The 121896-nt window shown below is 36.7% G+C and overlaps 1 protein-coding gene across 1 annotated transcript; it reads right to left on the bottom strand.

The window, feature by feature from the left end:
• Positions 1–1248: 1248 nt before the first annotated feature.
• Positions 1249–112267, bottom strand: TOPAZ1 (testis and ovary specific TOPAZ 1). Its single transcript, XM_064590656.1, is given in 22 exon segments — positions 1249–1658; positions 6150–6333; positions 11104–11307; positions 12826–12990; positions 37134–37299; positions 39290–39390; positions 40305–40479; positions 41516–41582; positions 56688–56803; positions 57883–57975; positions 58172–58323; positions 68378–68441; positions 69950–70075; positions 70852–70937; positions 72611–72750; positions 75045–75109; positions 97888–98015; positions 98724–98785; positions 108996–111462; positions 111593–111594; positions 111923–112000; positions 112002–112267. Coding segments are annotated over 22 exon segments (5127 nt in total). The 3' UTR covers positions 1249–1438.
• Between the last annotated feature and the right edge of the window lie 9629 nt (positions 112268–121896).

Genomic DNA, 121896 nt, shown 5'->3' with positions numbered 1-121896 from the left:
ACCGCTCTTTTCCCTACCTTTTGGCACTGTTGAGAGAGGAAAAAGAAAAGGAAGGAAGGAAGGAAGGAAGGAAAGCCGCCTCCCATTTGTTCCATCCCTAAAGGCTCTTGCTCCTGACAATTTGGTCACTTGTGATCCATTCCATCCAATCCCATTTTTTTCCCCCTATAAGCTTAATTTACCATCTTTCGCATTTTAATCTTTCCAAATGCCTCTTGGCCACCAGCGTCTAAATGGTCTCATATTTCTTTAACCCCTTTCTTTGGTTTTCAGTTTCCATCTATAGGAAGGGCTAATTTATAAGTGTCCTCAAAGGCGCCTCAAACCGATGCTAGTAATCTCCAAACCTATTTTCTAGGTGCCGCATTTAAGTAATGGCAGTTACTGTCACTGGGTTTCTTCATACTAGAGAAGTGAGCATTTTTTTTTTTACCCTTCCTCTGCTTCACTTCCCATATCTCGTTCTGATAGTATTCATTTCACATTTCATCATTATGATAATAGGCATTTTGCTAAGTGCTAGGATTTAACTTTTTTTTAGTCTTGGGAGGGTATAGACTTATTCCAGTGATGCTATTACCATATTTTGAGAATTTTAAGAAATACTTTAAGTCCCCTTAGTCACGACTTACTCTTTTATTACTCACCTTATTCAGACTTTTTCTCTAAATGATTTTAAATTATGTTTTAAAGTATCAAATCAAGAATTGAGAATGATCACTTTGGATAGTGCTACAGATCCGGAGGAAGACTTGAGAAAAGGAGTTTTAACTTCCTAAGGTGGTTGGGAACAGTCCTTGTTAGGGTATTTAGGTTGTGGTATATTTGTTTCAAATAGTTTTCTTTAGTCATACCTAATGTAACAAATTACAAATTTCCAAAATACATAACATTCTAAGGTACACTCAAGGAAAATTATTCGATGGTAATTTAAAATTGTTTGGTATAACTCAGAAGGTGCTCTAGAATTTTAGTATCATTTTTCAATAGTATTTACTATTCTAGATTACAGATGTAAAATTGGATTTAGACCCTGTACTGTGTATAAACTTATTTCATTCCCCTAAAGGTTTATCTGAAAACTCCAGTTACCTGCTCACCTACTTTCCCTTTTAAGGTCTTCCTCTTATTAAATGCTGCACAATATTCAGTTTGTGATTTTCCACTGTTTAGATTTCAGAATAAATAGGGATTAATCATACATAGGCTTACCTAAGGTAAAGAGAAGTCAAAAAGTAATTTGAAAAATCACTTTTCAGTGTGGATAAAACCATTTGCATACTTCAATCCAAATTTTTAGTGTTTGGAAACTATTAACTTACTATAAACCAATAAAAGGTAAAAGGTGAATATAGTGAAAACTGTCTTTATTTTTATTGCCTTTTATTTTCAACAATGATTACTTGAACTTAAAAAAAAAAAAAAAAGCCTTTATTAACTAATGGTTACTGAAAAGCCAAACCTTTCCAGCCCACTTCATATTCTCTTTCAACCATTTCAGGGCAGAACAGTGTTCCAAACTATAAACCTGTTCCTTATTAACATTGACGGTCATGTGCTTAATGAAGAGCTTTGGATCCGATATACGAGCAGCCATAATTAATCTTTCCACTGCGGCTTGATAATCATCCTTGCTCCGAGATTTGTTTTCTTCACATCTACAAATTGAACAACTCACAAAGTCAGAAACTATAGTTTATTCAAAAGAGTCATTTACATTTACTGGCACTAAGCTACGAGTCTTTTTACTGTATTCCTCTGATAGTGGCTTTCAAATTTTTTCGAACATTTTATACTGTGACCCAGTATATACCCTCATACATAAAGATGGAAGTTTCACAAAACAAGACTTACCCTTAAGACAAGGTACTCTACTTTCTACTGTCTTTTATTTTTTTTAAAGATTTTATTTAGTTATTTGACAGAGAGAAAGCAAGCACAAGCAGGGGGTGGAGCAGGCAGAGGGAGGGGCAGGCTCTCTGCTGAGCAGGGAGCCCCACGGTGGGACTCCTTCTGGGAGCATGACCTGAGCTGAAAGCAGTCGTTTAACTGACTGAGCCACCCAGGCGGGATCCCTGTCTTTTATTTTTTTAATAATGTGGTTGTAGGGGTGCCTAAGTGGCACAGTTGATTAATCTTCTTACTCTTGGTTTCAGGCCCCGATCTCAGGGTTGTGAGATCAAGCCCATTCCCATGTTTCACTCTGCACTCAGCGAAGAATCTGCTTAAGACTTTCTCTCCTCCTTTTCCCCTCCCCTATATGTACTTCCTCTCTCTTTCTCAAATAAGTAAATAAATCTTTAAAAAAAATAATGTGGTTGCAATTCCCTAAATTGATTTCATCACACAAATGCACTACAGCCCACAGTTTGAAAAACAGTGATCTGGAACACAGTTAATAATCTCTCTTTTTGTATTCTGAAAGTTGGTAACTGCATACTATTCACTGTAATGTATATAAGAATACTGAATTTAATCAAATTGGAGTTACTAACAGTCACATGTCTTACCTTGATATTAGCTATTTTTAATTATAAGCATATACTTAACAGGTAGCTAACCTTTGGTAACAGAATTGTAGCTATATACTTTTACTAAATTTCCAGGTTTTTTTTTTTTGTCTTGATTTAAGATTCTTCACAAAGTGCTAGTTACTTTTCTAATAACTTTTCTACCAGTCTCCAAATTTCATAAAATTCTTATGACTGTTTATCCTAAGGGATAGGGAGTGGGAAGTTTTTAAAATAGAGATGTGGCTGTTATTTTAGGCATCAGTTTTTTGTGTTCACTGTATCCTGCTCTTGGCACCTGTAGGGCCCAACAGCAGGGTGCAAGAATGAGTCTACTTGCATTAATACCTTAGTGTGTTGCACAGAGTGGTGCGAGTGAGAACTTCAGCTTAGTCACCAAGTGGTCACAGAGTAGTCACAGAGAGGTCACAGAGAAAAAGGACTGGCAGGTGCCTTCTACTACATTCTGGCTTAAGAAGTGGTGCCTAAAATCTGGTAGACTGGGCATATGCCAACTAGGTGCAGTTTTTGAAAGTCTAAAGATGAATAAAATTCTCCCTGAGAGAGGTTAGTGTAACAAGGCAGGTCTTAGTATGATAATAATAATAGAGAAAATCATATTGTTTGGGACAAAGTTAAAGATTTAGGCATGTCACTAGTTATGCACTGAGGTCACAAATACCCCCCAAATTCAGCAATGAATAAAAAGGCTGCATATATATGGGAAATGAAAAGCTATGAGAAAATCAGACCCTCCTCAGGAAGTTGGGGAGCCCAAATGCCTCATGCCACTTCGAGTGCACAGTAGTAAACAAGGAGGCCCTCAGAAAAGAACAGAGCTACTAAAAGAAAAAAACAAAAAGCTAATTGTAGTGGGTTTTTAAAAAAGTGTGGACCTAAAATAAATTATTTCCTGGGGTGCCTGGGTGGCTCAGTCGGTTAAGTGTCTGACTCGACCTCAGCTCAGGTCTTGATCTCAGGGTTGTGAGTTCAAGCCCAGCGTAGAACCTACTTTAAAAAAATTATTTTCTAAAAAAAAAGAAGAAGATAGCAGGAGGGGAAGAATGAAGGGGGGGAAATCGGAGGGGGAGACGAACCATGAGAGACGATGGACTCTGAAAAACAAACTGAGGGTTCTAGAGGGGTGGGGGGTGGGAGGATGGGTTAGCCTGGTGATGGGTATTAAAGAGGGCATGTTCTGCATGGAGCACTGGTGTTATGCACAAACAATGAATCATGGAACACTACATCTAAAACTAATGTTGTAATGTATGATGATTAACATAACAATAAAAAAATTTAAAAAAATTATTTTCTAATTTTCTTCCCTTTAAGTATGGGCTAGGTTAAATGACTCGCTATCACACATGGAATTAGACAGAAATGACAGCGTGTACCTTTGGACACTGGTTATTAGATGACAATTCTTCCTGGGTCTCTGCATTTCTAGAAGTTTTGAGAGCAGAGACACTGACTACCTCTTGTTCTGCATTTCAAGGATGTTTATATAGTGGACAACCTCGAAAGACAAAGATAGGGTCTTCTAGAGCAAAGGGTAGGTTTGCTTATAGCCTTACAAGATGGAGATGGTATTTCCCTGCAGAGCAACAGGGCAGGCATGCTTATCATTCACTGTAACAGATTCAGGTCCCCTATAGTTCAAGATTACTCTTCTATAACAGAACCCAGTGCATGTGCAAGTATCCAGCTGGGCCCATCTGTGGGACTTGGGGAGCAAAACAAGAGATACAAATATGTAGATAATCATACTGCTTGCTATACCATAAGTAATAACATCTTCTGTCTCCAATGCAAGAATCTTGCGTCTTAGGGGCACCTGGGTGGCTCAGTTGGTTAAGCGACTGCCTTCAGCTCGGGTCATGATCCCAGGGTCCTGGGCTCGAGCCCCGCATTGGGCTCCCCGCTCAGCGGAGAGCCTGCTTCTCCCTCTCCCTCTGCCTGCCGCTCCCCCTGCTTGTGCTCTCTCTCTGTGTGTCAAATAAATAAATAAAATCTTAAAAAAAAAAAAAGAATCTTGCGTCTTATGCTAGGATTTAGGAACCGTGTCAGATTGACTGGTAGCCTGCAAATAGGGTGAAATTGAGAGCCTTCACAGTTCTTGATATAGGTCATAAAAGGCACTGTAGGGGCGCCTGGGTGGCTCAGTCTTTAAGCGTCTGCCTTCGGCTCAGGTCATGATCCCAGGGTCCTGGGATCGAGTCCCGCATCAGGCTCCTTGCTCAGCGGGGAGCCTGCTTCTCCCTCTGCCACTCCCTGCCACTCTGCCTACTTGTGATTCCTCTCTCTCTCTCTCTCTCTCTGTGTCAAATAAATAAATAAAATCTTAAAAAAAAAAAAGGCACTGTAGCTTCCTCCTTGCCTTTTCTCTCTTGGATCACTCACTCAGAGAAGTTAGCTGTCTGTCATGAAAACACTCAAGGAACTGAGGATTCTTGGCAACAGGTATGTTAGTGAGCCATCTAGAAAATGGATCCTCCAGCCTCAGTCAAACCATCATGTAGGTGACCTCAACTCCTGACCAACTCAGAGATTCTGAGCCAGAACCATACTGCTAAGCTACTCCAAAATTCCTGACCCACAGAAATTAAAATAATATTTGCTGTTTTAAGCTGTTTGGGGATAATTTATATGCAGTAATAGATAACTGATAGGATATCCAATCTGATGATGTGGTTTATAATACTGATAAACTGAAGCAAAATTCTTGTCAAGAAACTCTAAAACAGGAAACCCATGAGATCTTTATTAGTTTCCTTGATAGGCTGATAAGAAATTTGAGTGGTGGGGCGCCTGGGTGGCTAGTTGGTTAAGCGACTGCCTTCGGCTCAGGTCATGATCCTGGAGTCCCGGGATCGAGTCCTGCATCAGGCTCTCTGCTCGGCAGGGAGTCTGCTTCTCCCTCTGACCCTCCTCCCTCTCATGCTCTCTGTCTCTCATTCTCTCTCTCAAATAAATAAATAAAATCTTTAAAAAAAAAAAAAGAAAGAAATTTGAGTGGTATAAGCCTACAGTCTGGGACTTCGAACAAAATTATTCGAAGAGATACCAGTCTGGTCCAACAGCTACATTATAATATTATGCATTTATAACAACATTTTAAAATCTAGAAATTAGGCTGATAGCTTTATTTTCAACAGAATTCTTTACTGAGCCAAATAAACTATCACATATTTCCCTTTTAGACCTGGTTTTTAGATCTTTTGTGTTGACCAGAAAGATAAGTAACTTTTAGATACCTATCTAAAAACTATCTGTACACAAGAAAGGCTGATACTTAAAGAGGGTCTATTTCTTTGAACATCTGACAGCATCTTGAAGTTGCTAATGTATTTATTAAATGCCAGCTTATTTGGTTTTAAGTCTCAAACAGGTCAAATCCTTTTTCAATTTAAATGTTACCGAAGTTTGTAAATACATACATATACTAGTGTAAATACATACATATACTAGTATGTATGTATATGTACATATATATTATATATGTGTGTATATATAAAGTATGCATAAAAATATATATAATATTTATTATAAAATGTAAGATATATAAAAACATTTACATCCTAGGTCAGGTGTAGGGAGCCATGATCTGCTTTTAGCATGCAGTTAGAAGTTACCAACCTTTTCAAAACTATCTGCAGGATCTGTGTAGAAGTTCCAGGACTCTGAATACTACTAGCATTAGATACTAGGAAGATTTCAATAGCTAAAAGCATTTCAATCTCAGATAAATAAGAAGGAATCAGTAGAAGTTTTCGGTATAAATTTCCCTCCAACGGTGGGTAGCAACCCAATGAAAGAGCACCTGGAAATCAAATAATAGATCAAACTTTACTAAAACCCCAACAAGTGAAAAGCTAGACTTCCACAGGTGATAATTACTTACATTACAGAATGATTCTTCAGATCAGTAGGTTTATTATACAAATTATATGGTGGTAAGCTTATCCTAGTACATTTGATATTATTCTTTGTAAAATACCTCTGAAACATTAAATATGAAGTAAGAAATATATTTTAAAAACTCTCCTAAAAACTACTTTTGAGCCTCATTGTGGCAACTACCCATTTATTTCAAGCCATGGTCAACACAACATAATTTCAGAATAACTAAAAAAACCAGAATAGCGACTTGGGTTTTGTTTAAATGGGATCTGGTCTAATAGCAACTACATATATTTGTAATTATTGCCTATCCTGAATTATGAATCCAAAATGTAGAAAAAAAGTAGAAATTATAATTTGGAGATTTTTCTGTCACACAGATATTATACTATTTTTGAGCATTTATTTATAGTGCTGTTATAGTTTGTGTAATAAACATTTACTGTTCTACTCTATGTCTGATATTGAGCTAAGCATTATTTAGATATAAAAATAAATAAAATACATATCTTTCCTGTAGGTGATCACTGTGTTGTAGGTGCTCAGTGTGTTGTAGGTGTTCACCAATTCATGTTCTAAAAATTTTACTTTTCAAGAAAAGAGATTTAATTTTTAAACTGTTTAGGTGCTTATTACAAATGATATGTAGGGAAATACCCTTAAGTCCTAAGACATCCAACCTGTATATAGACAATATTATACTGTCCTGTTTTACTGAAACCAATTTAAATCTGTATGTAAAATTTGTTTAAAATGTTTTGTTAAGATAAGTTCTTTAAGAAATCTAATGTGGATGATGATGGTTAATCTTTGAGGACTTACTATGTGCCAGGAACCTGTGGTAAACACATAGGTTTTACCTAATTTTAACTGACAGTTTACTATTTTGAAATCAGGTACAGTGACTCCCACATTATAGGTGAAGGGGCTTTGGGAATCACCCCAGCCTTCTGACTCCACAGATTTTGGATTCCTAAATACTAGGTAGTCCCACCTCCCTAGGTCACTTCTAGGACTACTATCAACTCATTTACTTTCCTAGCTATTGATAAGTATAATTTACATACATTCTTGTTTTACTTTGCTGATCAGATGAGGAAAACAAAAAATAACAAACTGAATAGAAATTTACTATCATTAACTTTTTTCCCCTAAAAGCAAATATGAAAAGAAAAATATTCCCATTTGGTTTTAGGGGGAAAACATAATGGAAAGACACACTAATAACATCTCCCTTCCTGACTTTCCGGCTCTGAGAGAAAATCAGTATTTTTAGGACTAGTGAGAGCAAGTCAGCAGCATCAGGAAGGCAACTTTACCGTCCCTGGACAGTTTCCTTTTGATTAGTTTGAAAACAAAAAACAAAGCCAAGCCATAAAGAAAGTGAAAGACAATTCACAGAGTGGAGGAAAAAAATCGAAATTCATGTATTCGACATGGGACTTGCATTCAGGGCATATATATATCTATATGTGTACTGTGTGCATGTGTATGTGTATATATGTGTGTACTCTTACAACTCAACAATAAACCCAATTTAAAAATGTACAAAGAAAAAAATGGGTAAAGGATTTCTCCACAGAAGATACACAAATGGCCAATAAGCACATGAAAAGGTGTTCAACATCATTAGTCATTAGGATTATGCAAAATCAAAACCACAATGAAATATCACTTTATATCCACCAAGAAAGCTAAAATAAAAAACACAGTGTAATAAGTGTTGGTGAAGATGTGAAGAAAATGGAAATCTCAAACTTGAGTGGTGGGTATGTAAACATAAAATGATGCAGCTTCTTTGGGAAAATAGATTGGCAGTTTCTCAAAATAGTAAAAACATAGATTTAGCATATGAGCCAGCAATTCTGCCCCCAAGAGAAATAAAAATATATATCCACACAAAAACTTCTATGCGAATGTTTGCACAGTGTTATTAATAATAACCAAAAAGTAGAAACCACTCAAATGTCCATCAAAGGATGGATGGATAAATAAATTCCATACAATGGAATATTATTCAGCAATAAAAAGGAATAAAGTATTGATACATGCTACAACATGGATGAACCTTGAAAATATTCTACTAAGTGTAAGAAGCTAGTCATAAAAAACTACATACTGAATTATTTCACTTATGTGGAATGTCCAGAATGTGCAAATCCACAGAAATAGAGTAGATTACTTGTTGTCTAGGGCTGGGTCAGCAGGAGGCATCTAGGGAATGCTAATGTGTTTAGGGTTTCTTTTTCTGGTGGTGCTGAAGATGTTCTAAAATTAGATTGTGATGATGGCTGCACAATCTGTGAGTATAATAAAAACTAATGCACTGTCCACTTTAAATGGGTGAATTTTATGGTATGTGAAGTTATTTCAATAAAGCTGTATAAAATATTAAAAAAAAAAAAAGCAGAACAAAGGCACTGGCACCACAGTCTTAACAGTGTCTTGATGAAAAAGACATCGGCCCAGAATCAGGTACCACTAGACTGATTATAAGGCACTGAAAGGCTTTTTAGAGTGGTAACTATGTGTGAAGATAAATCTAAAGAAAGATCCAACGATATTTTAAATGTCAACACTGTCAGGAAATAAGATGTTTTGAAGACTGATCAATGATTGTAAATTACTCATTTCATTCTATAACTCAGGTACATTAAAAAAAATAGAGACACCTGGGTGGCTCAGTCAGTTAAGCATCTGCCTTTGGTTCAGGTCATGATCCTGGGTTCCTGGGATCGAGCCCCACATCCAGCTCCCTGCTCGGCAGCAGGGAGTCTGCTTCTCCCTCTCCCTCTGCCTCTGCCCCTCCCCCTGCTTGTGTGCTCTCTTTCTTTTTATAAATAAATAAAATCTTTAAAAAAAAATACTCTGTCCTATACCTCACCTGCATAAGTCCCAGAAGTTCACTGCATATGAAACTAGGCATAGATGTGTTTAGATAAGAGGAAAAGTGCTAGTAAAAAAGGTACTGTATTGTACCTAGGCATGAATTGTTTTAACACTACTAAAAAAGAAAAACTCTAAAAATAAATTATGATTAGGACTGGAAGAATTTGGGGGGAAAATGGGGAATGATTGCTAATGGATATGGGGTTTCTTTTTGGCATGATGAAAATGTTCTAAATGAACTGTGGTGATGGCTACACAACTGTGAATACCTTACCACCACTATAAATGGGTGAACTGTAATGGTATTTGAGTTATGTCTCAATAAAGGTGTTAATAAAAAATTTTACAAGTTTTTTTAAGTTTAGCTGCTTTAATACAAAATCTTATTTCCAACTAAAAAATAGATATTCATAGAAATCTCACTGAAATGTTTCCAAGTTTAGGTTTTGTTCCTGTCACATATAAACACCTTTAATTGTTCAATTTGGGGAACACGCCATTATTAACAATTATTTGGAAAATAAATAACCCCATTAACATTGATTCTAAAAACTAAAATCAAAAAGTTATAGCAAACAGTACATATATACTTTGTGTGTGATTTCTAGTAATCTGCAGTGAAACAGTATAAGGAGTTGAAACATAACCACAAAATTGAAATGAGGTGTTTATGAACAAACTAAATTTCTGATCATCCTTAAAAAAAAACAACAACTCTGCTTTCAAAACTTTTGATTGACCCAGTACATAATCTGTATACATGTAACTGAAATGAAATTTTACCAAATAATACTTAACCTTACTACCTGTAATGTATGCTAAGGTTTTCTTTCTTGTTTCATTGGGAAAAAAAGTCACCACCGGCTTAACTGATCACAGCTGGCAGTGTGAAAAACACTTCCCAGTGCTGTGGGGATGGCTGGGATGTTTGGCCCATCTGGCATAGTAGTGACACATAGTAGGCACTCAAATGTTTATTATATACATGGCAGTCAAAGAAATGGAAATTCAAGGGCACCTGTGCAGCTCAGGTCATGATCTCAGGGTTGTGAGATCAAGCTTAGGATTCTTTCTCTCCCTCTCCCCTTGCCCCTCCCCCTCTCGCTCATGCTTGCAGGCTCTCTCTCTCAAAAAAAAAAAAAAAAAAAAAAAAGAAACAGAAATTTAAGACAAATTACTGTAGGAAGGCAGAAAAGAGTTGTTTTCTGGATCTAGATTCTATACGAAATTACTTCCCAATTCAAATACCTGTGAGGTGGCTGGGACTAGAGAAAGCATTAGTTTTCCAGGCTTACTGGTTAAGAACAACTGTAAACAGATTAACAAAGTTCTATTACTAGGAACCATGCAAAAAAACTATGTATCATGTTCAGTAATGGCAGCCTCTGTACTTCCTATGTGGCCTGCTATAAAATATTCTAACTTATAAAGATGAGGGATATGGCAGGGATGAATAAAATATATAAACACTCCTTAAACTTCATTCTACCCAGTTATTTTACTCCTATATATTTATAAGTTATGCCAAACTGGTTCAAATGCTGTCATTTATTTCCTTTGTGCACCCTCCAGTGGGCATACTAATGTGCAAAGAAATGAAGATATAATAATTAGAAACAAGGGAAAGAACAGGTTTCAAAAGAGAGCACAAATCTGTGTAGACCACTATATTTGAATGTGTATCAAATGCTCTTTTTATATATTTAAATGCCTAGTCATAAAAATTATGCAAGGCTTCAGGGTTAGAAAAATCAAAGTCAAAACTAATATAACAAATATAAATTTTTTAAATGTAACTTACTTTTGTAGTGGGCTCTGGCTTTGAGCCATAAACAACTCCTTCCTAAAGAAGTAATTAATCTTCTAAGAAAGGAGAAATCAATAGGGATGTTCTTTGAAATCATGAATTCTGCTACAGAGGATGACATACCAAGACTGTTGCTTTCTATACAGGCCTCTAGAAGTTTATTAAAAAGAAGGCTATACTGTGAGACCTCCACAGTTTCTGGAAAAAAAAAAAAAGAAGATATGAAATCGATCTAGCTTAGTCTCTCCATCTTCTCTCTCTCACTATTTTCTTTTCTCTCTGCTCCCATTGGCACTTTGCTACACACTATGGGAGTCACAGTCACTAAAATGCAATCATCTTATATATTCTCTAAGAAACAAATAAGCATTCAACAAAAGCAAACTCATTCATTTACTTCGTAACAAAGAATAAGAAAGGAAGCTTGACAACTATTGCAGAGGCTGCATTAAACACCCATTCGTGATCCCCACGTGTCTGCATCTGCAGTGTCTCAAAATGAATGACTTGCACAGTTCTGCTTGCATTGTCTACATACAGTTCAGACCTCAGACTTAATTTTCCATGACTAAAAATAAATCACCCCCTCATAATATTCTCTCTCAAATTAAAAACAAATCTTTTATTGGGCATTTCTAGTTCAATTCCTCACTTAGAAGAAAGTGAAGTCACCTTGGAGACTGCCAAGTCTTTTATTCCCTATATTCAGTCAGTTCAATCTATAACCTAGACTCTGGTCTTTATCACTTTATCTGCAGCAACCTTTAGGGATCTAGGCCTTAGCAGGAAATTAATCTCCTTACCTTTTAGTCTCTTCCTAAACATCTCCACCAGTGGAACTTTCCTATAACACTGACTGACTGATAAAACAGTGTGGGAGGCCCTCAGGTTAACATTCTGATGAAGTGGTAACCTGCCACTCTGAACCCATTGCTCAGCTCATTTTGACCCAAAGCTTTTGCTCATGCTTCCCTTAACATGGGCTCTCTTCCTGTTCATACTTGACATACTCAGACTTGAGCGTTAGGATCTGAGAGCACTACCTACTATGGCCCACATTAATAATCCCTTTCTTTAAACTTGTCATTTGCTAATTTCCTCCATTTATTTCATGTTTCCCTATGTTTCAAGGTAATGGAAACTAAGCTTTATATTTATATATATAGTAAGTAATAAAAGAAGTATTCTTCATTATTCTAATGCAATGAATTTTTACCACATGAAGCTTGCTGGGGCATTACTGTTTGCTGCTGACCTGACAGGTAAGGAAAGGGGACTGACGAAAACAGTTGGGAACTGCTGACAACCCAAAGGTGAGCACCTCTGCTTTAAAACAAAACAAAACAAAACAAGACAAAACAAAGAAAAGCATATTCAGTTTTCAGGGAGCACATTTTGCAGAAAACAATTTCATTAAAAATATATGCTCAACCAAAACAGGTGCAGAACTGTTTCTTATTTAAACACCAGATGGGGACGCCTGGGTAGCTCAGTCAGTTAAGCGTCTGCCTTCAGCTCAGGTCAAGATCCCAGGGTTCTGGGATCGAGTCCTACATTGGTCTCCTTGCTTGTTGGAGAGCCTGCTTCTCCCTCTGCCTGCCTCTCCCCCTGCTTGTGTGTGTGTGCATGCTCTCTGACAAATAAACAAAATCTTAAAAAAAAAAAAAAAAAAACCCAGATGGACAAGAGATTAATTGAAACTTTTAAAAAACATACCTTGAGAATTTTGAAAACCTGGTAGATTTTGCAAAACTTCAAATGTCTGTCTGTAAAGGCTCTTGGCCAAGATTTCATGTGCAATTGTACAGAGCAGATTATGTCGATTGAGTACATCCAGTCTATCACAAGGCCACAGTGGTGTATTGATGATCCATTCTGACTCTTGCAAAAAGAAAAAGGTACTAATACTTTATACTATGGAAATTACACTTAACAATATAATCACAACTGTTTTCAAATATAAGTATCAAAACTTAAGTATGTGTTCAGAAAAGATAACAATAACTCAAATTTATTAGAAACAACTTATATAGCGAGGATCACCATCCTAAGGAGATGCAAACTAATAAGCACTTTGTTATATGTATTTTTTAATTAATTCATTTTTCTAAGTGAACTAATCAGTTATTGATTCTGAAGTTAATGTTTATTTTTGCATGACAATAATGTTTTGATTATAGTGAATATTTGTTATAATGTAAAATATTATTTGTGTGGACAAGTTTAACAATTTTACAATAAAGAATACATAATTTAGGGGCCCCTGGGTGGCTCAGTCAGTTAAGCGTCTGACTCTTGATTTCAACTCAGGTCATGATCTCAGGGTCGAGAGACGGAGCCCTGCATTGGGCTCTGTGCTCAGTGCAGAATTGGCTTGAGATTCTCTCCTTCCCCTCTGCCCCTCCCCCTGCTCACGCACTCTCTCTCTCTCTCAAATAAATAAAGGGGAGCCTGGGTGACGCAGTCAGTTAAGGGTCAGAGTCTTGGTTTCAGCTGCTCAGGTTGTGATCTCAGGGTCAGGAGATTGAGCTCTGCATTGGGCTCCACAAACAGTGTGGAGTATGCTAAAGTTTCTCTCTCTCTCTGCCCCTTCCCACACTCGTGCCCTCTCTCTCTCTCTGAAATAAATAAATAAATAAATAAATAAATAAATAAACAAACAAATCTTTAAAAAATAAAATACATAAATAAAATCTTAAAAAAATACATAATTTAATTAGTTATTTTGGAGAACAGCTCCCTCCCAATTTTTAAACAATTTTTATTATAAAATATTTTACATGTACACAAGAATATCCAACATACGTAAGTTAAAAAAACATAATAAAGTTTTATGTACCCTTCATTCAGCTTAAAAAAAAGAATATTACCTATAATGCTGAAGTTCCTTAATTTCTGCCCTGATTTGCACAATAAAAGCAATAGGAGACTGTAATACAGAACACTGAGGTGCTAAAATATTAGATATGCCAGTATTTCATCATTTACCTAATTCCCTCAATCATCATACACAAGATACATAAATGAAACATTGTTATATAACACTCAAGTCACATTCCCCTGTTCTTCTTTTTTAACTTGACTAAGTGCAGGAGTCATGTATTCTTTTTCTTTTGTGGCCTTCCCAGCACAGTGAATACAAATAGTATTAAAGAAAGATTTGGCAATTCACGTACAGAATGCCAAAATAAAGCCTTAATTATCCAGTATAACTTTAAAATGAGCTTGTTTTGAAATTACTAGAGCCCACTTGATTGACTGATTGCTTGACTTGCTTTATAGTATGTGCTAGGCAATGTTTTACAAATATTGTTGCTCATTTAAACAGATACTTTCATTAATTTACTCCCAAATTTGCTTAAATTTTAATATATAGAGAAATTTAAATGAACTTATTATCTTCTGAAAGGACTACATAAATCAGCTGTTAAAACATAATTCCCGGTGTGCCTGGGTGGCTTAGTCGTTAAGCATCTGCCTTTGGCTCAGGTCATGATCCCAGAATCCTGGGAGCCCCGCATCGGGCTCCCTGCTCAGTGGGAAGTCTGCTTCTCCCTCTCCCACTCCCCCTGCTTGTGTTCCCTCTCTCACTGTGTCTCTCTCTGTCAAATAAATAAATAAAATCTTTATAAAACAAAAAACATAATTTCCATTTTTCCCCATAATTCCCAAAAGTAAAACCACTAAATCACCATTCCTTATAAACTGAATTGTATTTTTATCAAATAAGTTCAATTATTATTGGTTATATCTGGTAGATATGTCATATTTATAAAAAGTAGACTATGTGGCCTTTTTTATAACAATTGTATTGTTCTTTATTTAGTGCTCATTTTTTAATTATTAAGGAAGAATAATGGTCCCATTTTTTGAAAGAATAGACGGTATTTTAGGAGATTCATTTTGAAATCTTACCAAATTGTGTAGCTATCTTAAAAAATCTGAGTAAGTTGGCCATTTTATGTACCAAAATTAACTGAGACTGGTAATTGGGAAGTCATTTGTGAAATTAATAGCTTTTAACTAATCCACCCCATTCACAACTCTATCACTTTTATGAAAATTTTATAAGAACTCTTAGGAGAATTAAATTCTCAAAAACAAAAACCAGTTTACTCGTGTAAATACTAGTTTTATGGTGATAAAAGTTCTCATTGCATTAATCCTCATGTTTTTCTCTGTTCCACAGTTGGGAATATTTTCCATTTGTCTAAAAAATCTCAGAATCAAAGTGCAAGCAAATTTTCTATAATATCAATTCTTTGTCTATGCATATTCAGTCATTATTCATGCAAAATTTTGAATATAGGGCACTAAGAATATAAAGACTATTAAGATGGTCTGCAGTGAATGAATTCCCAGGCTAGTCAGTGAGATTTACCGAATTACTATCCTTTACCATAGTGAATACTGCATATACCATAAGGAATATCTAAAGATACCTTTTTCCCTTTAATATATACATTTAATATAATCCCAATCAAATTTCCTATAGAACTGTATGAAAAACTGACCCAGTAACTCTGAAATTCATCCAAAAGAATAAGCACTTGAGAATGTAAATAATAGTTTTGGAAGAGAAGTGAAAATGATCTTGCCTAAATAGACATTATCACATATTCTAAAGCTACATTAACTAAAAAGAGTTTGGTGCTACCACAGAAACAGAGATCCCTGGGAGAGAAAGCTAGTACAGAAACAGACCTAAGCAGACACAAGATTCCAATATATAATAAAAGTGGCATTTCAAAGAAGTGAATAAAGGGTGAGCTATGGCGTTTTGGGGGAATAAAATTACATTCCTACCTCATATCAAAATTTAAAACTGGTAATGAACCAAAAATTTTGAAAAACATAGGGTAAATATATAATTTTGAGATAGCTAAGGACTGCCTTAAAGCATGATACAAAACAAAAATTAGTAATAATTTAAAAAGCAGACCCATAAATACTGAGAATAAACTGTGGTGGAGAGGGAATGGACAAAATAGGTCAAGGAGAGTGGGAGATACAGGCTTCTAGTTATGGAATGAATAAGTCATGGGAATAAAAGGTATAGCACAGGGAATATAGTAAATGGTATTCTAATAGTGTTGTATGGTGACAGATGCTAGCTACGCTTGTAGTGAAAATTAACATAATATATAGAGATGTTGAGTCACTATGTTGTACACTTGAAATGAATGTAATATAGTGTGCCAGCTATACTAAAAAAAGAATATTAAAAAAATAGTTATACAAAAAAGAATACTAAAAAGAAAAAGCAGTTTCTGTTTAAGTAGAAAAAAGGTCAGGTGGGCGAAAGAAAAACAAAAATGCAAAAATATCATAAAGTTAAAGGAAAATGAAAAGCTAAGGAAGATATTTGCAAATATCCAACAAATCAAAGACTAATATCTTTTTTTTAAATTTTATTATGTTAGTCACCATACAGTACATCATTAGTTTTTGATGTAGTGTTCCATCATGATTCATTGTTTGCGTATAACACCCAGTGCTCCATGCGATACATGCCCTCCTTAATACCCATCACTGGGCTAATATCTTTTTTTTTTTAAAAGCTTTTTTTTTTTTTTAAGATTTTTATTTATTTGACAGAGAGAGAGACAGCGAGAGAGTGAACACAAGCAGGGGGCGTTGGAGAGGGAGAAGCAGGCTCCCCGCGGAGCAAGGAGCCTGATGTGGGACTCGATCCCAGGACCCTGGGATCATGACCTGAGCTGAAGGCAGTCGCTTAACCGACTGAGCCACCCAGGCGCCCTGGGCTAATATCTTTAATATTAATTAAGGCTAGTCAGTGAGATTACCAAATAACTATATTATTAATTAATAATAATTAATATTATTAAGATCGAACTATCATAATATTTTTTAAAGATTTTTTTATTTATTTGACAGAGAGAGGGAACACAAGCAGGGGGAGTGGGAGAGGGAGAAGCAGGCTTCCCACTGAGCAGGGAGCCTGATGTGGGGCTTGATCCCAGGACCCTGGGATCATGACCTGAGCCGAAGGCAGAGGCTTAACGACTGAGTCACCCAGGCGCCCCAGAACTATCATAATATTAAGGGGCATAATTTACAGTATGGTTTTTCCTGAGTGTGAATATATGCATCACTGATGGCAAGTTCCTGACTGGTTTTTAAGTTACATTATAATTTTAATAATTTATTTGTGTATTATAAAATTTATAAAAATAAAAGAGCATATTAAGTATAAAAACCAGATTAAACTGGTGATTTCATAGATACTATTGTTCAGGATGAGACCAAGCTGATTTACTCACTTTTAAAATAATGTTTATATTTTGGGGCGCCTGGGTGGCTCAGTCAGTTAAGCATCCAACTCTTGATTTCGGCTCAGATCATGCTCTCAGGGTCCAGGGATCAAATCGACATTGGGCTCCATGCTCAGCAGGGAGTCTGCTTGAGATTTCTCTCTCTCTTTCTCCCTCTGCCCCTCCCCCTGCTCATGTGCACTCTCTCTCTCTAAAATAAATAAATCTTAAAAAAAATGTTTATTTTTAAAATATAAACAATCACTATAAAAAATTAAAGCAAAACAGAAAAATACAAAGAAGAAATTAACAAAAATCTAAATCACTGAAAATGATTTCATATTTGATGAAAATTATTTGGGGGCACCTGGGTGGCTCAGTTGGTTGGGCGACTGCCTTCGGCTCAGGTCATGATCCCAGAGTCCCAGGATCGAGTCCTGCATCGGGCTCCCTGCTCAGTGGGGAGTCTGCTTCTCCCTCTGACCCTACCCCCTCTTGTGCTCTCTCTCTCTCAAATAAATAAAATAAAATCTTTAAAAAAAAAGAAAATTATTTGGGAAAGAGTTGTCAGTGACCTAAATAACGGCTATGCCTACATAGGTAGATATAAGTGAAACTGTTATATGAAAACAGAGACTGAAGAAGATGGCCTGGCCTAACACAACATTGTGCTGAACAGAGCCATCCACTGATTGAAAATGAAGACGACAGAGTTTTTCCCAAATATCAACACTGTTTATATGCTTATATTAGTACTGCAGTAACAGTCACTGGTCTAGGTATTCAGGTTAACCTGTATGCTAAATTTCCTACTACAAAAATATTAACACTTTTCTAAACAAACAAACCAAAAGAAACACACACACACACACACTTTAAACAATTCCAGCCTACAACAATAGAGATGGACTTTGAGAGCATTATGCTAAGTGAAGTAAGTGAAAAAGAGAAAGACAAATACTGTATGATCTCACTTATATGTGGAATCTTAAAAAAACATAAACTCCTAGGGCTGCCTGGGTGGCTCAGTTGGTTAAGCATCTGTCTTCAGCTCAGGTCATGATCCTGGGGTCCTGGGATCAAGCCCTGTATCAGGCTCCCTGCTCAGTGGGGAGTCTGGTTCTCCCTTTCTCTCTCCCTCTGCCCCTCCCCCAGCTTGTGCACTCTCACATAAATAAATAAAATCTTTACACACACACACACACCTAGAAAAAGAGATCAGATTTGTGGTTACCAGAGGTGGGGGGTAGGGAAATGGATGAAGGTGGTCCAAAGGCACAAACTCCTAATTATAATACTGCGGAGGTAATATACAACATGGTGACTATAGTTAACACTGCTGTATGACATACAGGAAAGTTTTTGAGAGTAGATCCTAAGAGTTCTCATCACAAGGGAAAAAAACACTTTTTTTTTTCTTTTTCTTGTATCTATATGAGATGATAGATATTAGCTAAACTTACTATACTAATCAATTCACAATATATATTATGCTATACTCCTTAAACTTACACAGTAGTGTATGTCAATTGTATCTCAATAAAATTAGGAAAAAGTCTAAATGAAAAACTCAAGAAGGTGCAAAGATACTTAAAGGAAAAAAATCCACAAGTAATGCATAATAAAAATGTAATAGTTATAGGGGAATGACTTGACGAAGTGTGGCTTAGGGACACAAGGGGAGGTGTGAGAAGTCCCCATGTGAGAGAGCTGTAGGATAGTGGTCTTCAAAGTGAGGTTCCCAGACCAGCATCAGCATCAGCAACATCTGAGAACTTCTAAGTAATGCAAATTCTCAGGACCCATCCCAGACTTAATGAATCAGAAAATCTGGGAATGGGCCAAGCAATTTGTGTTTTAACAATCTTCCAGTGTGTTCTGATGGTCAGCTTTGAGAATCACTGTCTTGGATTTATAAAAACAAGATCGGAATCACCATCTTCCTCAGGTCGCTGGCTAAGTTAGATCCAGGTCTGTTTATGTGATTTGTGCTTTGGCCCTAGTTGCAATTTTATAAAGTCCATTTAGAGGAAAGACTAGGAAAATAACAGTACTGGTATAAGGCTTAAAAATATGGACTTTGCAATCAGACAGACCTGGATTGGAATTCTTGCTCTATACTTATTTGCTGTGTGATCTTCTCTGAACCTCAGTGTCTTCATCTTGGGATACTTTCACCTACCTCATGGGGCTAGTGTTGATTAAATGAGGTGACACAAGTAACACACTTAACACAATGCTTTGGTATATAGCAAATACATTATTAAATCAATAATGAAGAGAAAGACTAAAATCTGAAAACAGACCAAGAACACGAACTAGTAATTCACAAAAAAGTAAGTACAAATGGAAAAAAAGGAGAGTTTTCTAATAAGCAATTAAATGCAAAGTAAAGCAGTAAATATCACTTTTCCCCTATCAAATTAGCAAAGAGATAAGAAAAATAATATTCGAAAAATAATACTGGTGAGGGTGTTTCATAACATGCATCTTCATACACTGGTAAGACTATAATTATTATAACCTTTCTAAAGGTATAGGGTACTTTTGTATTCCATTCCAAGAGATAAGACCTGGAATGGAAAGTACTGATAGCCAAATTAGGGTTTGTATAACTGGAATGCACCAGTCTGTCTGATAACTAAAAACCATAATATTGGGCACTAACACTTGGACTGTTTATATGCACCTGTGACTCCTTAAAAGGACAATGTCTGTATAGAAGACATACCTATGCAATAGTTCTCTAGGATTTTCTTACAAAGGGAGGCTTTTTAATAAACTTAAAATAACCTGACGCAAATCTGAATGGGAATGAGGGCAAATCTACCTAGCAATTCCATCAGAATTTATCCTAAGAATGTAATATTAGCAGGGATGTTTAGCAGGGATTATTGTTTTTCATAGACATCTGAAAACAAACTAGACCAAGAAAAGTGGATCCACAGAAATATTTATATAAATATATATATACTACTTCATTATTTATATATCTATATATTTATATAAATATACATATTACTTCATAAGAGAGAAAACCATGCATTCCAGTAAGTGATGTTGTAGAAGACTATTCCTTTTCACAAAAAGATGTCCATAGAAAGACTGTTCCCTGAAAAAAAAATGCAAGGTACAAAAAGAGTATGTATAGTAACATTAAAGCAGTTAACAGTCATTTCTGGCTGGACTGCATAAGGAATTTCTATCATCAGTTTTTCTTATCTACCTTTTATTTCTTGATAATGAATATGTGTTACTTACATTAAGGCAATAAAATTTAAAGTTCAAGGGCAGCTTCTCAAGAAATGGCATAACTTTTTACAAAATGTATATTCAAAGGGTTAAGACACTTATTCTTCAGCATCCAAACAATCATTACATAAATTATGGTTTTAAGGCTCTTTTTTATGCTGGTAAGGGGAGAAGGCAGGAATTCATTGTTCAATTGCCAAGATAGAAACTACTAGTACTGAGAAAGTTTTAAATGTCAAACTAAAACTCCAAAACAATAGATTTCTTCTCATCATAAAGTCTGCCACTCACTAAAATGTGTAAAATATTCTGCATTTCTGAAACATAACTAATGTATAACTCTTCTATAAAAACTTTAGGAGGTAATAAGTGCATATTTTTCCAAAAGGAAAAATATAGAAAAAACATATGTAAAAAGTTAATCTGCCACTTATCCCTGTCCTCCAAGTACTCAATTCCTTTTCCCAGAAGCAACCACATCATTTATTTCTTGTGCATCCTTCTACAAATATTTTAAGGGTATAAAAGCAAATATGTATTTATCCATATTATTTATTTTTGTTACTATGCACACTGGTCGGCACATTCCTTTTTTCACCTCGCAATAGATCCTGGAGATCATTCCAAATGAGTATCTGTAGATCTGCCTCACTCTACTCCATCATATGGCTATCACAAAGTTAATCAACTGGTACTCTCTTAATGGACATTTAAGTTATATGAATCCTTTGTTATCACTGTTGATGGTAAAAAAAAAAAAAAAAGAAAAAGATTCTGGATAACTTACAATACATACCCTTGTGTTTGTAGGAGAAATTCCTAGGAATAGAGATGATATATAAAAGGAAATATGCACTCTTAAATTGTGACAGATATTTAGCCCAAAACCCCTAAAGACAATGTATATGAATGGCTTTCTCTATACTCTCAGGAAAAGTATATCACTAAACTCTTATTTTGCTAGTCTGATAGGTGTTTTGTAATTTTAATATGTATTTCTCTTATTATGAGTATTACTCACATGTGTTACAAATGAGATAGAGACCTTTGTATTTCCTTTCTTAAGAAAGGTCTGTTTACTGCAGAATGCTTTTAAGAACAAAACACTTCTGGGGGAGGGGGAAAGATAGCGGCACAGTAGGGGACCTCATTTCATCTGCTCCCTCAAATTTAGCTGGATATCTATAAAATGATTCTGAACACACATGAATTCAACCTGAGATGTAAGATTTATCTGGACCTCCACAAGCAGAAAAACAACTACTTTTTGCAAGGTAGGAGGTGTGGAACCTTGAATCTTTGGGGGAAATATCTGAAGATAAGTGGAGGGGGGTGGGAGCCTCCATAAGCCGGCTGCCAGAAAGTGATATGACACCAGAGAAAAAAATCAGGACCCTTAGAAATCTACTCTAGTGAGAGGTACCCCCTTCTGAAGAGGGCACAGGGGGCAAATAAGGGCAGAATTTTAAGTGGATCATTGTGGACTCAGGATTCCAGGAGACTCAAAAAGAAGAGGGGAGCCTGAACTGATAGAGTGCCAAGCAGTGGAGCAGAGACACTGGTTATGGTCAGTGAGCCTAGAGGGGACTTTCAGCTCTGGGCGCCACAAACCGAGAGCTGAGGGGCTAGGGAGACTGACCTCTGCCTGACCAGCCCGAAAAGGACTAGAAAATGCGGGCTAACATCCTAGGGGACATACAGAACAGCTTGCACCAGCCATTCTGGAAAACAGAATGGAGGTTCCTCAAAAAGTTGAAAAGAGAGCTACCATATGACCCAGCAAATGCGCTACTGGGTATTTAACCCAAAGATACAAATGTAGGGATCCGAAGGGGTAGGTGCACCCCAATGTTTATAGCAGCAATGTCCACAATAGCCAAACTGTGGAAAGAGCCAAGTTGTCCATCAACAGATGAATGGATAAAGAAGATATGGTGTATGTATACAATGGAATATTATGCAGCCATCAAAAAAAAAAAAAACAACGAAATCTTGCCATTTGCAACTACATGGATAGAACTAGAGGGTATTAGGCTAAGTGAAATAAGTCAATCAGAGAAAGACATTATGATATGATCTCACTGATATGAGGAATTCTTTTTTTTTTTTTAAAGATTTTATTTATTTATTTGAGACAGAGAGAATGAGAGACAGAGAGCATGAGAGGGAGGAGGGTCAGAGGGAGAAGCAGACTCCCTGCCGAGCAGGGAGCCTGATGCGGGACTCGATCCAGGGACTCCAGGATCATGACCTGAGCCGGAGGCAGTCGCTTAACCAACTGAGCCACCCAGGCGCCCGATATGAGGAATTCTTAATCTCAGGAAACAAACTGAGGGTTGCTGGAATGGTGGGGGGTGGGAGGGATGGGGGGGCTGGGTGACAGACATTGGGGAGGGTACGTGCTATGGTGAGCGCTGTGAATTGTGTAAGATTGATGAATCACAGACCTGTACCTCTGAAACAAATAATTCATTATATGTTAAAAAAAAAAAAAAGATAGTAGGAAGAGATAAATGAAGGGGGGGATCAGAGGGGGAGACAAACCATGAGAGACTGTGGACTCTGAGAAACAAACTGAGGGTTCTAGAGGGGTGGGGGGTGGGAGGATGGGTTGGCCTGGTGATGGGTATTAAAGAGGGCACATATTGCAAGGAGCACTGGGTGTTATACACAAACAATAAATCATGGAGCACTACATCAAAAACTAATGATGTACGGGGGAGGAGCAAGATGGCAGAGGAGTAGGAGACCTAAATTTCGTCTGGTCCCAGGAATTCAGCTGGATAGGAATCAAACCATTCTGAACACCTATGAACTCAACAGGAGATCGAAGAAAAGAATAGCAACAGCTCTCTGAACAGAAAAGTGACCACTTTCTGGAAGGTAGGACGTGTGGAGAAGTGAATCCAAGGTGATATTCGGGAAGATAGATGGCAGGGGAGGGGGCCTCCGTTGGCCGCTACTGGCAAGTGATACAGCAGCAGAGCACAAAATCGGAAATTTTAGAAGTCTGCTCTGCTGAGGGACGTCGCTCCAGTGGCTAAGCGGGGGGTGGAACCCTCGCTAGGACAGTGTGGTCTCAGGACCCTTGGGGTCACAGAAAGACCGGGGGTGCCTGAGTGCGGCAGAGCTCCCAGGTATCACAGCAGGGAAGCCAGCTGCAGAGATGGAGCCGAGGAGTGGGCTCTCAGCTCGGGGTTGCCATAAACCGTGATCCGCGGGCACAGTTGGGCCACTACACTTTGAGCAGGGACCCAACAAGCGGCAAATCAGGAAGACTCCCCTTCCTCCCCCTGGAGGAGCGGCAGGGGAGCGCACCCCAGGAACCTGCTGTGCTTGGAGACTCCACATGAGGTCGTTTGCCAGAGATAGAAAAGTTCGGTCACAGGCCGGGTGAGCACAGAGTGCAGCCGGAGACCAGGGAGACGGGAGTGATTGACTGCTTTTCTCTAGGGGCTCACTGAGGAGTGGGGCCCCGAGTTCTCGGCTACTCAGGGGCAAAGATTGGGAGGCTGCCATTTTCACTCTCATCCTCCAAAGCTGTAGGGAAATCTTTCAGGGAAAAAAAGCTACCAGAGCAAACCTGAGCAGATTACTTAGTCCGACCCTGGGCAAGGGCAGGCAGTTCCGGCAAGGGCAGGCAGTTCCGCCAACAGCAAAGACATTTGAGAACCATGGCAACAGGCCCCTCCCCCAGAAGATCAGCAAGAACAGCCAGCCAAGACCAAGTTTACTGATCAATGAGAACAGCAGAACTCCAGCACTAGGGGAATACTGCACATAGAATTCATGGCTTTTTCCCCATGATTCTTTAGTCTTTAAACTTATTTTTTTTAATTATATATATTTTTTTCAATTTTTCTTTTTCCCTTTTTCAACCAACATCTTATCAATCCCTTTTTATAAAAAATCTTTTTGATTTTTCATTTTTAGAGTCATATTCTATTCTTTCATAGTAGTTAACCTTATTTTTGGTATATATATAAGTTGTTCTCTCTTTAAAATTTTGGGATACAGTTTCTTCTATCAGACCAAAATATACCCTAAATCTCTAGTGTATGGCTTTGTTCTAGTCTCATGCCTGATTACATTCTCTCCCCTTTTTTTTTAAATCCTCTTCTTTTCTCAACCAATTTCTTATTAATTCCTTTTATAAAATGTTTTATAATTTTCATCTTTTTTAAAAAAATTTTATTATGTTATGTTAGTCACCATACATTACATCATTAGTTTTTGATGTAGTGATCCACGATCCATTGTTTTTGTATAACACCCAGTGCTCCATGCAGTACGTGCCCTCCTTAATACCCATCACCCATACCCTAACCAATCCCCCCTCCCCCCTCCCCTCTAAAACCCTGTTTGTTTCTCAGGTCCATAGTCTCTCATGGTTCATCTCTCCCTCCAATTCCCCCCGCCCATTTTTCCCTTCCTTCTCCTAATGTCCTCCATGTTATTCCTTATGTTCCACAAATAAGTGAAACTGTATGATAATTGACTTTCTCTGCTTGACTTATTTCACTTAGCATAATCTCCTCCAGTCCCATCCATTTGATGTAAAAGTTGGGTATTCATCTTTTCTGATGGCTGAGTAATATTCCATTGTATATATGGACCACATCTTCTTTATCCATTCATCTGTTGAAGGGCATCTCAGCTCTTTCCACAGTTTGGCTATTGCGGACATTGTTGCTATGAACATTGGGGAGCATATGGCCATTCTTTTCACTACATCTGTGTCTTTGGGGTAAATACCCAGTAGTGCAATTGCTGGGTCATAAGGTAGCTCTATTTTTAATTTTTTGAGGCACCTCCACACTGTTTTCCAAAGTGGCTGTACCAACTTGCATTCCCACCAACAGTGTAAGAGGGTTCCCCTTTCTCCACAACCTCTCCAACATTTGTTGTTTCTTTCCCTGTCCATTTTGGCCATTCTAACTGGTGTAAGGTGGTATCTCAGTGTGGTTTTGATTTGGATTTCCCTGATGGCTAATGATGATGAACATTTTTTCATGTGTCTGTTAGCCATTTGTATGTCTTCTTCAGAGAAGTGTCTGTTCATCTCTTCTGCCCACTTCTTGACTTGATTATTTGTTTTTTGGGTGTTGAGTTTGAGAAGTTCTTTATAGATCTTGGATACCAGCCCTTTATCTGTAGTGTCATTTGCAAATATCTTCTCCCATTCTGTGGGCTGCCTCTTTGTTTTGTTGACTGTTTCCTTTGCTGTGCAGAAGCTTTTTATCTTGATGAAGTCCCAAAAGTTCATTTTTGCTTTTGTTTCACTAGCTTTTGGAGATGTATCTTAAAAGAAGTTGCTGTGGCCGATGTCAAAGAGGTTACTGCCTATGTTCTCCTCTAGGATTTGGATGGATTCCTGTCTCACATTGAGGTCTTTCATCCACTTTGAGTTTATCTTTGTGAGTGGTGTTAGAGAATGGTTGAGTTTCATCCTTCTGCATGTGGCTGTCCAATTTGCCCAGCACCATTTATTGAAGAGACTGTCTTTTTTCCATTGCATGTTTCTTCCTGCTTTGTCAAAGATTATTTTGCCATAGAGTTGAGCCATATCTGGGTTCTCTATTCTGTTCCATTGGTCTGTATGTCTGTTTTTGTGCCAGTACCATGCTGTCTTGGTGATCACAGCTTTGTAATATAGCTTGAAATCAGGCAACGTGATGCCCCCAGCTTTGTTTTTCTTTTTCAACATCTCCTTGGTGATTCGGGGTCTTTTCTGATTCCATACAAATTTTAGGACTGTTTGTTCCAGCACTTTGAAAAATGTCATTGGAATTTTGATTGGGATGGCATTGAAGGTATAGATTGCTCTGGGTAGCATAGACATTTTCATAATGTTTATTCTTCCGATCCATGAGCATGGAATATTTTTCCATCTTTTTGTGTCTTCTTCAATTTCTTTCATGAGTGTTTTGTAGTTCCGAGAGTATAGATCCTTTACCTCTTTGGTTAGGTTTATTCTGAGGTATCTTATGGTTTTTGGTGCTATTGTAAATGGAATCGTTTCTTTAATTTCTCTTTCTACAGTTGTGTTGTTAGTGTATAAGAAAGCAACTGATTTCTGTGCATTGATTTTGGATCCTGCCACATTACTGAGTGGCTGGATGAGTTCTAGTAATTTGGGGGTGGAGTCTTTTGGGTTTTCCACATAAAGTATCGTGTTGTCTGCGAAAAGAGAGAGTTTGACTTCTTCTTTGCCAATTTGAGTACCTTTTATTTCTTTTTGTTGTCTGATTGCTGTTGCTAGGACTTCTAGTACTATGTTGAACAACAGTGGTGAGAGTGGGCACCCTTGACGTGTTCCTGATCTTAAGGGAAAGGCTCTCAGCTTTTCCCTGTTGAGGATGATATTTGCTGTGGGTTTTTCATAGAAGGATTTTATGAGCTTGAGGAATGTTCCCTCTATCCCTATACTCTGGAGAGTTTTAATCAGGAAAGGATGCTGTATTTTATCAAATGCTTTTTCTGCATCAATTGAGAGGACCATATGGTTCTTCTCTCTCCTCTTATTAATGTGTTCTATCACATTGATTGATTTGTGAATGTTGAACCACCCTTGCATCCCGGGGATAAATCCCACTTGGTCGTGGTGGATGATCCGTTTAATGTACTGTTGGATCCTATTACCTAGGATTTTGTTGAGGATTTTGGGATCCATATTCATCAGGGATATCGGTCTGAAATTCTCCTTTTTGATGGGGTCTTTCCCTGGTTTGGGGATTAAGGTAATGCTAGCCTCATAGAATGAGTTTGGAAGTTTTCCTTCTGTTTCTATTTTTTGAAACAGCTTCAGTAGAATAGGTATTATTTCTTCTTTGAATGTTTGGTAGAATTCCCCAGGGAATCCATCAGGCCCTGGACTCTTGTTTTTTGGGAGGTTTTGGATCACTGCTTCAATCTCGTTACTGGTTATTGGCCTAGTCAGGTTGTCAATTTCTTCCTGTTTCAGTCTTGGCAGCTTATAGGTTTCCAGGAAGGCCTCCATTTCATCCAGATTGCTCAGTTTATTGGCATATAGTTGTTGACAATAATTTCTAATAATTGTTTCTATTTCCTTGGTGTTAGTCGTGATCTCTCCCCTTTTATTCATAATTTTATTAATTTGGGTCCTTTCTCTCTTCTTTTGGATAAGTCTGGCCAGTGGTTTATCAATCTTATTAATTCTTTCAAAGAACCAACTTCTAGTTTCGTTGATCTGATCTACTGTGTTTCTGGTTTCTAATTCATTGATTTCTGCTCTAATTTTAATTATTTCTCTTCTAATGCGTGGCTTAGGTGTTGTTTGTTGCTTTTTCTCTAGTTCTTTAAGGTGTAGAGTTAGTTGGTGAATTCGGGATTTTTCTATTTTTTTGAGTGAGCCTTGGATGGCTATGTATTTCCCCCTTAGGACCACCTATGCAGTATCCCATAGGTTTTGGACTGATGTGTTTTTGTTCTCATTGATTTCCATGAATTGTTTAAGTTCTTCTTGATTTCTTGGTTGACCCAAACATTCTTGAGCAGAGTGGTCTTTAGCTTCCAAGTGTTTGAATTTCTGCCAAATTTTTTCTTGTGATTGAGTTCCAGTTTTAGAGCATCGTGGTCTGAGAATATGCAGGGAATATTCTAAATCTTTTGGTATCAGTTGAGACCTGATTTGTGACCCAGTATATGGTCAATTCTGGAGAAAGCCCCCAGTCCTGCCTCCAGGTCGGGGCTCGTCTCTGCCCTTTGTGCTTCTAAAACCGCCAGCTGCTCCCAGTTTGCGCACGCGCGACTCCGCCGCTCGGGGTTCCCACCCCGGGGGTTGCAGTTCACCGGTGGGACACGGTGCACCGGGTTTCCGACTCGGAGGCTACAGTCCGCGTGTGTGCGACCCTCGCTCCAGGTTTCTGTCCGGGGGCTTGCGGTTCATGCGCGCGCGACCCCGCCGGTCTGGTTTTCCACCCTGGGGGCTGCCCTAAAGTTCTTTCCCGACGCTACCAGTCTGTGAGTCTGTGCCCCGTCCACAGCATGCGAGGCTGTCACTCACCGGCGGTGCAGGATCCCCAGGCCAGGCACACTCCCGCTGCCGTTTATCCTCCGATATCTGCCCGCAGAATCACGGCTCTCCGCTTCGTACCTCAAAACCAACTGCCTGCAATATTCTGTTTGTAGAGATCCAGATCTTCTTACATCTCAGGCTGGTTTCGTGTGTGCTCAGAGTGGTCTGGTAGAGATGCAGCTCAATTCCGGGGACCAGTTGAAATAGGGTCCCCTACTCCTCCGCCATCTTTCCCCCCTCTATAATTTTCATCTTTACAATAATGTTCCATCCCTTCATCGTATTTACTCCTATTTTTGCAGATACGTAAGTTTTTTCTTCTTTAAAATTTTGGGAGGCACTTTCTTCTAACAGACCAAAATATGCCCCAAATCTAGTGTGTGGCACTGATCTATGCACCAGCCTGATCATATTTGATCATATTCTGTTTTTGGTTTGTTTTTATCTTTTTCTTTTTCCTTTTTTTTCTTTTTTCTTTCTTTCCCTTTGTCTTCCCCCGGTTTTAGGTCTCTTCTGACTTTGTTTAGTGTATATTTTTCTAGGGTCATTGTTACCCTGTTAGCATTTTGTTCTCTCATTCATCTCTTGTCCTCTGGACAAAATGACAAGATGGAAAAAATCACCTCAAAAAAAAGAACAAGAGGTAGTACCAACTGCCAGGGACCTAATCAATACGGACATTACTAAGATGTCAGAACTAGAGTTCAGAATGACGATATTAAAGATACTAGCTGGGCTTGAAAAAAGCATGGGAGATATTAGAGAAACCCTTTCTGGACAAATAAAGGAACTAAAATCTAACCAAGTCGAAATCAAAAAGGCTATTAATGAGGTGGAATCAAAAATGGAGGCACTAACTGCTAGGAAAAATGAGGCAGAAGAGAGAATTAGTGATATAGAAGACCAAATAATGGACAATAAAGAAGCTGAGAAAAAGAGAGATAAACAACTACTGGATCACAAGGGCAGATTTGAGAGATAAGTGATACCACAGACGAAACAATATTAGAATAATTGGGATCCCAGAAGAAGAAGAAAGAGAGAGAGAGAGGGGCAGAAGGTATATTGGAGCAAATTATAGCAGAGAACTTCCCTAATTTGGGGAAGGAAACAGGCACCAAAATCCAGGAGGCACAGAGAACCCCTCTCAAAATCAATAAAAATAGGGCAACACCCCAACATCTAATAGTAAAACTTACAAGTCTCAGAAACAAAGAGAAAATCCTGAAAGCAGCTCGGGAGAAGAGATCTGAACCTACAGTGGTAGAAACATTAGATTGGCAACAGACCCATCCACAGAGACCTGGCAGGCCAGAAAGAACTGGCAGGATATATTCAGAGCACTAAATGAGAAAAATATGCAGCCAAGAATACTATATCCAGCTAGGCTGTCATTGAAAATAGAAGGAGAGATAAAAAGCATCCAGGACAAACAAAAACTAAAGGAATTTGCAAACACAAAACCAGTCCTACAAGAAACATTGAAAGGGGTCCTCTAAGCAAAGAGAGAGCCTAAAAGTAACACAGACAAGGAAAGAACACAGACAATACACAGTAACAGTAACCTTACGGGCAATACAATGGCACTAAATTCCTATCTTTCAATAGTTACCCTGAATGTAAATGGGCTAAATGCCCCAAATCAAAAGACACAGGGTATCTGATTGGATAAAAAAATAAGACCCATCAATATGCTATCTGCAAGAGACTCATTTTAGATCCAAAGACACCCCCAGATTGAAAGTGAGGTGGTGGAAAACCACAAGCCAATTAATAACAAAAGCAAAGAAACACACTGACAACAATACAATAATAGTAGGGGACTCTAACAACCCCCTCACTGAAATGGACAGATCATCTAAGCAAAAGATCCACAAGGAAATAAAGACTTTAAATGACACACTGGACCAAATGGACTTCACAGACATATTCAGACATTCCATTCCCAAGCAACAGAATACACATTCTTCTCTAGTGCCCATGGAACATTCTCCAGAATAGATCACATCCTAAGTCACAAATCAGGTCTCAACTGGTATCAAAAGACTGGGATCATTCCCTGCCTATTTTCAGACCACAGTGCTTTGAAACTAGAATGCAATCACAAGAGGAGTCAGAAAGAACTCAAATACAGGGAGGCTAAAGAGCATCCTACTAAAGAATGAATGGGTCAACCAGGAAATTAAAGAAGAATTAAAAAAAACTCATGGAAACCAATGAAAATGAAAACACAACTGTTCAAAATCTTTGGGATACAGCAAAGGCAGTCCTGAGAGGAAAGTATATAGCAATACAAGCCTTTCTCAAGAAACAAGAAGGTCTCAAATACACAACCTAACCCTCCACCTAAAGGAGCTGGAGAAAGAACAGCAAATAAAGCCTAAACCCAGCAGGAGCAGAGAAATAATAAAGATCAGAGCAGAAATCAATGAAATAGAAACCAAAAGAACAGTAGAACAGATCAATGAAACTAGGAGCTGATTCTTTGAAAGAATTACAAGATTGATAAACCCCTGGCCAAACTCATCAAAAAGAAAGAGAAATGACCCAAATAAGTAAAATCATGAATGAAAGAGGAGAGATCACAACCAACACCAAAGAAATACAAACAAATATAAGAACATATTATGAGCAAGTATATGCCAGCAAATTCGATAATCTGGAAGAAATGGATGCATTCCTAGAGATGTATCAACTACCAAAACTGAACCAGGAAGAAATAGAAAACCTGAACAGACCTATAACCACTAAGGAAACTGAAGCAGTCATCAAAAATCTCCCAACAAAGGCCCAGGGCCAGATGGCTTCCCAGGGGAATTCTACCAAACATTTCAAGAAGAATTAATACCTATTCTTCTGAAACTGTTCCAAAAAATAGAAATGGAAGGACAACTTCCAAACTCGTTTTATGAGGCCACCATTACCTTGATCCCCAAGCCAAAGACCCCATCGAAAAGGAGAATTACAGACCAATATCCTTGATGAACATGGATGCAAAAATTCTCACCAAAATGCTAGCCAATAGGATCCAACAGTACATTAAAAGGATTATTCACCACGACCAAGTGGGATTTATCCCTGGGCTGCAAGTTTGGTTCAACATCTGCAAATCAATCAATGCGATACAATACATTAATAAAAGAAAGAACAAGAACCATATGATCCTCTCAATAGATGCAGAAAAAGCATTTGACAAAGTACAGCATCCTTTCTTGTTCAAAACTCTTCAGAGTATAGGAATATAGGATACATACCTCAATATCATAAAAGCCATCTATGAAAAATGCACAGCAAATATTATTCTCAATGGGGAAAAACTGAGTGCTTTCTCCCTAAGGTCAGGAACACAGCAGGGATGTCCATTATCACCACTGCTATTCAACATAGTATTAGAAGTCCTAGCCACAGCAATCAGACAACAAAAAGAAAGAAAAGGCATCTGAATTGGCAAAGAAGAAGTCAAACTCTCACTCTTTGCAGATGATATGACACTTTAGGTGGAAAACCCCAAGGACTCCACCCCAAAACTGCTAGAACTCGTACAGGATTTCAGTAAAGTGGCAGGATATAAAATCAATGCACAGAAATCAGTGGCATTCCTATACACCAACAACAAGACAGAAGAAAGAGAAATTAAGGAGTCGATCCCATTTACAATTGCACCCAAAACCATAAGATACCTAGGAATAAAGCTAACCAAAGAGGCAAAGACCCTGTACTCAGAAAACTATAAAATACTCATGAAAGAAATTGAGGAAGACACAAAGAAATGGAAAAACGGTCCATGCTCATGAATTGGAAGAACAAATATTGTGAAGATGTCAATGCTACCTAGAGCAATCTACACATTTAATGCAATCCCTATCAAAATACCATCAACTTTTTTCAAAGAAATGGAACAAATAATCCTAAGATTTGTATGGAACCAGAAAAGACCCTAAATAGCCAGAGGAATGTGGAAAAAGAAAAGCAGAGCTGGTGGCATCACAATTCCGGACTTCCAGCTCTATTACAAAGCTGTAATCATGAAGACAATATGGTACTGGCACAAAAACAGACACATAGATCAATGGAACAGAATAGAGAGCCCAGAAATGGACCCTCAACTCTATGGTCATTTATCTTCGACAAAGCAGGGAAGAATGTCCAATGGAAAAAAGACAGTCTCTTCAATAAATGGTGTTGGGAAAATTGGACAGCCACATGCAGAAAAATGAATCTGGACCATTTCCTTACACCACACACAAAAATAGACTCCAAATGGTTGAAAGACCTCAATGTGAGACAGGAGTCCATCAAAATCCTAAAGGAGAACACAGGCAGCAACCTCTTTGACCTCAGCCGCAGCAACTTCTTCCTAGTAACATCACCAAAGGCAAGGGAAGAAAAGGCAAAAATGAACTATTGGGACTTCATCAAGATAAAAAGCTTTTGCACAACAAAATAAACAGTCAACAAAACCAAAAGACAGCCAAGAGAATGGGAGAAGATATTTGCAAATGACATATCAGATAAAGGGCTAGTATCCAAAATCTATAAAGAACTTATCAGACTCAACACCCAAAGAACAAATGATCCAATCAAGAAAAGGGCAGAAGACATGGACATTTTTCCAAAGAAGACATCCAAATGGCCAACAGACACATGAAAAAGTGCTCAACATCGCTTGACGTCAGGGAAATCCAAATCAAAACCTCAATGAGATACCACCTCACACCAGTCAGAATGGCTAAAATCAAGAAGTCAGGAAATGACAGATGTTGGTGGGGATGCAGAGAAAGGGGAACCCTCCTACACTGTTGGTGGGAATGCAAGCTGGTGCAGCCACCCTGGAAAACAGTATTGAGGTTCCTCAAAAAGTTGAAAAGAGAGCTACCCTATGACCCAGCAATTGTACTACTGGTATCTACCGCAAAGATACAAATATAGTGATCTGAAGCAGTACGTGCACCCCAATAGCAGCAATGTCCACAACAGCCAAACTATGGAAAGAGCCAAGATGTCCATCGACAGATGAGTGGATAAAGAAGATCTGGTGTATATATATACAATGGAATATTATGCAGCCATCAAAAAAAATGAAATCTTGCCATTTGCAACAGGTTGGATGGAAATGGAGGGTATTATGCTGAGTGAAGTAAGTCAATCAGAGAAAGACATGTATCATAGGATCTCACTGATAGGAGGAATTCTTAATCTCAGGAAACAAACTGAGGGTTGCTGGAGTGGTGGGGGGTGGGAGGGATGGGGTGGCTGGGTGATAGACATTGGGGAGCATATGTGCTATGGTGAGCGCTCTGAATTGTGTAAGACTGTTGAATCACAGACCTGTACCTCTGAAAGAAATAATACATTATATGTAAAAAAAAAAAAAAGATAGCAGGAAGGGATAAATGAAAGGGGGTAATTGGAGGGGAAGATGAACCATGAGAGACTATGGACTCTGAGAAACAAACAGGGTTCTAGAGGGGAGGGGGTGGGGGGATGGGTTAGCCTGCTGATGGATATTTAAGAGGGCACGTATTGCATGGAGCACTTTGTGTTATACGCAAACAATGAATCATGGAACACTAAAAAAAAAAAAAAAAACTAATGATATAATGTATGGTGATTAACATAAGAAAATAAATTTAAAAAAGAAATAAAACATCTATAAAAGAAAAAAAAAAAAAAGAACAGCTTGCACCCACAACAGGGACAGCTCTCAGGGCTGTGTGGCCCATGAGATGCTGGGGTGGCACCCAGCATGACCCTAGGAGCTTTGAAACATGGTGCACACACATGAGCCCAAGGTCGTGGGCAGTTGCGGAGGCACAAGGCACAGAGATGCTCGCGGGTCCCTGTGACTGCCCCCGGAGAGGTGGAGAGGTGTCAGGGGCACAAACTGCGCGAGTCTGTGGAGCAGTGGAGAAAGACTGACCTGGAGGATCTTTTTAGCTTGGGGCGGGGGGGGAGGCACGATTTGGGGGCTATGGGCCTGAGAGTCCCACATGGCCATGTTTTCTCTGCCCCTCTGAAGAGAAATGGAAAGATGCCAGGGAACAAAAGCCCCGTAACCCACCAGCTCACATTAAGCCCAGTCCCCTGACAAGGGGTGGGGCAACCCCACCCAGGCAAAGACACCTGAGAAGCTGAGCAGCAGGCCCCTCCCCCAGAAGACAGACTGGAAGAACAGGTGAATGATAAGCTTATTTCCCACAGGACTGTAAAACTCCAGCACCAGGGGAAAATAATATAGGGAGCTCCAGTTGTTCCCTCACAACTCACTTATACTTCAGGCTAAAATTTACATTTCTTTTTTAGTTTCTTTTCTTCTTCTTTTTTTTAACCCTGCTCTTGTTTCAAATAGATTCTTACTTCACAACCTATGTTTTTAAGTCTCTTCTTAACTTTTTTTTTCACATATATGTTTTTACAGCTTTATGCCCCATACTAAACTGTTTTTCATTCTACTCAATTTTATCTTGATATATATTATAAGTTCTGATTTCTTTGCAATTTTGGGATATAGTGTCTTCTAACACACAGACTGAAAATCAAGCAGGAACGGGCAAATCACCCTGCTGTGTCCACCCTGAGAGATTATAATCATCCTCCTCACTCCACACCCACTCATTTTTTTTTCTCTTTTCTTTTTTCTTTCTTTCGTTTTTATTGTTTTGGATCATCTTGGCTTTGGTGGCGTCTCTGTGGTAGCTTTTGACCACTTCAGATTTCTTCTAAGGTGCATTTTGCTTACGTAGTGGTTGGTATTTTGGATTCTGTACATTCTCTCAACCATCCCACAACAGAATGACTAGAAGGAAGAACTCCAAACAAAGAAAAGAACCAGAGATAATGTCATCTGCCACAGATCTAATGGCTATGGATATAAGCAAGATGTCAGAGATTAACTTCAGGGTAGCAATCATGAAGTCAATAGTTAGGCTTGAGAAAAGGATTAATGACAATACAGACTTTCTAAGGGCAGAAATGAGATCTAATCAGGCCGAATTTAAAAATGCTATGAATGAGATACAGTCTAAACTGGATACTCTTAACAGCCAGGGTAAATGAGGCAGAAGAACGAATTAGTGATCTAGAAGATAAGCTGATATAAAGGAAGGAAGCTAAAGAATTCAAACACTTGGAGGTTAAAGAGCATCCTACTAAACAATGAATGGGTCAACCAGAAAATTAAAGAAGAATTTTAAAAATTCATGGAAACAAATGAAATGAAAACACAACTGTTCAAAACCTTTGGGATGCAGCAAAGCTGGTCCTAAGAGGAAACTATATAGCAATACAAGACTTTCTCAAAAAATTAGAAAAGTCTCAAATACACAAGCTAACCTTACACCTAAAGGACCTGGAGAAAGAACAGCAAATAAAGCCTAAACCAAGCAGGAGAAGAGAAATAATAAAGATTAGAGCAGAAATCAATGAAATAGAAACTAGAAGAAGAAAACAGATCAACGGAACTAGAAGCTGGTTCTTTGAAAGAATTAATAAGATCGATAAAGCTCTGGCCAGACTTATGCAAAAGAAAAAAGATAGGACCCAAATTAATAAAACCATGAATGAAAGGGGAGAAATTGCGACCAATACCAAAGAAATAAAGACAATTATTAGAACTTATTACCAGCAGCTATATGCCAACAAACTAGGCAATCTGGAAGAAATGGATGCATTCCTGGACATTTATAAACTACCAAGACTGAAACAGGAAGAAATAGACAATCTGAACATACCAATAACCAGCAAGGAAATTGAAGCATTAATTAAAAACCTCCCAGAAAACAAGAGTCCAGGGCCAGATGGCTTCCCAGGGGAATTCTACCAAACATTGAAAGAAGAAATCATATCTATTCTACTGAAGCTGTTCCAAAAAATAGAAATGGAAGGAAAACTTCCATCAGGCAAGTTGCCTGATGTCTGTGACATTTTTTATTTAAAAAAAGGGGGGGGGGGTTGTACTGATTTTAAACTCAGAGGGTTTCTATGAAGATGAACTGAGATAATCCAGGTAAAGCATTTTTGTATGGTCCCTAGGCCTAAGTAAGAACTAGCTTTTCAATAAAAGGTCATACAATTTTTTCTTTAAAGTTAGGTTAACTTTTGGGCACCTGGGTGGCTCAGTTGGTTAAGCGTCTGCCTTTGGCTCAGGTAGTGATCCCAAGGTCCTGGGATCAAGTCCTGCATCTGGTTCCCTGCTCTGTTTCTTCCTGTCCCCACTGCCCCTACCCCCAGCTCGTGCCTTCTCTCGCTCTCTCTCTCTTGAAGAAATAAATAAAATCTTAAAAAAAAATGAGGTTAACTTTCTCCTTCCATTTTACACAATAACCACCTACCTACCTACATGATCACTAAGGTTTACTAGGCCAAATTACCACCCACAATTCAACATCAATGTAAGGTAATTGCACACACAAGAATTTATAATAACAAATTATGTTATGCTTCCATATATCATAACTTACCCCTCAATACCCAAATGGCACCATCTAGGCTTCCACTTTTTAGAAAAATTTCTGCTGCAATATTCACAATTTGACATCTTGGTGCTAGCTTCTCGGGCCCTGTAAGTCCCTTTAAACTTGTAAAATGTATTTTTAATTCATATAGTTTATCTAAGACTTTCCTTCCCTAGAGTAAAAATAAAGAACACTAATTGAGTATCATTCATTTAGAGTATCACAGAGATATAAATAACATCAGTAATTATATAGAAGTCAATTACCCAATTTGAATCATCCTTCTAGACAGATGGTTCTCAAAAGACTCTTTCCTTAAGCTCCCTCCTGCTTAGCCACAGAGACAGACAGGGAAGGCGAGGAAGCAGGGCTTTGCCTCGTATTAATCCTCACCCTGCTGACCCACCTTTTCAAGTGTTTTTATACTTGTGCTTCCCCTAAAGATTTCATTTGAAAAATGCCCTAATGTGGAAAATTACTAACTATACATTTTGGTACTTCTGTTGATTACCCTAAGAGCCAAAGAGAGAGAGAGTGAAAATCAAGATCATGTTTTGTCAAATTTACATAATGATAGTGGGGAAAAGAAAAGAATAAAACTGCTGGCTGAAAATTGTTTTTTTGATTCAACAGATAATTATTTCACATAGTCTACATCTCCAGTTTGGACATCAGAAATTAGACATATACTATTATTTTATATAAGGGGTCAGCAAACCTTTTCTATAATTAGCCAGATAGTAAACACTTAGGCTCTGTAGGCCACATTTGGTCAGCTGCACATTCTTTCTGGTTGTTGCTGTTTTTATTTTCTAGCTCTTTAAAAATGTAAAAAACATTCTCAGCTCTTGAGATGTACAAAAATAGGCTGTGGGTCAGACTGGGCCCTTACTTTGTGGATCCTTGTTTTATATTATGTTCTATACTATTTGAGTCAGATGCATATTGTGATGTCAAGGTACTTTTAAGTTGATTATAGAAATGAATGCATTTTTAAGGAGATAGCTCTAGCTTATTTTCAGTGGTTTTACTTTGTGTTCAAAAGGAATATGTTTCACTAAAAAAATTCATACTAAGTAAAATAAAATATTCATTCCAAATAAGATAGTGAAAATTTTAAATTACAATACAGGCACAAACTCACCAGCCTCTTAAGAAATAATCACAACAAATAAAATTAAAATACAACCTAAAATTTCAGCAAAATCAATCTTTGTCAAAAATAGTTTATGTAGTCCTCAATTTCTCAAGCATTAAATATCCAAGAAATTAATGCTATGATGAACCTTAAGCTAGACTGTGAGACCAGGGACAAGGTATATTCTGCCCATCCCAGGCCTACTGCACAGTGAATGCTAACCTCTTGAAGACCTTGGAGACTGGAGACCTTATACACAAGGATTCTGTTGCTGTTGTTTTTTTTTAGTAAAAAAAAAAAATCCATGAATTTGTATATGTATGAGTGACCATGTACTTAAATGTTATTGAACATATTCAGTTATGAAATAACTTTTTATAAGAAGAAGGAAGGAACAAAAGATACATTATAATAGCTGATTCAGTACTGACCACACTCTCAACTGCTCCATTTATCCCTCAGCACTTCCTTCCTATTTTAGATTTTCCTGTCCTCTATTTTATTTCACTTTATTGAATCTGTAACCACCAGCCACCGCAGGGAAATCTAAAGAATGGTAGTTCAGTATGGTCCAGAAGAACTAGACCGCTTCTATGGTGAGCTAAACCTCAAAGGTAGATATCAAGATATATGGTATATAGTGTTCCAGAGCATTCTAGGAGGTGATTTGTAAGGAGTTCTGTTAATTGTGAGTTCCCTAGGTTCTTCTTAAAAAGGTGTCTGGAACTTTTGCAAAATTATAATGTTATCAATACTTAAGAGGTAGCAAAAGTCTGTATTGAAAGTTGCTCCAAATAAATATGATACTTAGCACACTTCTGATACTTCTTCAGGGTAGCCAGTCTCATGCTACTGCCTTTCCACATTTGCCTAATACACTACACCTTGCTAGTCTGGGACTCATTTTGCCACTTATAACAATTATTAGCAAATTTCTAATTTGCAGGGTTAACTATACTTTGTTAAAAAAATTTTTAAATTAACACCCTCTGTACCAAGCCCAAACAAAAATTTAATGACATACCTTGGACCACTGCAACAGCTTGTGATAGAAGTACATAGCACTGATTCCGATTCTTCCCAGCAAAGTTTTATCTACTTCACTATTTTGTGGATCTTTGCTAACTGAAACACAAAGTAGGCATATGGAAAAACGTGAAAAAGTCATTAAAAATGGCAGCAAAGGCAAATTAATATGAAATTATTGATACTAGAACACAGACCAGGTGTTGGCAAACAAACCACAGCCTATAGGACAACTCTGGCCTGTGGCCTGTTTTTGTATAGCTTGTGAGCTAAGAATGGTTCCCCTATTTTTAAAGGGTTCTTTGAAAGGAAAAGAAAACTATGTGATTGTGTGATCATATGTGATTGTGTGAAGCCTAAAATATATTTTTTTAAAGATTTTATTTATTTATTTGACAGGGAGAGACACAGCGAGAGAGGGAACATAAGCAGGGGGAGCGGGAGAGGGAGAAGCAGGCTTCCCGCAGAGCAGGGAGCCTGATGCGGGGCTTGATCCTGGGACCCTGGGATCATGACCTGAGCCGAAGGCAGACGCTTAACGACTGAGCCACCCAGGCGCCCCAAGCCTAAAATATTTACTCCTGGTCCTTTGCAGAAAAGGTCTGCTGACCTCTGATAAAAAATATAGCAGTGAAGAGCTCATGCCAAAAAAAAAAAAAAGTCTCAAAAACATGAATTTTGTTGACTTGTAGTAGTGAAGGTAGTAACAACTTTAATGATTCAATAATTCAAGTGCTCCAGTATAATTTGCTAGCAATAGTTTTACCAATTTGAATGAAAATACAAATAAGAACATGAAACATGAGGTATTAAAACAATTCTTGACCTTATATCATTATAATCTAACTTGATAACAAAAAGATGAAAGATTTATAAAGAGAAGGAGAAGTATCTGAAATCTGCAATATTAATTTATCCCCAACATGGGAAAATAGTAAGAGCTTTACATTCCAGGTAAAACACTGCACCACCCTAATACACACAATACGTATACCCAAACAGTGACATTTTACCTGTTTCAGCAAATTCACAAAATGGAACACCTGGTCTCTCTTCTTTACAGTCTTTTGTTAGTGTTTCAGCAATACAAGCACAAAATCTCTGGAAATCTGCAAAGTTTTCACAGCCCATTTTTATGTTAATGTATAAATTTCCCAGTTTGGTCCAGTCACCTTTTTCTTTACAATGCTATCGGAATTATTAGAGACAAAACAAGAAAAAAGAAAGAAAGATGTCATTTATAAAAACATTATGGAATAGGCACATGTAGGCATTAGATATATAGAAATTAATAACATAATCTCTGTAGATGTTATAAACTTACTGACAGTGTTACACCATCAATAACTTGCTATTGTACAATTTGTGTTTCTGACTATAGCATAGTCTCTATAATTTCTGGATGGCAATGTACATTTGTTTTAATAATCTTTTCCTAATGTACTTAATGATGTCACCCCCAAACCTGAACTAGACAGTGGAGAGAGATTTTATGGAAAACAGATGATTAGCTATATGATTTGAGCTGTCTCTACAGAAATACATTATTTTACTACTTTTAGAGATTGCGTTTTGCTATTATTTGGCCCCGTTTATAATATGGGGCCCAAATGTCATTTTGGGCATTACATTTCTTGTATGAAAAGGACTATAAAATAAATTTCACTAAACTTACCATCTTCTTATTATTTTCTATTGTAAACAAAGGAATAGTTTTCCACACCAACAAAAGATTATTTTAAGGATATAAATGCTAATTAAGACTAGACCAACAATTACTAGATGAGTACAAAAATGATCTTAAACTAAACAGTAAAATCATCCTGAAAGTTCTCTATTTTTAATACTCCAAATGCCTGGAGAGGGCACCCTGACCGTGGCTTTCTGCTATCATTTCACATACTGCAGCCATCCATGCATTATGACAAGAAAGCCAACTTTCTTGTACACTGAGTCTGTCCAGCGACAAGAATTAGAGGCTAATAAGCCTTAGATTATTATGCCTTAATATGTTAATTTTGAAACTGAACAATTATTTCTAGAATAGTCCATAACTCTAGAAATTGTTTGCATTTCAAAGTATTAAAAAAATACTAGACTTCTTTTCCTTGAGCATTTTCTCTGTATAACAACAGCATTTAAAAAACTTTTCCCACTATTCAAAGTTTGTTATTATTGGTTTTCAGAGATCCCAGCAATTCATTTAAAAAAATAAGTGTCATACCTCTATTTCATTCAAGGCTGAATCTAAATCATATTTCCATTTCTTTTTAAATTGCCTCATCCGTAACCTTTAACAATAGAAAAGGGTTAATTATGTTCACCCTCCAAATTACCCCTAATTCACTTGTTCTATAGTTTATACCTAAGAGACTATAAAAAAAAGGAATGTAGTAATATAAAAATTCCTAAGAGCTAAAGAAAATAGCAAATGCATAGATATCTACTTCATACTATCTCCTCCCCAAACCATAGGCAACAAGAAGGAAAAAGCAAATTCCACATGAAACCATACCTTAAGCCTTTAAGGTAATTCTAAGACAGAGAGTGCCAAAGCTTCAAAATGATTGTGAATAAAAAGAGAAAAAAATAGAAAAGCCAGCACTTGATCTTTCCTGCTCCCACTGTACCCTTGCTGATCCAACAAGTATTTGTGATAAGCAGAAACAGACCAGAACAAAAACAATGCAAACAAACAAACAAACAAACAAACAAAACAAACCCATGGAAAACTGAACAGGCATGACCTAACACTGATTAAAAATATACTACCACATGTTCCTGATCTTAAGGGAAAGGCTTTCAGATTTTCCCCACTGAGGATGAGATTCGCTGTGGGATTTTCCATAGATGGATTTTATGAACTTCAGGAATGTTCCCTCTATCCCTATACTCTGAAGAGTTTTAATCAGGAAAGGATGCTTTATTTTGTCAAATGCTTTATCTGCATCGATTGAGAGGACCATATGGTTCTTCTTTCTCCTCTTATTAATGTGTTCTATCACATTGATTGATTTGCAAATGTTGAAACACCCTTGCATCCCGGGGATAAATCCCACATGCTCATGGTGGGTGATCCTTTTAATGTATTGTTGGATCCTATTAGCTAGGATTTTGTTGAGAATTTTGGAATCCATACCCATCAGGGATGTCAGTCTGGATTCTCCTTTTTGATGGGGTCTTTGCCTGGTTTGGGGATTAAGGTAATGCTGGCCTCATAGAATGAGTCTGGAAGCTTTCCTTCTGTTTCTGTTTTTTGAAACAGCTTCAGGAGGATAGATACTATTTCTTCTTTGAATGTTTGGTAGAATTCCCCAGGGAATCCATCAGGCCCTGGACTCTTGATTTTTGGGAGGTTTTGGATCACTGCTTCAATCTTGTTGCTGGTTATTGGCCTATTCAGGTTGTCAATTTCTTCCTGTTTCAGTCTTGGGAGTTTATAGGTTTCCAGGAAGGCATCCATTTCTTCCAGGTTGCTCAGTTTATTGGCATATAGTTGTTGATAATAATTTCTAATAATTGTTTCCATTTCCTTGATGTTAGTTGTGATCTCTCCCCTTTCATTCATAATTTTATTAATTTGGGTCCTTTCTCTCTTCTTTTGGATAAGTCTGGCCAGTGATTTATTGACCTTATCAATTCTTTCAAAGAACCAGCTTCTAGTTTCATTGATCTGATCTCCTGTGTTTCTGGTTTCTAATTCATTGATCTCTGCCCTAGTCTTAATTATTTCTCTTCTAATGTGTGGCTTAGGCATCGTTTGTTGCTTTTTCTCTAAGGTGTAAAGTTAGTTGGTGAATTCGGGATTTTTCTATTTTTTTGAGTGAGGTTTGGATGGCTATGTATTTCCACCTCAGGACCGCCTTTAGAGTATCCCATAGGTTTTGGACTGATGTGTCTTTATTCTCATCAGGAACACATCAAGGACGCCCACTCTTGCCACTATTGTTCAACATAGTACTAGAGGTCCTAGCAACAGCAATCAGAAGACAAAAAGAAATAAGAGGTATTCAAACTGGCAAAGAAGAAGCCAACTCTCTCTCTTTGCAGATGACATGATTCTTTATGTGGAAAATCCAAAAGACTCCACCCCAAAATAACTAGACCCCATACAGCAATTTAGTAATGTGGCAGGATACAAAATCAATGCACAGAAATCAGTTGCTTTCTTATACACTAACAATGCAACTGTAGAAAGAGAAATTAGAGAAACGATTCCAATTACAACAGCACCAAAAAACCATAAGATACCTCGGAATAAACCTAACCAAAGAGGTTAAGGATCTACACTCTAGGAACTACAGAACACTCATGAAAGAAATTGAAGAAGACACAAAAAGATGGAAAAACATTCCATGCTCATGGATCGGAAGAATAAACATTGTTAAAATGGCTATGCTACCCAGAGCAATCTATACCTTCAATGCCATCCCGATCAAAATTCCAATGACATTTTTCAAAGTGCTGGAACAAACAATCCTAAAATTTGTATGGAATCAGAAAAGATCCCAAATCACCAAGGAAATGTTGAAAAAGAAAAACAAAGCTGGGGGCATCACATTGCCTGATTTCAAGCTATATTACAAAGCTGTGATCACCAAGACAGCATGGTCCTGGCACAAAAATAGACATACGGACCAATGGAACAGAATAGAGAGCCTAGATATGGACCCTCAACTCTATGGTCAAATAATCTTCAACAAAGCAGGAAAAAATATGCAATGGAAAAAAGACAGTCTCTTCAATAAATGGTGCTGGGAAAACAGGACAGTTATATACAGAAGAATAAAACTCAACCATTCTCTAACACCATACACAAAGATAAACTCAAAATGGATGAAAGACCTCAATGTGAGACAGGAATCCATCCAAATCCTAGAGGAGAACATAGGCAGTAACCTCTTTGACATCGGCCACAGCAACTTCTTTCAAGATACATTTCCAAAGGCTAGTGAAACAAAAGCAAAAATGAACTTTTGGGACTTCATCAAGATAAAAAGCTTCTGCACAGCAAAGGAAACAGTCAACAAAACAAAGAGGCAACTCACAGAATGCGAGAAGATATTTGCAAGTAACAGTACAGATAAAGAAAGGGCTGGTATCCAAGATCTATAATGAACTTCTCAAACTCAACACCCAAAAAACAAATAATCATGTCAAAAAATGGGCAGAAGACACGAACAGACACTTCTCCGAAGACGACATACAAATGGCTAACAGACACATGAAAAAATATTCAACATCATTAGTTGGGGAATGGGTTAGCCTGGTGATGGGTATTAAGGAGGGCATGTACTGCATGGAGCACTGGGTGTTATACAAAAACAGTGAATCGTGGATCACTACATCAAAAAGTAATGATGTACTATATGGTGACTAACATAACATAATAAAATTAAATTAAATTTAAAAAAGAATAAAAAAAATACTACCTAAAGACTAAGTTTGAAAATGCTTAAAAAAAATCTGAATAGATTAGAACACAAACCACACAAACCACACAGAAGGAACTTAAAAGTTTGTGTGATTTAAAGAACACAATCTATAAAATGCATAGCTTCTGGGAAAGAAAAAAAAAAGACAAAAATGAAAGAAGACGCACCCTTTGCCAATTGGAAAGAGAAAAAGAAGAAAAAGGAGAAAGAAGAGGGTGCCACTAAAGAGTACTGTATAGCAGCCAACTGTGGGGTCAATTTTGGTAATTAGTCCCAATGCTCTATAAATGATTCCAGAGCATTAAAAAGGAAGCACAACTTCCTAATTCCTTTCATGAATCAACTATAAATAACACTGATACTTGATAAAGGCAGAACAAAGAAAGTGTAAAACAATATTACTTATAATGGTGATGCAAAAAGCTAGATAAAATATTAACAAGCAAATCAGTTTTTCAAATTGAAGAGTTATGGGGATGATGGTTGTGATGGTTGCACAACAATGTGAATGTATTTAATACCACTGAACTGTACGCTTAAAAATGGTTAAGATGGTAAGTTTTATATTAAGTGTATTATACCACAAAATTGAAAAAATATTGACAAACAGAATCCAAGACCACCTTCAGAAATGACATACCATGACAAAGTGGTATTCACTTCACAAATATAAAGTAACTTCAATATTAAAAAATCCATCAGTATTATATACCATATTAATAAATCTAACAGAAAAAAATCATGATTATTTCCATAGATATTAAAAAGGATTTGATAAAATTCAACATCAATTCACTTACAAATATAGGAACTGAGAGATACTTCCTTAAAATGTTTAAATATATATACTGTAGTCCTAAAGCCATGACTGTATTTAATGAGAAAATTCTAGAGATATTTCCACTAAGATCAGGAACATGAAAGGATGTCCACTATGTCCATTATTATTCAATACTGTACTAGAGGTATGAGCCAAGGCAATTAGATAAGACAAATTACTTACAGGCATAACAATGGTAAAGAAGAAGTAAAACAATCTCTACTCACAAATGATATGATAGTATAACTGGAAATGCCCACAGATTCAAAGACGAAACTAAGTCAAACAATAAAGACTTTAGAGTAAATTAACAGAATATAAAATTTACAAACAAAAATGCCCTTTATATATACAAAAATAAAGAAATGCAGCACATAAAAAATTCATTTATAATAGCAACAAAGATTAAATACTTATAGGAGGAAAATCCTAAAACACTCTTGAAAGACACATAAATTTGAATAACAGAAAAACATTTCATATTCTTTAATAGAATTAAATATTATAAAGATGTTAGTTCTTACAAAGTTAATTCATAGATTTAATGTAATTCCAATAAAAATATCAATGTATTTAGTTCTGGGAAAGCTGGAAAACCACTGGGAAAAAATTACATCTCTATCTTACACCACACATGCGAATAAACTTCAAATAGATTATGAACCTAACTATAAAAATGAAACCGTACAAATAATAGAAGAAAACATGGTGAATTCCTCCAAAAATCTTGGTGCTGGGAAATTATGACTCAAAATTCAGATGTAATAAAAAATAACTATGACTCAAAACTAAGGCAATAAAAAAAGATTGATAATTTAGGTTGAATAAAAATAAAAGTTTTTGCCATGCAAAAACCACCATAAACAAATTCAAAAGACAACTGGCAAATTGGAAAAAAATATTTGTAATATATAGTACAGATAAAGGTCTAATACAATATATGAATAACTCTTGACATTTAAGGAACAAAGAACCAGAATCCAATAGAAAAATGGGAAAAGACAATTCACAATAAAAAGTATAAAAATGGCCCTCAAATATGTGAAAAGAAAATGTTCAAACTCATTTTTAAGAAAAGCAAATTAGAACAACAATGAAACACCATTTGTTACCTAACAGATTAGAGAAGATTAAAAAGTATGACAACACACTATATTAGCAAACCTGTGCTGAATAGTCTCTTATGTTTCTGGTTATATATATATATTCTTGTATATATATATATATACACATATATGTGTGTATTTATATATGCATATATACCACATAGATGTGCATATACATATGTGTATACCTACATATACATATACCAAAATGCATATACAAACACATACACATATACCATATATACAAACATAACATATATACATACCATATATACAAATTGGTACAGCCTTCTTGGAGGGAAATTTGACAGTATCTATGTACTTACCTTTAAAATTTTATTTTGAAATAAATTATAGACTCACAGGAATTTTCAAAATAGTACACAGTCCTGGTACCCTTCATCCAGCTTCTTCCAATGATGGTTTCTTATATAATTGTGGAACAACATAAAAACTAGGAAACTGACATTGTTACAATACTGTTAATTAGACTACAGATATTATTCAGTTTTCACCACTTTTTACATGCATTCATCTGTGTGTGTGTAGTTCTGTGCAATTTTATCCTATGTATAGATTTATGTAACCATCACCACAATACAGATATAGAACTGTTCCATCACCACACAAAGGAACTTCCTCATACTATCCATTTATACTCATCCCCCAAGCCCTGTCCCCGGGTGTCCCTTGTCAATCAATAATTGGTTCTCCATATCTATAGCCCTGTCATTTTGAGAATGTTATATAAATGAAACCCTGTAGCATGTGGCCTTTGAGATCGGCTTTTTAAATTCAACACAATGAGATCAATTCATTTCATGTTTCAATAGTTTGTTGATTTTTACTGCTAAGTAGTTTCCTTGGTATGGACAGACAATTGAACTGTTCATTCACCTGTTAAGAACATCTGTATTCCCCCCCCGGTTTTTGGATATTACAATTAAAGCTGCTATGAACATTTGTACACAAGTTTTTAAATGAGTACAAGTTTTCATTTAATTAGGATAAATGCCCAGTAGTTCAATAGCTGTACTTGATTTTTACATGTTTGGTTTTTAAAGAAACTGTTATTTCCAGAATGACTATGCAATTTTACATTCCCACCAATAACACATGAGACACTTTTTCCACATCCTTGGTATTGGTATTGATACTTTTCTTTCCCCAGTTAAACTGAAGCATGTTGACAAATAAAAATTGTATATATTTAAGATATACATGTTTTACTAGATGTATGCATTGTGAAATAATTGTCACTATTGAGATAATTAATGTATCTATCGTGTCACCTAGTTTGTGTATGTATGGAGAACACAAGATCTACTCTCAGCAAATTTCAAGTACACAATATCTTATTATCAACTACAGTCATCATACTGTAAAATAGGTCTCCAGAACTTAATAATCTTATAACTGCAAGTTTGTACCCTTTGGCTAACATCTCCTCCTTTGCCCCACTCCCCATCTCCTGGTAACAACCACTATTCTAATTTGTTGCTGAGTTAGACTTTTTTAGATTCCACATATAAGTGAGATCATGCAGATTTGTCTTTCTCTCTCTGCCTTATTTCATTTAGCATAATATACTCCACACTAATCCATGTTTTCATAGATGGTAGGATAACCTTTTTTTTAAAAGACTGAATAATATATATTCCATTGTATATATACACCACATCTTTATTCAAGATTGCTTTAGCCATTCAGGTTATGTTGTAGTTTCATATGCATTTTAAAATTTTTTCTATTTCTGTAAAAAATGTTAATAGAACTTTGATAGGAATTAAGTTGAATCTTTGGTTTTGGGTAGCATGGACATTTTCACAATATTAATTCTTCCAATCCATGATACAGAATAGCCTTCCATTTATTTGTTTTGATTTCCAATGTTTCATGGTTTTCAATGTACAGATCTTTTATCTCCTTAGTAAATTTATTTCTTAAGTATTTGTTTTTTGATGTTATTGTAAATGAGACTGTTTTCTTGATCTGTTTTTTTAAATACTTCATTGTTAGTATATAGAAATGCAAATGACCTATTTTTTATTTTTTAATTTTATTTTTAGGCTTTTATTTAAATTCCAGTTAATAGACACTGTAATATTACTTTCAGGTGTACAATTTAGTGATTCAACACTTCCACAAACACCTGGTGCTCATCACAACAAGTGATCCTTAATCCCCATCACCTATTTAACCCATCCCCCCAACTACCTCCCCACTGGTAGCCATCAGTTTGTTCTCTATAGTTAAGAGTCTGTGTCTTGGTTTCTCTCTCTCTTTTTTTCCTATGCTCATTGGTTTTGTTTCTTAAATTCTACATGAGTGAAATCATATGGTATTTGTCTTTCTCTGATTGACTTATTTCGCTTAGCAAAATACACTCTAGCTCCATCCACATTGTTGTAAATGGTGAGATTTCATTCTTTTTGATGGCTGAGTAATATTCCATTGTGTGTGTGTGTGTGTGTGTACATACATACACCACATCTTCTTTATTCATTCATGAGTCTATGGGCATTTGTGTTCTTTCCATAACTTGGCTATTGTTGATAATGCTATAAACATCAGGGTGCATGTATCCTTTTGAAAATAGTATTTTTGTATCTTTTGTGTTAATACCTAGTAGGGCAATTGCTGGATCCTAGGGTAGTTCTATTTTTAACTTTTTGAGGAAACTCCAAACTGTTTTTCAGAGTGGCTACACCAGTTTGCCTTCCCACAAATAATGCAAGAGGCTTCCCCTTTCTCTGCATCCTCGCCAACACTTATTGTTTCCTATGTTGTTAATTTTAGCCATTCTAACAGGTGTAAGGTGGTATCTCATTGTAATTTTGATCTGCATTTCCCGGATGGTAAGTGATGTTGAGCATTTTTTCATGTGCCTGGTGTCCATTTGTGTGTCTTTTGGAAAAATGTCTATTCGTGTCTTCTGCCCATTTCTTAACTGGATTATTTGGTTTTGGGGTCTTAAGTTTGATAAGTTCTTTATAGATTTTTGGATACTAACCCTTTATCAGATGTCATTTGCAAATATCTTCTCCCATTCCATAGGTTGCCTTTCAGTTTTGTTGATTGTTTCTTTCACTGTACAGAAATTTTTTATCTTAATGAAGTCCCAATAATTCATGTTTGCTTTTGTTTCCCTTCCTTCAGGAGATGTATCTAGTATAAGAAGTTGCTATGACTGATGTCAAAGAGGTTACTGCCTGTGTTCTCCTCTAAGATTTTAATGATTTCCTATCTCACTTTTATTTTATTTTAATTTTAGTTGAGAGACAGCACAAGCAGAGGGGGAAGGGGCAGAAGGAGAGGGAGAAGCAGACTCCCTGCACAGCAGGGCTCGATCCCAGAACCTTGAGATCATGACCTGAGCCAAAGGCAGGCGCTTAATAGACTGAGCCACCCAGGCGTCCCTCCTGTCTCACATTCAGGTCTTTCATCTTTTTTTTTTTTTTTAACTGAGATCCCAACTCTGCCTTTTATTATTTTTTTATTATGTTCAGTTTATTTTTGATTATGGTGTAAGGAAGTGGTCCAATTTCATTCTTTTGCATGTTGTTGTCCAGTCTTCCTGACACCGCTTGTTGAAGAGTCTCTTTTTTCCATTGGATATTCTTTCCTGCTTTGTCAAAGATTAGTTGACCATACAGTTGTGGGTCCATTTCTGGGGTTTCTGTTCTGTTCCATTGATCTATGTGTCTATTTTTGTGCGAGTACCATACTGTTTTGATCACTACAGCTCTGTAATATTACTTGAAGGCTAGAATTATGATGCCTCCTGCTTTGCTTTTCTTTTTCCTATTTAGGATATTTTGTGGTTCCATACAAATTTTAGGATTGTTCTAGCTCTGTGGAAAAGGCTGTTGGCATTTTGATATGGATTGCATTAAATGTGTAGATTGCTTTGTGTAGTACAGACATTTTAACAATATTTGTTCTTCCAATCCCTGAGCATGGACTGTCTTTTCATTTCTTGTGTCCTCTTCAATTTCTTTCATCAGTGTTTTATAGTTTTAGAGTACAGGTCTTTCACCTCTTTGCTTAGGTTTATTTCTAAGCAAATAAATGGTTTTTGGTGCAATTGTAAATGGGATCGATTCCTTGATTTCTCTTTCTGCTGCTTCATTATTGGTGTATAGAAATATGACAGATTACTGTACATTGATTTTGTATCCTGCGACTTTACTGAATTCGGGCATCAGTTCTAGGAATTTTTTGGTAGAGTCTTTTGGGTTTTCTACATACAGCATCATGTCATCTGCAAATGGTGAAAGTTTGACTTCTTCCTTGCCAATTTGGATGTCTTTTATTTCTTTTTGTTTTCTGATTGTGGTGGCTAGGGCTTCCAATACTGTTAAATAACAGTGGTGAGAGTGGACATCCCTGTCTTTTTCCTGACAGTAGAGGAATAGCTCTGTTTTTCCCCATTGAGGATATTAGGTGTAGGGGTTTTTGTATACAGCCTTTATTATGCTGAGGTACATTCCTTGTAACCCTACTTTGTGGAGGGTTTTTATCACAAATGGATGTTGTCAAATGCTTTTTCAAGATGCAACTGATTTTTGTATGTCAATATTGTATCCTGCAACTTTATTAAAAATACTTCATTTAGGGGCGCCTGGGTGGCTCAGTTGGTTAAGCGACTGCCTTCGGCTCAGGTCATGATCCTGGAGTCCCTGGATCGAGTCCCGCATCGGGCTCCCTGCTCGGCAGGGACCCTGCTTCTCCCTCTAACCCTCCCCCCGTCATGTACTCTCTCTCTCTCTCCCTCTCATTCTCGCTCTCTCAAATAAATAAATCTTTAAAAAAAAAAATACTTCATTTATTAGTTCTAACAGGTTTTGGTGGAGTCTTTAAGGTTTTCTGTATGTAGGATCATGTTACCTGCAGAGACTATTTTAATTCTTTCTTTCTTTCTTCTTGCCTAATTGCTCTGGCTAGGACTTTTAGCATCATGCTAAATAGAAGTGGTGACAGTAGGCATCATTTCCTTGTTCCTGACCTCAGAGGAAAATATTTCAGCTTTTTTACTGTTTAGTATGATGTCAGCTATGGACTTGTCATACATGGCCATTATTATAGTGAGGTACATTCTTTCTATACCTAATGTGTTGGAAGTTTTTTTTTTTTTTATCACAAAAGGATGTTAAATTTTGTCAAATGCTTTATCTGCATCTACTGAATCATTTGATATCTAGCCTTCATTCTGTTAATGTGCTATATCATATTTACTGATTTGTACATGTTGAACCATTACTGTATCCCAGGGATAAATCCCACTTTATCTTGGTGTATCATGTGTAGTTGAATTTGGTTTACTAATATTTTGTTGAGAATTTTTGTATCTATATTCATCAGGAATACCATCTTCTGATTTTCAATTTTTGTAATATCCTTGCCTGACTTTGGTACCAGAGTAATGCTGGATTTGTAAAGGAGTCTGGAGGTGTCCTCTCATCTTCAATTTTTTGGAAGGGTTTGAGAAGGATTTGTATTAATTCTTCCTTAACCGTTTGGTAAAATTCATCAGTGAAGCCACCTATTCCTGGGCTTTTCTTCATGGGGAGTTGCTTTTTTGTTTTGTTTTGTTTTACTGATTCAATCTCCTTACTCAAAATTGATCTGTTCAATTTTTCCATTTCTTCATGATTCAAACTTGGTAGGTTGTATATTTCTAGCAATTTATTCAATTATTTTAGATTGTCCAATTATTTGGTGTGTAATTGTTCATATTAGTCTTTTAAGAGCCTTTTTATTTATGTGCTATCAGTTGTAATGTTTCCTCTTTCATTTCTGATTTATGTGAGCCCTCTTTTTTCCTTAGTGTAGCTAAAGGTTTGTCAATTTTATCTTTTCAAAAACCAACCAACCAGTTTTGTTTTCTTTTCTATTGTTTTTCTAGTCTCTAATTATTTCTACTCTGATCTATATTCCTTCCTTCCATTAACCCTAACTCAGTTTGTTCTTCTTTTTCTAGTTCCTTGAGGTGTACATACAGTTAGGTTTGAGATACCCCTTTTTTCTTAATGTAGGTATTTATCACTACAAATGTCCCTCTTAGAACTGCTTTTGCTGTATCCCGTAGATTTTGGTATGTTGGGTTTCCATTTTCATTTGTCCAAGATTTTTTTTTTACATCTCTTTTGACTTCTTTTTTGACTCATTGGTTGTTCAGGAGTATGTTATTTAATTTCCACATATTTGTGGATTTTCCAGTTTTCCTCCTGCTATTGATTTCTAGTTTCATATTGACCAGGAAAGATACTTGATTCCATATTCTTAAATTTTTTTGACTTGTTTTGTGAACTAACATATGATCTATCCTGAGAATGGTCTGAGTGTGCTTGAGAAGAAATGTATTATGCTGCTGTTGGATGGAATAGTTTTGTATATGTGTGTTAGGACCATTTAGTCTAAAGTGTAGTTCAAGTCACATGTTTCTTTACTGATTTTCTGCTGGATGACATACACATTGTTGAAAGTGGGTATTGATGTTCCCTACTTTTATTACACTGGTTTCTATTTCTCCCATCAGATCTGTTAAGATTTGCTTTATATATTAGGCTGCTCTGATACTGGGTACACATATGTATTTACAATTGTTATATCCTCGTGATGAACTGACTCCTTTATCATTATATACTGACCATGTCTCTTGTTACTTAAAGTGTAGTTTTTCTGATAAAAGTATAGCTTGCCCTCTTTTGGCTTCCATTTGCATGGAATAGCCTTTTTCATCCCTTCACCTTCAGCGTAAGTGTGTCTTTATAGCTGAAGTAAGTCTTTTGAAGGCAGCATATAGCTGGGTCTTGTTTTTTGATCCATTCAGACACTCTTCTAATTAGAGAATTTAATCTAGTCACATTAAAGTAATATCGATAGGCAAGGACTCAGTACTGGTATTCTGTTAAATTGTTTTCTATTTTGTAGTTTCTTTGCTCCTTTCTTGCTATCTTCTTTGGTAATTTGATTTTATAGAGTCTCCAACTAAAGTTATAGATTTGTCTATTTTATCCATTCAGTTCTATCAGTTTTGCTTCATATATTTTGAAGCTCTGTTGTTGTATGCTGCATACACATTTAGGATTGCTAAGTCTCCTTGGTTGTTGCCAGTGTTGGGGTAGGGTAAACAGAAGATGAAACTTAAAACAACCCTGTGGCTCCAAAAAATAAGAAAATGGTAGAAAAATGAACAGTACATGATGAAAGGATATAGGAACCACCCTGAAGGACTTCCAAAGGTCAAATCTAGAAAAATTTGAGCAACAAAATAAATAATAATAGTGTTAGATTATATATAACCCATAAGATAAAATAAATACCCAGGAGTTCATACTGATATAAATGAATAAATAGGGAAGGGAAAACTCGTCTTTACTCAAAATGCCAATTAATAAATGTAGAAGAGAGAGAGAAAATACGGAATCACCACTGGGCAAATACCACAGTAGTAACTTGCAGGAAAGATCCCCTGATGAATACTAAAATTAATGTATAAAGTTTGAGGAGAAATAGGATAATATATAATGTTAAAGTCTCTTGCCCAAAATATTAATTACAAAGGGACAAACAGTAACTTTATAGTGTAGAAAACTGGCAGATAACATTTTTAACTAAGTTATCAAGGTTAACATAATCAGTAATAAGATATGTTGGCACCACGTACCTCCTCCTAGGATGCACTGAGATGTGCAGTTAATTGGATTTTACAACTACTGATTTCTTGGTTTTGATAACTGTACTATTACTATGTAGGATGTTAACATGAAAGAAAGCTAGATGAAGGATGCATGGGAAGTCTCTATACTAATTTTTGTAACATTCTGTAAATCTAAAATTATTTCAAAATAAAAAAATTTTGAAGTCATTAAATGTATGTTAAATGTCCTAGATTATAAACACACCTAAATTCTCACTGATATCCTGAATATGTTGGAATTCTTTGTGAATGTGAAAGCTTTTCTAATTTTCTACCCAATTAAAAACTACAATCAAAATCAAAGTATGAGTGTTCATTAAAACTCATTTCCCTAGCCCAGGTAATTATTTCGAAGGGTGTCAGGAAAATTCAAACATAAAATGATAAATACTAATTTTTTCCTTTTGCACTGAGGCCAGGTCCACATCCCTAACCACAATCCATACCCCTTAACTACCCACAGTTATTATCCTAGTCCATCCGTCTCCATCAAATAAGGCCACCAATGTTAATTCCTCTTACAAATACTAGATAATTCTTTTGAAGAGGGAGCACAGGAAGGAGCAGAGTGTATAAGGATACAATTTTCAAAATTAGGGGTTATAAAATAAGCTACAAAAATATTTGTGTGATCGTGTCAATTTGAAAATTTGAAAACTAAAGCTGGTTTGTTCTGGAGTCTTCCTATACCAAGAGATCCTTCTCCCAATCATTGCCTTAAGGGTAGAGTTGTGTAGCTGTCCTGGATACAAGGGTAGTGCTGCTCCTCTTGCACCTAGAGGTACACACTTCCCTTGTGCCAGATGCTACTCAATCTGACAGGAGACAAACATCTGCTAGCCATTTAAGCTCTCTGTCATAGCTGCCACTGTCCAAAACGCCAACTTGTTAGCATATGGATCAGGAGAAGAATGACTTAATGTTTGGAAGAAAATATCGATGTACTCTAGTTATTATAAATGGATTATATCCTAGAATTCTGTGCTAGACAAACTGCATTTTTCTCACAAAAACTTATTTCCTAGGTAGTCCCAACAATCTATTTAACCTAAATAGTATTATAATTTTTACAGACAACCTAAATATTAATTACCATTAGTTAAAGAAATGAAAAATCTCATAGAACTTGAAAAAGTCAAATGTATCTTCAATGCTGGTACTTCAAGGGAAGCAGTGTCATTTAGCAGAATCACTGAAATTCCTTAACTGTGTACCATGACATCCAGGGCACTAGAGCAAATTCACAGGAGCTCCACAGTTATTTTAAATTTTCAAAGCACCTTCTGTCAGATACCATCAAATTGCTACTGTCAACTTGTTTGGACCTAACTACTTAATAAATAAGACCATTAATTTACTTCTTTTAGTAAGGAAGTCTGAAAACCTTTCTATTAGAAGATAATCAGAAATGAGATGAAAACAGCTGTAGAAGCTGTACACGAAGGAGCTTTCTAGGCATTCTCAAGGACTTTCTTGGTTAATATCATTTGTACTTTATCAAATATGATTTCATTAAAAAGTTATGATTCTTTTAAATACTTACAATTAGTAAAACTATGTATGAATATTTTAAAATTTCTGTAAAAGTCATGGCTTTCAGGGCACCTGGGTGGCTCAGTCGTTAAGCGTCTGCCTTCGGCTCTGGTCATGATCCCAGTGTCCTGGGATCGAGCCCCACATTGGGCTCCCTGCTCAGCGGGAAGCCTGCTTCTCCCTCTCCCACTCCCCCTGCTTGTGTTCCCTCTGTCTCTCTCTGTCAAATAAATAAATAAAATCTAAAAAAAAAAAAAAGGTCATGGCTTTCCTTTTTCTCAATATAGGTATATTATGGTACTACTCATAATTATCATAGGTTTCCAAATAAAAAGGCCTTGGGAGGCCCATAAGCCACAGAGAGAAAGTGAACAAGTGAGAGAAAGAATGAAGAAGAGGCATTAAAATATTTTATTTAGCTTACGTGAAAAGAAGTGAAAGAAAGCAAAGAATTAAGGTAATTTATACACATAAAAGAGAGTGCATTAAGTATAATTAAGTAAGTTCTGAAACACAGGATAAGAGATTCCTTTTACACTTGATGTTCCAGGCACTGAGATGAATCAGGTACAAGATCTGGTGAGCCTGGCCAGGAAGGCTGTCTAGAGGCAGCTTGACTAATGACAATGTGACTAGGACAGAGCCAAGAGATGGGAGAAAGGCTTATGGTGGGCCACTATCTAGATGTTTGGAATATGAATAGTGATAAATAAGTGCTTTGCTTTCATCCTATGTAAGTCCCTAAAAAACACATATTTTATATATAAAATGTAACCTTAATTATAATGACTTCTTACCTGGATTTCATTTCCAGAACTGCAGATATTTCTTGTTGGGAAGCCTGTAGTTGGTATAAGAGCTTGACGATATAGCTAAAGTGTTCTGGGTCAAATACCATCCCAGCTTCAACAAACTGTAGAGGACAGAAAAAAAAAAAAAAAAAAGAGTCTTTCTTACACATATATGAAAGAGTTGAAAACCAGTATGTAACAACTATGAGAATGGTGGGAAAAAATGAAACAAGGAGACAAGTAGAATTATAATTCACTTAAAAAACCTGAAGCATATTTTCTTCCAATATTTGAGAACCACAGTAAGACATCCTACCTCAAGAATTTAAAGTGAAAATGAAAATAATGTTTGAATTTAAAACTGGAATATTCTGTTTTCCAAGTTATCTCAATGAATTTATCACCCATACCTCCTGTTTGGTACTCATTTCGTCTTTAGCCTACTACACTTGTGCTTATATCTCATTCCAGATTGTAAACTTCCTGAGAAGTATCAAACTGATGTTTTCTAAAACTACTAGTGGTGATCAGTAATTTCTGGTTCAAAAAATTTCCAGGCAGGTAATTCTGTCAAGTTTTGTAATGTGGACCTAGAGGTATTCACCGAAATATTTGTACATTCTGCTAGAGTGGTTCCAATGCTGCTCCTTAAAGAAAATGGGAGGTTTTCTTGATATTAGTCTGTTCTGAAATGGATGGTTGGGCAGTGCTAAATACCAGTAAGTATCCAAAAGTACAGATTTTAATATATTTTTAAAAAGCCATAAAAATTCTTTTTTCTTTTTGTTTAGTGTCAAATATAAAATCAATTCCTAGCCTCCATGTTTCTGCCTATCTACTTTCTTTGTTTTGGTCATGATTTTCTATTTATATATTGATCTGTGTATTTATTTTTGTTAATAAATGAGCTCATATCTTTTTGATAAAGACAGTTTTCTTTAACCATCTTTAAGGTGTAGATATGACTTCACAAATCAGAAAGAAGTCACCTGGAGTGCTTGGAACGATTTATTTAAAGGTAAGGCCCATCAGTCACTGGAATATGTTTATAAATCCTATTTTAAGAGAAAAAAAAATTTCTGAAAATAGAATTCTTTGGCATCAAGAATATGAGTAAAAGGCAGTTTAAGAGTATAAGTGGAAAGAATTATTTTCTTGGTTATTCACAATCAGAGAATAAAAGAGATAAAGTAAAGCATACCTTGCAAAATATATCAATTAAAGCAGGTACAGCATTCCTTAATTTCATAGTTGCCACATGTTCAAATATTTTTAGTAATATTTTCAGAGCAGGCTGGATAAAACAAAAAAATTACACTCATTTTCATGTTTTCTACCTTAAGTTTCTCAAATTTATTTATGCTGAAAAACACGTGTTCTCTAGGAAGTATTCAATAAACAGAAATTTAACTGCTAAATTATACAAACAAGAAATACAACAGAGAAATTCACTTACAATATTAAAAAGTATATATTTTCAGGTTACTTACCAGCATTTTAACCATTATGCTGAGGTTCACTACCTGAAATACTTCTTTCAATAAACAATGTTTGAGTAAAGAATTTAGAAGGTCATTTAGCACTTGTAAATCAAAGTGTATACCCGGTGGAAACTTTCGGTAGTAATCCATAAATGTGTTTACTAAAAATAAAAACATATAAAAGTCATTTGCTGAGTTTAAGATATTTATCTTTCCTAAATTAGACAAATTTTCTATATTTAAAGATTAAGTAGTATAAATTCATCTTCTTGAAAAGTACATTTCCATATCAGCAGTATTTGATGAAAGTAAATTAAAGCAAAAGTTAGTAACATTTGAAGTCAACCAAGCACAGGCACTAGACAGAGAGCTAACTCATGTGCTAACCACAAGAAATAGGTCCAAGTTGCCTCATACAACCTGGTCTCAATAGGAACTCTGAGGGAGCCATGCTCTCAGGGATTCTTCAGGCCCGGCTTGGTCAGGTATGAGAAACTGTGTAATTTGGGGATGGATGTAGACTATTCTGACACACACCCCTTCTTGTTTTAACCCCACCAACATGTTGATCCTAGGGATTTTTTTTATTCCAGTTTACGATTGTGAACATTCTACTACAAAGTACACTGACTAATTTCCTTTGAGAAAGTAATTTCTTAATGTCAATTCAATTCCTTAATCTATTTTCTATACAACACTTAAACCACTTCTCATTTTCCCCATTAATTTTAGTAAAATTATTTTAGCTTTAAGGGATCACTCATTGATTATTTTTTCCCCATTCCAAAAGTTTGCAGGTCAAAATATCTACTGCCTTAGCTGAAACTGCCTTAATAAAAATTACCTTGGGTTTTATTTTTGTGTAATTATTCCTGCCCAAAATACTTATTACTATCTGGATTACTTAGTGCTGCTTGGGAAAATCAAGAGCTACTGATAAACTTCAATAGTGTAATAAGAAAAATTAATGTTGAAGTTATAATTACCTTATACAACTTTAATAATACAATATAATAATATTCAGCTTTATTTTAAACCTCCTTTATATACTATAATTGTTTTTCCTGGGCACATACAGATGAATTCTTCCTGCTATTCACTTTGTAGTATCTACACAGTTGCCATCTTAGCAGGTAACATGGGAAATTCAGTGTCTGCTACTATAACTTATTAATAAAACTGGAACTGCATATGTTTAAAAAAAGAAAGCATAGTTGGAAAAAATTTGTTAGTGTTTAAGTAGTCCACACTAATTGACATGAAGCCCTCCTTCTTTTGTCATGAAGTACTTTTAAAATTTAAAATATTAATATAGCTTCTCCTTTTAAAATGATCTCCTTTGGTTAAACTGTTGGGAGAAAAAGGTTTGACTATTTTCAGTTTTTGATATGAACTGCTACATTGCTTTTTTCCCCGCAAATTTTTCATTGTGTTAAAATACACATAATATAAAATTTATCATCTTCATTATTTTTAGGTGTACAGTTCAGTGGTATTAAATATATTCATAATGTGCATCCATCTCCATAATTCTTTTCATCTTATAAAACTGAAACTCTATACCCATTAAACAATAATTCTCCCTTCCCCCTCTCCTCCCAGCTCCCAGTAACCACCATTCTACTTTCTGTCTCTATTATTTTGACTACTCTAAGTACCTCACGTAAGTATATAGAACAGTAATTGTTTTTTTGTGACTGACTTCACTTACCATAATGACCTCAAGGTCATCCATGTTGTAACATATGTTAGAGTTTCCTTTCTTTTTTAGGCTGAATAATATTCTACTGTATGTATATACCAAATTTTCCTAATCCATTCATGTCACTGAACACTTTGGTTTCTTCAGATTTTAGCTATTATAAATAATCCTGCTATGAACATGGGTGTACCCATATCCTTTCAAGACCCTGCTGTCAATTCTTTTGTGTATACACCTAGATCATATAGTAACTCTATTTTTAACTTTTTGAAGAACTGCCATACTCTTTTCCACAATGTAACATTTTACATTCCCACCAACAGTGCACAAAGGTTCCAATTTCTCCATATCCTAATGGATTTTTTGGTTTTTTTGGATAGTAACCATCCTAATGGGTGTGAGGTGGTATCACATTGTAGTTTTGTGTGCCTTTCCCTAATGATTACTGACGTTGAGGATCTTTTTTTATGTGCTTGTTGGCCATTTGTACATCATGCAAAAAAAAAAAAAAAAAAAGCCTACTCAAATACTTTGCCTATTTTTGAATCAGGTTGGATTTTTGCTGTTGAGTTTTAGGAGTTCTCTATATATTTTGTATTAATCCATTATTAGATATATGATTTGCAAATATTTTCTCCCATTCTGTGGGCTGAAATTTTATTCTTTTGATACTGTCTTTTAATGGACATTTTTAAATTTTCATGAAGTCCAATTTGTCTTTTTCTTTTGTTGTCTGTGTTTTTATTGTCACATCTGAGAAATTACTGCCAAACCAGTGTTGTGAATCTTTTGTTCTCATGACTTCTTCTAAGGCTTTTATTGTTGTAGGTCTTACATTAAGGTCTTTGATCCATTTTGAATTAATTTTTGTATGTAGTGTTAGGTAAGGGTTTAGTTTTATTCTTTAGCATGTGGATATCCAGTATTCCCAGCACCATTTGTTGAAGAAACTATCCTTTCCTCATTGGATGGTCTTTGCACTACTGTCTAAAATCATTTGATCATATATATAAGGGTTTTTGTCTGGCTCTCTATTCTATTCCATTGGTTTGTATGTCTGTCTGTATGCCAGTACTGCAGTTTTTTATTACTAGCTTTGTAGGAAGTTTTCAAGTCAGGAATGATTCCTCCAGGTTGTTCTTTTTCAAGATTGCTTTTCAAAATTGTTTTGGGATTCCTTGCAATACCATATGAATTTTAGGATAGGTTTTTCTATTTCTGCAAAAAAATGTCATTGGGATTTTGATAGGGATTGCACTGAATCTTCAGCAGATCGCTTTGGGTAGTACGGACATCTTAACAATATTAAGTCTTCCAATCCATGAACATGGGATGTGTTTCTACTACTTTGTCTTCTTTAATTTCTTTCAGCAATGCTTTGTAGATTTCATTATACATGCCTTTCACTTCCTTGGCTAAGTTAATTCCTAAATATTTTATTATTTTTGATGCTATTGTAAATTGAAATGTTTTTGTTATTTCTTTTTCGGATTGTTCACTCTGAGTGTATAGAAATGCAAGTGATTTTTTCATGTTGACTCTGTATACCACTAGTTTGCTGAATTCATATTTTAGTTCTAATGGGGTTTTTTGGTGGAATCTTTAGGGTTTCTACATATAAGATCATATGATTTCCAAACAGATAATTTTTGTTTATTTGAAGTTTTTATTTAAATTCTATTTGGTTAATGTATATGGTAAAATTGGTTTCAGGTATAGAATTTAGCGATTCATCACTTACATAGAACAGCCAGTGCTCATCCCAACAAGTGCCCTCCTTAATACCCATCACTCATGAGCCCATCCCCCATCCTCATCAACCCTCAGTTTGTTCTCTATAGTTGAGTCTCTTATGGTTTGCTTCCCTCTTTTTCCCCCCCCCCATGTTCATCTGTTTTCTTAATTCCACGTATGAATGAAATCATATGGTATTTGTCTTTCTCTGACTTATTTCGCTTAGCATATACACTCTAGCTCCATCCATGTTATTGCAAAGGGCAAGATTTCATTCTTTTTATGGCTGCATAATATTCCATTATATATATGTATATGCGCGCGCACACACACACACCCACACACACACACCCACATCCTCTTTATCCATTCATCAGTCAATGGATATTTGGGATCTTTCCATAATTTGGCTATTGTTGATAATGTGCAAACAGAGATAGTTTTACTTCTTCTTTTCCAAAATGGATGTATTTTATTTCCTTGCCTTACCTAATCACTCTGGCTAGAACTTCCAGTTAGTTCTCTGTTGAACAGAAGTGATGAAAATGGGTATCCTTGCCTTTGTTCCTGATCTTAAGGGGAAGAGTCTTCAGTCTTTCACCATGAAGTATGAGGTCTACAGTAGGTCTTTCATATACAGGTTTTCCTCACTCTTTGGAAGTTTGCTTTATGCCACTTCACTTTTATGAAAGACCTTAGTACAGGCCTACCTTGTTTTATTGCACTTCATTTTATTGCACTTTGCAGATACTTTATTTTTTACAAATTAAAGGTTTGTGGGAACCCTACATCAAATAAGCCTAGTGGCACCATTTTTTTTCCAACAGATTTGTTCACTTCATGTCTCTGTGTCACATTTTGGTAATTCTTGAAATATTTCAAACTTTTTCATTATTACATCTGTTGTAGTGATCTGTAATCAGTGATTGGGACTTGCTGAGGGCTTGGATGATGGCTAGAATTTTTAGCAATTAAGTTTAATGAAAGTATATATATATTCTTTTATTATTACACTTAACAGACTACAGTATAGTGTAAATAAATATAACTTTTTAATTTAAATTTTGTTAGTTAATATACAGTGCAATATTGGTTTCTGGAGTAGAATTCAGTGATTCATCACTTACATACAACACCCAGTGCTCATCACAAGTACCCTCTTTAACACCCATCACCCATCTAGCACATCACCCTCCCACCTCCCTCCTGTTTGCTTTCTATCATTAAGAGTCACTTGTTTCCCTCTCTCCTTTTTTTCTTTTCCCCCTCCCCATATGTTCACCTGTTCCCTTTCTTAAATTCCCATATGTTCACCTCTTCTCATTGAAAATGGCAAGATTTCATTCCTTTTGATGGCTGAATAATATTCCATTGTGTACACACACACACACACACACACACACCCCTATATATACCACATCTTCTTTATCCATTCATCAGCCAATGGACATTTGGGCTCTCTCCATAGTTTGGCTATTGTTGATAATGCTGCTATAAACATCGAGGTTCATGTACCCCTTCAAATCTATATTTTTGTATCCTTTGGGTAAATACCTAGTACTGCAATTGCTGGGTTATAGGGTAGTTCTATTTCTAACCTTTTGAGGAACATCCAGACTGTTCTCCAGAGTGGCTGCACCAGTTTGCATTCCCACCAACAGTTCAAGAGGGTTCCCCTTTCTCTGCATCCTCACCAACACATGTTGTTTCTTGTGTTGTTAATTTTAGCCATTCTGACAGGTGTGAGGTGGTATCTCATCATAGTTTTGATTTGTATCTCCCTGATGATGAATGATAAATATAACTTGTATATGCACTAGGAAACAAAAAATTCACTTGACTCGCTCTTGTGCTATATTTTACTGCAATGGTCTGGACCAGAACTCACAATATCTCTGAGGTAGAACTGTACCTATTTTCACTTACTTAAAGAAATCTGAAGAGGATTTTCACTTTTGCAAAATGGTAACTGTTTCTCCACTTTATGCCGTTTTGGCTTATGGAAGTTTTCATAGGAGCACTCTACTTTCAGATAGTGGGAGAAACTTGTATGGCTTTTAGTTTCCTCTTATTCCTAGTTTTTTTGAGTGTTCTTATCATGAAAGAATGTTGAATTTTATCACATGCTTTTTCTACATCAATTGAGATGATCCCATGGTTTTTCTCTTTCATTCTGTTAATGTGGTGCATTAATCCGACTGATTTTTATATGTTGAACTATCCTTGCAAGTCCAAGAATATATCTCACTTAGTTATGATGTATAATCCTCTCAGTGTGCTGCTGACTTTGGTTTGCTAGTATTTTGTTGAGGATTTCTGTATCAATATTCATAAGGGATACTGATCTGTAGTTTTCTTTTCTCATAGTGTCTTTGCCTGGCTTTGATATCAAAGTAATGACTAACTCAGCCTCATAGAATGAGTAATCAAGTGTTCCCTCCTCTTCAACTTTTTGGGAAAGATTGAGAATAACTGGTATTCTTTTTTAAATGTTTGGCAGAATTCACAATGAAGCCATTGGGCGCAAGGCTTTTGTCAGGAGACTTTTGATTACCAACTTATTCTCCTTACTAGTTATAGTTCTATTCAGATTTTCTATTCATCATTTAGTCTTGGCAGGTTTTATGTTTTCAGGAATTTGTCCATTTCATTTACTTTTGTGTACAATTATTCATTGTATTCATAGTATTCTCTTTTTTTAATTTAATTTAATTTTATTATGTTAGTCACCATACAATACATCATTAGTTTTTGATGTAGTGATCCATGATTCATTGCTTTCATATAACAACCAGTCCTCCATGCAGTACATGCCCTCCTTAATACCCATCACTGGGCTAACCCATCCCCCCACCCCCCTCCCCTCTAAAACCCTCAGTTTCTTTCTCAGAGTCCATAGTCTCTCATGGTTCGTCTCCCCCTGTAGAACTGTATTAATGTCTGACTTTCATTTTTTATTTTAGTAATTTGAATACTCCTTTTTTTCTTAGTCCATCTAGCTAAAGGTTTGTTCGTCTCGTTGGTCTTTTTTAAGAACCAGCTTTTAGTTTCACTGATTTTCTCATTCTCTATTCCATTTATCTCTGCTCTGATTTTTATCATTTCCTTCCTTCTGCTAGCTTTGGGTTTAGTTTGTTTTTCTTTCTCTAAAGTTGTAAAGTTAAGTTGTTGATTTGAGATCTTTCTTGTTTTTTAATATAAGCCTTTAGACCTACAAACTTTCCTCTTAGCACCACGTTCACTGAATCCCATAAGTTTTGATATGTTGTGTTTCATTTTCATTTGTCTGTTTCTTTCTAATTTCTCTTGTGATTTCTTCTTTGATTCACCCATTCAACTTACACAGTTTTGTGAATTTTCCAGTTTTCTTTCTGTTATTGATGTCTAATTTTATCCTGTTGTGGTCAGAGAAGATACTTTGTGCAATATCTTTTTTTTTTTTAAAGTAGGGTCCATGTCCAGCATGGAGCCCAATTCAGGGCTTGAACTCACAACTCTGAATCAAAACCTGAGCTGAAATCAACAGTTGGAGGCTTAAGCAACTGAGCCACCTAGGTGCTTCTGCAATATCTATCTTTTAAAACCTGTTGAGACTTAATTTGTGGCCTAACGCATTGTCTATCCTGGAAAATGTCGCATGTGTTCATGAAAAGAGTATGTATGCTACTGTTATTGGGTAGAATATTGTGTATATGTCTGTTAGATTTAGTTGGTATATTGTGTGAAGTACTCTATTTCTTTTTTATTTTATTTTCTGGGACTTTTTTTATTATGTTATGTTAGTCACCATACAAAGTACTCTATATTTCTTTTATCTCGTTGTTCTATACATTATTGAGAATTGGATACTGAAGTCTCCAACTATTACTGGAAAACTACTTCTCTCTTCAATTGTCAGTTTTTGCTTTATGTATTTTGGTGGTCTGTCATTAGATGTGTAAATGTTTATAACTATTATATCTTCTTACTATATTGAAACTTTTATTACTATATAATGTCCTTTGTCTCTTTTAACCTCTTTTGATCTAAAGTCTATTTTGTCTGATAGTAGTATAGCCACTCCCCTGCTCTCTTTTGGTTAGTATTTGTATAGAACATCTTTTCCCATTCTTTTACTTTCAATCTATTTGTGTCTTTGGATCTAAGGTGAATATCCTGTAAACAGCATATAGTTGGACCATGTGTTTTTATTTACTCTGCTAATCTGTCCTTTAATTGGAAAGTTTAACTCATTTACTTTAAAAGTAACTACTGATAAGGAAGGACTTACTTCTGTCATTTTGCTATTTGTTTTCTATTTGCATACATGTAGATATTTTGTTCCTTATTTCCTGCATTACCGTTGTCTTTTTGTATTTAGTTGATCTTTTTTATTAAACATTTAAATTCCTTTTTCATTTCTTTTTGTATATATTCTATAGCTATTTTGTGATTACCATGGGGATTACATTTAATATCCTAAAGTCATAACATTCTCATATGAACTTATACCAACTTAACTTCAGTAACATACAAAAACTCTGCTATTTTTACACTCCATCCCTACCCTTTTCAGTTGTTGATGTCACAAAATTACTTTTTATATACTGTGTGTCCCAAAATATTGTTTTTTTTTAAATGCATAAGTCTCTTAAATTATATAGAAAAGAGTATTTGGAGTTACCAAATTTGCAATACTACTAGTTTTTACACTAATAATAATGGTTTTCTTTAAATGTATTAGTCTCCTTAATCATGTAGAAAACAAAATAGCAGTTACACACTATTGTTACAATAATGCTAGCTTTTACAACTGCCCATGCATTTACCTTTATTGAGATCCTTATTTTTCCACATAACCTTGAGTTACTGTCTTGCGTTTTTTCATTTCACCATGCAGGACTCCCTTGATCATTTCAGGCAGGGCAGGTCCAGGGAAAATGAACCCTCTTAGCTTTTGTTTATCTGAAAATGTCTTAATTTCCCTCTCATTTTTGAAGGGCAGTTTTGCTGAATATAGGGTTCCTGGTTGACAGAAATTTTCTTTAAGCATGTTGCATATATTGGCCCTCTGCCTTCTGGCCTCCAGTTTCTAATGAGAAATTTGTTTATAATGTTATTGAAGAACCCCTGGATGTGATGGTTTGCTTCTCTCTTGCTGCATTCAAGATTCTTTCTTTGTTTTTTGAAACTTCGATTATAACGTGTCTTGGTGTAGTCTCTTTGAGTTCATCTTACTTGAAGTTTGCTGAAATTTTTGGACCTTTAAATTCATGATTTTCATCAAATTTGGGAAGTTTTCAGCCATTATTCGTTCACATACTCTTTCTGCCCCTTTCTCTTTCTCTTCTTCTGGAACTCCCACAATGTGTATATTGATCCATTTAACAGAGTCCTACAGGTCCCCTAGGCTGTGTTCACTTTTCTTCAATCTTTTGTCTTTGTTCTTTAGACTTGATCATTTCTATTGTCCTATCTTCAAGTTTGCTGATTTTTTGCCTGCTTAAATCTGCCTTTGAGTCCTCATAGTGAATTTATCACTTCAGTTATTGTACTTTTTCAGCTCCAGATTTTTTTGAGTTTTTTTAGGCTTTCTGTCTTTATTGATACTTACATTTTGTTCATCCATCATTTTCTTTACCTTCTCTATATCTTTGTTAGTACATTAAGCACCTTTAAGACAGTTGTTTTGAGGTCACTGTCTCAACTATCTGCCATTAGATCTTTTACAGGGATAGTTTCTATTGATTTATTTTTTCCTTTGAGTGGGCTATTCTTTTTCCTATTTCTTTGTATACCTTGTGACTTTTTGTCAAAAAGTGGGCATTTGACTCTAATAATGTGGTTATTACAGAGCTCAGATTCTCTCCCTTCCCCAGGGTTTGCTGTTTTTTGTTATTGTTTTTGTTACTGTTTTGTTTTTTGATTGCAGTATGTTCTGTGGGGAGGACCAGCCTAAAGTGTCTTCTCAGGTCTTTTGTGAGCCTTTCCCATACAGTCACTTTTTAGTTTTCCCCATATATGCATGCAGATGTTTTTGAATATCCTAGTCTCTAAGATCTGGCTCCCAAAAGGGGAAAAAGAGAAAAATGAAAGAGAGGGTAAAAAAAAAGGGGGGGGGTGTTAGCCCTTTAAATCCTCTGGAAGTCACTTTAGCAGGAAGAAGAGGGCTTAAAACAATGGAGAAAAGTTCGACAGTAATAGCTGCCCATCTCTTTGCACCTCTGTGATCAGAAGTAACAATCAACAATCTGCTATTTCCTATGACTAAGACTTGAGATATGAATAGGTCTCTGCTATAGGGTAGGGGTATGGAAGAAAGGCTAGATAGAGATAGAGACAGATAGAGAACAGGAACAGTGGCTCTGATATTATAACAGAGGCTGGCCTGGTTAGGGAACTGCACATAACTCAGTATGGATGGTGCATTGGCCTCAAAGGGATAAGTATTAAAATGGAAGATAAAGAAGTAGGGAAGATCCAGTTTCTGAAATATCCCTTCAGAAAGATTTTAAGCCAATTAACAATATTATTTTTTCTATCTTACACTTATACATAAAATTTGTACATCATGCAAATATTAGTATGTAAGAGAATTATACTGTTAGGTGGATTCTAATTTTTTTAGTAACCAAAATGCCACACTTATTTTTAAACCTTTCTAAGACCATCAGAGCCACTCTAAGTTAGTATTCAGTTTTCATACCTAAAACTATTGAATTTACTTTCAAACTATAAGACACAATAGTTTGAAACACTCACATTCATGAATTTATAGTAATCATTCCATTGTCTCATACCTGCACGTTGTAGCAAACACAGTTCGTTGATACTTATATATTTCTTAAACACATCCATACAAACCTACAAATAATGAAAAACATAACATTACCTTTTTATATTTCGTAAAAAAGACACAAATTTCCATCCTATCTTTCTGCTTATTCTATTTTTTTAAGTGAACTTAAAGCAATGGCATAAAAAGTTGAAGTTAGGTTAACTCACAGATTTGAAATGCATATTGAATTCACTACAGAAACCTTATTTTAGAGATGCGCTGACAAAGAAATAGTCAAGGAAATAGACAAGATTAGCAAGCAATTGGGGAAGGGAGGAAATCCTTGAATATTTGAAATTTTAAAAACCTAAGGTCATTTAAAAAATAACCATTTACTGGTGCAAGGATAAATACATTTACCAATGGATTAGAACAGAAAGCCTACAAATAGACCCACTCATATTTAATCAGCTGATTTATATGACATGGTGACCCTGCAGTACAGTGGGGGAAAGAATGGTCTTTTTTTAGTAAAGGGTTTTGGGTCACTTACAGATCCACATGGGAAAAAATATTTATCTTGACCTTTTTCTCACATCATAAACAAAAATCAATACCAGGTGACTTAGTGTTCTAAATGCAAAGATTAAAAAACAGACCTTTTAAAGAAAAAAAAATAAGATCTTGGCAAAGATTTCTTCAACAGGATGCAAAAAGTTAACATAAAAAATTGACAAAATTGGACTACATAAAAATTAAGAAATTCTGTTTACCAAAAGACATTTTTAAGAGGGTGAAAGGGTAACCTGTACACTAGTAAAAGTTACCTGCTATACACATATCCAACAAAGAACTTAGAATATATAAAGAATTCTTAAGATAGGTAAGAAAAAGACAATCCCATAGAATATAGGCAAAATATTTAGGTATTTCCCAAAAGAGGGTATCCAAATGTCCAATGACTTTGAAAGATGCTCAGCTTCATCAGTCATCATCAGGGAAGGCATCACTCCCCACCCACCAGAATGGCTAAAGTTAAAAGGCCGATAAATACCAAGAGCTGGTAAGGCTGTGAAGCAACCAGAACTCTCAGACATTGCTGGTGAGAGTGTAATTTGGCAGACCACTTCAGGTTTGGCAGTGTTGACTAAAATTGAACATATGCAGATTCTATGACCCAGCAATTCCAGCTTTAAGTATAACCCATCAGAAAGTGTACATATATTCACCAAAAGACATGCAGAAGAACACTGATAGCATCACTATTGTAATTACCAAATTTAGAAAACACCCAAATAAATCAAAAGTAGTATGTATCACTAAATTTTGACATACACAATGGAATATTCAATATTATACAGCAATGAGAAAGGAATGTTTATAATTAAGTAAAAAATATAGATGAATCTCAAAAATATTGAGCAAAAAGTAGCCAGAAACTAAAGAATACAGACTGTATGATTTCATTTATATAAAGCACAAAACCAGGCAAAGCTCATCTATGCTATTAGGAGTCAAAGAAAATCTGAATTAAAACATATGACTGAGATGATCATTAAAACAATCTCTACTTCAAAGACTTTACATATTTTACCTTTTCATCCCCTTGCTCAGGCGCATGAGCAAACTTGCATTGTGATCGCTCACAGCCACGTAATGTATTAAAATGAAATTTGCAATATCTATGGGGCAGCATCAACCCTAGGGGCTTCTGGAACACCTAGAAAATTAGATAAATTCTCTTTCTATGTTAATTGTAAAACACCATAATCAAGTGAGAAAGTATTTGAAGGAACCAGAAATATTATATACCCCAAACAGTATCAAGACAAATAGTTTGTTGACTTGATAAAAAAAAAACCTCCAACCAATTTGTATTTCCAAAAATAATGAAACAAAAAAAACAATTTAAAATGATTTGTCTAAATTTTTGCAATTTCCTTCAGTGTAAAATATTCCAAAGTTACTACTGCTTTACTTTACATGTTTTTAAAAGTTTATACATTCCATCGCTTCTTGGCCTTTTGGCTAAGATCAAGTGTAAAAGTTTATACATTCCCTCCACTTTCTCATACACCTGCCCCCTCTGCTTTTATAAAAAGTTATTCTATTATGCATCATATTTCAGATGCATTTATTTAGAACCCAAACTTTCCAAAGCTTTTCTGATTAACAGAAAGAGAAGTGACAGAATCAAAGTATTCACAACAAACTTTTCCTATAAACTGCTATCACTAGCTTTCTCTTATATCACAGGGAACTTTTCATCCTATATTTTCTGTTTTGGATATCCCCCTCCACCCTACCCACCCAGCCTTCTGCTTTCAACCTCTTATATTATTTGTGAATATCTTCTGAATCACTACTCCTTTTCTCCTTCTTACCATCAACTGTCATTCAAAATCTGTAAATGGCCAGAAGTGCTTAAAAAATGATAGGGAAATACAACCAAAATATGTGCTTTATAGGATTATTTGTTTTATATGGAAGACTTACCCCTACATTTTTTTCCCTCTTAAATATTTCACAAGTTTCAGGATTCTGAAGCTTTAGGAGAGAATGTTTTCCTGGAAATCTGAAATCTAGAAATGATTAAGAATGACATCACACACCAACATGTTACAGCTTCTTCCCTTCATAACAATGAAACAGATTACCACTACTATCTGCTTTAAAGTTTCACTTTGGGCTACTCATACTCAGTTCAGACTATGATGCTACAGTGTGTGCCTGTGAAATAAAAAATGATTTACATCTTAGTTGCTCCTTAGGTATTTCTAGGCCTAAATGTAAAATTTTAAACTCATTTTAAGCTGAAGATACTTTCTTAAAAGGCTTATACAGCGGCACTGAACACTGTATTCAAAGGACAGTCTCTATATTAAACAGACATATCTGATACACAATTAAAATTGTAATTTGGCGACCACTTCAGAAAGGTATTATGCAATGAACTATGTACCGCCAACAAATTCCTATGTTTAAGCCCTAACCCCCAGTGTGACTTTATTTGAAGATACGGCCTTTTCGGAGTGCCTGGGTGGCTCAGTCAGTTGAGCAACTGCCTTTGGCTCAGGTCATGATACCACGGTCCTGGGATTTTGCCCCGCATCAGGTTCCCTGCTCAGCGGGGAGCCTGCTTCTCCCTCTCCCTGCTGCTCTGTCTGCTTGTGTGTGCACACTCTCTCACTCTCTCTGTCAAATAAATAAATAAATAAATAAATAAATAAATAAATAAATAAATAAATAAATAAAATCTTGAAAATAGGTCCTTTTACAGAACTAATTAAGGTTAAATGGGGTCATACGGGTGAGACACTGATTTGACGGAATTAGTGTCTTTATAAGAAGAGACATCAGAGAGTTGCTCTCTCTTTCCATGCACATGCATCAAGGAAAGGCCATGTGAGGACTTAGCAAGAACGGAGCCATCTGTAAGCCAGGAAGAGAACCAGAAACTGAATCCTGCCAGAACCCTGATCTTAGACTTCTAGCCTCCATAATTGTGTGAAATAAATTTCTGTCGTTTAGGCCACCCAGGCTGTGGTATTTTGTTATGGCTGCCTGAGCTACTAATACACCAGGCATTCTATCCCTTAATGTTGGTCTAAATGTTAAAATGAGAATTAGGACATTTTGAAATGTTTTTCTCTAAAGATAAAAAATAAAAATATTTTAAATAATTTCATTTTTCACTTGGCAGCATTCAGATGAATTTGGAACAAGCTTAAGTTTCTGCTGCATAGCTTTGCTGTAATTTTCATTATAAAAACTGTTAAGGCTTTTGAAGATAAAACACACAATCATCTGGGCATGCTGCTGTAGTACACAACACCGGGCAGCACAAAGTCAGTAACAGGAAAGTACAGAAGAATTAGGTGTGGGCTACACAAAGAAATTTTATTGTTCCTAAATTCATTCCTCAGTCTAGCTTATTTTGTTCAAACCATTATGGATTATCAAAAAAACTGACACAAATTCTAAAATACATTATAAAATTCTAAGATATTCGACTAAAGTATGAATATTTTAGGTATAACCTATAATTTATCTATACTACCACTATCACATAAATACAGATATTTAAGAAATTATTCCATCAAAAGTTCTAAGTAAAGGTATACAAACTTTCCAATTTTAACACATTCTAGGCTTGTCTTGATTTTTCTAACCTTTTTTGTTTTTGGTGAAAAAAATCTCCTATACAGTTTCTGTATTTTCAAAAGCCAACAGAATTTTATTAAGAAAACAGTACCATTCATCCAGGGCTTCAGTAATATGTCTTCTTGATGACCACTTAGATTCAAAGGTGGCACTGATAAGCACAGAGGTTTTGGGGCCAGTACTGCCAACTGACTCTCACCAACCATAATCTCCGCATTTTTAGAACCTTCACTGTGTGAGCAGAAAAGCCAAAAGCAGAATTTAAATTTATTCGAAGAACATTAAAGTGATGAGAATCAAGTAAGTGGAAACACAACCTAACACACTATGTATACGCTATAGACCATGTTGTGTACTATTACCATACTATGATTCTTCAGTATTTTCAATAAGTGTTCTTGCCTTCTTAAATAGAAAACCAATGCTCATTAAATGGCCGGTGTAGGGGCAGGAGTAAGGTGGTTGGATTAAAACTAGAGCAGAATATTTTTGATCATGCCAGACAAAAATTCTGAGGAGGAACTGAGCTACCATTCTAATCCAGAAAAGATCACCCAGTTATTCTATTGATAGTACAGTAAAATGAATGAATTATAAATTATTCTTCAGGACAAGTACATTTAATAAATTTATACATGTACTTAAGAACTTCCTTTGGGAAGAAGGTATAAAAAATGTACTGTTCTTGGTTGCTTAGATTTAAATAGCTTCAACTATATTTTAATATGTGAGATCCTATATAACCAATTTTAGAAAAACTTAAAGAGTTTTCTGGAATCTCACTTACCTAGAAAAAAAAAATAAGCAAGGAGTAGAATGGGAAGTATCTCAAAGCTGACTGATATAAATGAATTTCGTTTTTAGAAGAAAAATCACTCAGATACTATAATATTTTACCTTAAAAAACAATTCTAATAAGCTTTTTCAGCTGGGGTTTCCTGGGCCAGAGAATAAAACTAGTAAGAAAGAAGAGGGTCCCATACTTGTAACAGTTCAAACTTAGTAGCATTGACAGAGCTTAAAAATTACACAGGGGACACCTGGGTGTCCAGTCGGTTAAACAGATCCCACCCTGGGATCAAGCCCTGCATCAGGCTTCCCTGCTCAGTGGGGAGTCTGCTTCTCCCTCTGCCCCTCCCCCTACTCATGCTCACGCATGCACTCACTCTTTCTCTCTCTCTCTCAAATAAAATCTTTAAAAAAATTACACAGAAAATAAAGATATTCACTTCTCTTTCCAACTTGGGACATCATTAATATGTGCAATCAACATAACCTTTCTCAAAACAAGAGCAATAATGTAGAACAAACAAATAAGAATTATGGAATTTTACAGATGGAAGAGATTATCTAGTAAAATTCTTTTGTTTTTGATTGGATGACTGAAGTTTGGGGTAATGTAGTGACTTGTCCAATGTCACACTCCTGGTCATTATGGTAGAGCCAAACTGATGATAAAACTCTTCAGGCTGCAATGACACTACTTGGTTTGTAAGCAAAATGCTTTCAATAGAAAAAGAAGTTAACTTTTGTCATTTTTTCCCTTTTAAAATTTCAAATATTCATGGATCAAATTGGGTTTCTGTGCCAATCTAATTCTCACCTAGGCTCTTCCTTCATACAATGGTTCTCAAAGTTGAGCAAGTATTAGGATCAGATGGTGGCCTTGCTGAAACACAGACTGATGGGCCCCATCTCCAGAGTTTTTGATTCAGCAGGTCAGGGACAGGACCAAATAATTTGTATTTCTGACATGTTCCCACTTGATGCTGCTGCTATAAGAATCACACTTTGAAAACTACTGCCTTAATATAAAAGGACTTGAACACATTTGTCACCTGATCTGAGTATACCTTGCCTCAACAGCAAAATGGAGGTGCAGGATGGATCAGGTGATCACCAATGTGTCTCCCAACTCTAAGTTTGTTATTTGCATATGTTATAGTGAGTGTACTATAACTCTTAGTACTAATTATCACAACCACATCAGATACCTGCAAACTGCAATATTCATCAGATTTCTGTCATTTTACCTTCATAAAAGTCATGTACACATTCTTTTTTCTTTTATCACTATTCCTTACTCCTTTTTTTTTTTTTAAAGATTTTATTTATTTATTTGACAGAGAGAGACACAGTGAGACAGGGAACACAAGCAGGGGGAGTGGGAGAGGGAGAAGCAGGCTTCCCACTGAGCAGGGAGCCGGATGTGGGGCTCAATCCCAGGACCCTGGGATCATGACCTGAGCCGAAGGCAGATGCTTAACGACTGAGCCACCCAGGCGCCCCACTATTCCTTACTTCTTCCTCAGAAAAATATTTTAATGGCTCAAAAATCTTTATCACAGCTTTAAGGTACCTGAAAGTATCCCTGACATCTGGGTATATCTGATACACCGATTAATAATATCCATGTATGGCTTAAGGCATAGTAGCCCAAGTCCATAGAGCAGAGAATGAAAAACACACTCAAAACACAAATTATATGACTATTTTAAAATTACATAATTAAAAATGGTACAGACCTTTTGCAAACTTCCAAAATATTTTCTTTTTCTTCTTTAATAGTCACCTTTTCTGAAAATCTACACTGTGAAGAGATTATGGTTAAAAAGTACAAGTGAATATTTCTGTATTCCATATTAAGCTATGAGGCTTACCAGATTATTTAGAATGTATTGGACGTTAATTAAACCACTAGCTTATGGCCAACTGACAACTATATTATTTGAAATACTGAATATTGACTTAAAAATTCCACTCTTAAGAGAAAAACTGGTAGAAATCATAAATTTTCTCAGCTTTTGACATCACCTTTAGTTATACAAGCCAACATTTAAAATTATTATGAACAATGAAAGTTATATTTGTTTTCATTCAGATAAAAAGCTTTAAGTCATTTTTATTTTCATATGGCATTTATGAACATAAATTTATTTTTCCCATTATAAGTATTAATATGTATTTCGTATATCACTATACTTAAAACATTTCACATTAGTGTTCTGGAATTGTGACTTTCTAAATATAAGGAAGTTATACATGCTTAAATATTAAACTTTTGAAAAAACAGGCAGGTACCAAGAAAATAAAACCCCAAATCAACTATCATTTGAGGAGAGATAACCATTTTTCTAGTCTTTTTTATTTTGAAAAATTAAATTTTTTCATTATTAAAAATTTTTCCAGTCTCATTGAGAATTGATATATATATATTACTGTATAAGTTTAAGGTATTCAGCATGATAGTTGGATTTACATATATTATAAAATCATTACAGTAGATTCAGCTAACACCCATCTTCTCACAGAGATACAACAAAAGCAGGCATGGAGGGATGGGCAGATGGAGAAGGAGAGAGAGAATTTTAAGCAGGCATGGAGCTCAACTCTGGGCTCAATCTCACAACCCCCTGAGATCATGACCTGAGCTGAAATCAAGAGTCAGATGCTTAACCGACTGAACCACCCAGGCACCCCAACAACTACTCTTTTTTAAAGTATACAATCACAGTGTGCCTAGGTGGCTCAGTCGGTTAAACGTCTGCCTTCAGCTCAGGTCATGATCTTGGGGTCCTGGGATCGATTCCCACATCGGGCTCCCTGCTCAATGAGGAGTCTGCTCCTCCCTCTGCCTGCAGCTCCCCCTGCTTGTGCTCTCTCTCTGTCAGATAAATAAATAAAATCTTAAAAAAAAATAAAGTACATAATTACATATTACAATAATGATACACACTGCATATACTATTAACCCTTACAAAGAAAATTATAAAAATCAACTGAGAAACATAAGACATACACAGATACAAAAATATACCATGTTCCTGAATGAGACTATTAAAAGTAAAGATGTTAATTCTCCCCAAATTAATTTATACATTTTAAAAACGACTTTATCATTTGAGTTTAAAGTGCTCTTAGGAGAACAGCCAAAAAATTTTTTAAATTTATAATACGCCTTCATGTCTTTTAAAGAAAGCCTTCCTTGTTTTATTTTTATTTTGTTTGCTATTTTTATTTTTCAAATAATTGGCAGTATGGTATTAGTACAAGGACCTGAGCAATCAATGAAACAAAAGTGAAGGAATAATTCCATACATAAAAATTTGAAAATATTAAAGATAGCATTTGAAATTTGTGAGGAAATGATTCAATAAATGGCAGTAGAAAAACAGGCTAGTTAAAAGGATAGAAAATAAGTTTGGTACCAACTCACCATATGTCAAAATACTTTTTAGAAAATAAAAAAAAACCAAAAAACCACCAAAATACTTTTTAGGTTCATTAAAGATTTAAATATAAAAAATAAATATCAAAAGTAGCAAAAATAAAATAAAGGTGGGTATTTGTATAATTTGGAGGGTGGAGAAAGCCTAAGCATGACACCAAAAGCAGAAACCATTAATTATGATATCAACAAGTCTGAATATAAATATTTTAGATATTTTTATACAAGGAGCATACAAAGTACGCAAAAGCCATCTATCAAAAAAATTTTTAAAGGGTACACTGTTTCTACATTCTTTCTCCCAAGATAAATTTTAGATTCAGACAGATAAAAATTCAGACATGATAAAAAAACATTAAAAAACACCAGGAGAAAATACAGGAGAAAATTTTAAATCCTGAAATGGGGAAGGGCTTCTCTAAATATGACTCATAACTCAAATATCCTAACAGAAAACTAACATATTTGACTAAAAATATAAACCTCCTTGGAGGAGAAAAGATGGTGGAGGAGTAGGGGATCCTATTTCAACCAGTCGCCTGAATTGAGCTGGATATCTACCAGACCATTCTGAACACCCACGATATCAGCCTGAGATGTAAGAAGATGTATCTGGATCTCTACGAACAGAATATCTCTGGTGGTTGGTCTCTAGGTATGAAGTGGGGAGCTGTGACTCTGCAGGCAGATACCAGAAGATAAACAGAAGGGGGAGGGAGCCCCCAGGATCGTGCACCGCTGGAGCACAAAAGCCTCCCGCGCTGGGGACCGGGAACAGACTCACAGACTGGTAGTGGAGGGTAAAGGAATTTAGGGAAGCCCCCCAAACTGAAGCCTGGAGCTGGGGGGGGCACGGGTGCAAAACTGGGGGTGGCTGGTGGTTTTAGAAGCACAAAGGGCAGAGACGTGCCTAGACCTGGAAGCTAGGGCTGAGAGTGCTGCTATGGGGCGCACAACCCAGGACACTGCGGTTTTTAGCAGCACAGACAGAAATGGAGATGGTGTGGCCTGGAGAGTTAATTGAAGAGCAGACTGCAATCTCTCTGTTCTGAGACAGAGGTTTGGATACAGTCACTTCTGATCTGACTCTTGGAAGAGACACTGAAAGCCACCAGGGAAAGCCACCAGAGAACAAAAACCTCCAAAAACCGGTTTTCACTGAGCCCATCCCCCCCTCACAGGGGGCAGGGCAACTCTGCCCAAACAGGGTTGCCTGAGTACCAGCATGGCAGGCCCTTCCCCTAGAAGATAGCCTGGAAGAACAAGAGGCCGATAATCCTAAGGTCCCTATAAAACAGGTGCATCTTGCTTGGGTTGTGGTCAATAAGTTGGACTCTATACATTCCCCCAACCACCCCTCAACAGAATGACTAAGAGGAGGAACCCACAACAAAGGAAAGACTCAGAGATTGTGGCCTCTGCCACAGAACTAATGGATATGGATATAACCAAGATGTTAGAAATTGACTTCAGAGTAACAGTTACCAAGGTGATATCTAGGCTTGAGAAAAATATTAAGAACAATGAAAATGAGATCGAATCAGGCTGAACTTAAAAATGCTATGAATGAAATGCAGTCCAAACTGGATACTCTGACTGCCAGGGTAAACAAGGCAGAAGAACAAATTAGTGAGATGGAGGATAAAATGATAGAAAAGAAGGAAATCGAGGCGGCATGGGAAAAACAAATTAAAACCCAAGGAATCAAACTGAGAGAGATGAGTGACTCAATGAAACATTAATATCAGAATTATTGGGATCCCTGAGTGGGTGGAGAGAGAGAGAGAGGTCTAGAAGATATATTTGAGCAAATCGTAGCTGAGAACTTCCTTAATCTGGGGAAGGAAAAAAGCATTTGTGTCCAAGAGACAGAGAAGACCCCTCCCAAGATCAATGAAAATAGACTGACGCCACGACATATAATAGTACAATCTGCAAATCTTAGATCCAAGGAAACAATCTTGAAAACGGCGAGGAGGAAGAAATTTCTTACGTACAGAGGGAGGAACATCAGAATAACATCAGACCTGTCCACAGAGACCTGGCAAGCCAGAAAGGGCTGGCAAGACATATTCAGGGTACTAAATGAGAAGAACGTGCAGCCAAGAACACTTTATCCAGCAAGGCTATCATTCAGAGTGGATGGAGAGACAAGGAGCTTCCAAGACCAACAGAAATTAAAAGAATGGCCCTGCAAGAAATATTAAGGGGGGCTTCTATAAAAGGAGATGACCCTGCAAGAAATATTAAGCGGGGGTTTTATAAAAGGAGAAAGACCCTAAGAGTGATATAGATCAGAAATTTACAGAGACAATCTATAGAAACAAGGACTTCACAGGCAACATGATGACAATAAAATCACTTCTTTCAATAATCACTCTTAACGTGAATGGCCTAAATGCTCCCATGAAATGGCACAGGGTTGCAGACTGGATAAAAAGACAGGACCCATCCATATGCTGTATACAAGAGACTTGTTTTGAACCTAAAGATACATCCAGACTGAAAGTGAAGGGATGAAAAACCATTTTTCATGCCAACAGACCTCAAAAGAAAGCTGGGGTAGCAATTCTCATATCAGAAAAATAAGCTAAAGACTGTAGTTAGAGATACAGAAGGACACTATATCATGCTAAAAGAGTCTATCCAACAAGAGGATCTAACAATTGTAAATATCTATGCCCCCAACATAGGAGCAGCCAACTACATATGCCAACTGTTAACCAAAATAAAGAGACATATTGATAATAATACGCTAGTAGCAGGAGACTTCAACACTCCACTCTTGGCAATAGACAGGTCATCTAAGCAGAAAATCAACAAAAACACAAGAGCTTTGAATGACACACTGGACCAGATGGACCTCATAGATATATACAGAACATTCCACCCCAAAACAACAGAATACTCATTCTTCTCGAACACACATGGAACTTTCTCCAGAAAAGATCACATACTGGGTCACAAATCAGGTCTCAACTGATACCAAAAGACTGAGATTATTCCCTGCATATTCTCAGAGCATAATGCCTTGAAACTGGAACTCAAACACAAGAAAAAAATTGGAAGAAATTCAAACACTTGGAAGCTAAAGGCCATCCTGCTTAAGAATGTTTGGGTCAAGCAGGAAATCAAAGAAGAACTTAAACAATTCATGGAAACCAATGAGAATGAAAACACATTGGTCCAAAACCTATGGGATACTGCAAAGGCAGTCCCAAGGGGGAAATACATAGCCATCAAAGCCTCACTCAAAAAACAAAAAATCCCAAACACCCAAATTAACTTTCCCATTTAAAGAACTGGAGAAAGAACAACAAATAAAGCCTAAGCCATGCATCAGAAGAGAAATAATTACGTTTAGAGCAGAGATCAATGAATTTGTACCCAGAAGTACAGTAAAGCAGATCAAATAAACTAGAAGCTGGTTCTTTGAAAGAAGTAATAAGATCAATAAACCACTGGCCAGAATTATCCAAAAGAAAAGAGAAAGGACCCAAATTAATAAAATTATGAATAAAAGGGGAGAGATCACAACAAACACCAAGGAATGAGAAACAATTATCAGAAATTGTTATCAACAATTATATGCCAATAAATTAAGCAACCTGGAAGAAATGGATACATTCCTGGAAACCTGGAAACCACCAAGACTGAAACAGGAAGAAATTGACAACCTGAATAGACCAATAACTAGTAATGAGACTGAAGCAGTGATCAAAAACTTCCCAAAAAACAAGAGTCCAGAGCCTGATGGATTCCCTGCAGAATTCTACAAAACATTCAAAGAAGAAATAATACCTACTCTACTAAAGCTGTTTCAAAAAATAGAAACAGAAGGAAAACTTCCAAACTCATTCTGTGAGGCCAGCATTACCTTTATCCCAAAACCAGGCAAAGACCCCATCAAAAAGGAGAATTTCAGACCAATATCCCTGATGAATATGGAGGCCAAAATTCTTAACAAGACCCTAGCGAATAGGATCCAACAATACATTAAAAGGATTATACATCACAACCAGGTGGGATTTATCCCTGGGATGAAAGGGTGGTTCAACATTCACAAATCAATCAATGTAACAGAACACATAAATAAGAGAAAGAACCACATGGTCCTCTCAATTGATGCAGAAAAAGCATTTGACAAAATACAGCATCCTTTCCTGATTAAAACTCTTCAGAGTGTAGGGACAGAGGAAACATTCCTTAATTTCATAAAAACCGTCTAAAAAAGCCCACAGCGAATATCATTCTCAATGGGGAAAAGCTGAGAGCCTTTCCCTTAAGATCAGGAACATGACAGGGCGCCTGGGTGGCTCAGCTGGTTAAGCAACTGCCTTCGGCTCAGGTCATGATCCTGGAGTCCCTGGATCGAGTCCCACATCGGGCTCCCTGCTTGGCAGGGAGTCTGCCTCTCCCTCTGGCCCTCCCCCCTCTCATGTGCTCTCTCTCATTCTCTCTCTCTCAAATAAATAAAATCTTTAAAAAAAAAAAAAAGATCAGGAACATGACAAGGATGCCCCGTCTTGCCACTATTGTTCAACATAGTACTAGAAGTCCTAGCAACAGCAATCAGACAACAAAAAGAAATAAAAAGTATTCAAATTAGCAAAGAAGAAGTCAAACTCCCTCTCTTCACAGACGACATACTTTATGTGGAAAACCCAAAAGACTCCAAAGCCAAATTACTAGAACTCATACAGCAAGTCAGTAATGTGGCAGGATACAAAATCAATGCACAGAAATCAGTTGCCTTCCTATACACTAACAATGTAACTGTAGAAAGAGAAATTAGGGAATTGATTGCATTTATAATAGCACCAAAAACCTTAAGATACCTTGGAATAAACTTAACAAAGGAGGTAAAGGATCTATACTTTAGAAACTACAGAGTATTTATGAAGGAAATTGAGAAAGACACAAAAAGATGGAAAAACATTCCATGCTCATGGATCAGAAGAATAAACATTGTTAAAATGTCTATGCTGCCCAGAGCAATCTATACTTTCAACACCATCCCAATCAAAATACCAATGGCATTTTCAAAGTGCTGGAACAAACAATCTTAAAATTTGTATGGAACCAGAAAAGACCCCGGATCACCAAGGAAATGTTGAAAAAGAAAAACAAAATCTGGGGGCATCACGATGCCTGATTTCAAGCTATGTTACAAAGCTGTGATCACCAAGACAGCATGGTACTGGCACAAAACAGACACATAGATCAATGGAATAGAATAGAGAGCCCAGATATGGACCCTCCACTCTATGGTCAATTAATCTTCAACAAAGCAGGAAAAAATATGCAATGGAAAAAAGACAGTCTCTTCAATAAATGGTGCTGGGAAAATTGGACAGCTATATAGAAGAATGAAACTGGCCCATTCTCTTACACCATATACAAAGATAAACTCTAAATGAAAAACCTCAATGTGAGAGAGGAATCCATCAAAATCCTAGAGGAGAACATAGGCAGTAATCTCTCTGACATCGGCCACAGCAACTTCTTTCAAAACATGTTCCAAAGGCTAGTGAAACAAAAGCAAAAATGAACTTTTGGGACTTCATCAAGATATAAAGCTTCTACACAGCAAGGGAAATAGTCAACAAAACTAAGAGGCAACCCACAGAATGGGAGAAGATATTTGCAAATGACATTATGGATAAAGGGCTGATATCCAAGATCTATAAAGAACTTCTCAAACTCAACACCCAAAAAACAAATAAGTCAAAAAATGGACAGAAGACATGAACAGACACTTCTCCAAAGAAGACATACAAATGGCTAACAGACACATGAAAAAATATTCAACATCATTAGCCATCAGGGAAATTCAAATCAAAACCACATTGAGATACCACCTTACACCAGTCAGAATGGCAAAAATTGACAAGGCAAGAAATAACAAATGTTGGAGAGGCTGTGGAGAAAGGGGAACCCTCTTACACTGTTGGTGGGAATGCAAGTTGGTACAGCCACTTTGGAAAACAGTGTGGAGGTGCCTCAAAAAATTAAAAATAGAGCTACCCTATGACCCAGCAATTGCACTACTGGGTATTTACCTCAAAGATACAGATGTAGTGAAAAGAAGGGCCATGTGCACCCCAATGTTCATAGCAGCAATGTTGCAATAACCAAACTGTGGAAGGAGCCGAGATGCCCTTCAACAGATGAATGGATAAAGAAGATGTGGTCCATATATAAAATGGAATGTTACTCAGCCATCAGAAAGGATGAATACCCAACATTTGTATCAACATGGATGGAACTGGAGGAGATTATGCTAAGTGGAAATAAGTGAAACAGAGAAAGACAATTATCATATGGTTTCACTTATTCGTGGAACATAAGGAATAGCATGGAAGACATTAGGAGAAGGAAGGGAAAAATGAAGGGGGGGGAATCAGAACGGGAGACGAACCATGAAAGACTACGAACTCCAAGAAACTGAGGGTTTTAGAGGGGAGGGGGTGGGGCGATGGGTTAGCCCGGTGATGGGTATTAAGGAGGGCACGTACTGCATGGAGCACGATGTGTTATACACAAAATGAATCATGGAACACATCAAAAACTAATGATGTACTGTATGGTGACATAACATAATTAAAAAATTTAAAAATATATAAAAACAACCCCCCTTCAAGGTAAAATAAAACTCCTAAATCAAGTCAGAACACAGACAAAAAAATAAGAAAAAGTGTGGGAATATATGACAAAGAATATATCTTTGTGTGCTTTTGTACTTTCAAGTTTTCATTTAAATTCCAGTTAGTTAACATTCAGTGTAATATTAATTTCAGGTGTAGAATTTTGTGATTCATCACTTACGTTAAGTACCCAGAGCTCATCACAAGTGCCTTCCTTAATATCCATCACCATTTAACCCATACCTCTGCCCATCTCCCCTCCATCAACCCTATTTGTTCTCTATAGTTGAGTCTGTTTTATGGTTTGCCCCTCTTTTTTCCCCCACGTTCATCTGTTTTCTTTCTTAAATCCTACATATGAGTGAAATTATATGGTATTTGTCTTTCTCTGACTTACTTCACTTAGCATAATGTTCTCTGGCTCCATTCATGTCATTGCAAACAGCAAGAATTCATTAATTTTTATGGCTGAGTATTATTCCTATATATATATATCTCACATCTTTTTTATCCATTCATTAGTTGATGGACATTTGGGCTCTTTTCATAATTTGGCTATTGTTGATAATGTTGCTATAAACATTGGGGTGGACATAGTCCTTCGAACCAGTATTTTTGTATCCTTTGGGTAAATACCTAGTAGTGCAATTGCTAAATCAAGGGCAGTTCTATTTTTAACTTTTTGAGGAACCTCCACACTGTTTTCCAGAGTGACTGCACCAACCTGCATTCCCACCAACAGTGTAAGAGGGTTCCCTTTTCTCTGCATCCTTGCCAACATGTGTTGGTCTTGTGTTGTTAATTTTAGTCATTCTGATAGGTGTGAGGTGATATCTCATTGTAGTTTTGATTTGTATTTCCCTGACAATGAGGTAAGAATATGTTTAATATATGAAAAGTTCCTACAAGTAAAAAAAGATCAAAATCTCAGAAGAAAAATGGGCAAAAAACATAAAAAGAATGTTCATAAAAAAACATAAATGGCCTTTCAACATACTAAAAGATGCTTAGTCTCGTAAGAGAAAAGCAAATTAAAACTAAAAGTCATTTGTAAAAATAGACAGATGGGATAAAAATTTTAATACTGAGTTGGTTAGTGTGTAGGGAGAAAACTGGCATTCTTACCCAATGTTGTTGAAAGTATAAATCACAGCCATCTTTATGTAGGCCAATCTGACAATTCTAAGAATCCAAAAATGCTTGCACATATACAAAATGCCTTATGTTCAAAGATACATAATGCAGCAATATTTAAATAGCAAAAAATGGGAACAAACCAAGTGTCCACCAACAGTGGAACTTGTTGAATAGAGCATATTCATGTAGTGGATAATTATACAATTATAAAAACAAGGCATAATTACATAACATTGAAAAGAAACACTCCATTATTTATTAAGTTTAAAAAGCAAGATAAAAAATGGTATGTTACCATTTGTATAAAATGCTACCATTTGTATAAAATTAGAAAGAATATACAATAGGTCCACTTTGAGAAATAGCAGAGTATGTCTTATTGGGCTATAATCCTCCTGCAGGTAAAAACTATAAACCCTAGATAAAATATAAAAAAATCTCTGCCTGAAAACACTAGAAATATGTGAAAAGCTGGCAGAATCTGGAGGGAAGTCTACACTTGGAAAGAAGGAATAGCACTGGCTAACTCTTCTGCTTTCATAGCTTTATTCTTGAAGGCAGGTCCTAGTTGGAACTACTTGAGAAGGCCAAAAATTTGCCTTACTGAAACAACGAACCAGAAGCCTAAGTTTAAGATTAAGTCAGAAACTGGGAAGTAAGGCTGGGAATCCAGGAAAGGAGAGAGCCTAAGAGAGGAAGCCCTGAAATTTGCTCATAAACTCCACCCAAATTTCTTGCTGACCACTGAACTATGTTTTTGTAAGGTAGACTCCAAACAGTCCAGCTAAGGCTAAAAGAACTGAACAAAGATTACTGCAAAAGAGTAATCTGGAGGCTGAGTTCACCTAAGTTAAAACCTTAGCATGCAATTACCATACAGCCAGCAACTGCAGACATGGGCATTTATCCCAGATAAGTTAAAAATTAGGTTTACCAAAAACTGGTACACAAATGTTTATAGCAGCTTTATTTGTAATAGCCAAAAGCTGTAAACAATGCAGATGTCCTTCAATGAGTGAAGAGCTTTCAAATAAACTGTGGTAACCCATCCCATGGAGTATTGCTAAGCAATAAAAATGAATGAACTATTGATAGATGCAACAAACTTGATGAATATCCAGAGGATTACGCTGGGTAAAAAAAAAAATCTGAAGATGTTACATTCTGAATGATTCCATTTATGTAACATTCTTGAAATGACAAAATTACAGAAATGTAGAACAGATTAGTGGTTGTCAAGGATTAAGGAGCAGTTAGGGGTAGCCAGGAAGAAAGCAGGCATGGCTATAAGGGCAACAAGAGGGATCCTTGCTGTGATGGAAATGTTCTGTATCTCTGACTGTATTAACGTCAATATCCTGGTTGTGATGTTGTACTACAGTTTTGCAATGTTACCATTGGGGGAAACTGGGTAGAGGGTACATGAGATCTCTCTCTTTCTTACCACTGCATGTGAATATATAACCATTTCAAAGTTAAAAGAATGTGGGATGCTGCTAAGGCAGTATTCATGGATAAATTTATAGCACTAAATTGTCTCAGAAAATGTTTTAAATCAATGACCTCAGCTGCAACCTTAAGAAACTACAAAAAGAAGGGAAAATTAAATCCAAATAAGCAGAAAAAAGGAGAAAATAATGATCAGCAGAAGTCAGTGAAATAGAAAACAGAGCAATAGAGAAAAAAATCAATCAATAAAACCAAAGCTGGTTCTTTTAAAATAGTAACAAAATTAATAATCTTCTAGCCAACATTCAGCAAATCTACATCTATTTCAAAATACCAAAATCACAGAGATGGAAAACAGATTAATGTTTGCTAAGGTTAGGAATGTCAGAGGTAGGGAGAAAGGTGTAACCAAGGAATAAGATAAGGGAGATCTTTGTAGTGATGGAATAATTCTTTATCTTGATTGGAGTGGTGGCTACAAAAATCCGCCCACTTAATAAAATACAGAGAAGTACATATACTCACATTTAATATCTGATGCCTGCTTCTGATATTGTACTTAAAGATGTAATCACTGGGGAAAACTAGCTGAAGGGTACCTAGGTCCTCTCTATACTACTTCTGCAATTTCCTGTGAATCTACAATTATTTCAAAATAAAAACTTTTTAAAAAAGTATACTTGCGCTTTAACTATCTAGAGTTCAAAACCAGATTCATTAAGCAATTACTACAACCATGGTAAACCTAACAATTGTTACATATGGATTCTGGGTATAACTGATATACAAGACAAAATAAAAACAAGGTCACTGGAAAAACAGAACATATATATATTACATAATTATTACATAAATTAACATATATATAAAACATCAATAGGGAAGCATTTCTAAAAATTCACAGAAAACTGTATATAAATGCAGGAAAGTGGTAGGTCACACATATCCTAAAGTTAACCTATTTATCCCCTCAAATTCCTAAAATGTAAGGTGAGAGAGATGGATAAAGTTTAATTCCCAAATTTGGGGGCCAGACATCTTAAAGACAAATATTATTGTCTGGTCATGAATTTTCTAGAGAGTTGGTACTTTGAGGCTTACCATGGTATTAGAAGAATAAATGTATCATCCCCTTCTCCTAAATAAAACCAAGAAATCTTACTATACTAGGAAGCAACTAAACGATTTTATAGATTATTTTTAGAAGTTATGCCAAAAATACTCTGCATCTTTAAAATATTTACAGTGCTAAAAATTCAGTGAATTCTGGCAAACATCTCCTAAAATCTATCCTTGCAGGAGTGAATGGATTAAGTCTTTTCCTCAGCTTTAAGTAGAATAGAGTACAAACTGTTGTTGGGGTTTTTTTTAATACTTCAGAGCAAGGGTTGGCAAGCTACAGCCTGCGGGCTGCCTGTTTTTGTAAATAAGGATTTACTTGAATATAGCAACCACTATTTGTTTATATATTGTCTATGGCTTCATTCATGCTACGATGGTAGAGTTGAACAGTTGCCAACGGCAACTATATGGCCCACAAAGTCACACAGGTATTTACCATTTAACCCTTTAAAGAAAACTCTGCTGACCCTTGCTATAAAGTCAAGGAACTCTGCTGTGCAACCATCGACAAGGTACTGACTCTTAATCTGTTTCTTCGTCTATAAAAGAAAATAACAGTACATGCCCCATGTCCAGTAAAGAACTATGTCAGCAAGTCAGAGTTGTCTATACTGTCTACACTGAAGGTTTGGTCTTTGATCTACTCCTTGGAGGTAACTGTTAAGCCTCTGGAATATGCTGCCTGATACATGTGTCTTTGTTTAACTGGGGGTCTGGGACCAGACAGTCTATACTAACAATGTATGGGGCCTATACAACAATGGTAGGGGCTTTGGGCCACTCCAGATAGTCTAAACTAACAATGTGATTTATGGCTAGGGCCTTGGGTCATGTGACATCAATTTGACCTTTGGAGGGTCTGGAGAGACTGAGTGACTAAGGTCAGCCACGCAGGCAGCCAGCCAGCCATACCAATGTGACCGACCCCAATAAGAACCCTGACCAGGGCTCAAGTAAGTTCTCTTAGCTAGCAATACTCTCTGTGTTGTCATACATCATTGCTGGGAATAGCAAGCAGTGTCCATATGGCTCTACTGGGAGAAGACAACTGGAAACTTGTGCCTGATTTCTTGTGGACTCTGCCCTATGTGACTCTTTGTGGATTTTAATGTGCATCCCTTCACTGTAATAAAATGCAATCTTGACTATAACAGCTTTGCTGACCTCTCTGTAAATTCTAGCAAATCACTAAATCTGAGGGTGGTCTTGGGGACTCCTGAATAGCACCTCATTATATTATGTGGATAAAATGTGATAACCATTGCTAGGTGTTTAACAGTGGCTGGCTGGCATATAACAAAGGCTTGGTACATACTGGCTGTTATCATCATAAGGAAACAGTCAACAAAACAAAGAAGGAACCCACAGAATGGGAGAAGATATTTGCAAATGACACTACAGACAAAGTGCTGATTTCCAAGATCTGTAAAGAACTTCTCAAACTCAACACCCAAAAAACAAATAAGTCAAAAAATGGGCAGAAGACATGAACAGACACTTCTCCAAAGAAGACATACAAATGGCTAACAGACACATGAAAAAATATTCAACAGCATTAGCCATCAGGGAAATTCAAATCAAAACCACATTGAGATACCACCTTACACCAGTCAGAATGGCAAAAATTGACAAGGCAAAAAACAACAAATGTTGGAGAGGCTGTGGAGAAAGGGGAACCCTCTTACACTGTTGGTGGGAATGCAAGTTGGTACAGCCACTTTGGAAAACAGTGTGGAGGTGCCTCAAAAAATTAAAAATAGAGCTACCCTATGATCCAGCAATTGCACTACTGAGTATTTACCCCAAAGACACAGATGTAGTGAAAAGAAGGGCCATGTGCACCCCAATGTTCATAACAGCAATGTCCGCAATAGCCAAACTGTGAAGGAGCCGAGATGCCCTTCAACAGATGAATGGATAAAGAAGATGTGGTCCATATATACAATGGACTATTACTGAGCCATCAGAAAGGATGAATACCCAACTTTTACATCAACATGGATGGGACTAGAGGAGATTACGCTAAGTGAAATAAGTCAAGCAGAGAAAGTCAATTATCATATGGTTTCACTTATTTGTGGAACATAAGGAATAGCATGGAAGACATTAGGAGAAGGGAGGGAAAAATGAAGGCGGCGGGGGAATAGGAGGGGGAAACGAACCATGAGAGACTATGGACTCAGAAACAAACTGAGGGTTTTAGAGGGGAGGGGGTGGGGGGATGGGTTAGCCCAGTGATGGGTATTAAGGAGGGCACGTACTGAGGACTGGGTGTTATACGAAAGCAATGAATCATGGATCACTACATCAAAAACCAATGATGTATTGTATGGTGACTAACATAACAAAATAAAATTAAGTTAAAAAAAAAAAAACAGAAACCAATGGAGAGTTGGAAGCAGAAGAATGACATGATCTAACTTATGCTGTATTGAGAATAAACTACAAGAGGGCAAAATTAGAAGCAGATCTGTTAGAAGGTGACTGTAATAATTCAGGCAAAAGATTACATTAGCTTGGGCCTGTGTGGTGTTGGTGGGGGTGATGAAAAGTGGACAGCTTCTAGACATTATCTGAGGTAAAATGTGCAGGCTTTCCTTATAGTCTGGATGGACCAAGAGAAAAAGTAAGGAAATCCAAGGTTTTGAGTCTGAGTAATTATAAAAGGATGGAGTTTCCATTAACAGAAAAAGAGAAGATTATTGAAAAGACTGGTTTTTGGTAGAAGAACTGAACTCCTGTTCAGTTTTTAAAAAAAAAATTTTTTTTTAATTTTACAAATTATTTTTTACTGAGATATAACTGACATACAAGTATTACCTCAGTTTCAGGTATACATCATAGTGCTTCGACATTTGTATACATTACAAAATGATCACAATAGGTCTAAATACCATGTCACAAAGTGAATACAGTATTATTAACTATATTCCTTATGCCATATATTTATTTATTTTATAACTGGAAGTTTGTATTTTTTGACCCCCTTCACCCATTTTGCCCCATCACAACCCCCCTCTCTGGCAACCACCAATGTGTTCTCTATATCTTTGAGTCCGGGTTTTGTTTTGATTCCAATTAAAAGTGAGATCATGCAGTATTTGTTTTCTTCTGTCCAACATACTTAGTGTAATACTGGTAAATAATACTGCAGTGAACACAGGGGTGCATTTATCTTTTTGAATTAATATTTTTGTTTTCTTTGGATACACAGCAGTGGAATTACTAGATTGTATGGTAGTTCTATTTTTAGTATTTTGAGGAACTTCCATACTTTTTCCATAGTAGTTGTACCAATTTACACTCGTACCAACAGTACACAAAAGTTCCTTTTTCTCCACATCCTTACCAACATTTGTTATTTCTTGTCTTTTGGATAACAGTCATTTAGACAGGTGTAAGGTGGTATCTCACTGTGGTTTTGATTTGCATTTCCCTGATAACGAGTGACTTTCAACAACTTTTAATGTGTCTGGTGGCCAAATGTATTTCTTCTTTGGGAAAACACAATTTAGGTCCTCTGCCCATTTTTTAATTAGATTGTGGTTTTCTTCGTTATTGAGTTGTAGGAGTTCATATATTTTGGACATTAACCCCTTATCAGATATATGACATGCAAATGTCTTCTCCCATTAAGTTGCCTTTGCATTTTGTCGATAGTGTCCTTCTCTATGCAGAAGCTTTTTTGTTTCATGTGGTCCCATTTGTTTAGTTTAGCTTTGTTTCCCTTGCCTTTGGAGTCAGATGCAAAAAAACTCTGCTAAGACTTATGTCAAGGAGATTACTGCCTATGTTTTCTTCTAGGCTTTACGGTTTCAGGTCTTACATTCAAGTCATTAATCCATTTCGAGTTAATTTTTTAATAAGGTATAAAATAGTAATCCATTTTCATTCTTTTGCATGTAGCTGTCCAGTTTTTCCAACATCATTTATTGAAGAGACTGTCCTTTCCCCATTGTTATGCTCTTGCCTCCTTTATCATAAATTAATTGACCATATACTTGTGGTTTACTTCTGAGCTCTCTATTCTGTTCCATTGATCCATGTGTCTGTTTTTATGCCAATACCATACTGTTTTGATTACTATAGCTTTATAGTATAGTTTGAAACAAGGAAGTGTGAAACCTCAGAACAAGATCCTTGTTCTTTGAATAACCAACTGCTTTGGTTATTCAAGGTCTTTTGTGGTTCTATATACATTTTAGAATTATTTGCTCTAGTTCTGTGAAAAATGCCATTTGAATTTTGATAGGGATTGCACTGAATCTGTACATTGCTTTGGGTAGTATGGTCATTTAAACAATATTAATTCTTCTAATCCTATGGGAATGGAATATATTTCCATCTGTTTGTGTCTTCAAATTCTTTCATCACTGTCTTATAGTTTTCAGTGTACAGGTGTTTCACCTCCTTGGTTTAATTTATTCATAGGCATTTTACTCTTTGATGTGATTATAAATAGGCATTTTTGGATTTCTCTGATAGCTCATTATTACTATATAAAAACACAATAGATTTTTTTGTATATTAATTTTATATCCTGAAACTTTACTGAATCCCATTCATTAGTTCTAACAGGTTTTTTGTGGTTTTTTTTGGTGGAGTCTTGAGGGTTTTCTATAAATGATATCATGACATTGGCAAATAGTGACAGTTTTACTTCTTCCTTTCCAATTTGGATATCTTTTCTTTTTTTTGCCTAACTGTCCTTGTTAGTATTCCAATACTATGTTGAATAAAAGAAGGGACAGTAGGATTCCTTGTCTTGTTCCTGATCTCAGAGGAAAGCTTTTGACCTTTCACTGTTGCATATGACTTAGCTGTGGATTTGTCATATATGGTCTTGAATATGTGGAGGTACGTTCTCTCTAGACTCACTTTGTTGACAATTCTTATCATAAATGATGTTGAATTTTGTCAAATGCTTTTCTGCATCTATTGAGATATGTTTTTATCTTTCATTTTGTTAATGTAGCATATCACACTGATTGATATGTGGATGTTGAATCATCCTTGCATTTGTGGAATATATCCCACTAAATCATAGTGTATGATCCTTTAAATATATTATTGAATTCAGTTTGCTAATGTTTTGTTGAAGATTTCTGCATCTGTGATCATTAGGGATTTTAGCCTATAATTTTCTTTGGTATCCATGTCTGATTTTTGTGTCACAATAATGCTGACCTTCTAAAATGAGTCTGGAAATGTTCCAGTCTCTTCAATTTGGGGGAAAAATTTGAGAAGAGTAGGTATTAAATTTTCTTTGAATGTTTGATAGAATTCACTGGTGAAGCTGTCTGGTCCTGCTTTTATTTGTTGGGAGGTTTTTGATTGCTGACTGAATCTCCTTACTAGTAATTGTTGTAATCAGAATTTCCATTTCTTCATAATTCACTCTTGGAAGATCATGTTTCTAGGAATTTATTTTTTTCAAAGTTGTCCAATTTGTTGGCCCATAATTAATTGTTCATAGTATTTCTTTGGTATCAGTTATAAGTCCTCCCCTTTCATTTCTGATTTTATTTATTTGAGTTCCCCCCTCCACTTTTTTTTTGGTTAGTCCAGCCAAAAGTTTGTCAATTTTCTCTTTTCAAAGAACCAACTCTTATGAGTCATTGATATTTTCTATTGCCTTTTTATTCTCTATTTCACTTATTTCCATCCTGACCTTTATTATTTCCTTCCTTCTATTAACTTTTGGCTTTGTTTATTCTTTCTCTAGTTCCTTTAGGTGTACAGTTAAGTTGTTTGAGATTTCTCTGGTTTCTGGAGGTAGACCTGAATGCTATGAAATTCCCTCTTAGAACTGCTTTTGTATAGATTTTTGTATGCCCTATTTCTGTTTTCATTGTGTCTAGTTACTGTTTGAGTTCTCTCTTGATTTCTTCTATGACCCGTCGATTGCTCAGTAGCATGTTGTTAAATCTCCAGATTATTTGTGATTTTTCCAATTTTCTTCTTGTAACTGAATTCTAGTTTCATACAATTGTGGTAGGAAGGGATGCTTGATATGATTTAAATTTTCTTGCATTTATTGAGGCTTGCTTTGTGGCCTAACACATTATCTATCCTAGAGTATGTTTTGTGTGCACTTAAGAAGAATGTATATTTGCTGTTTTTAGATGGAATGTTCCATATATATCTATTAAGTCCATCTCATCTTAAATATGTCACTTAAGGCTTATGTTTCCTTATTGATTTTCAATCTTGATGACCCATGTAAGTCAGATGTTAAAGTCCTCTACTATTATTGTATTGCTGTCTATTTATCCGTTTAGGTCTGTTATTATCTACTTTATATATTCTGGTGCTCCTATGTTAGGCACATATATATTTATAAATGTTATATTTTCTTGCTGGATTGACTACTTTATCATTATGTATTGCCTTTGTCTTTAATTACACTCTGTTTTAAAGTCTATTTTGTTTGATATATGTATAGCTACACCAGCTTTTTGTTTCCATTTTCAAGGAACATCTTTTTCCATTCCTTTGCTTTCAGTCTATATGTATCCTTACATCTGAAATGAGTCTCTAATAGGCTGTATATAGATATCTCAGGAATTCAGTTTGAACATGTTAAGTTTGAGATGTCCAATTGGACATGTAAATGGACAAATTCAGTAGGCAACTAGACATAAACGTCTGCAGTTCAGAGAAGTAGTTCAGGATGCAGTTATAAATTTGAGGGTCTTAGCACAGAGATGGCATTTAATGCAATGAAGCTGGATGGGACCATCTAATGAGCAAATCTAGATAAGAAAGAACACATCATGGTCTAGGCTCTGAGTAACTCCCATATGTAGAATTCAGGGAGATCAGGAGAGACCAGCAAAATCAACTTGGAAGTTGCAGACAAAAAGGCAGAAAATAAACCAGGCATGTATGTCTACCCTGAAAGTCAGGGTTTTAAGGAAAGTGTCATTAACTGTGACAAATAAAGAGGATAGGTCAAGTAAGATTAAGACAGATAATGTCCATTAGATCCAGCAACAAGGAGGTCACTGGAGAGTTTAAGGATAGTTTTAGTTGCAGTGAAGGCAAATAACTTTGGAATGGGTTCAAGAGAACCAGAGGAGAGAAACTAGAGATGGTGGGTAAAGATAAGCCTTTGAGAAATAGGATGACAGCTGAAAAGAAAAATCGGACTATGGAATCATCTTATTTTGTTTGTTTTGTTTTGTTTGAAGATGAGAGAACAGCATGTTTATATATTGATGAGAATAATCCCATAATAAAAGAAGAATTACTGGAGTAGTATTTTAAGAGAGAGAAGAGATGGACTTTAACACACAGGTGGAAGAAATAACCTTGGCTAGATCATCTAGTGTAATTGAGGAGAAGCTGGAGTTTTGGGAGCAGATGCAGGTTAAGGGGGCTAATGTATTGGTAGGGAATTAGGAAGTTCTTTTCCAGTTACTTCAAATTTTTTGGTGAAGTACAAAACTAGACTATCAGCTGTGAGGATGAATAAGAAGGAATAATGAGAAAAAAGAAAATATGAAATAGTTGCCTAGGAGTCAATTAAATTATGCAAAAGGTTAAGACAATCACAAACTTCTTCTGGCAGAAAACAAGAATAAACTTGATATCTAAATTTTTCCCCATATCATATGCCAATGGTATGTTCCACCATCAAGTTAGGTTTAGCTCCAATTCCTATGCCTTCTATGTCTGTGGTTAAATAGCTGATACATGCATTCATAGCCCTCAGGTACTATGATATTCTTAAATTTCAAAGATCAAATGATATTCAGTACTCTGTGTTTAATGAGGCAGGAAAATATGTAACAATTTAGATTTATGTAAGTTTGAGATCAACTTCAGGATACTAAAAAAAAGGCTAAATACATAATTAAACACCCCACTTTCCCAGACAAAGGAAACCTGTTGATAGTGTGCTTATACAAAGTATCAAACAATATATCCTCTGGGCAGAATGATGTGATTCTTTTACTCAATAAGTAAGTTACACTTATCACCTGACCATACTGTTATGATGAATCTGTATTACAACTATTCAGACCAAGAAATAAGAAAATGCAAAAGAATATCCACAGTTTCAAAATATAGAAATGGAAGGAAAACTTCCAAACTTGTTCTATGAGGCCAGCATTACCTTGATCCCAAAACCAGACAAAGACCAATATCCCTGATGAAGATGGATGCCAAAATTCTCACCAAGATACTAGCCAACAAGATTCAATAGTACATTAAAAGGATTACTCACTGTCCAAATGAGACTTATTCCTGGGCTGCCAGGATGGTTCAACACTTGCAAATCAATCAATGTGATACATCACATTAATAAAAGAAAGGACAAGAACCATATGATCCTCTCAACTGATCCAGAAAAGGCATTTGACAAAATACAGCAACCTTTCTTGATTAAAACTCTCCACAGTGTAGGGATAGAGGGAACATACCTCAATATCATAAAAGTTACTTACAAAAAACCCCCAGAGAATATCATTCTCAATGGGGGAAAAGTGAGAGCTTTTCCCCTAAGATCAGGAACATGACTGGATGCCCATTCTGACCACTTGTTAATGCAAGCTGGTACAGCCACTCTGGAAAACAGTATGGAGGTTCCTCAGCAATCAGACAACAAAAAGAAATAAAAGGAATTCAAATTGGCAAAGAAGAAGTCAAGTTCTCACTCTTTGCAGATGACATGATACTTTATGTGGAAAACCCAAAGACTCTACCCTAAAAGTGCCAGAACTCATACAGCAATTCAGCAACATGGCAGGATACAAAATCAATGCACAGAAATCAGTAGCATTTCCATACACTAACAATGAGACCGTAAGAAAGAGAAATTAAGGAATAGATCCCACTAACAATTGCACCAAAAACCATTAGATACCTAGGAATAAACCTAACCAAAGAGGTAAAGGATCTATACTCTGGAAACTACAGAACACGTATGAAGAAATTGAGGAAGACACAAACAAATGGAAAACCATTACATGCTCATGGATTGGAAGAACAAATATCATTAAAATGTATATACTACCCAGAGCAATCTACACATTCAATGAAATCCCTATCAAAATACCATCAACATTTTTCACAGAGCTAGAACAAATAATCCTAAAATTTGTATGGAACCAAAAAAGACCCTGAATAGCCAGGGGATTGTTGAAAAAAAAAAAAAAAAAAGCAAAGCTAGTGGCATCACAATGCCTGATTTCAAGCTCTATTACAAAGTTGTAATCAAGATAGTATTGGACTGACATAAAAATGGACACATAGACCAATGGAACAGAAGAGACAACCCAGAAATGGACCCTCAACTCTGTGGTCAAGTAATCTTTGACAAAGCAGGAAAGAATATCCAATGGAAAAAAGATAATCTCTCTTCAATAAATGGCACTGGGAAACTTGGACAGCCACGTGCAGAAGAATGAAACTGGACCATTCTCTTACACCATACACAAAGATAAACTCAAAATGGATGAAAGACCTCAACAAAAGACAGAAATCCATCAAAATCCTAGAGGAGAACACAGGCAGCAACCTCTTTGACCTCGGCCACAGCAACATCTGTCTCCAATGGCAAGGGAAACAAAAGCAAACATGAACAACTGGGACTTCATCAAGATCAAAAGCTTCTGCACAGCAAAGGAAACAGTCAACAAACCTAAAAGGCAACCTACAAAATGGGAGAAGATATTTACAAATGATGTATCAAATAAAGGGCTAGTATCCAATATCTCTAAAAAACTTATCAAACTCAACACCCAAAAAACAATCCAATTGAGGAATGGGCAGAAAACATGAACAGGCATTTCTCCAAAGAAGACATACAAATGGCCAATAGACACACGAACAAATGCTCCACAACACTTGGCATCAGGGAAATACAAATCAAAATCCCAATGAGATACCACCTCACACCAGTCAGAATGGCTAAAATTAACAACTCAGGAAACAACAGCCATGGTGAGGATGTGGAGAAAGGGGAACCCTCTTACAGTGTTGGTGGGAATGCAAGCTGGTACAGCCACTCTGGAAAACAGTATGGAGGTTCTTCGAGAAGTTAAAAATAGAGCTACCCTATGACCCAGCAATTACACTACTGGGTATTTACCCAAAAGATACAAATGTAGTGATCCGAAGGGGCATCCGCACCCCAATGGTTATAGCAGCAATGTTCACAATAGCCAAACTGTGGAAAGAGCCTAGATGTCCATCAACAGATGAATGGATAAAGAAGATGTGGTGTATATATACAATGGACTATTACTGAGCCATCAGAAAGGATGAATACTTACCATTCAGTCTGACATGGATGGAATTGGAGGGTATTATGCTAAGTGAAATAAGTCAATCAGAGAAAGACAATTATCATATGGTTTCACTCATAGGTAGAATATAAGAAACAGTGCAGAGGACCATAGGGAAAGGGAGGAAAAACAGAATGGGAAGTCATCAAAGAGGGAGAAAAACCATGAGAGACTCTTAACTATAGGGAACAAATTGAGGGTTGCTGGAGGGGAGGTGGGTGGTGGAATGGGGTAATTGGTGATGGGCATTAAGGAGGGCACATGATGTGATGAGCATTGGGTGTTATATGCAACTGATGAATTACTGAATACTACATCTGAAACTAATGATGTACTATATGTTGGCTAATTGAATTTAAAGGAAAAAAAAAAAAGATTCTTCACAGCACCTTTTCATCCAGGTCTGAACTACTGACAGCACTGTTAAGATGAATTCCTGCATTACCATGATTTAGACCAGGAAATAACAAAATACAAGATTCCCTAGTACCTCTTCATCCAAGTCTGAACTTTTTATGTGTTCACTGAAGTTTCCCAGCTTTTCACTTTCACAGGTCTCATTAGTAACTTCCCCTAAGGAAATGTTTTCACCTTTGGAATCATGTTTTAACTCATTTGCTGAAAAGAAATAATATTCAACTGTAGAAACTTTATACAGCAAAATAACTAAATCATTCAAAGATTGTTCTAAAAATGAGTTAGAATTCAGAGACTCTTTTAAAGTCCAATGTGACCAATGTGAAGTAGTTTTCAGCAAACTATACAATTATTCCTCCCTCTCTTTTAAAATAACTCCACTATACGATATAAAAAGAATTGGCACTAAGACATAATTGAGATATATCAAGATAAATGTAAAAATGTTTCTTATGTCCAGCTACATTGAATATATTTTTAAAACTTGAAAATCAAAATACAATTAACTTTCAAAATATTTCCTGTGAAGTAAGGATCCAAGTATTTAAACTTATGATAAACTGTTAATTATAAAAAATTCTAATAAGGATTCAGATTTAAAATGTGATAAAGCTTAAACATATATTTCCATTTCAAAATAAGGCCACAAAAGTTTCTAAGGTCAATGATCTATCCTTCGGAGATAAAGCTAACAAAGTTATTTACTAACTAATCAAATGGAAAATTTCTCAAAATCTTATCTGCCAACCAAGCAATTAAAACTGAGGAAAACTGACAAACCATAAAACATATAGTTAACAGACTCTAAAATGAAGAGCTTCCTATTTAATGAATTAATTTTGACTAGGCCCAAATAGAGATATAAAAAGATACTTCAATACTGCATAATTTGAAAATGTCAAATTTTACCTGCTGATAAGGAAGCACAGATCTCTGACTTCATCATTCCAGGATCCAGTATAGGAAGTTTTCTATTATAAAGCAAACAGAGCTTGAACATTATAAAGGATTCTACACAGAACTATCTACTTCTCAACATTATATATTACCAGCATTAGTAGCTGGTGAATATCAGCTCAAGTCCTCCAAGGACAGAGTACTACACTGGAGCTCAGAACCCAGCATACCCAAGTAGATTCCTCATTTGGTTCTCTATGCCACAATTGTTAGGGAGTGCTGCCATTCAAATGGTTACTCAGAGAGAACCTGATGACATATATCAAGCATTCAAAACAATTTTAAAGTATTACACCAATATAAGCTGACACTTAACTTCTATTCTGAAGTATGTGTATATATATTTTATTGCCAATGTAAAAGGAAGATAGTTTGAGAACAGTTTGAATCCTTTTTTTGTAGTCTCTAAAGACAACATATGGTCTAAAGGTCAAGGGTACGGAAATCAGAGTTTAACCAAGTTGGCTTCAAATATTGTTCTGCCACTTAACTATGTCAACTATAGCAACATTATGTAATTTCTTTGAGTCTAACCATATCTGTAAAATGGGAATTATCACCTATCCATGAAGTTATTATGAGGATTAAATGAGATAAAATGTTTTTAAAGCCAATAGCATAGGGACACCTGGCTGGTTCAGTCGGTTAAGCATCTGCCTTCAGCTCAAGTCATGATCCCAGGATCCTGGGATCAAGTCCCACACTGGGCTCCTTGCTCAGCAGGAAGCCTGCTTCTCCCTCTGCCAGCCTGCTTGTTCTCTCTCTCTCTCTCTCCTTCTGACAAATAAATAAAATCTAAAAACAAACAAAACAAAAGCCAGAAAAAAAAAAAAACCCAATAGCATAGGCTCAACAAATGAAAACTACATCTATAGGAGCACTTAAAAATAAATGGCCAAACATTATTCCATTTTTTAAAAATTAGAAATATATAAAAGTACACAGAATAAAATACAAAAAATACCCATAATACCCCATTTTTTTTCATTTAATAAATTAGTTTTATTAAACCTATCCTACAGCTCTACGACTGCTCATTGGTTCAGGATTACTTCCTACCCATGAAAGAGAAAAACCAAATAAAACATTTTATATACATCATTCTTTATAAAGTCTTTGGAAAACATGAAGTATTTGCTCCCTGACATAAAACCTAGAAACAATCAGAAATACACAGTTTAAAGAATGAGAAAACAATAATACAAACAGAAGACCTGTAATATGCAAATCTCCTCCCCTAATTCTTTCCCTCTTCTGGATTCTATCTACTAAATATCTCCATTTTAGTATTTCTAAGATCTCTCCAACTCAACATGTCTAAATTTGACATCATGACCAGAACACATCCCCAATCTTGCCACTTCATATCAGAGAATTATAATGCCTTTCTTTGAAATAAGAGAGAAACCAGGTATCATTCTTAACTCCTATCTCTGATTAATCAATCAGATTAATCAATCTTCATGTCCTAAATCTCTTTCAAATACACTCCCATTTCTGTTTGAAGTCATCATGTCCTTTGGCCTAATTATTACAATAGCTCCCTACCAATTTATTCTCCACACCAGAGCTATAATGATTTTTAAAATGGAAATCTGGTCTATTTAAAAGTCCTTTGGTGAATCCCTATAATTCTCTTAGGATAAAGTTCAAACTCACCATGACTTCTAGTTTATCTAGGATGGTCTGTTTATGCCTGTTGTCTTGGCATATCTTATTAAAAGCTCCTCATTTCACTCTCAAAAGTTTTGCAGTTCAGAAAATAAATTCTATGGTCATCCTATTTGAAAGGTCCTTAATGACTGAGCTTTCTGCACATTTTGTAGCTTTATTTCTTGCCATATGAACCCTAAGCCTTGGGACGTTATTTCTGTTTCTCAGTTATGACATGCCTTTCTCTGTGGGCCTTTACATTGGCTAGTTCTTCTATGACAAAATTCTATTTATTTTTCTTCACCAATTGGCTAATTCCTACTAATCCTTTAGTGTTCATCTTAAATGTCATTTTGACCAGGAAGCCTGTAACATCTTGCACTTCTCCTATCCTATTTGATTGTACTGGCTTAATTATCTGCCTCTCTTGGTGGATCAAAAGCTCAGTGAGGACAAGGCCCATGTGTGTCTAGTTGCTCTCCGTATACTTAGCACCTAACATCTTCCTGCCCCGACACTAGGGAGACTCAAATGAAGATGCCTCTCCTGTCTAGGAACTCACATACAGACAGACATAATATACTGAGATATGTGCCAAGAGAACTATTGGAACAAATTCCTAGAATAACAGCTCAGATGAGATTTGAAGGATAACTGAATAAAAAGAAAGGGACTTCCAGGTAAAGAAACATGCAGGGGCGCCTGTTATGCAGGGGTGCCTGGGTGGCTCAGTCAGTTAAGCGTCTGCCTTTGGCTCAGGTCATGATCCCAGGGGCCTGGGACTGAGCCCTGTATCTGGCTCCCTGCTCAGTAAGGAGTCTGCTTCTCCCTCTCCCCCTGCCCCGCGCCCCCACCCACTCATGCTCTCTCTCAAATAAATAAAAATCTTAAAAAAAAAAATATGCAAAAGGATTCAACATGACATACTGTGAAAACAGTGAGCTGATTGTTGTGCTTATCTTTCATTAGCCTTTCACTCCCCTATCCTCCCCACTAAAATCATAATTGTCGAAGACAGAATGGATGCACTCCACTAAAGAGCCTTAAAAAGACATGCCAAGCAATTTAGACTCTATCCTCAGGTGGCTCAAAGCCACTGAAGCAATGTAGCAGTCACTGGCAGATCAATTTCTATTTCAGAATATCACTATGAAGGAGTATAAACTAAAAGAATTCAGGAAGATTAACCAGGAGTTCATTACAATAATCTAGGAGAACGATGAATTAAATAGTAGCAGTGAGAATTGAGAGGAAGGAAAAACTGTGGGAGATATTAAAGTAATAACATGAATACAATTAAGTGACCCAAATAGAGAAGAATTGAGGGATGTTTTTGCAGTTGCTAATTATCCTGAAAGTTACATTCTCAAATAGGGATAGTTCCAGACACATAGGTTATTCCTGCAATAAATAAATAAATAAATTAATAAATTAAATAAAAAGGTATAGCAAGTGTATTGCTTTAATTTGAAAGTACTATATTAAAACAGTATTTTTTAATACTGCTGGCATAGTTTATAAGCGTGAGAAACTTTTTAGTATGAATAACTCACAAAGAAGGTAAAATTGCACATGCCACTCTTATTAGAAGTAATTTAGTTTTGTTTTGAATTTGAGAGCCATAAAGAGGTTAAATTCATCTGAGTTTAAAAAAAATAATAAAGCAACATTATAATCCACGCAAATTATTTTATAGTTTTGCACTGGTGGAATAGAAAGATATAGTTCTGCCTTGATGGAGTGGGAAGGTTCAAAAATGAAGGAAAGAAAAAAAAATGAGATAGAGAGGGAGACAAACCATAAGAGACTCTTAATCATAGGAAATTGAGGGTTGCTGGAGGGGAAGTGGGTGGAGGGAGGGGGTAACTTGGTGATGTGCATTAAGGAGGGCACTTGATGTAATGAGCACTGGGTGTTACACACAACTGATGAATCACTGATCTCTAACTCTGAAACTAATAATACACTATATGTTAACTGAATTTAAATAATTTTTTTTTAAATGAAGGGTAGGAGGAAGAAAGGAAAGAAACAGACTTGGGTGAGGCTACAGAAGAAGTACAGGGAAGCAAAAGAGAAGATCTGAGCAAAAAGGAGAGGGGAGTAAAAGAGGCTTCTGAAGAACTACATGGATTACATCAAGTTTATCCTCTAACCAGAGCATTTTACAAGGGGACGATGAAGTTTAATGTGTTCCATCCAGGATTTTTTTTTATAAAACAAAATAAAATACAAAATATGATACAACATCCCTTGTAGTAAAGAAAATATTGTTTTTGTACATCTACTGTTTCACATATTCCTATGTATGTACTGAATTATAATGCAATTATGACTCTTTACTAAGGATAATTGACAAAAAGATGGAACAGAACTGCTCTATAATAATTACTAGCAGAACAAGTCTGAAAACTATTGCCCAAAAAAATTCAGGATGTTACTGCTTTTTTTAGAGTTAACTAGCTGCCTTGTGGTCGGTGTTCATTTATTTACACATTCACGTACTCTGTTTCTGAACAAGGCTGCCACAAATTTACTAGGGCAATTATTCTGCAAATACCAGTGGCCAAAAGCAGAGAAATATTATCCAATTCATTGGCCAGAGGTTGCCTAACCTGATGCCATGGTGTGAGGTGCTAGGTCTCCTGATACTACAAATGATCACTTCATCAAGTACAATACCATATATTCTGGCAAAAACAAAAAAACAGTGGTTTATGTGGTCCAAAAGAGACAAAAGTAAAAATAGAATGACACTTCATACTATTCCACCTGCCACTTTAAAGAGATGAGACAGAAAAGAGATCAAAAGTAAATTAATGTTCTGTGGCAAAATGTAGAATAATCGAATTAAAGACATAGAAATAACCAAAATGCCACTCTCCCAGCATTGTTTTGGGCTGGGGAGACAAACTTCAGAGCAGGTTACCCTGGGTTCAGATCTCAGCCCTTACTAACTTACTAGCTGTGTGTCCTTTGGAAAGTTAAACACTTTGATTCAATTTTAAAGACAGCTAGTTTTGGAGGAAATGAACAGACATTTTTCCAAAGAAGACACACAGATGGCCAATGGACACATGAAAAGATGCTCAATATCACCAATCATCAGAAAAATGCAAATCAAAACCAATGAGAGATTACTTTACACCTGTCAGAATGGTTAAAATAAAAAACACAAGAAATAACAAGTGTTGGTGAGGATGTGGAGAAAAAGGAACCCTTGTGCACTGTTGGTGAGAATGCAAATTGGTACAGCCTCTATGGAAAATAGTATGGAGGTTCCTCAAAAAATTAAAAATAGATCTACCATATGATCCAATAATGCTACTACTGAAAGAAAATGAAAACACTAACATATGCATCTCTGTTTACTGCAGCATTGTTTACATTAGCCAAGATATGGACGCAACCTAAGTATCCACTGATAGATGAATGGATAAGGAAGATGTAGTATACAAACACACACACACACACACACCTACACATATTATACAGCACTAAAAAAGGATGAGCATGCTATTGCAACAACACGGATGGACCTACAGGGTATTATGCTAAGTGAAATCAGTCAGACTGAGAAAGACAAATACTATATGATTTCACTCATATGCGGAATCTAAAAAACAAATGAATAAACAAAAAGCAGAATCAAACCTATAGAGAATAAACTGATAGTTGCCAGAAGGAAGGGGGGTAGGGGTATGGGACAAGTGGGTGAAGGAGAAGAGATACAGGCTTCTAGTTATGGAATGCATAAGTCATGGGAATAAAGGGCACAGCATAGGAAATAGTCAATGATATTATAATAGTGTTGTATGGCGAGAGATGGTAGCTACACTTGTGGTGAGCACAGCATAGAGTAGAGAGATGTTGAGTCACTATGCTGTATACCTGAAACTAATATAACATTGTATGTCAACTATACTCAAAAAAGTTAAAATAAAAAGATAGGGTCAGTTTCAACCTCAGAATTATTTTACTAAATAAAATATGTGATGTATCTAGCATAGGGTAGACACTAAATATCGGTTTTGACAATTGAGTGTAAAATTTTGCACTACAGAATGTCTCAGATATTCAGTGGAAAGGGAGAATGGAGCAAGGTAAGGGTCCTGAAAGACAGGTTACAGAGTCCAAATATACAAGGGAGAGAAAGAAGGACCTTTGAGTCATTTGAATGACCTTGGTGTCAGGCATTTTCCCCTCTGTAAGTTTGTGTTTATTACTACCAGATTCAGAATGTACAATGTTCCTTATGAATTTAAATCCAATTTGCAAAGATGGTATAACTCTCACTGATCACCAGCATCAGTTCTGTACTGGTGAGTTCAAATTCTGATGCCCAACTTTCCAACCTTCTTAATCTGGCATCACCCTATTATCCAGTCTTATTTCCCACTATTCATCAACATCTATTTGCTTTAGAAAGAAAAGATTCACTGTCTCCACTTACATACATTCAAATCTAGATGCCTGAGGAATAGTCTACTATAGTAGAAATTAAAAGTTTAATTCTCTCCCTTCCCTCAAAGTATGACGGATTGGGCTTGCAAAAGTAAGTGAAACATGGACATTTCCTACCCTCAAGAAGTCCAAGAATTTAACAGATGAGAAAGATGTAAATTATACTACCATAAAATCAGTGCCATAAGCAAGGTAGAGAAGGTGCTATGGGAACAGAAAGGGCTCCTAACTCTGAAAGAGTCAGGAAATGCTTCATAATCTGTCCTACACAACCATATTCATATCTACCTTTATCTTCTGCCCACTCTTTCTTCATTATGTTTCTCCCCCCACCAAACTTTTTTTCCTTCTTCCCCTTTGTTAAATCTAAATCAATCCAAACTTCAAGAATCAGCAGAAATTTTGACTTTCCCAAGTTGCCTTTTCATCCCTTTTTTCTAAACCACAGTATTCTTAGTACTTCAGTTTATATATTTTTGTTTCAGACATATTGATTTTTCCTCCAAGGCTACATAATAATTCCCTTGAATACTTGGCAGATTCTTAAAATCTCAATGGTCCACTGTATAATATCAGCCAACTGAAATTTTAGGATATAATAAAATTGTGATTGAAGATAATCTTATGTTCTAAGCCCAGCACTATTACAGACATTCTCAGATTTCCAACTGTATTTACAGGCTACTTCAAAAACTTTTACCAATTTCACAAATTATACATTGCCAAGCTCATCAGTTCAAGTGTTAGTGAGTTAGTTCCGATATGGTTTTAATAATTTGGATTTTAATATGGGCTTTAACCACTGTTTATCAACAATGAATAAGCATTCTAACATAACTTAAACATCTTACAAATTCTCCCTAACCAGGTCTGAGAACACTTCCCCCAATAATTGAATTAACTTAGGTTTGTCTACCTGTTTTAACAAAAGAGGCAGTCCAGAGCCTCTGACAGTATCTGGGCCTAACCCTCCCAACTTTAATTTCTGTTCCTGTAAAATGCAAACTCAAGTCTAAAAGCCTTCAACCTCCTACTGTCTTAGCATGAAGAAAAAGTAGTATATGAACTAGCAACTGGTTGATAAAAGGGAGAGATTTGAAATTTGAAATTATATTTTAAGCTTCATTTAGTTCTAGACCATTAACAACTTTCTGCACAACTATTAGCAGACCCTCTGGTTATCATACCTCAATTTTTCCCTGTTAAGTTTATCCTAGCACTGTGGATGATTATAAAACTGGTATTTCTACTGCAGAAAAAATTTAAAATAACTATTGAGGAAATTTTCAAGTTTACTTGAAAACCAAAATTTCAGAAGCAGATATGAAAAAAAAAAGAGCCAATAAAAGTATAATTGGTGCTTTTGAAATAAAGAGAAATGAAGTTCAAAGACCATCTGAAGTAAATTTGATAATGCAAATCAAAATGGTTCACCTTGTTCAGGAGAACCAACTGAGAGCAGAGGAGGAAGAGGGAGAAGGAAAAGAAGACGACAATGGTGGAAGTGGTGGCAGCAGTTTAGAGGGGTGACAGACAATTAGTTTGGCTTCAGACTTTTCCACAACAACACTCAAAGCCAGAAAGCAGGTAGAAATGATTATATAGTTGTAAAGAGGAAAAACATAAATTGAGAAGTTTATACCCAATTTGCTCTTAGACAACATTCTTATGTATCCAAGATCTTAAAGAACAGAGCCATCATGAACTCATCTTGAAAAAATAAATTGCTCTGAAATCTAGCCAACTAAATAGTCAATATTAGAGGAAAGTAAAAGGATTGGTGGTAGGGACTGAATCAATTTAAATACATAACTAAAAGTAAGAGTCTTTGGGAATTCAGATTACTGATGAGAATGTTAAGGACACAAGGCTTAACAATATAAAACTTTTTTTTTTTCTGCAACAAAAAAGTTGGAGGCAAGACTGGGAGAAAAAGCCAAAGTGTACTGTTATGTTCATCTTTCATGTCAGGAAAGCAAATGCTGTCTGAACTTAGGACACAATTTTTTAAAAGTCACAATAAAATTCAAACTTTTAAATAATCTTTCTTACTAACTTAAGAGAGACATTTAGAAACTAAATTTCTTGTGATAGAGAAGTATATTGTTTCAGCAATCCCTTTAGGTTTGCTTTAGTCCCCCTCCCCTCTATTAAGAGTTAATAAAAGTGTTTTTACTAAAAACTGGCACGATACAATTTTTATAAAATTATATTTACCTATATGCCTAAATGAATACAAATTGTTAGCAATTAATTTGTTTGGTTTTTTTTTTTAAAGATTTTATTTATTTGACAGAGACATAGAGAGCGAGCACAGATAGGCAGAGCGGCAGGCAGAGGGAGAGGGAGAAGCAGGCTCCCCACTGAGCAGGGAGTCCGACTCAGGGCTTGATCCCAGGACCTTGGGATCATGACCTGAGCCGAAGGCAGCCACTTAGCCAACTGAGCCACCCAGGCACTGCAGCAATTAATTTGTTATTTGGGGTGGTAGGATTCCCCCTTTTATACTTTTAATGTAATGAACATGTATCACTTTTTCAAAATCAGCCATTATACTTAAAAAAAAAAAAAAGAACAGAAAACAAACTTTCTGCCCAATTCACAGTTTTCTCTTTCTACCTTTGGTGGTAGCCCTTTATCAACATCTTATTAGCTAACAGAGATGTTTGCTCTTAAATACAAAATTTGCTCTAATTTCCCTTTGTATTCCTCAAAGGAAGCATGGTATAACAAGAGTTAAAATCACGTTCAATAACTACCTTCTATTGAACCCTTACTCCTCACCCAGTGCCATGCTAAAACCAAAATCCTTTCTTTGATTTAACCTGCATGAGCTGGAGGCAAGTATCTTCCCTTTTTACAGATAAGATAAAATAATTTGCGTAAGAGGTCTCATAGCTGATAGGTGACAAGGAGAAGATTAAAAAACTATAAAGACTATAAAGGTCAAGTTCCTAACCACTAATTTTTTTTCTTAAGCACTAATTCTAAAGTAAGACAGGCCTAAATTAAATCCAGATTATGTTATTAGCAGTGTGACCCTGGACAAGTGACAACTTGTCATCTTTATTTTTTCCATCTTCAAAATGGGCAGATTATCAATCTTATCTCATTACATCACTAAAAATAAATAATAAAGCTCTTAATCCTCCATTTAGCAGACAGAAAGTATTCTATTTGGTGATAAGTAACAATTTCTTGAAGCACTAAGAACATCAAGAAGAATATGATATCACAAAAGTAACTAAATAAAATTTATAAATACCAGAGACTTAAGTCATGTAGCAGTGAATCTTAACAGAAAATGTTTTCATGTTTCCTTTTGAGTCTGTTCACAAAACATTCCTTTATTCAAGTATTGTAACATATAAATTAGAGCTTAAAGAATCATAAAAGTTTAGTAAAATATGACATAATATAAAATTTGGACCAACCAGAATGGATCAAATTCCTGAGCACGAAGGTTACTACTTGGTTCCATTTTAAAGTTGCCTCAGGCAAACTTGCCCTCTTTGGGGGCTAAATCATCAGTTATAACAATCACCTTAAAAAGTAGAACCATGAGAAAATGCTATTTTCCTGTGAAAACTGGTTTAACTTTTGATTCTACTCTCAAGTCCTAAATATGTCAAATAAACTTTTCTAAGGCTTCTATGTTCCTTAAAAAAATAATTTTTTTTATCTAAGAAGGAAGCCACAGAAGATGGGTTAAAACATATAGTTCTTAATAAATAACTTGGCTGAAATAAAAGTATATCTGCATAGTTGTAATAATTAAAGAAAATAGGAAAACAAATTTACTTTTGAAAGAAGCAATGTTAGTAATTTTAAAAGCCACTTTACAAACCATCTTTTTAAATTCTGAACAGCTAATCTGCCCCATTATAATTTCCAAGATATATGTAATTGTTTTATTTTGACTAAGAATAATGACATGTCCAGGTCTCAGCAGTAATATGCTGTATTACATTTAGTAAATAAATGGGTTTAAAAAAAATAATGGAGCTTCAATGATCACTGAATAAATTAGTGATACTCTAAAGCAGAAAGTGCTTTTGAAACCCCCAACAATAATCTGCACCAAAAGGCATACTTGAACATGCATACCTCAAGTCATCGCTTGGTTCTTTTTTTTCTGGAAGTTCCATGTGCTTAGAGTCTGTTGATTGGTGCTCTTCAGCAACATTGGGTTCCTGGTTTATCATAGGGAACTCTGAAGTAAATGAGAGCTCCCCTTCATTGGAGACCCCAAAGAGGTCTGGGTCATCTTGAATGACATCAATTAAGAGGACATCATCTTCATATGCTTTAAGAATATCTGGAAATGCCATTTTAATTTCTGAAAAGTTCTTAGTCGTTTCTCTACCACTAACTTCAGAGGAAACTGGTTTGAATGATTCTTGTTCATTAGAGCAGAAAGCAGGACTTTGCTCTATACACGCAAGATCACAAGAAAAAGCGTTTCTTTCAACTGTGAGAGAAACAGCTTCCTTATTTGAAATAATATTGCCTGGTTCAGAGATGTGGTTGGATGGTTTATTATCATTACCGTGCTTTAAAAAGCTTGAAGAAATAATACAGGAATTCTTGCAGCTGCATGAGTCAGAAATAGCTTGCACTGGAGTTACACTATTTTGTATTCTCAAAGATTGAGGTCCTAAAGTTACTGTAGAGAAATTTTCTTTATTCCTATTTTGTCTTACCTCTGCTCCAGATAAATTGTCAAGAAGTTCTAGGGGACTACATCCTTCTCTCTCTGATGACCTGGCATTTATTTCTTTTCTTTTTTCTGTTTTATTCTTAAGTAACGGAATTTTAAAATTAGTCAGCCGTCCTGTGTTCAGTATTTTAACCAAGTCTGGAACCACAAGGGTTTGCTTAGCAATGCATGCTTTTCGATGAATAGTTTTGCCTATAGAGTTATTTGCTTCCTGGCCATCCTGGGAAGCCACTGTCAAATTAAATTTTGTTAAATTCCCTCTATCTTTTTTTTTACTTCCTGTTAAGTTTTGAGGCACATTAGTTAGCTGAGTATCTTCAGTAGTATTAGAAACTACCTCTGACCCACTTCTGCTTGGTTCCTCTGACTTCATCTTTTTACCATCAATTATGGGTTCCTTTATAATCATTAAAGTAGGTTCTACTGTAGAGACTGAAGACAAACAATTTAAATTAGAATCCAAGTTTTCTTTACTTGAAGATTCACGGTTTGTTTCTGTTATGGAGCTTTGTAATGATAATTTAGAATCAGTTACATGAGTTTGATTTGTTTGGTGTTTAAGAAAATCACCTTGCCTAAAACTTTCCTGAGACCCAGGCAGAAAGTTATTTGTATCTGGCAAGGAAGACTTTTTCCAACACTGGGCAGATATTCTAGCACAGGAATAACAAGGCCAAGTTCTTTTACCAGTCATCGGTATTGTTCTGTGACAGCCTAACTTCAATTCTTCAGCTTCATTTCTCAAGTCTTCCCGAGAAGATCTCTTTTCAATAAGATGGCAATCACTAGGTAATTTCACTACTGAGCTTCGCATCGACTTAAGATACTCTTCTGGCTCCATGTTTTTAAATCCTAAGGGCTGTGAAGCATTTTTTGTTTCTTCTTCTGAAAGTGGCTCAAGGGTTTTCTGAAACATTGCATTTACATGAGGTCCAGGACTTGTTTTTTTTCCTGCTGTTTCTGGAAGACTTAATAAATGATCCATCGGGGAGAATGTATTGTGGTTTATTTTTCTCAAAACTTTTAAAGGACTTTTTTTAGCCTCTAAAGTCTCTGCTCCTTTACCCTCAGCACCTGTTTGATTTTCCTGTAACACCAATTCAGACTTGCTATACACATTAGAGAAGTTCATCTCAATAATCATTTCATCTCCTTTTTCAGACACCTTCATCCTTTTCCTGGGTTTTCTCCCAACATTGCTCTCCTCTATTGAGTATTTATTTTTTTCATTCTGAAGGCAGGAAAACAAGCCATTACTTTTACTTTGGTATAAATCAGTTTCTTCAAGCAATAACTTATTTACTCCCATTAAGTTTTCTCCAGTTTGTAAAAGCTGAGGAGTATTATTTGTGTCACTCTTATCTGCAAGACTCCTAAAGTTTTCTTTCTTTAACTTTGAGGAATTTTCTGGTACATGCATACGTTCACCATCAGGCTTATATGAAAGGTTATTTTCATCATTACAACCCTTGGAATGGGGGAAACAATTGCAATCATGTAATTTTAAAATGGAATTACTTTCTACTCCAGGTGACAAGCTGTTACAAGAATATTTTGGAGTATTCTTGTACAGTTCATCTTGGAATTCAACCTTAATATTTTGTGTAGCCTTATTTTCAGTTATTTTGAAAGGTGGGCTTTCTAAGCTTTTAAGTTTTTTAATTCGAATTCTTCTTTTAATACCTTCTACCAAACCTTCCTTACCCAAAGACTGCAAGAAAGCCATACTTTGAAATTCACTGCACTCCACTGTTTGGAAAGATTCCGAACTGGTTAATGATTCCTTTCTTACCAGGTCAATCCCTGGCTGTGGATCATCACTTGAGGCTTCAGTAACTTTTCTTTTTTCCTTGGCTGATCAAAACAACAAAACATACCAGAAAAGGTTTTATATTAAGGAGGAAAAAGCAATACCACTTGAAATTTAAAAATTGTGAAGCCATCCACTTTTATTTCCCTGAATAGCTGTATGGGAATATACAACTGCTTTTAAACGAAAGACCTAATTTCTGTTAAGGAACTACATACGAACCTGCATAAATTCCAAGGCAGCTGAATAACCTCTAGCACCAATATCACTTCACACTAGCCAAAATGGATCACTACGAGGAATTCCTCTTACAGTAATTCTGACCAAGGGCTCCTAACAGGGCAAACACCTTCTAAGAGAATTCCTGTTCTTCCCCCTCTCCTGGTCAACCACGTGCATCGGTAAAGCCCACACAAATTCAAGTTAAACACTAGTGTGAAACAACGATGAGGCAGGCTGAGGTGCAAATGCCAAAATTGGAGCGACCCCTGAGTGCTTTCTTACTGTCTTCCCAACTGCAAGGGGAGCTCCGCCTCCTTGGCTTCTTCTAAGCCCTAAGGCTCTGATGGGTCCCAAGGCATCCTGGCCCCCCAGACCCTCCTCTCGCCGCCTCACAGCAGCCTTCCCAGCCCCGGACACCTCACCCGACTCGTCACTTTCCACCTCTTCTCTCCCAGACGCCCGGGCCACCATTCTCCTCTTTTGCCTGCTCTCCTCTCGTCCCCCGGCCTCAGGGCCGCAGCCTCCCGCTTCTCCTGGCCCTGGCCGCCGGCCTCGCTTCCTTGAGCCTCGCGCGTCGCCTTCACGCCCGGGGGCCGCTGCTGGGCCCGAAGGCAGCGGCCGCCGCATCCGCCCCGGGCGGCCTGCCCTGCCAGCCGAGGCCCTCCGAGGCCCACCACACCCGCTCACAAGAGCCCACCCGCCACACGAAGGCTGCTCCCGCCGCCGCCGCCAAGCGCCCTCCAGCCTCGGCCTGGCTCCGCGCCGCCTGCCGTCTAGCTCGGGGCCGGAAGCGGAAGTGGGGTCTGTTCGCTGCGGGCCTGGGCAGGCTGGGCGGGGCCCAACGGGCGGAAGAGCCCCGAGCCGGTGCAGTCTTAGGTTGCAGCCCTCACTGCTTGCGACTGTGGCCCGTGGCGCCTTTCTAGGCCAGAGCCTCCTAGAACCTTTCAGGGCTCTTTCTCTGCTGCCCCTCCCGCTTGACCGCTCGCAGAGACAACTGCCATCCCAAGCCTCCTGGGGTCCCTTTCCATCAGCCTTCTCGATGTATTTACCCACATCCTGTAGGCACCTCAAGCTCTAGAGGTGCAAAACTGAGCTTATCTTTCCTGACAAACTTGCTCCTCCTGTGTTGGTGGATGTGCCACCATCCACTCAATTGTCTAAGCCAGGAATCCAGAAACCATCAGAGACAACTTCTTTCCACGTCATCCCCCTCAGCCACATTCATTACATCTGCTTGATTCTACGTCCTGTGTTTGTCAGCCGCTCTCCCCTTCACTATTACTTTGGCTCTGGCTCTCAGAATTTGACTGATCTACTGCATCAAGCTCCTAAACTGTATTCATGCCTCTGTCCTTGTGTAACCAAACAAACCTTGAGATCGCTCCTTGGTGAGTCAGAAATTGCACCAGACTGAGTTGTGGCACAAAGAAAACTTCATTTGCAGCAAATAAGGAGATCATGGGGGAATGGCTTCCAAAGCCGTGACTCCCTAGCAGGGGTGGATGGATTCCTTTTACTTAGGGCTAGGATGCATATTTAGCTAGAGAAGCCTTGTCATCGTACGTAGAGGCGGGCATAGGATCGTGCGTGTGCCCTAAGAAAACATGCCTATACATAAGGTATGTTATGTAAAAGAGGCTCAAGCTCTTCCTTGGGTGGAGATTTTAGTATTATGAGGTAAAAGTAGTCATCGATCATTCTACAGGTCACTCCATGATGGTCCGTCTGTGCAAGCGTGAGTCAGGGGTTAAGTTCAAAGTGGTCTGGGTGGTCTGGGCTGGCTGGGGCAGTCGCTATGGCTCCAGGGAGTTTTCACTTTCATTTGCCTGAGTCAAGAGATAAGCTGGAAAAAAGAGTTAAGGAAAAATGTGGGACAAAGGTCAGTGAGTACAAGCAGATAGGCAGTAAATGTCAGGTCTTGGGGTCTAGCTGGGATGTTTGTAGTGTTATCTGTGAAGCTTCCACCTCCTGCCCAGGCTTGCCCCGCCCATCCCATGAAAGGAGATTCTGGCATTTCCCAGCGTGGCCGTTCATGAATCTCCTTCACCCAGACACTAAAACTAGCAGAAAGAACTCCAAACTCTTCAATGTGGTATTTGTGGCTCTCTTTGATGTGACTACTGAATATTTAACAAATTTTGTCTCTTACTGTCACTGTAGGGGAAAAGTTGAGCTTCAGTGGAAAACTATGTGAAGGAGTCACCTTCTGCATTATCTGATTCTGATTCTATAGGAGCTATCTTACAACTGTAAGTTTTAAATAAGTGGTAGCAATACAAAAGAATGGTCTGTACACAGGCAAATTCTGTCTTATAGATGTTCAGTTGACTTCTGTTCTCACTGGTGGAAGAAGCCAGTTTTGCCCCAATTTGCACATTCTCTTCAATATTCCTGATCTATAAATGTGTCTGTTCTTTGGACTTATCTTTGGAACTGTTATAAAATCTGCCTGATGAGAGAGAGCCATTAACACATGTTCATTTTAACATCTCTATGAAAGTCATGACTTTATCTTTTTTGGGGGAAAACTATCTTCTAATACAACACATCTCCTGCACTTTGTATGCTATGTCATGCCTGTGCCCCTCTACATGCTAGTCCTGGAAATTCTTTTTTGCTTTTCTGCTGGTGAACTACATATTCCCCTTCAAGATTCAGTGTGAGAATCACCTCTCAAGGAAGCTTCCCTTCTACCTTTCTCCTTACACGTGTGTGTGTGTGTGTGTGTGTGTGCTGGGAGCAAGGAGTGTCAGGTATTCCTGCCTGCCTGCTAACACACTGCCTTCAGCTCTTGTGTATCTCTTTCAGGGCAGATACCTTTTGTTAGTCTTTGCATTTTGTATGCTTTAAGAAAAACTTGGTGATTTTTTAACACAATTTTTGTGGACATTAAAGGATGGTAGGTATGATGCACAGAGTACTGTGGCAGTTTGGATGAGCAGTTTAAGAGAAGTATTCTTAGATGATTCTATAGAATAGAACTTAGGTAAGGGAGGTATAGAGGATCTAGAAACTTCTCTTGTTTCTTTCTGCTTGTGAAAAACCCTCAATAAAGGGAAATCAGTTTAAGAATTACAGAATAGGGGCACCCGAGTGGCTTAGTCGTTAAGCGTCTGCCTTCAGCTCAGGTCATGATCCCAGGGTCCTGGGATCGAGCCCTGCATCGGGCTCCCTGCTCGGCAGGAAGCCTGCTTCTCCCTCTCCCACTCCGCCTGCTTGTGTTCCTTCTCTCGCTGTGTCTCTTTCTGTCAAATAAATAAATAAATAAATCTTAAGAAAAAAAAAGAGTTACAGAATAGAAAAGGCTATTTTAGGGATTTCAGGCTACATGTTCATTCACTTTGTGCCTCAGTTTTCTCTTCTGAAAATGAAATAATAATAGTGTCTCCAAAGGAAACCAAATATGTCACCCCAAAATATGACTTCTTGACATAAACATTATTTTGAGCTGACAACAATTAGGAAGCAGCAAATACAGGAAAAACTCTCTCTACCTCCCCACCCTTCCTGCCTAAAGGCAGGATACGAATTCTGCTTTACTGGAGATGACTCTAGACTTTTATCAGCATAGAGACGGCACTACAGCAATCTGCAAATATACCTTACTCCATTAGTTTCTACCCATATATTGATCTTCCTGGAGTTTGCCACCCTAGGAAGCCTAAAACGGCTTTTCTTTGTCCTGCCACTTGTAAACAAATTTATTGTTCATTGTTGAAGATGACAGCACCTTATAGGCCAGAGTTCTAAGCCACCACTTTGAGTTACTCTTTGTTGAGGTTTCTCCTACATGATGTAAACTGTATACATTAAACTGTTTTTCTCTTGTTAATCTGTCTTTTTGTTAAAGAGCCCTTTAATAAAGGGCTTTAACAAATGGAGAAGTTAAGGTGGGTAGAGTTTTGTGTGCAAATATTTGTAAGGCATTTAGAACAATGCCTAGCAGATTGTAAACATTAAGTAGATTTGTTAAATAAAAACCTCAACATCAAAAGAGAGACTCTATATAATTTACTACCTACAAAATAAACATTGGTACTAAGATCTTAGTAAAATAAAAGATAAAAATTCAAGAGTCCAGCCTCTTTGGTCTGAATAAAAACAGATGATCTTAAATACAGCTACAGACCCAGGAATTTAAAAACTTTTATGATCCATAACTGTTGAGCAACACATAAAAGAGGAATGAGAAGAGCTTAGTAGCATAGGAAATTGCAAAATCAAGCACACTGAGTGTTCTGAATAAGAAAATTCTAATCTTTATTACAGATTTCAAATTCTTCATACCAAAGTGCTTCCACAGAAAACTTATATGTTTTCATGGATCTTCTTTTCTCTTCTGTGACATGATTATCATAATCCTTTTATTGGGCTTGGTAATTTCTGTAAAGGGCAGGCACAGCTGTTTACCAAAAAAGACTCAATCTTCCTAGTGGCAGATCTCACACACTTGGGAGTTCAGAAGATGTAGCAGAGTATTTACCCATACATATTGGGTTGTATCTCAGTCCACATAGAGTTGGCCCTCTGTGAGAGTCTGGGGGTCCCTTCTCTTCTAGTCCCTTCCCTTTTTCTATTAGCCCTTTCCCCTTGCCCCTGGATCTTGACTGACACTACTGTTCAGCCCTCAAAATCAACTTCAGGGTCACTGCTTCCAATGTCCTTTGTGTCTCTATCCTGGAAAGATGACAGTACAGCCACATTCTCTATATTCCACAACTACAGCTGTAGATTATTAATGCATGGTATTGGCTACATAATTTGTGGGGCCTGTACAACTACACATATCATGTGCCCATGAAGCCAGTCCTACAGATCCATAGTCTACTCTACAAACATCTGGAAGACTACCAAACCTCTCTATTGCTAATATTTATCAGCTTTGATAGTATTAGTTAAACTCTGTATCATGCCTGTCCCTGGCCATTTGCACTCAGAGCAATTCCATACCCTTCCTCTGCCTGCTCTGAATCACAGGGGCCAGCCCCTGCAGTCTGTGTTTTCCACTCTCCTGGGTCAGTTGGCTTTGGGTGAGATTTGGCCAATGGAGGACACTGTGGTAGGAGAATGGAGAAGGGATACTTTTCTCTCCCTTAGGCTGCCTATCAGATAACCAGCTGCATCTCCTTTGAGACTCCATCTCTTGCTGGTCAGGCTCACTGTGGTGCAGCTTCCACCAGGTACCTTGAGGTCTCTTTGCTTCAAGGGGTGGCAGTGGCTTTTTATTGTTATGAACCTCTGGGAGCCATGAAACCCTGTTCGTTTTCTTTGCTCATTCAGCCCATCTCCAGCATTACATTCCTCTGTTTAAAATACTTAATTTCTTTTTTCTGGTAAGAACCCCCCCCCCAACTCCCCAGTAACTAAGGGTTAGGGTGGAAGGAGCAAAGGGGATGAAAGGAAAGACTTCTGTTCTGACACAGTGTCAAGAAATGTTCTTTCATCATCTTAAAATGAGTGTCTAAATAACATTGTGGTGTTCTCCCAAGAAATGGTCATTTTTCCTTCTCCTAAGTATTTCCAATACTTTCTCCAGGGTTAGCTTCTTATTCAGTTTTAGATTGTAAATCTTCTGTCCAGGAATATCACATAATCAATCTGGTGTTCAGCAGAGAATAACATACTGGAAAGTCTTAAATGTTTTTTAAATCAATGATCCTATTTTACCTCTAGAAAAAAAATCAAAGGCCAAATATTTTATTTCAAATATTAAAAGTCCAGACTTGGGAATCTCAATTAACTAACTCTCTACCCACTAGAGGGCTTCAGATCCAGAACAACCAAGGATGAGTCATCACTCTTTCCTCCTGCTCCATGCTGTTTAATAATAAGAGCCTTTGATAAGAGGGCCATATGCACCCCAATGTTCAGAGCAGCAATGTCCGTAATAGCCAAACTGTGGAAAGAGCCGAGATGCCCTTCAACAGATGAATGGATAAAGATGATGTGGTCCATATATACAATGGAATATTACTCAGCCATCAGAAAGGATGAGTACCCAACTTTTACATCAACATGGATGGGACTGGAGGAGATTATGCTAAGTGAAATAAGTCAAGCAGAGAAAGTCAATTATCATATGGTTTCACTTATTTGTGGAGCATAAGGAATAGCATGGAGGACATTAGGAGAAGGAAGGGAAAAATGGGCGGGGGGAATTGGAGGGAGAGATGAACCATGAGAGACTATGGACCTGAGAAACAAATTGAGGGTTCTAGAGGGGAGGGGGAGGGGGAACTGGTTAGCCCAGTGATGGGTATTAAGGAGGGCACGTACTGCATGGAGCACTGGGTGTTATATGAAAACAATGGATCGTGGATCACCACATCAAAAACCAATGATGTATTGTATGGACTAACATAACATAATAAAATTAAAAAAAAAAAAAGAGGCTTTGATTGTGTCATGGAGTCAGAACTCAATCACTCAGTGTAATAAGTCCAAAATGGAAAACAATGGAAATCTTTGGGGAGAACAGGACCTTCGAAACTGTCTAGTCTAAGCTCTTCATTTTACCACTGAGAGGCACAGGAAGCTAAGTAATTTAAAAGTGCTGTGAATCAATCATTTCCTAAGTGTTTCTTCTGGTTGCTGCTTAGTCACCTGTACTCCCAAGTGATGATTCTTCAGGAGACAACAACCTCTTGTCTGAGTGAGAGATTGAAGCAAGCACATACCTGTTGCAAGAATGACTAAGTTACAGGTGCACACACTCTAGCATCTCTGTAACGATCTTATATTTATGCCTCTCAAATTTTCCATTTGAATTAGGGTTATAATTGCAGTCTATTATCTTGTTTGTGGAGGGGGGAATCCCCATTTCACTATCCAATATGGGCTAACCTCAGACAGGAAGGGTCTATGCCAGTGGCTACTATGTCAAAATCAAGCTTACCAATAAGTAGAGTGGATGGCTGCATAAATGGTTTGATTTGAATTGTGACAGGGAAAATTTCCTTCTATTTAGTCAATTTCCCACTCAAAAGGACATTATATATACATTGATGGCTTCCAAATTTATATCTCCAGTACCACATCCTGCTTTGTAGTCCCTTGCCCATGCTTCTGATCCAAGTAGCTGGGATAAGCAGTTTCTTTCAGGCTTTGACTCACTTAGCAGAGCGCATTCATCAAGAATTTTCCTTTTCTGCCCCCAGGATTTTCCCCAATGCCCCAGAGCATACAGATGGGTTTGTTTGGGGCATGAACAACTAGAAGGTTCAATGATGTTAGCAAGCCTGGAGAAACTGTCAACCAGCAGGGGTGGGGAGCTAGTGAATAAATGCTGCTGCCCACTGCCCTTCAGACAGACAATCCTGGAGGCATTTTGTATATTCTCTCAGGTACTTTTGAGGATTTGAGTTTTCATTGCACATGGCAGCAACCTTAATAACACACCTTTTTATTGGCCTTTCTTCCTTCCTGGTCCCTTTTCTTATTGCTGACCTCTGTACCTCCTAAAAAAATTACTTATACATAGGCCTTGGGCTCTGCCCAAGCTAAGACAATATCTAATTGACACTTTAAATTTACATGCCCAAAAGATAACTCTTGATCCTTCCGTAGTTTTTTCTCCCATAGTTTTTTTAGGTCAGTTGCTGTAACTCCATAATTCCAGTTACTTAAGTCAAAAACCTTAGATTCATTCTGGAATCCTCTCTCTCACTGGCCTGCTCTCCAACTCCCATCTAATCCATCAGCAAACTCTGCTCTGCCTCAAAAATAAATACAAAATCTCAGCATTTCTCATCATATGCACCACTTCTATCCCCTAGTCAGGCCACCATCCTTTTTTGCCTGGACTATTGTAGAAACCAGATTTCCTTATTTCTAACTTTACTACACAATAGTCAAGTTACTTCATTAAAATCAAGTTGCCTCTGTCCAGAAACCCTCCAATGGCTACCCATCCCATTTAAAATAAAATCCAGGTCCTGATGGTTCATAGGCACAGTATAATCATATCCCCAGTATCCCTTGGTCCTAATATTCTATCATTTTCCTCCTTGTGGTGCTCCAGCCCACTGGCCTTCTCACTTGCCACTTAAGCATGAGAAGCATGATCTCTCCTTGTGTCTTTTGTATTTGTTGTTTCCCTACCTGGAATGTTTCTTCCCACCAGAATCAATATGCTCCATTCCCTAACTTCCTTCAGGCTTCTGCTCAAATGTTGCTATAAAGAGAGACCTTCACTGACCAATATCAAATAAAAAGCAAATCTGGATTTAGTAAGGAGGGACTTCTGTTCAAAAGGGTTATGGAAAGGGTGGGAGGGGGGAGGAGACAATTGCAGTAGGGAGAGCACCATGACTGTGGGATCTACAACCATCTCCAGAGGAAGGCAAAAAAATTTTTTATTTTATAGGGAGTTAAAAATAGAGCTAGAATGAACCAGGTATGGGGTAGTGTGATGATAAGGTATTATAATTGGATAGTAGAACAGAGAATGTTTGACCCTGAGGCCAGCCTATTCTTGGGGTAGGGGGGAAGGGGGTGCCATGCTGACTCAGAGTGAGGATGGACCAAAGTTCAGGAACATGGAGGAAGGAGAGAAGCTTAACCAAAGTTTGGTTAACAAGCATGCTGTTCCAATTGATCAGTGGGGACAGCAGTTCAGCTAATCACTGATGAAGCAAGAAAGGGAATTTTGAGGATACTGGTCTGACCTTGTCATAGGTAAATAAGAGAGGCATCTATGGGTCTTACCTCAGTTATATGGTAAAAGGTGGTCCTTTGCAGTAAGTGGTTTTCTGGAATACAAAGGGTGGAGGGATTTCTTAACCTTCCCTGTTTTTTAGGATCACAGGACTCAGGTAAAATCAAAAGTTGTCGCCACTTAAAGATAGAAGATTCCTCCTCAAGGCACTTTCATTGTGTGCCACATGGTACACAGCAGGGCCTTGCTGGAGCTCTACCACTGAAAAGAGTGCCTGGCACAGAGCAAGTGCTGAGTACACATTTGTTGGATACAGAGAGCCTGAGATTCTTTTTTTTCTGAGGGGTTGTAGAAAAGCGGATGGTGGGTTGAGGTTCAGGAAGGCTAATCTGAAAGGGCTGTGTAGGACTGCAGAAAGGAGGAGGCCAACTAGAGAGCCCTCTCCATAGTCCCTAGGGTATAGGAAAACACTGGAAAGCAAGTGACAGATTCAAGAGACCCCAAAGAAGGAAAATTCCTCTTTGAGAGCCAAGAGAGTATCTTACTGATCTCTCTTCTCCCAGCACTGAGTATGATGCCTGGCACTGGTCAATCCTTAGAACAGTCATTTAACATTTATGGTGGCTCTGTGGATATTCAAGGGAGATTTGGGAAGAGTTTTTGTCTATTCTTATGTTGAAGAACATCTAGTAAATTTAACTTTTAGATAACTAATAAATACTTTTTTCTAGTAAAAGTATGTCCCATGCAATATTTGGGATATACTTATTCCAAAAACATTCGCTGTTTATCTAAAATTCAAATTTGGTTGTGTTTTATCTGGTAATGCTACCTCTAATGCATTAGCAGTTGGAGTCCCCCAATTACTGGGCTCACCTTTTTAGAGTAGCATCTTTTTGTAGACCTTGGCTTCTGTAATTCTGCACTAGGTTGGTAGATCTATGATGCTTCTAGGAAGTTAATTTTTATATTTAACATGGTTTTTCTAGTTATCTTCCATGATAGAGTTATGTTGAGCCATCTGGTCCACTATTAATGGTTGTGTAAGTCACCATCTCCAGTCTTTTCCCTTCCTGTCCACCCTCATTCCACAACTTCTAATATCTACTGCTAAGGCAAATGTGATAAACATCAAAGTCAATTTCTCACATTAATAGAATAATTTGATTATATTACTGTTGGATACTTATTCTCAAGAAGCAATCTTTTCTATGAGTGGAAACACCCAGAGCAAGGGAAAATGTAAACCATTTAAAAGGAAAAATAATTCTATATTTGTAGCTACAATGCCTAAGTGTAAAGACAGTTAAAAAACAATTGAAATATTTAAGTGCAAACTATATTCCAGGCACTGTTTTAGGTCCTGGGAATTGAGCAGAAAAAATTACCTGCTTTCAAGTACTGCATTCCTGTGGGCAAGGACAGTAAGCAAAATAGTACCTAAAATGGTAATAAAAAGGTGTGGGGATAGGTGACAAGGTGATGGATAGGGAGTAAGGGAAATATGCCAGGGAATGCTATTGGAGATGTTGCAATTTAAAATAGAGAACCTCACTGCAAAAGTAACTTGAAAGAAGATGAAGCAAGTCATGCAAATACC

Source organism: Mirounga angustirostris, unplaced genomic scaffold (assembly GCF_029215605.1).
Source record: "Mirounga angustirostris isolate CCGP_5_RB_7025 unplaced genomic scaffold, mMirAng1.0.hap1 SCAF_1, whole genome shotgun sequence".
In the NCBI taxonomy this organism is placed as follows: domain Eukaryota; kingdom Metazoa; phylum Chordata; class Mammalia; order Carnivora; family Phocidae; genus Mirounga; species Mirounga angustirostris.
Note: the sequence above shows the minus strand (reverse complement) of the source record. Positions and strands in the feature narration are given on the sequence as shown.